We start from the raw sequence: 139,983 nt of genomic DNA on the forward strand, positions 1-139,983 counted from the left end.
TACCACAGGCCTTTGCAAATCATCTGTTCCCTTGAGGATTCTGATTCCGGTTACCTAAAGAATCCTCTTGAGCCCTAAGGAGAACTTTCAGAAATGCAGAAATTCAGGATGTGAAATGGTCTTCTGACAATGCGCTTTCTTATCCCTGGAGGCTACCAGTCTAGGATCAAAAGTGAGGAATTGAGCTATGCAAGGAATGAGGATAATTTGGTCTCTGCCAGTTCCTTTGCTCATTCCATTTTCACAGAGGCATTACATCAGGTCCCAAAGCTGGGGTGATGGGCACACCACTCACCAGAACAAGTTGATCACTTCTAGCACAGACCTTCTCCTCGAAGCTGCGTATTTTGGAATACATCATGGTGTTCTTGCCACCCTAGACCTAAACTCATCTGCCACCACCTCTGTCTACAGAACAGATGTGCTGAGAATAAACAGCTTCCTAAATAGGTGCAATCTGCTGGAGGGGTGTGTGTAAACACTCACTTTATCTTTGCAGGATAAGTGTTTAACTCAGGGAAGTCACAGGGGGGCTTCAGCATGGAAATGCTGGAGGTGCAGGCACCCTTGTTGTTCTGCACAGCACCAGATTGGGCATCCCTGGGAGAGAGCAGATGTGTAAAAACCTTAAGAGCAAGCCTAAAGCACTTGAGAAGCAGGAAAGTGTTTGAGGGAAGAGATGACTGTGGGAACTGCACTGCACCTTGAGGTGCAGTTAAGCAAAGTATTAGTTAAAGGAAGGTGTTGCATGCATCCTGACCAAAAACCTTGCCTAGCTTATTTTAAAAGAAAAAGGAAAAAAAGAGACATGGCATTCTTGTATGCCAGGCTACTGGAGCATCTAATGTTCCAGTTTGCACCCTGTCTGAAACAGCAAGGGAGGACAACCCAAAAAGCAGCAGTCACCTGCCCAGCCCTTGCCTTCCATTGCTGTGCCTTCTGTCCATTTGCACCCCTGAAAATGTGGCTCCCCTCTCAATTAACCCTTACAGCCCTGGGGCTTCTCACAGCTTGTGTGGCAAGAGCTGTGGCTCCTGCCATCCTCTCCCAGTTCAGGGCAGCCCCTTCCTATGGGGTGAGAGCTGCCCCCTGTGGCTAGGACAGAAAGCACAGTGATTGGAAAGAGCCATACGATCTCGGTGCTGCCTTGCAGATCTCAGTGCTCCCTTGCAAAGCCTCCTAAACATGTTTCTGGGGACGGGGTGACGATGAGACCGGGCATCAGCTGCAGGGCTGGTGCGGGATGCCTGGGAAAGCCAAATGGTGGTAGAGCATGTCCCAGCGGTGCCTGATGCTCCGGCCAGCGTTGCCGGCGGGGTTAGCTGAGGACAGGAGCAGAAGACAGCAGGACGTGCTCAGCCAGCGGAAGCTGCAGTGCTGTGCTCCAGCCAGAGGAGGAACATGGACTCAGGAATGAGCCCCTTCCCTGTCCTTGCAGCAAATATTTTCCCTGCTCCCCAGTAAGCTGCAGCACTTTTTTGTCGTCTGACTGCACAGGTTCATGCAGCTTTATTGGTTGCTTTCTCATAGATAAAACCCTCAGATTTTTTTTCAGCATCGCCTGCTTTCCCATCTCTTACGCAGTCCCTGCGGTCCCGTGAGGACGGGCAGTGCAGAGCCCTGTGTGCTGATGGAGGAGATGGCCAAGACTCAGCTGTCACCCCGCAGCGCCTTGGCCAGCTCCTGCACTCCGGTGAGACCAGTCCTTGCCAAACGCCCTCCCTTCCGCTGCTGCTACATCCTGCTAAAAAGATTTTTAAAAAGAAATTCAGTGGACCAAGTCTGTCTTTAGGTTTGGGAGTATTTTGAGCACTGTGCCAGTCTGAGTCAGGGTTTGCACAACTTCTGTGAGCTGCTGTATCGTGCAAAGGGAAGGAACAGTAATATGAGTTGGTGTCCATTAATAGTGTGCAAGTTGCTTTTTCTCTTAAGATCTAGGGAAGGAATGATTCCTGAGGTCTTGCCATTGACACTAACGCATTTTGAATTAGTCTGTCCCACGGGGGACCCCTGACTCTCCGGACCAAGAGCAAAACAAAGCCATTAGGTGCCGCGCCGCGCACAGCCTCGGCAACCACCCATTTAATATGCTGCTTACCAAAGATGTCTGCGAATTAAATTCCTTGTTTAGGCAGGATCCCGGGAGGCACTATTACGTACCAAGCCCCTTTGCCTTGCCCTGCCTGCACCGCGGGCTATCTGCGTGCGCCGGTGCGCGGAGTCGCGATCATGGATACAGCTGTTTTTCTCGGCAGCTGTTGGTCCCCGGCGTCGCAAACTGACTCTGGTGCTTCGGGTTTTTTTTTTTTCCTGCAGAGCTCCCCCCTCCCTGCGGTGCGTTCTGTACGAGCGAGCGGACGTGGCTCCTGACGGAAAAGTACAGACTGTGCTCTGCCCGCGCGCTGACAAAAATTGATCTCTACTTTAATTAAAGCCGCTATTGTAAGTGACCTCGAGCTGCTAATGCATTTTAAAAATGAAGCTTCGCCAACAGCAAATCCATACACCCCAACACGGAGGGGTGAGCAGGCGGTGATCCGTGCCACAGGGTGGGCTGCCTCCCTCCGTGCCGGCTGTGCGGTCGGTGATGTGTCCCAGGAGCCTGTCCCACTGCACGGCCACACGCCTGACCGTGGCTCGCCCTGAAATCCCAGGGTGCCCAGGTGGGACGCAGAGCTGATGTCCTTGGCTGCTTGCAGGGGAAGGACAGCATCCTGCCCCCATCCTGTGCAATGGTCCCTGTTGCCAATGTCTTTTCCCTTCCCCAGCATGTGGCCACAGGATACTCTTACCTCTTCCCTTCAGCACACATCGCAGGGATGCAGCCACCGCGAGCCCTCATAACCCTGGAGTGAGGAGCCCAAACGTAGCCAGAGAAGGAAGCAATTCACTCCGGGGTGAGCAGCGAGGGATTCCCTGGGGGATGGCCCTGAGCCCCTTCTTTGCACGGGGCAGCGCCGGTGTGATGGGCTGCCTGGTGCAGCGGCCTCCAGCGTGCAGCGCTGCGTCGGCCCAGCCCTGGAAAGATAACTCGTGTATATGTGCATTTAAAGGCTTGTGAGCTGGAGAAGACACAGTCACCTGCAATGAACTGATGTGAAAGGGGAAAAAAGAGGAAAAGGCTCTCGCAGGCAGAAAGTATGGATGTGACTGCCTCCCTCCCGCGTAGCGAGACCCAGCCGCGGTGCGGGGCCTGCGGACGCTGCGGCTGCTCGCACAGGCACCATGGAAACATCTCGGTGCCAGCGAGCAGCGCTCGGGATGACCGAGCTGCACCGCGGCCGCACCGAGCCCCCCGGTACCGGGTGTTGTCCGGCCTCCTGAGGTCTGTGTGAGGGCTCGGGCTGGCGGTGTCTCCCTTGGGTTCACATCATATGAGTGACTGAATGGGTGAGCTTTTTGGGTCCTGTCCCCGGGTCACTGCTCCCCACAGTGATGCATTTGTTGTAGGACCATGGGATGGTGGGACTTGGATATTCCTAACCTGCCTATATCAGCCGCCGCCTGCAGCAGCCGATGGCTTCCTCTGCTTTTTGACGTGCCCGGTGACCATTTCATCCAGCACCAAATGCCTGACAGACGCAGCAGAAACTCCTGCACAGGCAAGTTGCTTTTCATCCCAGTACTGCCAGCGGGGCACCCTCGGGAGAGGCGTGCATGGCGAAATCCCAAGGGTGTGCCCTGAGCACAGACCTCCTCCCAGCCCCGGCTCTGCCCCGCTTGCAAAGTCACGGCAGCAACCAGGAGCACGGAGACAGCCTCGTTCCCTGCCTGGCTCGTGTTTTTGTCCCGCCTGCTCACATTGCTTGTTTCCAGAGGCCTCTCTATGGGCAGGGGGGCAGCAGGGCTGGTCTCACCACCACATGCTGCCTGTTGCCCTTCGTCAGGGCTCTAATGCGTCTAACGATGAATTCCCAGGCCTTTGAGAAGGGATTATGTCTTCCAGAGACTAGAACAAAATATAATAAACTTAAAATAGCTGCTTCCTTATGGAATATGCCAACAAGCCCTACTGAAAACCCAGTAGAGTGTGAATTTGCATACATTTGCATACATATCCATAATTTCAGCCTCACCCATCAGACCTGCTCCATAATGAAGAACCGCCTGACATTGTGGGCAGCTGAGGGTGTTTGACACATGCCAGCACTAACAAGGCCCCTCAGTGCCACTGCCCCGACCCTTGGCAGAGCTGGGCTGATGTGACTGTCTCCAGCCTTCAGGTGCCTGCCTCCCTCCTGGGGGACCCCTGGCACCAAGCCTCTTTCCCTTTGTACCATAAGGAGACACACTTTCTCACTTCAGGTAATAACGTGATAAATCTGCACATAGGTCCAAGAGGGTTTCATACCCGTTAGCCCAGGCACAGAGGGAAGGAGCAAACTCCAGCAGCTCAGGGCAGGGAATGGGGAGGGAATTGTTTGCTCAGGACTGAATCTCACCAGCGCCCATGGGACAAGAGTGAGGGAAGGAACAGGAGTTGAGTATGCTGCTGGAAAGCAAAAGAACCATCCAGCTAATGGATCCAAGCCATGAAGGCTCCAGGACACATTTTGAAATGTGTTTGAGCACTGAATTTCTGTCATGCATCCAGGGATGCTTCCTTCAACCTGCTGTGTGCCCTGAGCAAATCCAGCACAGTGCTGGCTAAAGCACAGGATGCTGAGCTAGACTCCAACTGCCCTGGATACCACCTGAGACTCAAATCTCAATGTTGAACTGTCTAAAAAGAACTGATACCTAAAAAATACACTTTAAAACCCAGAAGTAACACCAGGGAGGCCGTGTCCATATGCCTGAGCCCCAACAGCAAAGGTTTGCTATGTTTTCCTTCACTTCATGGACACTTTTATTCAGGTGGGATCTGCTTCTGGCTTAGATCCCACCAGGAGCTATGTGAGGGGCTGTGAGGCCTGGAGAGGTGGTGGTGTCCCCAAGGAAGTGGTGTCTGCCCCCAGCATGAGTCCACACCATCAGGTCTCCGTCTCACTTGCGTCATACAGAGGGTTGAGGTAGAAGACCTGGAGATCTTTGGGTGCCTCCTCTCCAGGGTCAGCACTTGGGGGCTCCTGCAACAGCAAGGGAGGTAAAAACAACCCATGGGGAAGGGAAGCAAAACCCTTGGCAAAACTCACCCAGTGCTGAGTCCCTGCAGCAGCTGAGAGGCTGGTGACCTGGGGGAAGATGGGAACACCCCACAAACCCCTCCTGGCCTGGAGAAAGGAGGACTCCTGCCAGATGAACCCCAACTGGCACTCAAGAGTGTCCTGGCTGGGGCCCCACACCAATCCTGCCCATGGCCCCAAGCATCCCAGTGTCCCTGGTAGCGGTGACTCACCACGTTGAACATGGGGTTGTCAAAGCCTTTGTCACTGGCTGGTGCAGGGGACACCGGGTCCTCCAGTCTGTCCCAGGGCCAGGGGGTGCGCAGGGCAGGCAACCTGGGGAGAGACCTGGGCATTACCCACCCACATCCCTCCCAGCCCAGCAGCTCCCCCAGCTGAAACCCTGCATCTTCAAGAGGTGGATGGGAAAATACAGGGGCAAAGTGTCAGGCTGACTTTGAAATGGGAAGTTTGTGCCCTTTCCAGGGAAAAACTGCCATATCCAGCAGAAACCATTAAGCTTGGAGGTCTGGGACCTGCATTCTGGAGGGAAGAGTTTGTAGAGGCAGACAACTCTAGCACAGGCTTCCCTTTGGAGCTGTCACTCCCTCCCTATGGCCTAAAATGAATTGCCACAGAGCTGACACCTGTTCCCACTGCAATCTCATCAAGTGCTAATTATCATTGCTTTTATCACGTTTTCATCATCTTAATCACCATCACTACTTGTGTTATTTTCTTCACTACTCCTAGCCTCGGGGTCCCAAACACGACTCATCCTCCCCTGCACTGGGCACCTGCTGCAGGTGGGCTCAGCAGCAGGTCCACACACATCACCTCAGGAGCTGTGCTACCTGCAGGGAAGCTGTGCCGGGCCCTTTCTGGTGGAAATAAGCTGAATTCCCTGGTTCCCTAGTGGTCAGGATGGCTCTGCTGCATAGAAGCAGACTCTGCTTGCAGGCTTCCAGAGACTCATGACTAATTTGCAGCATCCCTGGTGGTGTCAGATGCCTCCACGATCCTTTTGACAACACTACCCAAAAGGGCCCTGCCCTGGAGCCACCCAATGACACACACCAGGAGTGGGTCGACCGGGGACATTCCCTGGGCTCAGGTTCAGCTCTGTCTCCTGTAGCTACAAGAACTTCCCTCCTTCTGCTGACGGTGCTGGTTTCAAAGGCCTGTCCAGCATCCAAAGAAGTGTCAGTGAAAGATAAATCATCAAGTAGCAATTATGGGTCTGGGAGTTTTATTTAGAAATTAAATGAAGGCACGGGTTTACTGCTAGGAAATATCACGTCAGCACGTGCCAAGTGGCAGAGCAAGCTCCCTGGCCAGGGCCACTGCTGCATGGTGAGAAAATCCCAGTGGAGGAACCAAGAGGGAAGAAACAACCTGACTCGTGACTCTGTAACATGGCCAACCCCAGCACCGGGGAGCTCAGCATCCCCTGGCAGACAGGTGCACTTTGCACATGCAAATTTCAGCAGTTCCCGTCCCCTGGTTATTAAATGTATAAGGTCAACCCCACTTGCCCACAGGTGGGTGAGACAAGCCACAGTGGCTCAGCAGGCAGACAATAAACCCTGCAAAACCCTCCACGTGAAGGTGAGTGCACAAAGGGGGAGCAGAGGTGGGTGCCCCAGCAACTGCCATGGGCACTTCTGGGATGCCCTTATCACTGCCAGAGCTCATTTTCAAGCTATGGGGGAAAAAGGTGGTGGAGAAGGGGCATTTCTGACTGGCTTCCAGTTGTGGTGCAGTCAGGTGCTGTGCACCCGCCACCCCTCTGCTGGGACCTGCACTCCATACTCCAAGCTGTGTGAACAACTAATGTACCAGAAGCTGCATTTGCTTTTGGATGATGCTGTCACCCCCTTTCACCGTTATGAAGCTGTGGGACAAGTGTTTTGCATTACTTTGATGCATTTCTATTTAGCAGCTGGCAGTTTCAGTCCTCCACACCCTAGCAGGGCTGCAAACTGATGGTGCCAAGAAACAGGAGATGTCACTAGGCACCATGACCAGCTCCATCTGAGCTGCAGCAGCCCTGCTGTCACCAGGGCACACCCTACCATGACAAGAAGCAATTCTTCCCAGACATGGAGGAGGCTGAATTACCAGTCCAAGAGTGCAGAAGTGCCTTTCAGTCACCTCTCCTCCAGTAAACCACAAGGAACAGGGACAACGGTTTTAAACAGACGGAGAGCAGGTTTAGATTATATATTAGGAAGAAATTCTTTACTCTGAGGATGGTGAGGCACTGGAACAGGTTGCCCAGAGATATTGTGAATGCTTCATCCCTAGAGGAGTTCAATACCTCAAGGTGCTTTGAACAACCTGGTCTAGTGGACAGTGTCCCTGCCCATGGCAAGGCTGTGGGAACTAGATGATCTTTAAGGTCCCTTCCATCCCAAACCATGCTGTTATTCTATGAACTAGTAATGTTGGGTGTAGCAGATTGCCTGGCCATGCCCATCACTGCAGGAGCTCTGGGCAACACTGTGTGGCCCTGTGTGCCAGACCAGCTGGAAGGACAGCCTGGGGTGACAGCTGCCTCGAAGCAGAAGCAGCCTGACTATATGCTGCTGGCAGAAGCCCCATCCCTACCTTAGCTTTCCCTTTCTGTAGAGAAAGAGGATCCCTCCAAGGAACATGAGACCGAAGAGTAGCCCCATGACCGTCCCCGCTGTGATCCTGCTCAACGTGTGGCTCCCCCTTTGCCTGCTGAAGGTGCTGCCAGTGGCCACTTCCATTTTGCCACTTGAAATGCCAAGTGCTTCACCTGGGAAAGGGCAGGAAGAAACAGGAGTGAGGACTGTACAGGGCAACACATCCCCACACCCACTCCCAGCCAGGGCAGAAGGAGCTGTCAGTTGGGTCTGGCACTGCTCTCCTGGTTGATCACCTTTCCCTGGGGATGGGATATACAGGTGGATGGACTCAACAGGAACAAGCCCATACAACAACCACCAGGTCCCCTGGCTGTGACCTACATGCCCGTCAGCATCTGCCAGCTTCTATGGCTGCCTCCACATACAGCATTCTGGCTGAGAGGGACCTGGGGATCCTGGCAGGCACCAAGCTGGTCATGGTCAGACATGGCAGGGAAGCACAGTGGTATCCCAGGCTGCATGAGGAGAGCTGACAGCAGGCCAAGGGAGGTGACCCTTCCACTCTGCTCTGCCCTGGCGAGACACAGCTGGAGCACTGAGCCAGGCTTTTCTCAGAGGAGCCCAGTGACACCAGGGCAAGAGGCAATGGGTAGATATTGAAATACAGTAAATTTCACTTAAATATAAGAAAAAACTGTTTTACTGCAAAAGTGGTCAGTTGCGAAGACAGGTTGCCTGGAGATGTGGAATGCATCCTGACCCACTGCTTTCCAGAGCTTCTTGTTCCCTGCCAGCAGCCCACATGTCCAGTGGGATTTGAATGTCTCTTAGGATGTACCTGCAGGGGACCTGCCAAGGAGGACAGGGGTGTTACCGTGCTGTGCCACGTCCTCCATGATGTCTCCTGCCAGCTGCTCCGCAGCAGTGCCAGTCTGTGCTCCTGCCCTGTCATCAATCAGCACGATTTGGATGACAGGAGTGAAGCTCCGGGATACGATGCCCAGGAAGGTCTGTGCTTTGTGCACCTTGGATATGGCCATCTGCACTCCAGTGTACTTGGGCTTTTTGAAACACAAGGAGACGTACAGCCCATGAGACTGGAGGCAGAAATTAGTCACCTCTCCAGGCAGCCACTATGGGTACAGCTGCAAGGCCCACCTGAATTCTCATGTGAGCCCCATCCCAGAACTGCCATCCTGTTACTGCGGTGCCATTGCATTTCCCAAATGAGAGGCTCCTATGTCCCCTCTCTCCCAAGCTGTGACCAGCAGCCAGCATGCAGTGTGCCTCCACGGAGGTGAGCACGCTGAGAAAGCAATTTCGTGTATCACACCCATTAAAAGCTGTATTAAGATGTGTGGCAGGCAGCTGGCTTTCAGCTGTGGATCAATAGAGCGATACTTTGGTATCGATCCTCCCAGTGCAACTCGGAGCACAACCCCTCCCCTGGCAGCCCTTGGCAAGGAGGAGGGATGTCATGTTGTGTCTGACGAGCAGCAGCAAGGAGGGATGCCTTGTAGAGCATCTGAGTGCTGACCAGTGCCAGTTACCCACCCAGTGCTTGCCTCCTTGTCACAGGATGCCCTGCTGCAGGTTTGCATGATCACAGCTGCATGCACTGACCTCCCATGTTATCTAGACTGGACCTGTGTTTTCTAGGGCAGGGTTTCCAGCAAGCTCCATCCAGCAAGCATCCTTCCACATCTGCATGCTGGCAGCTGTTCCTGCCCTGCAATGAGCAGGGCAGTGTGGCTGTGTGGGGAGAAAAGGACCCAGCCCCACAGCTGACACACCCCAGAGGTCAAATGTGGGCTGTGGGCCCTACAGGGTGGTGGGGAGTGAGCCTGAACCCCTGGCATCACTGGGACCACATGCCCCCCCCAGACAGTCCCACCAGCACTGGAAGATGTGGCTAGTGACTTGTGGTTTCATTAGCCCCTCCTGATCCAGCAGGCTTATGTACCTGGCTCAGCAACTCTTGGACCAATCTGTCCTGGTACTTCTGCAGGTCAAAATCAGGAGTGAAATCCAGGTTGATGGTGGCCCCTGCAGCCCAAAAACAAACAGAAATCAAATTGTCTGCCCCAAGTCTGGGCAGAGAGCTGTGATGGCAGCACAGCTCTGGCTGCCATGAGTGGCACTGAGACCCTGAGACCCCTCAGCATCTCTATGCAAACGGTCTGGCTGGGCTCAGAAAGAAACTTCTCCTTCCCTTCCCGGTGTTTTTGTCAACTGGCTTTGATGACAGTCTTTTGGCTTCCATTATATTCTGAAGAGAAGATTTCCCTGGAAAGCTTTCTCCTCTGTATCCCTCTGGGAAGCTCTGCATGTACCTGGTTTTGGGGACACAAGACCTTGATTCAGCAGCGCTACCCTTTGGAGGGAAGGCTCAGAGGATGAAACAACTGTGCTCCCTGTACCACTGCACTGCAGATCATGGAGAAAAATACTTTCCTTGGAAAAAAATGCAAGTAAATATTTGTTGAAATATGAAATTTTCCCAAAGGCTGTAAGGGGTTCTGCTTTTAGGAGCATGTTGGAGAAACATGGTGCCATTTTAATGAATTTGGTATGATATACCAAATATGAGATACCAAGTATCCAGGTACAATTGTGTATGAAAAATATCCCTTAGCAACCTTTCACGTGGATTAATGGAGGAGCACCCATTGCAGAGAAAACACTGTCAATATGCATGTTTTTATTTTAAATGAAATGAAACAAGCTGGCTGTTGGGAAGCTGACATAAGAGTGGAAAAGGCTGCATTTCCTCTGAGTGTTTTCTGCTGCAGAGCCCTATTAGCTTGACGAGCTGTGACATCCTGGCAGGATAAACCAGAGGCAGGGACAAAGGCCTGCGCCTCAGAACAGGCTCCCAAAAGCCAGGATGATGCTTCATCTGCTGGGAGGGTGGCACAATGGGACCTGCAGATGAGACCCTTGGGAGCAGCGATACAGCAAAACTTCAGCCTGTGACCAGCAGCACCCCCTGCACCCAACTTTCCCCCATGGAACCAGAGGAAGGGGGCTGGGGCAGCTGGCAGGGAGGAGGAATAGGGCCATGTCCCCCACTCACCACAGACCCCACAGCAGTGGCCAAGGGGCTGCAAAGGGCTCTGGCACACTGGCACTGGGCACTGCTTCCCCGATGCCCTGAGCAGGGCTGCGCAGATGCGGGGGCCATCCTAGAGGAGAGCAGGGCAGCGTCAGTCCCCACCCCACAAATGGCACCGGTATCCCCCAAAACGGAAAAGGGAAGACTCACCGGGGCATTCCCGCAGGCACAGCCGGACTTGTCGGGACAGCCAGTCCCTGTCACCTGGAGAGTGCCATTGCCGTGAAACTGCAGCGGGGCAGAGGGGCCCTGCAGGTACCCAGCCCACGCCTCTGGGGTGCTCAGCTCCTGGGCAGGGAAGAGCAGCAAAGCAGGTGAGTATCCCAGGGCAGGTCCCTGTGCTGTCCCCAGGTGCCGCTGGGACACCTGGTGTCATATCTGATGGCCATTATTGGGCAGCCCCACTGCGGGCAGTGATGCAGCAGGAAAACCCTGCCAATACACCTATTCCAGCTTTTCCACTGGACCAACAGAAAAACTCTCTCTAAAACCGAAAAGAAATGACAATGAGATGGCTGGGCCTTCTTTTCCTTTTGGTTTTCATCTTTCTCCTGGCCCAGGGAATTCAAGTTATCAGCTTTTCACTACTGGGAGGAAGGGGCTGGATCTGAACTGTTTTCCTTTCATCTGGGAAACATTTCCATGGGCTTGGCATTAGTGAAGGCTGAGCTGGACTGACCAGCCTCATCCTGCCAAGCCACTGGTAATTCCCTCACCCACTCTCTTCCACAGGAAGCATATCCATGCCCTAGCAATACAGGCAGACTTCTCAGGCCCTGGGGTGAAAATAGCCAACACAGAGCACGGAGTGGGCGGGATACCAAAAGATATAAGCTTATAAGGTCAGTTTTTAGGAAAAATGCTATAATCATAAAAAGCACCTTCTTCCATCTCACTGCTCAGCAGCAGCCTCTGCCCAGAGGGACAGCCAGCAGCGGTCCCTCGGGGGTATGATGTGCCGTGGAGTATTCCCCAGGCATCAGCAGGACCAGCATCACTCTGAGCACCCAAAAGCATCCACCTCTGCATCCCTGGGGCTACATGTGCCTGAGGTGAGCTCTACTGGGGTGCTGCCTTGTTCAGACTTGCCTGCACCTGCCTGGCACCGAGTCTATTAGCCAAAAAGCAGCTACCTAAGGCCTGGTCCCGAAATGGCAGATCCCAGCCAGCACAGCAGTAGAAATAATAAATAACTTATGAAATGCCTGACGCATCTCCCACTCCTGGAAGGAGCCTGTGTTTACCACTGCAGCGCCTGTGATCTTCTGCTCCTCCGACCAGCGATGGATGGGGTTCATCGTGAGCCTGATTCCCGGGCTGAAGCACAGCAAGCTGCCAGCGCTTCTATAATTATCCCTCCAATCAATTAAAGAGCAGCGCTGAAGTAAAGCTGGTAGATGATCGCTGAGCCACAGGCCACGTTAAGGTCGGGGGCAGGAGGGAGGTGTCCCCAGAGGGTCCCTGAGCAGCACGGCTGCAGACACGTGCCTGGGAAGGGAGCAGCCTCTGGGCGCCAGAGAAGATGCCATTTGCTGGTGGTTTGACCTGCGCACATTGGCCCTTGTTTTTAATATGAATAGTAAGACAGCCTGTGCTCCCAAAATGCAGGGAGGGAGGCGATAACAAACCAGTCAAAGAAGAAAGCCACTGAGGCCATCCACAGCAGCAGCAGCCCGTGAAGCTGCATCCCCATAGGAGCGCCCCATCTCCCCAGGCAGTGCTGCTCCTCCATCCCTGCTGGTCCCTCCTCTCCTGACCTACTTCGGGGCTTGGTGAGAAGGCGTCGAGCCAGTTTCTCACCATCCCCACCTTACCTGGCCCATGACAGAGATGCTGCGGAGGTGAATCACTTGCTGTGATGAGTCGGTGTTTACGCGGAAGGAGGTTTCGGCCGGGAAGATAACATCATCGTAGTGGCACGGGACGCGTTCCTCATCCACGGAAAACACGCGCCCACTCGGCTTGAGCTCCCCGCTGGAAAACACATCCTGCCACAGCGTGGGGTCAAACCATGAGTGCTGCTCAGCATCAGTGAACCTCACTGTTCCACCTGGCAAGGCAATGGGAAAGGTTGAGCATGACCCAAACCCAAAGCCAAAGTTCCCACAGATGCATCTGGGTTGGTAAAACCAGGCACTGTCTGGCCCGAAGCAGAGGATCTCACCCTATGGGCTGACCCTGGCACGACCCTCACAGTCAGCCTCTGCAGGCACTTCCTGGAGCTCAGCAAAGCTTCCCAGCACTCAGGGCTGGGGTCTCAGCCCGAAACCCCTGTCTGACTGCAGGCCTCCAGCCCCAGATACCACAGAACATTCCTTTTCCCCCCTTCTTTAAAGCTCACCCTTCTGGTTAAGGAGGAAAACAGCTGCCTGAATGCTGAGTAACAGTTAAACCTGATAAAAATGGGTATGATAATTCATGCCCCAATTTCCCAGCAGCCTGGCAGGCCTAGAGAAACGTGACAAGTCCTGTTCCCTGCAGCAGGCAACCCCAAAACAAATGCCCCATTTAACCATTAATTATTTGATCATTAACCATTTCCCTGCTGGTTAGTCTCATCATGCAGTGCCTGCTTCCTTCTCACCCTTCCCAGCAGCTGAACCTTTGCCAATTCAGCCAGCATGCAGGGGCTTAGTGACTGAATTTTTGGCATTCATTTTGAAATCATGCTTTAAAAAAGTCCATTTTTGAAAGTTGCCCCAGAAACGCCTGCTGATTTCAGGGGAGCAGCGCATGGTCAGCAGGAAAAGCCCAGTGCAAGGCACAGCTGCCAGAGCATCCCTGCTGGGGGACAAACAGAAAAATGAGAGGGATGAAGGATTTCAGAGTGGCTGTGGTCTTATGCTACAGTCCTTCCTCTGGGAAGACTCGTTTGGGCTTTTTCTCTCTTTTTTCTCATTTTTTTGCCAGTCAGAGTGCAGGCACAGTGTCTCTGCTTGGACTCTACCTTTCCTGCAGGGGAACTAAAAAGTTACTCGCCACTGAAGGCATGAGGTAGCTCTTAAGTACCTAAAATACATCTCCCCATAAAACAGCTTTCAGACTAATAATGGGCACAAATGTGCTGTCTCAGCCATGGGCTGGAGGCTGAGAGGTGAGAGAAGGATGCGTTTGGGGCCAAAGGCCAGCTCGCTGCAATGGTTGTGGCTTGGCTCACCAGTGTGTAAATCCTAACCAGTTTTCTTTGGAAACACTGTGGCAAAGAAAATAAGGGCTTTGATGTGGCTACATGCCTAATAGGCAAGGTAAAATACAAACAATATTTGCCTCTCTGCTACAACTTCAAAGGCTTCCCTACTATAATTACTTTTCTAGAAGACAGGTGATGTAGCAGGAAAAAAGATCTGATACGAGGGAGGTCATCAAAGAAAAGGTAAGTATTGAAGAGGAATGATTCACTTTGCTCTGAGGTGGGACAGCAAAGACCTTTGTAGAAGTGTTGAGGCTGAATTTGCATGATTAATCACGGGCTGATGGGGTGACTGATCTGGGCACAAAATACCTGAGTCACATCCTGGATCCCAGCTGCCATCGAAAGCTGTGAATCCTGCACCGGCTGCCAGCACGAATTCTCCATTCAGGGGCAGGTACTAGATGGAGGGATTCAGAGTGTTACTGTGCAGTTCCACTGCCAGCCACCCAGGCTTGTAATCAAATAACAGTGCTAATTACTAGGCTGCCTATTACACTCCCAGTCTCTGAGGCACTTTACAGTCATCAGGAGCCGCCCTCGCCCTGCCCCATGTAAATGGAAAAGTATCAGTTCCCAGTTTTACAGATGGGGACGCTGTGATGGGGAGAGGTGGTTTGACATTATCTTCCACAACACAGAAAAGCATGAAGCATTCAGTGAAGCAAGAACAAGGAAAAAGCAAAGTAAGCTCTTTTGACAGCTTCTTCCTCCTCTTGCACACACTCCCAGCAGCTCAGGGATTGGATTTATACATTGGTACACCATGAAAAACTCAACCTTACTCTGCAAGTGCCAGAGGTCCCCTCACTTAACGCGTTTCCACCTCAAGGGGCTGTGCTTGCCCCACAAAACATAACTCAGGAGCCCAAGCTGTTCTTGGTGCCATGACAGCTAGTGACCTGGCACTCAGCACAAGCTAAAGAAAGTACACAGCAGCATTTGGAGCAGCTTGCCATAGCTATACCCTCTTCTTGTTGGGTAGGACATCACCAGCAAGCAGTCAGGATCATGATACTGGCCTGGCTTCAGTCTGGCCACAGACAGACCTCAACAGGCACACTTCTGCCATGAGAACCTTTTTGGCAAGTAACTGTGGCCACCTGGGTCACCAGCCAGCACTGCCAACTCCAGGACAGGCCCTGGCAAATGATCGAGTCAGGTGACTCATTCACAGCACACAGGTTACTCAGCCCACCCCATTTTATTTTACATCTAGAAATTACCAGAGAAAGCCGTGTTTTCACCCAATATTTTTGAGTGAGTGATGTTCAAGGCTCTCTTCTCTAACTCAGTCTATCCAGAGTTTAAGCATCACTCCCCAGACAGCGGCTGGAAGCCCTCCAGGACTGCATTATGCCGAAGTACTGGGTCCTGTGCTCAGGCAGAAACACGTTAAATGGGATTTTAAGGTTTCATCTACTTAATTGGTCTTTAAATATGTATGCAGGTTAGAGAAAGCAAGACTTATGACTGACTGCTGCGGGTGGCTGTGATAGCTAGCTCTCTGTCCTTGGGGCAGTCTTTCCTGAGGATGCTCTGTCCCACTCAGGGACCACCATGGGGAAGGAAAGGGTGAGGTAGACATGGCAAAAAGCTCCTCACCCCCAAACTGTAGGCAGGTCTTTAGAAGTTTAGTTCCTTGGTGATGTGGTGTTTTGAAGGTCATAGCCCAGGTCCCCCTCTTGGTTCAGGAACCATGAGAAGCCAGGATGGAGAGCAGAGAGTGGCTGCCACCAAGAGCCCTGAAGTGCTTCTCTGCACTGTCTGCTTCAGACCCAGCAAGGGCTGGACAAGAGGGGATGGCACTGTGACTAGCTGAGGTCTGGGCAACATGTGCCCCAAGAGTATGGGGTCTCCCCACCAGCCAGGAAGAAGCCTTTGCCTATGGACACTGCTCCATCAGACCATAGCACGTGTCCTGCCATCTTGTTCTCTGAATTTCTGTTACTCCTGAGTAAAGCAAATTTTTCCAAAACTAAAGCACTGAAACAGGCTGAAAGGCCTGCCAGGATATGAATGGCAACATGCCCTCTAGCTGCAGATAAAAAGCAACATCTAGTGAAGTTCTGAGGCTCAGGACTTGGCCTGCTTTGAGCTGGATGAGGGCAATGCTACCAGCTTCTGTCACAAGATGCTGTACTTCAAGTGCCCTGGCTTGTTTTCCTGTGAGCCCACACAGGAGTGGGTGGTGGGAGACACAGATGACATCTATACCCAGGGCAGTACCAGCAGCACTGCCAGTCAAGTCCCTCCTCCCAGGCTCCCTGAGCCATTTCAGACTGGAGCCCCTCACCACTGCCTTTTGCCCACTTTGCAGTCTGGCACCCTGCTGTGCACGACAGGGGGGCCAAGAAGGAAGGGTGTCCAGCTGGCTGCTGGTCCATCTGAGCTGCTCAGAGTGGGGTTTTGGAGGGGATGAAGTGGATCCTTTCACCAATGCGGGGTACCAGCTCTTCACAGCAGTCAGCTCAGGGCACTCAGCCCCAAAACTGCAGAGATCTTTGGGTGGAAGAAGGAAAATCAGGAAGCAGCTGTTGGTGAGGAAGATGGTTACACAGCAGGACCATGACTGGCCCCCTCTTGCTTTCCCAGGCTGCAGAAGTTGGCATCTGTGAGTGTTGTGGTTGGATCAAAACCACTGGGTTGGGAAGTCCCTAATCTCACTCCTGCCTGCCTGACAGCTCTCTTCCCTGTAGTTACCAAACACTCTGACTATGGCTGTGCATCAGAACTCCCCGAACTCCCTGTGATGGCCATGCAGGACACGACGAGCTTTTGGCTTCAGGGCACTGTTCATTCAGATCTCCACAAACTAACCAGGGGGGAGGAAAACGCACCAAGGATTCACATAGCGGGGCTGAGTTCAGTGTGGCAAGAAAGGAGATGAGGTAGACTTGCTCAGTTAGGGATGCACATGTGTGCACACACATATGCACAGTGCTGGTCCCATGATCAACCACGGTGTTGCCCCTCCTGCATGTGCTTAGGAGGGCGAGTGGGTCTGGATGGGGTGATGGCAGACACAGGGCCAGTAGCACATGGCACCAGTCCTGCCCACAGGGAGAAAATGCCTTGTGCCAAACCTGCCCCACACTTGCTGCACCTGTGCTCTGGAGACACTGGCCTCCAGGCTCTCAGAAGATGCAGCTTCTCCAGTTACTCCTGGAGATCCCCCTCCACCACCAAGGACAAAACCCCAGGCTGGTTGGACTTCCCAAGCCCAGAGGAAGCTGTCCACGTGAGTGTGAGTGTGGCAGAGAAATGAGAGTGAGCTCACACAGTGTCCCTCAGCACTCAGGGAGTGCCCAAACACTGCAAGCACCACCCCTGGAATTAAGATGCAGCACAACACAATGCGAGATGGGACAGAGTCACCACATTTCCACAAAGGTGAAGTGCAGGAAGAGCCCCGTACTGGTTTGTCACAGGAATTTCTAGGGCTGGTCCCCACAGCTATGGCTCCATGCCCAGCGAGGCAGCTGTGCTGCTCATCCACCACCAGCCCTCCCTGAGATTCACACCACTGGGCAGCGTTTCAGAACCGGCTCCATCGTCCAACACTTTTTTGTAAATAATTTGCCTTTTTTCTTTTCCTAACAGAAGTTAAGCATCTTGGCTTGCTGCAGAGGACAAATGGAGACTCTGGTTGGGCAGCGGCTTTCTACCTTTGGGAGTTTAGTATAGAAATTGCATACAGGTTGGGCCACTTTCCAAGTACATTTTGAACTGAGCAATGACAGGTACCAATGGACTGAGGCCAAAAAGCAGTTTCATCTGCTTTCTCTTCCTCCTGCCAACCTGTACTCCAGGGCCATTAATACGGCGAGTGCTTAGAGTCCCATTAGTCATTTCCCATCCCTGATACTGGTAAATCATTTATCTCCTTGGTCATCGTTATCAAGTGTAATGACAACTGAAACACAGTCATCATTTTTCTTATCAAATTCAGAAAAAAAAAAAAAAAAGGAAGGACCCCATATGGCTCTTGGCCCAGCCCCAGGATTGCACCACTGAGAAGGAATCCAATGCATAGGGGAAAATGAAACTAACCTCTGAAATGTGAAAGAAAAAAATAGCAAAGGCCTGAGAGATGGCTATTCAAGTAGGTGGCCTTGAACTAGCCTGCAGCACATCCTGGCTCCGCTCAAGTCACTAGTATTGGACTGAGATGACTGGCAGCAGCACTGTAACTGGGATGTAACCATCATCAGCACAGGAAAAATGCAGCACTTGTTTTTAACCTGGGTGAGCGATGCTCATGACTGCAGCCAGTTCTTCCCCCAGCCTTGCCCTGATTTGCAGCATCAATGTATTTTAATTCCTTGCTCAGGTGAGATGGTGCCACCATCCCCACCATGCAACACCAAGACTGCCTGTGCACACTGGGCTCTGCAGTGCTGCATCCATGGCTGCACCAGCAGGTCAGTAGCCATTGGGCCCCCAGGTACAACCCCTCACCTGGCACCCAGCCCAGGAGTAGGTCAGGGGCTGGTGCTGGTGGCATTCCATTGAAAAACATCACTGGGGTAGGATGCGAGTGGGTTATTGCTCCAACGTGGAGCGCCATAGCCCACCAAAGGCAATAATGCACCAGGGAAATTATTTCCCAGTCCTGCTCTGCTGGGGCAGTGCAGCCCATGGATGGCAGCACGCAGCTGCTCCCACAGGTGGGAATAGCAGGGATTTTCCCAATTCCCACTGGGGCTGGGGGCCTCAGCACAGCTGGTGGTGGTGCCTGGGTGGTATCCCAGCTGCTGGCTGACGGCCCTGGAAAGGCACAGGGCCAGAATAACCCACAGGTGAATCCCTTTGACATTTCTGAAGCATTGCCAGGGGCTTGCTGGCAGCAGCATTTCTTTGGTTTATTACTGAGGGTTCATTTGTTTGCTTTCTTGCCCACATGAAGCTTTTCCACCTGCATCCTCAGGATGCTGTTCTTCCTCCCAGCCACACATGCCACCTCATGTCCCCAGAGCCAGCCTGGTCCCACTATGGCCCCCAGTCCCACACCAGCTAATCCAGATCCCCTGTGAGAGGGGTCAGCAAGGCAGGATGACCTCCATCCACCCCAAGACCCTGCTGCTGGACTAGCATCTCACCGCACAAAGATCTCCTTGCCCAGGCACATGGTCCCCTGAGAAATGAGGCTTTAGCATCCCAAGGAAGCCAGGCAAGAAATGCAGTCTGTATCCCCATGAAGCCACTGTTCAAGCAGGCTGGCGCGGCCCAGACCAGAGCACAGGAGCTGGTGCTCCTCTCCATGAGACCCATCAGCGGTGGTGGGCAATGCCCACCAGACCTCCTCTGACCCCAGCAAGTCTCGAGGTGTGGGCAGGGGTGTGCCCAGCAACGAAGGGAGGGCAGACGGTCCATGGAGCATCTGCCCAGCCAGACCCAGCATCCGCTACAGTCCGGGATGCCGGCAAGCTGCTCCACTCATCACAGACTTTAATAACTTCACCTGCTGGAAACCAGCCTAGAAGGAGCAAATAAACTCGTGGAGATGACTGTAAAAGACTATTTTGCCACACTCCTTTCCGAGGGCACACCTTCACTGTGAATGCTGATGGAGGAAAGACTGCAAGATTCAGGCTTGGAATTACGTGCTGGCACATATGCGCACACACATGCACTGCCCTGAAATATTTTACCTTCATCTCAGGAGAAGGAAAAATAATCCCTTTCTTGAGTGTCTCATTACCCTGCTGTCTGGGAAGCGGTGGGGGAGGGAGCGCCGGTGCCTGGGACGAGCGCAAACTGTGGCAATTCATTAGAGCCGGTGCCCCTGGAGAGCAATTGGCATTTCAAGATCAATCTCTGCCAGGAACCGAGCAGGAGCATCCTGCAGCAAAGCTGAGTACATTCTGCTCTCACAATTAGGCAGCTAAAAATATAAGGCTGGGGGAGGAGTCCCTGGTCAGACCCCAGTGCCCCACACACCCCCAACCCTCACCCAAGCTTGCAGCCCCTTGCCAGGTGGGCAGGAAGGGGGTATGGGCAGCTGCCATCCCACAACAAAGCTCAGGGATGGGGCAGAGCTGGAAAGGTAATGTCAGCACTGCTGAATAGCCCCAGCAAGTGCCCTGACCCTGGCACCATATGGACTGAGCAAGGCTGCTCTGCCACGTGACTAAATCCGACTCCTGCCACCCCAAAAATAGAAGTAGCATCATCCACCCCTGGCCTGCACTTTAGTGCTGGCTGGCTTCAGCACAAACTGCACCAGAGCTGGCATTATTGGGGCAAACACCAGGCCCACAGCTGCAGCCATGCCCTGGCCTGGCTCCCTTTGGAAGCAAAGCACAGCCACAGCCAGAGGGTCCAAACCCCTCACAGGAGCCCTTCTCCCCTGTTAGGGAGACAAGCAAAGCCAAAGCCTGCCTTGCCCTGGAGCACCCACATAAGGCACCACCACCTCCACCTCCACCTCCACGTCCATCTTTTTTGCACATCTACTCCCAGGCACCTCCAAAAGCTGGCTAAATACTGATCTGCATCTTTAGGCAGCTAACTACCATAGAAAATCCAGCCTAATCACAACGGTTGTGCTCCAAAGCCACTTACGCTTAAGCTGGATTTGTATTTAGTGTGTGGCTGAATTAGGGACCCACTTGAAACTTCAAATAACCATTGAACTGGGCAATCATTGGGTCTGAGCAGGGAAGTGGGCTCCCTGCCCCAACAGCCTGGCCTCCTCCCAAGAAAGCATCTCCCAGCACTCAGCTGCTCCCCACATGGGATGGATGGGGAGGAAAGCTGGAGGGCCCACTGTACAGAGGCAAGCTTTCACATAAATGTCTAGGAGGGAAGTGATGGTAGCACATGAGGACCCCCCAGCACTCTAGATCCCACTCCTCAGTGAGGATTTGAGATGGGAGATCTCATGCTGCCCCTCAGGGCACCAGCACTGAGCACCCTTCCCTATGTTTGCCACAGCAGGCACTATCCTCATGAAAGTCAATGAGAGCCCAATCCCTCTTCAGCCGTGAATTTCCTCCTGCGCTACTATAGCAAACAACACTCTCCTTTTTTTTTGGCCAAAGGCCGTATAGCATCTCCATGGCGACTCTAAAGCTTAATGTATTCTTGCTGATTTAAGTGATTAATGCTCCAGCGCGCGTGGCCGGCAGCCGAACAGGTGCAGCCCAGCCTCCCTGCAAAAGGCCTCATGACCAATTCATTTTCTAACCAGCTGGTTGCCAAATTTCATGCCATCCTCATGAGTGGCAGCCCTGCTCAGGTGCTGGGTTTCATCCCTTTTTCATCCTTAACCTTGGTGGTCCCTGTATCACCTGGTGACAGCAGAGCACAGCAGTGCACGGAAGAGAAGTGCCTGACCTGAAATTAAGAGGAAATATTAACCACCGCACTAAGAAACGTGCAGGGACAGTTCACAGCAGGGACAGTTCACAGGGAATCGCTGGAGTGGTGACACTCAGAAGGAAGGTTTGAGCTGCAGTACAGGTTATACCTGGAGACAAGCTTGGCTGCTCACCTGCAGAGCAGTCTGGTAGAGGAGGGGAATGGTGCCCTCACAGCCTGTGCCATGCTTTATTCCCTCATGGATCCCCCAGCAGTCCTCTCCACGTGCCCAGCAGTGGGATTATAAAATTCATTGGAACCCTGGAGCCTGTGCAGCTGCCTGCCAGCAGCAGGGACCCAGGGAAACCCCAGGGCAGCAGAGGGTCCCCAGGGACTCCCACAAGCACTCTGGATCCTTTGATTGGGATAAGCTGGGGGTCACTCCGGCAGCCTGACCCATCACTCAGTCATGATGGGAACCATCCACCTGAGCAGCCAGCGGACAGCCAGCACAGCCGTGGGTGTCATTTTGTGTTGTGCAAAGGTTTGTTGGTCTCCCTCTCCTTGGGAAGCTGTGGGGCTGCTCAGCTCCGCTCTCCAGCTTGGCTGTGGAAGGCTCAGCCATAATGACTAACGCTGCTCTGCAATTATGCACTTTGCAGGCCTCTGATGAAAGTACTTTAGAAATATTATACATTCATCTGTAAGTAAAATAAAATCTACTAGAGTGGTATTTTGCTCTTTTCTTCTCTGGGTAAATTCCACATCATTTATTACATTATATTTGTACGTATTTCCCCAGTATATCCTTTCCTTCAAAAATTCATATTTAAAATGCCATATAAATAAAGTATCTCCTCCAAATATTTGTAGAGGCATTAAACGTGGCACATGGCGTTATTAAAGCATCAAAACTATTAGTGGCGTAGACAGCCTGAACAAATTACACCACATAAATTTCAAGGGCTTCTTCGGATTTAATGGCCGATAAAAGAGCAAAGCTGCCCTGAAACCGAGAGAGAAAACTCGTCCACAAGCTCATGCTGTCCAGGGAAGGAGGTTTTGCAAACAGGATCCAGCCCATCTCTTGCTGTCCCAGCACTGGGAGAGGGATCACTGGTGACCCATCCCCCACTGGTGTGTTGGGGCAGTGAGTTTGCTTTTCCCTTTAATTCCTCCCTGTTAAATTTTACCCTCTGAACCATGGAGACTGAGACTCCATGCTTTCATGTCTGCCTGTCAGCCTGCTCTGGGCAGGACTCCTCCTCTGGGGGGAAACCAGCTTGCTCAGAAACCCCTCTGAGGTGAGACTCCCCCCAGTCTTATCTCACTCAACACATATATTTCAGCAGGGTGTTGCACCCCTCCTGCCACAGCCAGGCTAATAATGCTGCAGAAAAATATAAGACCCAATGGCACTTGAAATAAAATTTCTCAAGCAACATCTTGGGATTTCCCAGAACATTTTGTTTTCCTTTCAAGGTATTTTGGTGTCAGCTTCACTTAGCCTCTGCCTGGGGCTAGTGCCTGCTCTGTGTCGGCAATGCGGTGGGCTGGTGCTCCTCAGCCAACTAATGCCAAGGTCTCCATCCCATGGAGGGGGTTTTACCCCTTCTTTGGGGAAGAAAAATTAATTTCTTTCAAGTGAAATGGGGAGTTGGGGTGCTCTCCCCCATCTCCCCCAATTAAAAAACCAAACAACACCACAAAAAAAAAAAAAAAAAAAAAAAAAGAAAAAGTCCAGAAACAGCCTTTGATTCCATGGTACAGAGAAACCCTGGCTGCTGTGGGACTCCCGTCCCCTGCCCCAGCTCAGGCATCTTGGTCTGGCTGGACCATGGAGCAAAATGTCAAAGTCCACAGAATGACTTTAAACTGAAAGAGGGCAGGTTTAGATTTGATATTAGAAAGAAATTCTTTACTGTGAGTGTGATGAGGCACTGGAACAGGTTGCCCAGAGAAGCTGTGGATGCTCCATCCATGGAAGTTTTTCTTGAACTCTGTCAGGCTTGGTGCTGTGACCACTTCCCTGGGGAGCCTGTTCCAGTGCCCAACCACCCTCTGGGTGAAGAACCTTTTTCTAATATCTAACCTAAACCTCCCCTGACACAACTTCAGGCCATTCCCTTGGGTCCTGTCACAGAGAAGAGATCAGTGTCTGCCCCTCCTCTTCCCCTCACGAGGAAGTAGATGGGGCTTTGAGCAACCTGGTCTAGTGGAAGTTGTCCCTGCCCGTGGCAGTGGGGTTGGAACTGGATGATCTTGAAGGTCCCTTCCAACCCAAACAATTCTGTGATTCTATGGAGAGGGGGAGAGGGGAATGTGCCACCAGCTGGCAGAGCTTGAGCACTGGCCCTGCCCTCGCCCACCCTCTGGTACCCCTGCCCACTGCCTTACCATGTCCGTCAGCGCATAGGGAGACCTGACGAAGACTGAGACGACCTGTAAGAAAAGCAAAAATAAAAGGGTGCTTTGCCCTGTCAGGTGAAGTGCTTTTCCAATGCCCAATGATGTTCTGCAAAAAATAAAATAAATAAAAAATGTCCAATACCTTGTCCTTCTCAAAGCGAACCACGTCTCTGGCACAAGGGACTCTGCCTTTATCCCAGTTGGAGGCGGTTTCGAAATTGGTGTTGGGGATCCACTGCTTGTACACGGCAGCAGCAGCAGCTGGTAGGAGCAGAGAAATCAGGGTAATCCAGTCCATGGGAGTCACTGGGAACCCTCTCTGGGATGTGCTTTAGGGTGGCTTGGCCTATTTGGGCCAGATTTGGGGATTTTCCACCCAACATCAGTTCCTGCACTTTCCCAGCTGAGCAGTCACAGCCCTTCTCTTCATAGGGGATTTTTTTCAGCTGGGTGGTGGTTTTTACCCACCCAGATAGGAAGAGGGACAAATACTTGGCAGGCAGAGGGAAGGCAGTAAAGTGTCCTGCAGGCAAAGGGCAAGAATAACATACACTTGGTAGTTAAGCAATCCTTGCAGTGGATTTTGTTGTCACTCAGACTAATTAAATAAGTAGAGATTCCTCAGCCTTTGGTTTCCAGCAGGTAGCAAGCAGGCACACAGGACTGGCAGGACCATGAGGACAGGGCAAGAGGAGAAATGACATTTGCTATGGGACATGTAGCACAAAAAACAGATGTTTGGGGCTGGGGGGGAGGATTCAGTGGTGTCTCACAGCCTGAGGCATAGACAGGTTGGAAAACAGGGTTTTTCCCCATGGCGTTTGCTGGGATGGTGGCAGCCCTGCCCATGGGTACCAGAGATGAACCTGCTGGCCAGGGACAGCACACAGCAAAGGGGGTTTTCAGTCTGACCTGCCCTGTTGGCACAAGCACAGCAGAGCAGCCTCATAACCTGACATTGCCCAGGCTTGGCTGGAGGATGCACATTCAGCTGAAGATAAATCTCCCGCAGCCTGAATTAAATGGCTTCAAGCAAGTGAGTTATGAGACACAGGAAAAAAAATAACAAACCAAACCAAAAAAAAAATCCTTTACCTTTATTATAGATCATATTTTCTGTAGGAGAGAGACCCACTAAATAACAAAATATGTAAAAAGCCAGTGGTGGAGAGGCCTGGGGCACTAGAGATCGGGTGGAGAGGGGTTACAGGGACCCCCCAGCCCAGCCTGGGGAGGGATGGGGGTTCTGGATGACTCTAGCTGATGGAGGGAGGTGCCTTGCAGAAAGCCTGGGCCCGGCTACTCCAAATGTATCCCTTCCAACTCAGAATATTCTGTGACTCAAGATTAATAAATGATGGGGAGGGATGTGGCTGCAGAGGTGTTATCAGCACACAACGATCGCCTTGGGGTGTAATTTGCTCTGTCTAATTCTGCCAGGGGCTCTGCTGAGACCATTTGCTGTAGGTAGCCATCTCCAGATGAACAGGAAACAATGTATTTTTAACCAGAATGGAAGCCCTAATGTAGGAAATGGGTCTGGGGCCCAGGTGCAGAGGGGCTCCCCCAGCCTCACACCGGTCTGTGGCCAGCACTTCAGCTGCCTGAAGGATCCCTCAGGCAGATCAAATATACCCCTGCCGTGTCCTCTTTAAAAGCCACTGAGAGGGGAAAAGACGCTAAAAGCGGTAAGAACAGGGGCCAAGCAGCTGCTTGCAGTGTTGTAGGCACAAACACCTTGATGGCTCAGAGTCAAAAAGACCTTAAGAAAGGACAAAGCACCTGGATGGTAAGGGCAAGTTGTTCTGTCTCTGCTGGGATTGAGTCCCTTCCCTCCCGGCCAGGGAAGCGAGGGAATGGAGAGGTTAAAGCTCCAGGCAAAAGGCTCAGCCAGCCCCATCGCACACACGCCTCACGTTCCACAGCTGCAGGTCGCTGTGTCAAGAGAGCTCACACCGCGGAGATGGCCCTGCATCCCACCCGGCTGCCGCGGCATCTCCTTCGGCCGAAGGTTAATCTCCTGGTGCAAAGCCTTTTGCCCCATGCAGCAGCTCTGGTGCATTCCTGCACCCTCCTCAGCCCTGGAAATATTAGTCTGCTATTTAATCAGCCCTGTCTCCCGGGAAGCGCAGTCCTTGAACATCAAAGCGACATACATATTCAACAGGGAGCGTGTCCTGCGGCGCAGCGCTGTTGACTTCAAATGAGAGGAACAGCAGGCACCATACGGCTATCCCAGCCTCATTCCCCTGCCTCATTCATTCAGCTCTGTCCGGTTGGAAGTGCCTTTTCTCGTTTCCCTTACAGAAACGCTTTTAAGTGACAGAGCCCGAAACTCTGCTCCAAAACACGACTGCCAAGAGCCCACCCGAAATGGAGAAGTCACCCAGCGGTCACCCCTGCTGGCCACGGTGGCCGAGCCCTGGGCGCACTCACCAAGGAGCTGCAGGACACCGAGGAGGAAGAACAGGCGCCTCATTTTGCAGCAGGCGGCCACCCCTCGCCTCCGCGGCCCCTGCCCGGCTGGACCTTGCACCCTTCCCGAGGGCACGTGATGGGCTCAGCCCGCAGGAGGCTGTGGGGTGAAGGGAGTAAACCATTACGGGAGAAAGGCTTCCCCCTTCACCTTGCTCTGTCCCAGAATCCGGTTTGTGCTCAGCGCCTCTCCCAGTCTCCCCGTTTCCTTGGCATCCATTGGGAGCCTAGGAAAGACTGAAGGAGTTGGGGAGGCAATAGTGGGGGCCCTCCCAGCTTGTCTCACCAGATCTCGGCATTCACACTCCCCCCACCCATCCAGGTCCAGCTAAAGAATGCCAAGGGCGAACACTTGCATGCCCATCCCACACCGCTCTCCCCTGCTGAACAACGGCTACCTTGTAATTATTAATAATGGTCTCAATGTATTTTCAATTAGCTGTCTTGGAAGGGAGCAGCTCCCAGCCACGACTTGTAATTGTACTTTGGCCACCAGCTGATTTGCTCATTACCAGTGTAGGAAGCAGCAGTGCCAGCACAGCCCCACGTTGCTCCTGAGGAGGTTGCTGGGGGATGAATGGAGCTGCTGGCTGTGGCACCAGTGCGTGTTGGATGCAGGAGGAGGAGCAAAGACTTCACCATCCCTGTCCTCCACCCTAGCACGGAGTAGTGCTGCATGCCAGGCCCACATCCTTACCGAGGATGTGTTAGGAGCTGGAAAGGATGGGAGGAGAGCAATGACATCCTGGGAAAGGACAGCATAAGGTTGGTGACAGAGGCCCATGCCCAGAGGAGAGCTGGAGGCCTCAGCAGACCTTCAGCTGACACTGGTACCAGCAGGGGGAGGGCAGAAGATCTGTGACTGCAGGGGTTTACTGGAGGCTGAGGAGGAGACTGGAGAAGGGCTTGGAAGGGACATCATGGAGGTGTCAGACCACAAGCAGCTCTGATGTGACACCAGAAAGGATTTAGGAGTGCAGGAGGGAAGAGCAAACCACCCCCTTCCCACCCTTCGTGCTCCCCCTGCTTCCTAGCTTCCAATTCAGCAGACTGGAGGAGAGTGGAAGACTCGTGGATAATATCCCATCTCCCAAAACCTTAACCCACTTGATTCCCAGCTCTGCTGCAAGCACAGGAGTGAGAAGAGCCATAGGGTTCCTGTCCCCAGGAGGTCCCAGTGCAGTCCCAGGTGATGCACCATGCCCTGTGAAGGAACATGGAGGTGCCCCTGTCCGCAGCTCTGTCCCCTCCGGAGTCACAAGTGTGGACCACGAACTGCCAGGAGAAAAAGTTCCTGAGCAGCATCTCTAAGCCTGGGCATCAGCCAAAACACAGTCAGCACTTTCTGTTCAGGGAGCTCAATACTGAGAGATATCCTCGAGGTCAAAGGCTCCTGCACTCTAATTACCACTCACAAATCTCTCCCAGAGGACTCTCGGGGTGAATGCTGGCTGCAGTGAGATGCCCTGTATTTTAATAGGGAAGGGAAAAAATATAAATCATGGTTACTCAGCAGCAGCAGCTTGAAGAAAGGACTGGAGTGTGCAGAGGGCAGGTGCACGCTTGTCTGTGGCCTCAGCATCCTTCAGCATGGCCAGGTTGGGCAGGAGGGGAGAAATCTCTCATGGGACCCTGTCCAGGGAGCAATACCATAGCCCCTGAAAACCAGTGTTTTGAGAGGTGCTTCACACCCTTAGTTTTACTTTTTGAACCCTGCAGCTGCTGCTTCTACACGCTGCTTGTTCAGCAGCTCAGGTCCCAACAAAGCTGATACTTGATTTTCAGTGAGCCAAGATTCATCTGGTAAGCAGGCAGAGGCCTAAAATCCCCAATTTGCCCTGAATTCATCCAAAGGCTTGTGAAATCCTGCTCGAGGATGGACAGTCCCTGCTCCCCCTGCTCCATCATTAGGATAGGACTAGGCAGGGCAATGACAGAAATTTCAGCAAAACTTGTGTTACAGGGGCCAGCTGCTCACTGCAGCATTACTGCTGTGAGCAAGGGGACAGAATAACCCAGCCCTTGCTGCAGGTCTCTCCCCAAGGTCAGAGCATGCTCCTCTCCATCCCAGCTTTTGTCACTGCTGCCATCCCAAGATGCTGCTACTGTGCCTCAGGACCAGGCAGGCACAACAGAAGGCTGCACAGGAGGGAGGTTTGCATCAGGCACTTACAGGGAGAGTGAAACAAAGATGAAAGAAAAGGAGAAAGCAGTCCCCAGAGATTAAAGCAGCTGCCCTAATGCAAAAATAGCACATTTTACTTACTCCTTGATGCCCATCGGTCCTTCTGCTCCCCAGTGCTGGCTGCCTGCAATACCCCTGGGGCAAGCACATCACCACCACAGAGGGGAAACAGCACACAGTGGATATTGACCTTCCTAGCACTGAGTATCGAAGCCAGAAACACTGTTCCCCTTAGCCAGACTGCAAAGCCACCTCCTAAAGCCCATCAGGGATATCCAGCACCTCTTGGAACTTCCCTGTTGTACAGCTGCATCTCTTCTTACCACTTAAAACAGTTGTAGCCTGCAACACAAGGTATGAGCCCTCAGCCCAGGCACTTTGCACCTGGAAAGGGAGCCCAGAGCTGAGCATTAAGCAGTGATGATTGTGAGCGCCAGTCCCCAAGGTGGGTGATAACCCCCACACACACACGCTCCCTGCAGCCCTCCAAACAACCAAGCAGCAGTGGCACCATCCCCAGAATGTCATTAAGTGCATGGGAAAATTATTTTGTGGTAAATAACCATATTACATGCTGTGGCCTCAGAGGGGAGAGGACAGGCATGCCAAAAGCTGACTCCAAACCCCCAGTGCCGAAGGTACCTCCAGTGCAGGGGCCAGGCTGTACCCAGGCACACAGTGTCTGCCAATTTCCTTGGCACAGCACAACAGTGCTTAAAGTTTCAACATGAAGCTAATCCTAAATAAAAGGGTAGAAGTGCCCTGGCGGGTGACAGCCCCTGTAGCTCTTACATCTCATGGCTGCCCTCAAAGCAGGCAGACCCTAGCAGCAAACAGAGAAAATCCCCCTGTGGGATTTCCTTTAATTTAAAAAAAAAAAAAATTATAATGTCTCGTGTACAACAGCACAGTCTATACTGCCAGAACCAATTCCTGGTGCCAGAGGAGCTGTGTGTGCTGCCAGGAGAGGCACGGCCCCGTTTCAGGGCTGGTCAGGAGCTAAAGGTGAATAACAAGTCAATCTGTGGAGTTAAACTCTCTTTGGAGCTGCATGCCAGTGCTTACAGGCCTACAGCAGCCACACAGTCACCTTCCCCTTGGGGCAGTAAGGCAGGAGAAGTCACTGGAGGGGATCACATTTGATCTCAGAGCTATCACTCTGACTCACTTATCTTGTAGCATGAAGCAGGGAAAGGAGCTTTCTGCTAGGAGTGGCCTCAAGGAGCAGCTACGGAGTGAGATCTGTGTGGATGGAGGGATGTGAGCAACCAGGTTTGCTTCTCAGTCCTGAGCCCACACCACACTGCACACTGGAACCAGCCCATTCCATCCAACCGTGTGCTTGCAGAGATTTCTTTTTATCCTTGAATGCCACTTATCAGCCATCACTATCTACCCCAGGGACATCTGCTAAAAAGGTCATGACTGGGGACAGGCTCATGCCTCACCCATGTTCCTGCAGGCTGATGGTAAAGGGCATGCTGAGGCCATTTCCACCAACCAGGTAGAAATATCTGGTAGAATCCAAATATGTTTGCAAAGAGCTCCTGCCTCCACTTGCACAGTGACGCTGCCAAAACAACTGGCACTGCCAGCTGTGCTCAAACATCACTTAACCCAAGGTGCAGCCTGTGGGTGGAAGTCAGTTCATGAGGTCTCTTCTGTATTTACCAGCCCTGATAGTGGGAATTCAGCTCCCAGCTTGGGCCATTCCCCATTCTTGGGAGCCTACAAGACACACAAGAGCATGCACTGAGATCCAGTGTTTGCAACCCAACCTGAAGGAGCAGAGATCTGAGTGGGCTCAGCCTCCCCAGGTGCCACATTTTCCAGGGGGGTCAAAGGAAGACATTCAGGTTATCACCTCTTTGGGCCAAACAAGGGCAAGCCAGATGCATTACTAGACAGTGACAGCCTCCAGGGCTCAATCCAGGCACGCAGGAAGGAGCCGCACAACTGACTTATGGAAAACTGGCTTTGGGGAAGGATGGGGGAAATCATCTCTTTCACCACTCGTTTTGATCACTGGATCCAGGACTTGGTTGCATTGAAGCAGGCAGAGAGCAGGACATAGGTCCATATGCAGGACTGAGCATTTTGACAACCTCTGATTTCTTCTTACTGGACAGCAAGCAAACCAAAGGCTTGAAGCTCTGGAAAAGTTCTCAAAAAATTTTTAACCCCCCTCCTGCAGTTCTTGCAAAAGATGGCCCCAGCAGCAGGTCCATGCTCAGGCACTGTTTGTTTCTGCCAGCACCCTCTGTATCCCAGGAGTGCTGCTCACCCCACTGTCCTGGCACTCTGCTCCTGTCACTGTAAGTACCGTGTTGCCCACCAGGGGAAAGCACACCACAAAGCTGACAGTCACCTACTGTGACCTGTCGAGAAGAAGAAACCTTTCATAAGGACTTGATGAGACCAGGAAGGGCATCATGTGTCATTTCAATTGTGATTCTTTGCTGGGGGAGGAGGAGCAGGGAGGCGAGGAGACAATTGTTGTTTGCCTTCATGTTTAAAGCAATTTGTTTCCTCCCTGCCTATTCTGCTGCAATGATGTAATGACAAAAACATCATGTCTGAGCAGCATCACACTTCCCAGTTTGGGAGGAGGAGAAGCCCTGGGGATAGCACAGTCTGCTCTTCCCCAAAGAGTAACGTGCTTTATTAAGACAACAAGGAAGTTCACGGCCCTTTCATGCTCCACAGCAAGATGTGAAGAGCTTCAAGTGGCGCAGCCTGGAGTGCCAATCGTGGGAGTACAAGTGGAAAGTATGATGAGCAGGGCAGCGGATGCCAGAGCATCCCGAGAGTCATGTAGTGACTGCTCTTAGCAGCAGAAAGGAACAGCCACCTCAGCACATCCTGCACGCAATGAGGATGGTGTGCCACCTTCTCCTCTCACCATGCCCACCTTCCTGCATTTGTCTTTTCTCTGGCATCCCCATTTTATCAAGGAAGGGCACGTGGCCAGCACTTCAGACTACCTGCTGCAAACACCAGTATGGGCTGGCCAGGTCGTACTCACATTCAGGAGTCTGCAGCACAGCAGCAGCTTTTGCCAAGACAGTGCAGTCTTGTCTCTGAGCACAGACAGGACATTCCGGCATTGCTAAAACCAGTATTACCCCTGCAGTGACGTAAAAGAAGGGAAATTGAAATTTCAGTAAGAAAGGGGTAGGAGGGACCGTAGGGAAGAAGAAACAGAAGGACAGTGTGGTGCTTAATAGAAGAGACATGCTTCATACATCACCTCTGGGGATCAGAGTTTTTTCATCACTAGGCTGAATCTGAAACATGATGGAAATATTGTTGCTCCACTCATTTCAGAACAGTGTGTTGTTTTTACAGACTGCATCATGTTCTGTGATTTCAAACACACACCTGAAATGCGTTTCTGAGTTGAGAAGAGTCACTAATGACACTGGAGAAGAAAAAATAATAAATCTATATCTTCAGACATTCGAGCCACGCTTCGACTCTCCCACGCCTCTTTGGGAAACCAGTGTACCACAAATGCATGAAAAGCCATTTCAATTATTTCTACTCTATTTGCACTTGACACTGATGTTAGGATGAACACCATCACCTAGTTTATTCAGGCAGAGATAGTGCCTGGAAAATAGGACTCTGATAGAAGTTATGGCAAGTTACCTGTGCAGAGGACAGGAAACGCCACAGAAAAGGTCTACTGGGTGTGTAAGCACAAAGCACTGAACAGCCAATGCACAGTGGGTTCACAGAGGAGAAAGGATGAGCCTGGGTCATCTGCAAGTCAACAGCAGTCATTCAAATTCAACACACCAGTTTTTTTTAAAAAATATGATTTCCTACTTATTTATTTTTCCTTTAATAACACAGTTTAGCATTTCAGAGTTCGGCATTCTACACTCTTACACACTGTCCTTGTTTATTAGCATTTAAACACAAAAAGACATAGCAAGACCTCCAAACACAAATAAATACAAAAACACAATATACAGTAAACTGAAATACAACATATAATAATGCTATTGGGAAATTAAGACATGTTGCTAATTCCTTTTTTTATTATTATTTTAACAACATGGTTATTGCTGAGCAATAAATTATACATTTTAAAGTTGTTTTTCCCCCTAAAAGAAAAGGACGAGAACCACTGGTTACCAGATCACTTGCACTGTATCCTTACAGCTATTGATAATTAAGACAGGCAGAATATACACAATCAAATGAGGCTGGCCTTCTTTGGTCTTTGTTTTTGATCATAAAACTGAACACAAGTGTACCGTTCACTGAAGAGTATGAGATTAAAGAAATGGATACACAAGTTTCAAACACATTAATTTGTACATTATTCTCAATCATTGATGTCTTTTCCATAGATAGTTCTTACAGAATTTCTTGGAAACAAATTTCAGCTTTAGTTTTCCTGATTATTATGTTGTTCCATGCATCTTAAAGGTTATCCTACTTGTCTAAGAGAAATGGACCTACACTTAGCCCATCATCTCCTAATGGGGTATTTTTCACAGCTCTCTAGTCACCACTAATTCATTGGAGTTTTATACCTTGTAGAAAAAAATCCTGAACGTCCCCATATTTGTTTCTATAAAACTGAAAAAAAAAAAAAAAGTATAAACCAGACAACAGCTATAAGAAAAACAAAACAGGTGGATTACACGATGCATCAGCAACGATGGAAGCTTGTACCTTCCCATTCCACAAGTACAGATTACACAACTCTCTGCCAGTGATGCAGGTCATAGTTGGAATACGTGTCCTTTCAGGTGCGAGCTATATTCAAATACAAAGCTCGGAACACTACGCAAGAAAATGACCTTTACGAATGATAATGCTGGTTTATCTCAGTAACCCTTAGACAGAGTCAAATTTTATCACTACGCTTCACACTGCCAGCAATGGAGCGTGTGAACACCGGCATTCCTAAGAAGTTAAAAAGTCCTTGCAGAACTGGCAACCAAATTAAAAGCTTAGTTCCAAAGGACCAAGAACACAAACACCACATAGAGACAACAAACCCTTCCCCAAATGGGTAGGTTAGTAAGCCACAGAGTTGGGATCCAGATTTGAATTCCACATAAAGTCTGGGATGTTTGGATCCAAGGTTTTGGTTCAGGTGCTTCTCTGTGAAATTTAGAACTTATTTGAACCCTAAGGAACTAATCCTAACTTGGAGGGGAAAAAAATGAGAAAACACAGCCTACATCATCTACACTAACATCATGAAATGGAAGACAGAAGCTGCAGTCTTGACCATAAATTAGAAGAGAAACAGGAATAGTCAGATCCCTTATGTGTTGTATATCTCTACTCTTCTAAATCTTAAGAGGATATCCCTGAATCAACAGTCCCAAGTTTTCCACCACCTTCCTATCTGGTGCTTCTCAGCAAAGGCCTGGATTAAGAGGCAGGAAAGAACAATTAAGCCCTCTAGATTTTGGTTTACAGAAAAAGGGAGAAAGCCCCACAAGAAAGAAATGGTCAGTCACACTGACTGGTAGAACAAAGATGAACCCACTTCACTGTAAAATGGTATTCTCCCTCCTCAGTTAAGAGGAGCATCAAACGAGACTTCTTTTGTTAGGTGATTCTGAACAAACAGAGCAGGACACACATTTGCTGCTATTATTCACACTGACATGCTGTGCTGGCCTTCCACTCTGCAGGCTGTCAAAGCACTGCCAAAGAGCAACCCACGTCTGGGCCACCACACATGCACAACCCCAAATCATGACAGCTTGTATGTTTATTCTAGCCCTTACTGTCCTGACGTGGGTCTTCAGTGTATGTCAACTTGTTTTTCGGTTCCTTTAAGGGAGAAATGTATTAAAAAAGTAAACCCTAGTGATTTGGAGATAACACTAGGGACCTGGAAAACCTCTCATTCAGTTCCAGCTCCAGGAGATTCCTTTTGTGACTCTGGACAAGTCACTTCACATCTCATCCTTGATTTCCTTTTTTCCAGAAAAGACAAATAGCACTTGCTATGCACTGTACACAGTATTAAAAACTATTCTCAGACAGATTAAATTGCCAAACCAATCATTTTTATTGCAGCAGCTATGACTTCAAGGTCAACCAGAATATAAACGTATTGACTGAACAGAATAGGAATTCCAGGAAGAGGTCCAGCTGCTTTTTATCATCTTTTGTTTCTAAATTAGAGGAAAAAATTCGCAATTAAAAAGTTGCCCATCACTATGGTTGTTTAAAACACAGGAATCTCCAAATTATCGGAGCATGAGGAAGAACATACGTCCTTAATTACATTTCAAGGTCTTCAGAAAGGCTAAACAGTTTTTGCTACATACAGGTCTTCAAACCTGAAAGATAAGAAACCAAAGTCTGCCCTTAGCCAAGATCCTCCCTTAGCAGCAGCAAGTTACATTTGCACCAATTGATCAAGTAAAACTTGGAGGAAAGGGTTTTGTTTCATCACTTCTACATAAAGACTTTGCATATACATGTGCATGCATGTCCGTGTGTATATGGATGTACCTACACACATACAAGTAATTTACAGAGCAAAAACTAAGAGATTACGTATGCAACCCAAGAATTTCCCCCCCTTCACCTATTTGTATATTTGCATAGTTAAATCATATCAAGGCATCAATACTGCAGTCACGTTTTTCACTCTTCTACAGTGCAGGCAACATTTCTGTCACTCCCTACACTTTTCTCTCTCTTGGACCAAACAGCACCAGTGTTTTAAAAACTAAACAAAATATCAACAGAAACCCTGCACTATTGGTGAAATGCCTATCCCAGGTGATGGAACATAGATACAAATAGGTGGTAGCTTTTAAACTCCATCTCAACAAGCCATAATTGTGGCCAGCTGAGGAAACAGGAGCAATACAATCACAACCTAAGATGGGTTCAGCACTTAAATTCCAGATAACACAAACCTCTTTTACCTTTGCATTTGAGAAATTCACCAGGCACAGAAACAGGCACATATCTTCATCTTTCCTTTTCCAAGTAGAAAACACCACAGGAAAAGGAAATAAGCTGCATTTCATATTTTTTTGTATTTTTAAGAAAGCTAGCATGTTTTTTCCATCAAAATTATACTACCCACCATTCCCTTTTCCTATTGCACATTCTCTTTGTGAAGAACAACATTTACAGTACATGGCTGAAATCAACATTGCATATTGTAAGTCAGCAGTTGAAGGTGTACCATGTAGACAGTAACTGAAACAAGACCCCAATTAATTAGTTCGGAGAAGTAATGCAGACATGGTGCTGCATCATAATCACAGGTTGGTCTTTAAACACCCAAATAGTTTCATCCTGTTTAGAATTCAAGACTTTCTAGGTAACAGATGCACTCACCCTGTGCTGAGAGTGTACAAAAAGGGCAACAAACAGATTGTCACACACTGGAATCTCCCTAGAGAATGTAACTTCGAGCATCATGGTGGAGAAAGAATACCAACAAGAGACTTCAGTTGTGTGCTGCTAAGAATTACTAAGCAGAAGACAAAAGGGTTCCATTGAAGAAACTCTGTTCAAAGTAATGCAAATACTCTGAGACCCCCTTGCAATAATGGCACACTCCAGGAGTTAGCCAGGATTCAAGAGCATACATGAGGGCAGGTTGTTGCCCCATGAATCACTTTAAACAGACAGTCCCTAGAAAACTTTGGATATCTTAGTCAAGAACAAAGAGAAAAAGGATAAAAGGGCATTTCAGCAATGAGAGAAACAGTTAAATAATTTAAAGTGTTGACTAAAGCACCAGGTATCTTTTCCTTTCAACTTAGAGAATATACAGTGGCCTTGTTTTCACAAAATGCTACATACTCCTTGCTGGAAAGCAGAGGAAACCGATTTCTATGTACACAGTAAGAACTCTACAGAGATGGCCCACGAGTTCTGCGGAGAAAGGGGTGTTACAGTCAAGGCTTCAGGTATTCCACAGCAGGCGGTGTCTACATTTGTGTAGCAAGATCCCGGATTTCACAGTACGCAGGGTTGGCAAACTGGAAATTCTCTGGCAGCTTCATGTAGTTTTAAAAAATAAGTGCAGTAGGCCTCCATTTTATTAACTGTGATAAAAAGCATATATGCAAAAATATTTTTATATTGATAGCACATTACTGCATTATAAAAGCTGCCCAAGTGAAGCTGAAGATTCTGGCAGCTGGTGCTTTTGGCACTTGGGAGATGTGGAAAGCAGCATAGAGATCTGTGAAATACAACAGTGACTGATGTTTCTGCTACAGTGATCGGCATTAAGATAGTTAGCAGTGTTCATATTTAAACTTCTCTACGAAGTTTCTGAGTCAATATCCCACCAAGACGAGATATTCAGATCTCTTAAAGCTACTAGTTTAGGCTGTGTGCAGACTCAGGAAGACTTCCCTATTGGTTTACACATTCGCATGTTTCAAAGTCCTCTTTCAATCACCAAGGCTGGAAATGCTTTTTTTCCTCCTCTTTTAAAGAGCCTGGATTTAGAAGCGCAATTCTGTCACAGGAGTTGGAAACTGTAGTCACAAATCTGCAGAATATTCTGGGCCCTGCTTATACTAGAAATCTCCTCCAAGTCCCAGATCGAAACAGGATATAAACTGTTTTGAGATGGCCAAACGGTTTCATTTAAGTTTACAAGACATGCATTAGCAATGGGAGGAGAGTCCTTTGGACATTTCCACTTGGGAATCCTGTTTTCAGTAAAATTCTGTGATGCACAAACACAAAAGCTCAGCTGCCTACATTCACAATTATTAAAATGACACAGGTTGAGCGAACCTTCGCCCTAAAGCGTAAGTGATGGGTTTGCTTATGCAGCCTGCATAAAACTGCAAGTGCCATACAATTATATCTAGAGATATAGGTGTGAGTATATCTATAGATATTTATCTCTTGTGCAGAACATCCTCCTTCCTTCCGTGCTAGAAATTAAATGCCAGCACGTGCCTCCATATTTGAGCTTGCACCTGTTGACAGCTACGTACCATAAAGGGAGTACAGTACCCGGACAATGGAAGGCAAGAAAAGGAAGACGAGTTGCTGCTGACAGCCTGGACGGTCAGCAGCAGGCAGTATTCTAGCAGGTGCCTGGAAAACCCATGAAGACCACTTAGCATGCATTGTATATCCATAAATACTTCTTGCAGGCACTGTGTGTGAAGGCACAGCCAAAAAAGACAACGGCAAAGACAAGCTGAAATACAAAGGCATGAATTCAACTGCACCTTGGACAAAAATTGTGACTATGCCTCAAAAAAGCAGAAAACTGATACGACCTGACAGTAGAGGCTGAGATGCAATGTTTTCTTCTAAGCCCATGAAGGCTGAAAACATGGTGGTGCAAGTCCGCTCTGTTTAAGCAGTTTGTGGGTTTTAAAGAGCACCACAGTCAGGCTATGTCTCTAGACTCGCTTGTCACAGGCTATTAAACAGAAGCAGATGAACACAGCAGGTTGCAATCAGCATGTTTCAGGGCAAGCAAATGCTTTCCACTACAGTTCAGGCTGTTACAAGAAAGAAGCCCGTGCATTCCCCATTAGGATGCTTGTCTGCTATGAGAAGCTGTCACAAGCATCAATATTCACAGCCCCAGAGATCTCAGATGGGTTCATTTCAAGTGATGCCACCTTACAACCACAGGCATTAGAGGAAAAATGTCGCCTGCCTTCACAGTGGCCATGGAGACTGCCTAGTCCAAGCTCCATAGGAGCACTGAGCATAACGTTTTGGCACCTGAATAAGATGGATTCCACCATGGCCAAGTCATAGAAGCTCCAGAAGCCAAAGGAACGGGCTTTGGCTTCTGTTCTGTACATTGCAAGGTACCTAAGGGCTCTGAAGACAAGGCTAAACATTATGCCTGAAGTCCAATTAAACTACCATTTCAGATATCAGAATTAATCTGAATAAAAAGCTATGGTTTATAAGCAGCACAGCACATCTAAGGCACATGTATGCATGCAAGCCACCATCACTGTATTAAGACATTGCTGGTTTGTCTTGAAGCAATGGCTGCTAGTACAGAACAAACATAGAGGCTTTTTTCAGCACTAATCCTCCTCCCCAATACTGAAAATACTATATACTGCTGACAGCATAATGTGCAACATATATAGCTTGATTGGAAAGCATGGGGCAGAACTTTAAAAAATGTACAGGATTCCGTTTAGAACTCCAAAGTTCAACAAATGCCCTATTTTAGGGTGAAAACAATTATAAATCTGATAATGATGCACAGCATCCATGAGTGATTTTTCCTTAATTTTGAAATAGTGTCATTAACTACGACATATATTGTAGGTTTACATTTCTAAAGAGAAATAACAGAATTGAATAGTTTTTTTTTCCTATCACAAGTGATAACCAGTGTTTGATATATTCTATTTTTCTTCCAAGAAATATCAGTCTATCAACAGTTTTAAAATAAAATGTTTTCTGTAACAATAGAACTTTAAATAAAAATATGATTTTGATTCAGATACTTTTGAGAAGACATGGATACTTTTCCAAGATCTTCTGACAAAGTAATTATTAAAACAGAGACCAGATGAGGCCTTAAAAAGACAATATACTATATTTCAGACAAGATTGCACCTCAGTTTTTCAAAGAATATCATATTTGCAACATTACTTCATCATTTCTTCTTTTAACATGCTGACAATTTCCAGCTAGCCCACGTGTGAAGGTTTTTTTGTATTCTAGCTTAAAAGAAATAAAAGTCAGTAACTGATTCAGCACATACTGTATATGTCTTTTCACCTCCAATTGACTAGATCATTAATAAGTTAAAAAAAATCCTCTCTGACCATAATCATTATCCTCATGAGGGATAAGTGATTCTTCAGAGCTCAAGTGTTGCTAGTTCTATTAAAAAATATACCATGGTATGATTTCTTAATGTGTTGCTACTTTCGCAATTGGACCCTATGCAGTTATGCCTTCAAACTCTTCCGTCTGTTCCACAAGGTGGTTCTGTGAGCTTTAGGACCTCTGATTGAAGACAAACTGATACAAAACCCCCAAACGGAGTTGCCTTCTGTTTAATCTGCCTCCCCCATTGTATGTCAGGGGTCTGGTAGATCCGATGTATCCACTATGACTTTAATAAAAATAGTATCATCTTTAATATACGTTCCATTCTCTAGAACAGTTTGAGCCACAAAGACTGGGCAGCCAGATGCAATGTTCATTTCTCCAGTTGGCTTCTTGAAACTGCTGCTGTTTGGATCTGGCTTGAAAGCATCTCCTAAGTGGCGCCGAGACGGTCCCTGATCCATTAGCATGAGAGTCACTTTCTGTTTGAACGGCCAGGGAAGCAAAGCATCGTATTCACCACGCATTATGACAAAGAACAGAGACAAGTGCGTCCCCTTCCCCATGCCATCTCCGTTAAGGTAAACTCTGGCACACATCTTGTAGCCAAAGTATCCAGTATAAAAGGGTTGGCTGTACAAGGACAGAGTCTTCCCCATGACTGCCTCTTGCTTCCGACGTTTATAATCTCGGATTTTCCAAATCAGCACTCCGTTGTAACTCGCAGTTTCTAGAACTTGGAATCGGAGGTCCATGTCAGCCAGCCGGATGTCATGAACACTCAGCATCTGATCGTGTCTGCTCAGCTGTGTCTCTAGCAGGCCTGTTAGAAAGCAGAAGGGATGGGGGTGAGAAAACCGCTGTTTTCTAAAAGGACTGTAAAAATCAAACTGCCAGCGCTGCTATTGTATATGAAAACACTTTCCTCCTCAAGAACCAAACTGCACTTGGCCACTGATGAAGCCGTCTCCACAGGCAATAGTTTGCTGGCTGGCATATAGGTTAACTGGGATTTTTACAAATGTGGGTGTTAATAATAATAATAATAATAATAATGCAGAAGTCAAATATTCAAATCACCTAACAAATTTTTTCTGGTCACTAAACAATATAACTATTGAGGCTTCCATTTTTTGAGAGGAGACTTGGTAGCATTATCTGCATATTGCTATTTAGCAGTCAAGACCTTGAAAGCAGTCACACAGCCTACATAATCCCTCTGAAATTCAGAAGCACTGCTGATCACTCAAAACATGCTTTTCAGGCACTACTTGTCTCAGAAGTGCAGTGCTGTTACCATGCCTAAAGTTCATCATAAAAGAACAAAAAATTCAAACTTAGCTCTGTATTATATGGCAATTTATTTAGTTTGGAGGGAGGGCTGTTTTCTGTGTCCTTTTTCCCCTACATGAAAATGTTAGTCTTTGCACACTGGCAAAATTGGCCAACATACAATACTGAGAAGCAGATAAATTCATAAGGCAAGTTTATTTTATGTAGATCAACTTAAATTTTAAGGTCTTTGTCACAATCATTTAAATACTTACATATGATCTACACTATCTTGCCAAACTCTAGTTTTTACTTTATTCAGCAAGCACATCAGTAACCTTATTCTTAAGCAGATCTCACTGTTTTCCTAGGACCAAATACCCCTCTGTAGCAGCTATTAGGATGGGTGGTTTCAGATGGATGACCATACTGTTGATCCATTCACGGGGGAGAAGAGTAGCAAAAGATGTCAATATACCAAGACTATATTTAAAGAAGCTGCTGAGAGCTATCAGCTGTCAAAGATCGATTGAGAAACTGTTTATAATGAACTAACAATGTAATCAAGAGAACGGTCAATAAAACAAAATAAAAGACAAGAATCAAGCCTAAGAAACAGCATGGAAGCAATGCCACACTATCAACAAAGGAAATACACAGTCTCCTACTCAAAAAAATCAGAAGAATCAGTATTATTGATGTTTCCATATAAAAGCCACAATGGGAGTGCCATTCAAAGGACACCATTTTTCTCTCAACAGCACTGCTGAGTACTTCAGTCCATTGTGCTTGCACTCACTTGTATTCCGAGCTCCTTGCCCTGCAGTTTTATCAACGCTTTCCAGCTCAGTCACTCTGTTCTGGAGGGATTCCACACTGCTCTTCATGCTGTCGGCCTCCTCCCAGTTCTGTCGGAAGGGACGGATTTCTTTGTCCAGTTCTTTGAGTTTCTCTGCTTGGCTGTCGATCACTCGCTTTATAAAGCAATAGTGTATGAGTTAAAATAATGCAAAGACATTAATTTATTCACATTAAAAAAGGATTATGCGTTGATAATAAGATTCAATCCAAATATAAGCAAGTTTTGCTTAAGTGAAATATTTTAGTAACACAAACCTTGAAAATTTAAAGGAATAGTCCATGTACTTATAAAACATTTAAAAAATACTTAGTGCTGCACAGGTATAAATATTAGAGCACTATTAGAATTAACAACAGATTTATTTTAAAAAAGGGAAAGGTTAGTGTGCTCTTGTCTAAGGTAGGGGTTTTTGTTTTTTTTTTAAACCTTTCAATGTAAGAACAATATTCTGAATGTCTCTATATTGGTATTATGGGTCGATACTTTTGGGTTTCATGTGAGAGTATTTAAGCAACAAAGTATGGGCACAACATACCCTGGTGTGAATCAAATGGCTGCTCATGTGCACACATTTATCATTGTGAGTGAGCAAAATAACTTACCCCTCCAGGAAAGCATCATTACTCTTGCACACATGGAGCATGAGTACATACATGTGCAAGCTCCAAGCTCACATAAATTAGTCATCAAAGCCTAAGTTATTATGTGCCCATAACAATAGCAGAAGCCCTCGAGAGTTTAAACACAACTATACCACTTCTGCCCCCTAAAAGCACTTTCAAAATTCCCACCCTTACTTCCTAAATTGAATAAGCCATGCATCCTGAAGGTGCTTGCTGGTTGAGTATTTTTAAGAAAACAAAGGAAAAAAACCCAGTTGGTTTTGGAAAGGCATGAAATATAATACTCAAGAAAAAAATATACAGAAAGGCCGGTATTCTCTGAAAGAGGGGTATTGCAAGCACCTTAGTATATTACAAATATAAAGAACATATTTCCCAGTCTACCTCAAATCTGATGCAAGAAATACATAGCACTTCACATTATCACAGCTAATTTGGACTAGCAGGAATTTTAGCCAGAACCTCATAATCACTTGTGAAGTTCAAATGATAAGACAAATATTTGAGACAAGAAACTACTTTTGCTACCACCTACAGTTAAATTCCAAATCTAACTTTATAGTTTTTCATCATATAGTGTCACTATGTGTTAAAATGATTTTTCACTTCTTAAAAAAAATTAAGGGGCCGTTGAGTACAAAACAAGAAAATGAAGTTATTTTGCATTTGCCTTCTGGTTAACCAAGTGGATTCAATGTTCCCCACTGATGGGGAAAACCCTTCTGCCTCATGCCACCTTCATTTCCCCTTTTAGCCATTTGCTTTTAATCATGTGGTTTCAGTTACACTGAAAGTCCAGAACGATTAATTGAAGGCTGTCAATTTGATGAGGCAGCTAGCAAAACCAGGTTCTAGGAGTCTTATTTTGTAGCGTCTCAAAACTACTGAGTCATCTGGCAAATTTCAACATTAACTATTTATTTCTATTGTAGGTGTTTTAAAACAAGTTATATATCTCACTTACAGATTTACGACTTTGTGAAGGAAAGCTGTGTACTGAACCATAAATGCAGGGGTATGGGCCCAATAAACAGATGAAGCAGTTTGCCTGTACATACTAATCACCACCTACCAACACAAGCACACCCTCTCACTCAGGCTGATGATAATCAGACAATAAAACAGAGAAGGGCTGTTAGCTATATATATAAAAGGAAACACATGTTGTAAGAGGAGAGCCAAAAGATTTGGCCCTTAGTTCACAGTTATCATTCAAAAGTAAACTCAAAATATGCCCAAGGCTGATCTTTCCCCTTTACTCACACCAAATATGATCTCCCCAAGGCAAGAACAATAACATGGCTGTGGGTTTGTACAGTGCCTCACACAGAGGTGTTCTGATTTCCAGCTGGAACCTCTGTGCACTACCACAGCATCAAACAAAATGAATAAACACACTTTTACAGGAACTGGCAAAGTGCTAAACATCAGAAGAATTGTAAGCTATCCTTCTTTTGGGAGAAGTTTACTAAAAGTTGTTATTAGGGACCAACTTCTCTCCATTCACCTGTGTGCAACGTTCTACCTTTGTACATGCACAAGCAATTCTGGTTTAGCTGCTTCTACTTCACTCTGGCAGATGTGTAATATTTTATCTCCTGTACCTTGAATGAGAATTCAAGAGATACAATATAATCAGATATAAGACTTCTACTTTATTTTTAAAAAGCAGTGGCATCTCTACCTTTTTCCCTCATACTGGGAGATACTGATGTACTAAATCTGAATTTAATGCAGCAGTGGAGATTTTCACTCTAATTATTCCATTAGAAAGCACACAGATGTCTCACACTGTACTCATAAATTTTCAAGTAGGTATCAATTTTCTGCATGCACTTTTTATTCTAGCAACTGACCTCTCCAGATCATCAATCCTGAGTTATATGCCTGGCAAACCATCAAGGGCTCCTCTTGATGTTGATTTTCATCTAGGTTTTGTTTGGTATTTCTGATTAACAACTTCCAGAATTTTAGCACTATTATTACTAAAAAAATTTAGAAAATGTCATGAGGAACTAAAGAGTTATATTTGCAGTTCTCTCCCTCCTAATGGACCTTTCCATTGCAATTGATAGAGCAAAACTGTAAAGCTAAAAAACAGACTAGAAAAGGTGCTACTTGACTTAGAAAACAAATCATATGTCCTTCTCCTTTGAAGGAACATATTACTGATCAACTCATTTCATGTTTGTAAGGTCACTGTTTCTGTTGTCTTTCAGTATCTCATGTCCACACTCAGCTTAAGACTTGGCTTACTAATATGCTTCCATACACTCATAAGAAAGACTCGGTATTGCATGTGAAATTTCCCTTTCACATGACAGAAGTCATAAAAGTATCACATACCCTTGGTAAAAACACTTTCCCCTAGAGATCAGCATATAGAAAATTAATCTGAAAACAAAACATCAAGGCTGAGGTTCCTGCCAGTGACCAGACACCCTTGATGCATTAACAGTGGTTTTGTCAGATGCCTCCCAGTGCAGATGGTGCCAGCTGTGCTCAGTGACACTGCTGCTCCCCAGCTAAAAAAGGCTACATGACACCTAATACTGAAACTGTACTAGAAATTCCTAGCATGCATAGGTCTTGGGGGACTAAGCAAATATGCCTTGCCCAGACCTGAACTGGTTAGTTCAGTATCTGTGGCTCCTGTGTAACCATGGCTGCTCAATGCAACCCAGGAAAAGAATGGCTCACAACAGGTAACTAATTCCCTCCACTCCTGGTAGGCAACGGAAGGAGGCTAATTGTGTTGTACAGGGAAAAATAAAATCGAGGTGTGTTTCCAGGATACCCTTAAAAAACCTGACTGAACTGGGAAATTCCACTAAGTGAAAGGAATCAGGTTGAAACAGCCTTGAAATACAGTTTGGTTTAAAATAACTGAATTGAAATAGCCAGCAAAAGGAAGTAAAGATGAGGAGGGGGGAAGAAAAAAAAAAAAGGAAAAAGAGGAAAAAAGAGCAAAACACATCCTCTCCAGTATTTATTACTGCCAAAAAGCCCCCTGTTGGAATGTGCTGCTTTGTAGTGGGTTTTTTTGTAAACAAATAATTTGAAAATTGATTTTGCTAACACTTACAGCTCGAGGAAATCAAAGGTATTGCAATCTGTTATTTCAGACAATAATGAAAAAACTCTGCTCTATGTTTTTTCCATTTCTACTCTCATCACTGGCCATTGAGACAGCATGTGTAAAAACTCCAGGCTTACAAATTAACTTACCTCCTGGTAGATTCAATCAGCAATATCAGTACATACAAGGATTGGCTTCCCAGTGTCAGAATGCAATATTGTAACCCATATCCCATCAATGGATAAGTAACAATGACTAAGGCAGCATAAATTGGTTACTAGGTGCACAGGTCATGGAAAGAAGTACATGCTATAAGGAGAAACGCTGCAGTTGCCAAAACTGGAAGTTTCCTTATAAATCATCACTGAGGGTCTCCAGGCTCTGAGCTCCTGAATGTGCTACCCCTTTGAATTTTAGGCATATTTTCTACCAGCAGACATACTGCAGTAACATGTAAATGATACCTCCACAGTTGCTTGCTAAATATCTCCTGAGGTTTCCCTAATTGTGGTTAGTATCATGCAAGCTAACACAAATTCCCAGCACCCACATTTGAAGTCTGAATACAAAGCAAAGAATTTCAGCTTGGGCTAAGCACCGATGCCAGAGCATCCAGAGGATTTCTAGTTTGATGCTGGCTTGTGGCCAGGTCATTCAGATCACAGAATAAGAAACTCAGACCTACTGGCAAAGGAATAATTAGATACATTTTCCTCAGAAGGACAACAGAAACACGGATTTTAAAAAAGTGTATTCAAATGCATTATGCTACGTTTGAATTAAATCATACCAGATCGATCTCACTCATGATTCATATTTTTTTAAAATACCAGCAAGTAGGAAAGAAAGATACATTATCCATGACAGTTTTAAGGTGCTAATCTTGTCCTCCAGTTTGACAGTAGTTCCTCGAACAGCCTTTTTTTTAGAAGTTAAAAAAATAATTATGGTTATTCTTCAAAGAAAATTTCTGTTTTGTTTTCAGTCTTTTCCCTTTTTAAACAAGGTTCTTCGTTTTAACGTAGGCTAGGTAATTGCAGTGTTTTAGTGAAGTATCTTACTTTATTAAACACAACAAACCAGAAGAATAAAAAATCAGAATGGCTTTGTAATGAAGTAAACTCTCTCCCCCCCTTTTTAATTAGACCACCTCACTTCAAAAGTGTAAAGGCACAGAACAGAAGCTACTACCATTTCTGTTTAATGGGGAGATTCTAAATTTCTTACCTGTAAATGAAGTATTTTAGATTCATTATTCCGCAGCATTTCCTTCTGTCTTTCAATTTCTATTTCAAAGCTACAAATCTGATTATGTAAAGTTTGTATACTCTTGTTCTTTTCCAAACTTTCATTCTGGAGCAAGGCCACCTGGAAAAAATTCTAGAATTACTCCTGCCAAAGGTTGTTAAAATACCTATAACTTCATTAGTTTAAAACTATCTTAAACACATGAAAGGGATGAGATCCTAATAAAATCTCTCTCCACATCTTGCAAATAAATAAATAAACCCCAACCTTCTGATAGCTATTTTTGCACTTCCACAGTATGGTACTGGTATAACTTCAGCTTATGAAAGTGCAGATAGGACATAAAAACAGCAAAAGAACTTGTGTCTAAACGTAAAATTTTCTTTCTGTTATTTAATAGCTTGGTTTCCTGGTTTCCACCAACTGACTTGGGAGTTGCTTGGAGTTTGGAAGAAACAACCTAATTCGCTCTAGATCAGTGTTAAGAACTCGAGGCCTGCACAGAAGGGACACCGGAGAGAAGCTGAGCACCTGAAAAGATAGTTGGGGAGGGAATATTAATCTTCCCACCTACTCCCATCTATCCTGATCTACAGCAAATTTAAGGAAGAACCTCATCTGCAGGGGATTGGCTTGGTTTAAAAGAATGTGATGGTGATGAAAACTCTCGAAATGAGTGAATACAGAAGGGATCCATGCATTTGAAGGAAAATCTAGTGGTGCCTACTAGTAGAAAAGACCAAAGAACTACAGGCTGCAAATTATATTCTCTCTCTGTATTGACATTTTATTAATTTATTCATTAGTGACTCATTCTGTTTTTAAAACATGAGTCTTGTTAAAGGAATATCACACAATATATCTCCTTGGGGATGAAAGTAATACAGTAAATATTTTCCGTCACACATATTTTCCGTGCTTGTTCATTAATGTGGTTTGGAGAAGGGGGCTGCTTTGTGGTGGTGGGTTGCTTTTTTGAAAAAATCTAATTTGTCCCCAGGCAAGATTATTCAGCAGCAAAAGCGGAGAAAACAAACACTTGGCACAAGGTGATTTTAGACACGCCCTGACTAGTTCCACAGACAGATCTGGATACGAAGCAGCACCATTTTAGACCCAGGAAACTCTCAATCAACGTTTCACATTAAGACCAATTACTTGGAACCTTCATGTTCTCAAAAGATCTACACCATGGCCCCTGACAGAGGTGCTAGTTTGAGGTCAAGCCATCTTTACCTCTGATGTGGGTGCCACTGCAGAATTCCATCACTCTACCCTCTAATCACACATGGCCATCAAATCTCTTATGTGTCACTGCATTCCTAGCAGAATCTAACCTGTTAGAAAAGGTAAATAATTTCAATCTCTAAACTAGCCTAAACTAGACAAAGGACTGTCAAAGTCCACAGGCATTCAGCAGGTTCAGAGATACCATAACATATGTGTGGGTATCTACTTTCCAGTACAGTACACTATGTGTGCACATACACACATTGGTTCTGCATTTTATATATGGAAAAACTGTCAGAAGAAACCCAACAGAAATGAGACAAGGCTAATTTTGCCATGCAGAAAGAGAAGCAATACTGAGGCTGAATGAATGCATGCCTAGGTACTAGAGAAGATTTTCAAGAACAAGTTTAATTTTAAACTAGTACCTCTGCCTCCCAGGTATTTCAGATCTGCTGGGCAGACACTTCATTTTTTTGCATCCTCCATTTCCTTAATGAATCAGAGTTCTTTAGTTAACTGTGATCTTTACATCCCCCTTTTCTCACTCTTTCCTCCCCAGGCCTCCCAATCACAATGCAGTTACGCTCTGGATCACTAAGCATTACATTTCCATTTTTGTACAAGTTATAAAATGTGGACCTGTCTTGTACTGAGATTTTCCACACAGTTTTACAGAACACAGAAAAGCAGAATTATGTCCTGCAGTCCTTAATCATACAGAACTGTCATTGCTAAGTCAGCAATTGTAGTTTGGCGGTAATTTGTGAATAAAAGAAAATATTTAACTCTAAATACTTTCCTTACTAGAACTTTGGCATAAGTCTGTGGAACTTCAGTTAAAAAAAGGGTAAAGGAAACACAGCATCTATTTACAAACTACATCCTTTACTTCCTTGTCATATTTGAAATATTCCTATAATAAAGTGCTGTTATTCAGTCGTTTTTCAAACTAAGTTGCTGCTTATCACTTCTTACTAAAGAAGAATGGAAGAAACCTTATGCCACAAGGAACTATATTAAAGCAGGTCCCATATTTAAGCCTCATATTAAAAAAGAAAAAAACAGTTTATACCAGTTTTCATTAAGAATGTGATGAAGCCACAAAATTACGTTCAACTGATGATTTCCACAAGACTGTGGGAGTTCAGTCTGCAAGCCTAACCCATCACAGAGTGAACAAAGCACCAAATTTTAATTTGCCCCATAAGGTTTTGATTCAAGATTTAACATCTGACCTTCTCTTACTACTCTTTGCCAGCAGCACCATTCAATAACCAAACTCTTGACTTAGCGCAAGCTTTGCAGCTCTGAAGACTTTGCATACTCCACATGCACTGTTAAAGAACATGGTGACTGGGAGAAGGCAACTTCTCCTTTCCCCTCCACACATATCACAGAATACCCCAAATGAAATCTTGATCCTAGAGAACCCAACAAGACTTCCACTGACTTCAGCAGGGCTAAGATTTCTGAGGTACTCATCAGCTAAGTTAACTTTGCCCTGTTGTTCTTCAGTGCATTGATTAATTTTTTCCTCAAAGAAGAGCACAGTAATGCAGTTACAAATCATTTTGTTACCCTGCCCTACAATAAAGTCACTGACATATGACATGTGGTTAGCTATTCTGGTAACTTGGCACTGTCTTGGGATTTCCAGTGATTCAACTCTTTATTATGAATAGGAAGAAGTCTACAAAGCAGGAAGTGAAGAAAAAAAAATGGACATACAATGATAAGCAGTTATGTCCTAGATGAAAGTTAAAAAAAAGAAAAAATTAAACATAAAAGAGTATTAAAGTATATATTCTCTTTGCTCTGTAAGAGACAAACATAGAACTGCTGGGCATTTTTTATATGACAAAGCACCTCTCAGGACACTAACAAAAGACAGAACGTGATCTATTCTGGAAGTCACAGGGAACGTGGGTTTTTTCCTATGATGTAAAATAAATTGTATAATTTTAATCAGACTAATGAAAAACGAACTAAGGATATGAGTCTGTATCTGTTAAAACTGAAAAATGTACAGTTCCTACATTAACAAAGTTTCACATGCAAGAGCAAACTTAAATAATATTATGGATTGTCAAACTAAGACCTACCTACACGCATAGGAAAATTCTATCTGAAAAAACCCTACATTAGACCTCTCCCAGTTCAGTGGTTTCCTTAAGAGTTCAAGTTCCTTCAAGTTGAAAAACAAGCAGTTCAGGGTCAAACATGCTGGGGACAAAAAAACATATTATGCTGTTCTAGTTAACTCCTGCTTTAAAACTACACTTCCTGTGGTGGCAGGACCTTGCTGGAGACCCACACAGAGAGATCACTGTAGCCCGAGAAGGCAATAAGCTTTCTAGACAAGAGTTTGCAAAACTCCAGCTTGTGGTCTGCTGTGAGATGACAGAAATTCTCAAGCCACACATATTCTGCCACTGAGCTTACACTGGAATTGCTACGTATTCAACTCATTGCAGGAAAGTCTGAAGGGGCTCCTGACTCTTCTGCCTGCATTACTAAAATGGTTTGGTAATTCTGGGATCTTTTTTCCCCTCTAAAAATACAGAAACATTGTTTTAATGTCTATGTCAAATTTTTTCGAAAAGATTTCAGAAACCTGTGATCTGTTCTGAAGTTTTGTATTTTTAAGTCAAAGCCTTGAATTTTATTTGCAGAACAGGTGGTTAAGTCATCCAAATTATTCACAAGATCATAGCTGAGACTGACTGACATGACTCCCAGCATCTCCCAAATCCCAAACAATTAAAAACCAGGAGTCCCAAGGAAGCACTGCAACATGAACTTCATTCTGGTCTAGCACTAAAGCAGACATCATCATGCCCATGAGATAAAATATGTTTAATTAACCTTTGCAGGTCATTAAGTTTGGAGAGCAAGAACAAAAATAAATGAAATAACCAGTTTATTACATACTTCTAATAATGTTATTTCTGGAAGGATGCTGAGGTAGCAAAAATACAGCTCATAGTGCTGCCATAGCTTTCTGGACCCTCCATTTTGTAAGAAAGCAGCACAGAGAGGAAATTTAATACTGGGCTGTTTATCAATGTGAAGAAAGAGTTTTAATTAAGTTACCAATGAGGAAAATTGTACATGGAGTTGCGAAGCCAAGTTTCTCACAGCATTTTATTATATAACAAAGGTACCAGATGCCAAATGGCTTGATAGCTTTTGGAGCCTACTCGTGCTTTAGCTGTACTGCTGAACAGCTGCGAAACAGAAAAAAAAAGCCCTTCTTCCAGTGCTTTTATATGATTCAAAGAAGTCAATGAAAATTAGAAGTGAGTAGAAGATATACCTTATTTTCTAGAGCATTGCTCCACTCTTTCAATAAGTTAACATGCTGCACTGCTGAGCTGGCTTCATGTGCTTTAATTTGTTGGTTTGTTCCCTGTGACAACAAAGAATTTATACATTTTAGCCAATTCCAGTTCTTTTAAACCTACAAAGAAAGAGTATATCAAGACATCGAACCAACACTACATACTTTGGTTCACCAGTGCATGTTGCAGAACTGTAGAGAGAAGGGAAATCTATTTGGGAACTTACAAAAGTCAGGAATACATTTCATATAGCAAGTGTTTTATACAACTGCCATGTATTTCCATCCAGTGTGCTTGATAACTCAGAGACAATAAAGATGAATGAGAGTTACAAAATGAATTGTATTTTAGAGTCTTCTGTGTAGCTTTGAACTAAATAAAGCACAATAAAACCCCTGAGTCATACAAAATCTAAACCGTCCAATTCCATTAACTGTAATTTTAAACTTCTGTTCTATTTCATGAACAGCTTCATAAGCACTACATTTTCCCCTCAGATGGGTATTGAAGACAAATATTTAAGATAAATTTATCATCACTGGAAACTGCCAGCTTTATAAACTATGTTGAGAGTTATTACAATGCCTAGTTTGTCATCTCAAGATGTTACCAAGATTGTTCTAAGATATTCAGATATGCTGCCTCTGCACAACCTTATAAATGCTGTTACAAATAACCACTATATAAAAAGTTTACAGAACACACATAGATTATATACAGAGTACATAAGATGCAGACCATATTACTTTATTTGTATCGTGCTGCATTACACCTACTTCAGTAAGTGCTTTGCAATGCAGAGTATATTAGCTTTGATGGTAGATAGGCTGCAGAAAGGGTTTCAATGATCCTCAAGGTATGTACTCTATATAAAATACTAAAAATATATATGTGGATATATGTACATATATGCACACATATACATACATAAAATGAATGGCAATACATACGACATAACAGTGGGCAGGGTTAGGCTCTACCACTAAGAGCATTACTGTTAACACTTAAAAAGATGAATGCTCATTGTTTAACAACCTGGAAATACCTGCAGGAAGTAGTCTATTGAGAAGTGTTGCTCCTTACAGTTCTTGTCTCTTTAAATTGTCGTGGGCTAAGAAATTAATCACACTATCAGATAAACTCCATTTTTTCCTGTCAGCGGTTTCTGAAATGTCCTGACTAATCTCTTTGTTATATAAGCATTGAAATTCCCCAAGATATATGGTAAGGGAAGGAGAATATTGGAAGAGACTGGAATAATAATACTGAAACTAAACTCTGAGGTTTGGCTTTTTTATTTTTTTTTAAATATTGCAGGGATTGCCAGGATTAAAATCTAAGACTTTTTTTAAAAAATAAATTTCATGCTTTGATTATACACCTGTGTGCACACAGACATATTAATGCACATAAAAATACGTGTTTTAAGTGTGCTAACCTATGTTTAACCTTAATAAAAATATTAAGACACACAAATGAGAGAAAATATAAACATACTTATCTCAAGAAAATGCTTTCATAGAAACAACTGAAATTGTTAGTCTATCTTCTGAAGAACTAGAGAGTTTCCTCTTACCCTAAATTAACGAGTTCTTCAAATGCATGATCTTCCTATTTCAACAAGATATACCTAATAACTGAACTCCAAAAACCACTGCAGGAATATGTGGCCTTTTCATGTTGTTTATTTTTAAAATGCAAAACCAAACATCTGCTATATAATCACTTGGTGCAACTGGATGACTTTTTCTTAACCAAAACTACAGAAGTCCAGAACTTGCATGTCAAATAATTAGGTTCTATTTGCAGACTTTCATCAATTGGGAAGTATAATTGTTATATACTGACCTGAAAAGTGCAGCCATAACGCTTAAAACTACAGGTACTTGGGGCATTAATACATTCTGACAAATGTGCATTCAACTGCAATAGGAAAAAAACGTGAGTTTTGGCAAAAAGACTTTTGCATGATAATGCTCAAAACATAAAGGGCAGAGGTTATCAGGTTTGTATTGTGTGCCATTTGCAGAACATACAATACACATGTGTATATTTTCTCCAGTCTGATCTCAAATGCAAATTCTCTCTATACACATATGTAAACCACACGCACATGCCAATACAGTATACAGTGTGATACATTTAAAATACAGTGAAACTTCTGCTAAAGACTATTTCAATAGGCAACCCATTTGGAAAAAAAAAAAACAAACAAAAAGAACACACTACAATTATTTGATTTCATTTGACTTTAGTGAATGACTAATCTTTTCTCAACAAGTGATTTTTTTTTTTAACTGGTGCTCTGAGCAAGTCTTAAGATCAGTTTCACTGTAGTAGAGTACATTTTTTTTCTAATCCTAATTTCATGAGGAACCAACTTTTCAAAACATAACATGCAATTCTCAGTGCCTAAATTTAACAGTTAAATTACACAAAAAAAAGACTAAACAAGTACTGCATGAAACAGACAAAGAGTTTTAGAATAGGTACAGTTAAGTAACTTTTAAAAAATGCAGTACATGGGATTAAAACTAATTAGTAAAATGCCTGCATTTTTCACAGATTGAGATTTAGTCCAATATCTTGGGTAATTATGAGCACAGACCACTTTTCATTTAAAAATAAACCAATTCACAGAAGCATATACATATATACAGACAGCAGCCATTGCAGCACAGAGGGCAGCAGCTGGATGCAAACTGCCTAAAAGTTGGAGCAGAGAGACATTTTTGGAAAGGACAGTGCAACAGACACTCTCTCTTCAAAAACAGGGTCTGCAGTTCGTATTTCCCACAAAGCAGACAGGAGTTAGAGCCTTGCTCCTCAGCTGGCATCACTGTTTGGGGTTTCAAAATCTCATTTGAAATTCCCACACCTTAAGCCCCACGTGACTCAGCTCATCCACCTCCCTGGGAAGAAGTGGTGAATCAACACTGCTTTGAACATGTAGCTCTGGAACAGACAGGATAGTCTTTAAAATCTGATACTGAGATGCCATCGGTCACTCATCTCTGATATGCACCTGTTATCTTCTAAACACTATCCATAGAAATTCACACTATAGTTTCAAAAGACATGTAGTTTAAAAAAAAAAAAAAAAAAAAGAGAACAAAAAGAAAAAAACGTGTGGTCTAAAAGGTTTTGCAAGAATGCCACATTTTCCAACTTCTCAAAACTATAAGTCTGCCACAGAGTTATGAATTAAACATGAAAATTGTCTTTTATTTTACAGTAAGATATTTGCTTGTACACTACAGAATTTTCTCAAACTGTTAGGCAGGCATTTTCCCATTTTCTGCATTAGATTCATTGTCCCTAACCATGCAGTTAAGTAATATATACATTTTCACAGTATCAGAAAAAAATCAAGCAACATACAGCAACAGATGATGCAGGGCAAATAGCTGTTTAAAGTTCTGTTTCTACCTGCAGTTTCAGAACCCCATTCTAACTGTGTGTGTAACAACCCAGGCTTTAATGGGTCGGTTCTTACAAGCACTCAGATACACCTCTTCTCAAAGTAACTGCAGAAGTCAAGGTTTAAGAATATGCTGAAGTGCTCCAGAACCAGGATCTAAACTTGGAAGTAAGCACTGGGAGGACTGGTCAGTATGCATATTTTCTCTTTTCTTAGAAGCTCCATTTCTCTTAATAAATACAGTATCTATCATATATTTTGTATTTCATTATCTTGGGAGAGAAGACTGCATTTGACTTTAGCAGGAGCCTTATGTGCCTTCTGCACTATGCCACAATTAATAATTTACAAGTGTAAGTGAAAAATGGTATGAATCTGACTCAGGAAGTAAGTAGTAGAGAAAAGAGAAAAACTCATCCTTAGATCAGAAACTTTATTTTCCTTAAGTGGGCCTTACAGAGTGACGAAGACTTCAATAAGGTCTTCCCTATCTTTGGTAAGTTCATTCTATTTTTAGGAAAAAAATTAAGTACATCAATTTCGACAAATGCTACTTCTGTCTTTTTATGTACAAGAACACGGATCTCTTCAAACAAGCCAGGTTTTAATTTTTTTTAATCTGGTCTACATATTATTGCAAGCTTCTATACATAAAGAGAAATTTTTATGCATTCTTGCATCTGCTGTTGGAGTATTGAACTCATATTAACCTTTTATCTTACACTGTTTCTTTAAGTATCAGTTACTATTTTTTTCCCCTAGATTTAACAGATTTAAACATAATTTAAGTTTTTCAATGAAATTACACACTTCTATGGTTTTTCTAGTCTTTACTAACTCTTGTCAATGTGCACTGAATTTTAGTTCTCTATTTTTATGTTATTATAAAGCTAACTACCCCAAGATGCTGCTCTGTGGTGCTAAAATGAGGGCAGGGCAGGGGGAGAGCTAGTAAAAATGAAAGCAGGAAAGACATGCGCTAATCTTGGGCAAGCCAAGTGTAATAATGACTCAAAACTAAGAAACTGTTTATTTTTAAATAGTTTTTCAAGAAATCATTAAAAATATTTGAGCGTTATCACACTTAACTGTGTGGTAGAAAAAGCTTTTCTTTAGATCTCACATTTTAATAAGGAAATGGCTTCTGGCAAAATTCTTGCGAGATCTTACTAAAAAAATTATTCAATTTTTCAGCACAACATTGGGTATGACTTCTTACCTCGCTCCTCATGAGTGTTTTAACACTGCATTTATGAGGACATGAAACCATGACACATGGGCAGTCTGTATCTTCATGTTTCTACAAAGGAAAAAGGAAACAAACCACAAATCAGCTTTTACTGCTTAATTGAGGACTTACTCACAAAGAAAAGCATTCTACAATAATTAAAAACTCCCACAATATTTTTTTCAACGTTTATCCCAACTGGGCTAGACAGAACTGCAATTGCTAAAACATCAGTTTATACTTTTGATAGAGGTGTTGATATTCTGAAGTGAAAACAAGGGTTTCCTTGTGTTTTACCGTGCAAAGCAAATCTATTCGCTTACAATTTTATTGGTTTTATTTTGCACAGTAATAGGAGTCAAGTTTTCTTCCCCAAGAACTACTCACAAAAATGGGCATCTTTAAGAGCAAGCAGAACCACTACAAATGTCCCTTTTAGTAAGAGTATACAGTGCATGGAACTTCAGAAATGTACATTGCCCAGTCTCAGAGAATCTCTTGCCTATGTATGGATATTCATCTTCCAATTATCTTCTAATTTTGATTCCCAAACACCTGATACCTAAGTCTCACTACTATATACCCAAAGTTCAAAGAGATGTTGAAATTTTATGATGATTCTGGGCAGGCATTTTAATCTGAACCCAGATGATGACAGATACTTCAGCATGGCTGTCAAACCCTATCACCATAGGGAGGGAAGAAAGTCAGGCCCAAGATAACAATTTACATTTCCTCTCAGTTTTCTCAACAAAATGAAAAATTCACTTCTCGTCAAGTGACACATCCCATTCAACTTGAAACACAATGTTTCATTTCTGGTACCTAGGAGCAGCAAAGGAAACAAAGGTCTAGATTTATAAGCCTGTTAGAAAAGGAAGAACAAATTGCATGCCCTTTTGCCCAGTAACGATGTCTTTTTTTGAAACAAAACCAAGATATAAAGGAGATCTAAGCTCTGAGATGTAAAAGGCCTTGGTTCAGAACTCTGGCATAAGTCTGCCAGTATTTGAAAATACTACCTCCTTGCTTTTAAAACATACCATCAGGCATGCTGTGCTGACACAAGTCTGTCCTGCCATCCTCCCCATCCGCACGCACTCACTCTGTGTAGCACATGAAGACAGTCACAGCAATAGAGAGCAAGGAACCCTCAGCTGCTCCATAGCCAGAAAGTCAGGACAGCCTCCCCAAAGCGTGGGGGTGAAGAGCTATCTTCATTCCTTCCCCACTAGGATACCCAGCCAGGAGCGATGCCAGTGCCTCTCCTCAGAACACCCTCTGTCAGGGTGACAGTGGTACTCTTCTGATGAGCAGAGACCCAAAGGACCACTCCTGCTCAGGGTCAAGAGCTGGACTTGGGCTCCCTCATTCTGAACACATCCATGACTGTGCTGAAGGGAGACATCAGACAGAACCATGTGGCTCTAAGAGCCTAGTGCCCTGCAAGCTTCTTTAACGATTTATCAACTACAAAACCAGAAAAGTAATACTCCCTTCTAACATTAATTCCCTAACTCTCTTCTTTAACCTACCCAAACTAACTGACAAAAGCTATGACACTGACTCTTGGTTCATGTTACTTCTCAGCATTCTCTCCAGTTCTCCTCACCCCACATCCCAGTTTCATCCCACTGAAACTAAGGGAAGCTTTTCCAATGACTTCAGGATATACCAGAGTAATCCCAGTCCAGTGGCAGAATCCTCTTCCTCACTGACCAGCTCAATTTACCCAGTCAAGCACACAAAACCAAATGCCAAATCAAGTACAAAGCACAGCTGAAGCCACAGGCAGGGCACCCAGCACAAACGAGGGGAAGGCAGGATATTAACACGGCTCCCCAGAAAAGCCACTGTGACATTAGAAACATGTCTGGCTCCAGCGCAGTGACAAGGGAGCAAGATGACAACGTCTTGTGTCTTCCCCAGTGCCTGTCCCAGTCAGCAAGGTTGTATTTCAGGCCACTGAGCTGAGTCCATATTGCCTTGGCAAGGTCTGCCTGGCACAGCTATTATGTGGCCAGGCTGGCAGCGAGGAGCCGAGGCACTAAGCAGTGCTGTCCTTCCACATCCCTATCATCCTACTACTGCCTAAGTATCAATTTTATAGGAGAAGAACTTCCAAGTAGTTCTGTGGATCATACACAGAAAAATATAGTAATCCAGGCACCTTTCAGGCTACGATTTCCATTTTAACAATGTGCCAATTCATCTGTCAGGAGTTGTAGGATGGAAAAGGCAGGTTTGTGACAAAAAAACCCACAACTTTTTAGATGGTTTAAACAAAAGACATTAAGAAGCTAACTCGGCCAAGTGACTATGCAGGCAAGACAAATGCAATCTAAGAAAGTTCTAGTAACGTTGTTAACTTGCTGGAGTCTGCCTCCAACAACGGGGATTTCCTACCTCATGGGTCATGGGATTCTATGAAGACACGAACCACATGTTCTCCAGTAAAATTATTTTGTTTCCATTTGCATACCTTTTTTCTCAGTCTGCTCCCTCTATATCCGTTTTCAGTTCAAGTCACTGAGGCCAGCTTCAGTCATTATTACGGTAGAGAAAATTTTAGGCTACATAAGCTAGAGATGAACTCAAGTTCATCTCTAAAAATCCAGTTTTGTCAACTAGGTGATGAAACTCAAATGAGAAGTCAAAAGAAGCCTTCCAGTACCAAAAGGGGCCTACAGAAAGCCAGAGAGGGACTTTTTACAAGGGCAGGTACTGATAGAACATGGGGGAAGGGCTTTAAGCAGAAAGAGGGCAAGTATAAATTAGATATTAGGAAGAAGGTCTAGACTTGGAGGGTGGTGAAGCAATGGAGCAGGTTTTCCACAGAAGTTGTGAATGCTCCCTAAAAGTGTCTAAGGCCACACTGGATGGGGCTTTGAGCAACCTGGTCTAATGTAAGGTGCCCTTGCCCATGGCACAGGGGTTGGAACTACACGATCTTTAAGGTCCCTCCCAGCCCAAGTCATTGTGTGATTTTAAGATTCAAATGGAAAGTTTCATTAAGCTTCTGATTCTTATTACTGAAGTACAACGAGGTAACATTTTATCAGGCCCCAACAAATAAACCCATCTGCATTTCTATAACCACTGAACTTTTAAAAATCTAGACAAAACAAAAATCAAAAATAGCAGCCAATTGCTAATCATCTAGTTGCAGAGCTTTCTGCACCCTTAAAGCAGCATAGAAGCAAAACTGTCCTCCTTTTATGCATGGTGGTACCAAATTAAATACAATAAACAGAGTGACATCTCAACATCAAACTACATTGTTAGCAAACCACTTTGGTTTTCTGCATCAACCAGTCCTACAACCTCTTAAAGCAACTCAAAATTCTACTTAAGGTTCTGGAGAACAATTACTTTATTTACAAACACTCTTTTCTGTACTTCAGAGTAATATGCCACTCTTGTTTCCAATATGAATGTCTGTTTCTCTGTGAATTAAAAATCTTACAGCCTAAAACTTGCCTCAACCTCTCAGTATCTTGAAAGCTACCACTAGTTCAAAGATTTCATAAGTGTTACATCTATCAACAACTGATAAAAGGGAAAGCTCTTAAACTAAAACAAAGTTCTATGCTCCTCAAAGTATAAGGATTTCAGACTCTCAAAAATTTAATTACATTACTCCTATAAAAAGAAACTGCCTACAAGGAACCTGTGAGCATGTTGCTTAGAGATGGAAAACCAGTTTGTAGACATATTTAATACTCAACTGATTTTGTCTGTTATGACATTACACATTTTTAATATCACTCTTTGCCTCACATCAATTCCCAAGTCTAATGATAATTCTGGAAGAACAACATGATCTAACTAAATACACTTTCACCTCTGTATCAGAATGTGCCAGAATAAACACAGTGCAAATTTAATTTTTTTCTGTGTATTTTCACATCTCAGCCACCTTATTCTAGGTCATGTGCAATCATTAAAGTACCAGCCCCTGCAAGGATGCACTCAAATAACTGAAAGCCAAATCTAAATCAGAACTTGGAGAGATTCTATTTATGCCTTTTTGTAACAACATCTCTGAGCAAAGAACACTTCTCATCATTGTGAGTCTTCATCTAACAAACAATACACAAGAACAAAAATGAAATTTTTATCACTCTTACTATACTAAGAAGGTCTGAGATCCAACACCATCAAACTACAGAAACTATGGAGACAGAATTTTTAAGAAGTGTTAAAATTATGGCAAGATAGATTCAGCATAATAATAATTTCACACATTTCAGTGTGAAATGCCACAAACAGTCAAGTTACAATTCTATGTGTAAAGCAAGCATGACTTTCTCAGCCTCTGCTCTATAATTCTAATTCACAATATGCTGCTTATCAGACAACCTACTCTGATGCCAAGAACAGCAGCAACTGGTCCCAGGCCTGTCATGTACCGCTACTGGTTATGCCAAGACACAATTTGTTTTTACATTGTTTCTTCCCTTCCTCTAATAACAGATCACACAGTACCCAAGAAGGATTAGGCAGAAAAATGCTATTTCTCCTGTCAGTTGCAATGCTTATGCTTTTCCTGCATCTACTGCTGCATCTAACTACCTGTTTTCATGGTAGTTGCAATTTTTTATCTAACTTTAAAAAAACTAAAATGCATAGCAAAATTCACTTCAGTATCAATATTAGGTAGAGGATCTGATTTTTTTAAAATGCAGTATCTGAACATCAGAATAAAGGAAATGCTTCCTAGTCAATGCAGGTTTTTTCCCCACAGGAAAAGAAATGTATTTTGAAAGTCAGCCTATTTTCTCTTTAAACTTATTAATCCTGGTTGAGAGGCCAAAGTTGTTTTGGCAGCTACAGAGAGGGACAAGAAGAGTTATTATTCCACATTAATGTAGGGAATCTTGATCTATATACACAAGAAAATACTGCACCTGCAACATAATCATTGGGACTTGGCTTTTACAGTATTTACAGGTTGTCTCCCGATATTTACAGGTCTTCTCTACATGGTCCGGCAAGTCTTTTCTCAGTATTTTTTCTTTGCAATCAGCACGAGGACACGGGAGTTCTTCAAACTGACAATCAGTTCTCAAATGCATCTGAAAGATTAAAAAAAAAAAAAAGTCAATCCAGCTAAGTTTTGTACGTGTCTATCCTTTGAAGATATACAACGTTAAATAATTTCAGAACTAAAGGAAGCGAAGTTATTTCGTGCACTGTATCACACAAGAGCAAACACTAACAAATCTACTCAGGAATACATTTCTGATTGTACAGTCCCTTTACTTAGACAGCAGATTTCACTGTATTAGAGAGGTACATGAGCTACTTCTACACTAAAAGCATTCTAACATTCTAACACAGTCCAAAACTCCACAAAGGCTATTTAAACAAAAGGTAAGCATTCCTTTTCAAAGTATATTATTCCACATAAACACAAATGCTGCTTTAAGTGGTTTAGGTACCTGAGTTTGCTCATTCAAAGGAAAAACCTACACATCTCCCTGTAAACTGGTGTGTAGCCATACCTCACACCTGTTAAATTACTGGATTACTGCTATGTCATGCCTTCACAGAAAAAAGCCACCAGTTACTTTGCACAAGTCTGGAGAAGCCAAAGGTTTAATTTCACACATAAACCACCACTTCCATGAGAGGATTAAGACTGGTAAATAAAAATAAAACTATACCAAAACAGAAATCATATTTCTCACATTTGTAAAGTACACAATAAGATCCTTCACAATTTTAGTTCTCCCTCTAGTTCTCGTTTACATTTCCAAACCTCAATGTCATGCAATCACGATTTTTTACAATTCCTTACAGCTCATCAAAAAATCAAGTTTCAGAGCAGTTTAACTCTATCATGACATTTATAAATTAAATTAACCACTAGCATGAGCAAGTCAACAAATTGACTGGGGTTTTAATTTGCAAGGTTTTTCCCCTTATTCTTTAACTCAAAAGGAAGCTTACAATTTTTAGATTAACTTACCAGTAATTGACCCAAAGATAGTTGTTCCTTACAGCCCTTGTTTTCATTTCTGCAGTATATCTGAAGGGCAAGTAGTTCTCTCCTGCAACAATTATCCTTAAATACCTGAAAAACCAAAAATCACTTTATTGTAGAAACTGAGAACCACTCAAGGATACACAAGTTCAAAAAAAGTGGAGGCCATGTAATTTGGCTACAGCAGTGTCATTTAATTCCAACTTTATGTGCCAGAAATAAAATCCTGCCATTCAATTTCTCTTGAATGTGCACAGCAGTGAGGTTCCCCCACTATGAAGCAGCCCAGTGAAACAGAATATTTTTACAGGTACTCTACTACTGTTTCAGTTTTACTGTAAATGCAATAAAGGGAAAAGGAAAAGAAAGGACTAAATTTGTTGCTATTTGCTCACCAATAACAGGCCTATATAAGGTATAACTCTACGTTGTTTGGGAAACTGTTGTATTAGGCACAATTCCATAAGACAAAAGAGACTCAAAGTGCAGTGGTTCAGAGGGCAAGGATTTCAGGGAAGGTGGTCCCAAAATGACTAGAGTGTTTACCTGGAACACTTGCTTACACTTCATTAGTAACACATAATTACAGATATTTTCTAAGGTCTTAGACTGGAGGACGTTTATTATTTCACAGCTAAGCAAGCTTTAACTATCTGTCAATTTTCATGTTTCTAAGCACTTTCAGCATCTTTTGCCTACAATTAAACAAAGTTACAAATAGGGATCTTGGGGTTTGGATTTTACACCTTTTATGGGTGACACCTCATAAAAGACACAATAACTGCACTCTCAAGAAGCCCCATTGCTAAGGGCAGGAATTAGAGAGAGAGAAGGACTGAAGACCATTATTACTGTTTTAAAGTACAAAACCAAAGAAATAAAAACTTCTAGCTATTTTTCAACTGCTCTTATGTCTATTAAAAACACCATTAAGAATCAAGTCCAATCTATGACTGCTCTGACAAATGGAGTTCGATGATACTGTGTACACGGCAGTGCTACTGTAATTATAGAAAGGTTCTTCATGCTAACATTTAACCAAGAATTATGATCAGATCTGTCCACAGTGACTATGAATCTATCCCCAGTATCAGAGAAGGAGGAAACATTGCAATCATTCTCATCCAATCTCATCTGACACAGGTCACTGATTTCTATTTACTTTTCGGATGTGTATAGGAAGCTTAATGAATCAACAAATCTCATTTAAGTAATCAATTGCCTATACTGCAATATCTTTTCCAAAGTAATTCACAGGGTTAGTATGCACAGTTTTGCAGAATGAAGTTAAGATAAGAAGACAACTTTCAAAGTTTTTCAGTGATTTTGGACTTCAGCATTCTATGGGAAGTTTCCAGTTTGAAAAACAATGACTTGCACAGTTAGTCTAACAGGTATTTAGTATACACTGGCCTTGTCCTCCTGCTGTTTTAGAGATATTTGAAGTTTCATAAAAAATGTACATATCTATGTATATTGAGAGCTAAAAAGTCAAGACTTAAAAGAACAAATAAAGTAGGCATCATGATTATTGGTCTGAGCTCCTGGAGAGTTCATCCGTGTCAAAACCAAATTACACTGAGTACTATTTAGAGAACTGTTCTGAGTTAAGACAAGGAGAGATTAATGTACCGACTAACCTTTTCTTGAAAATGGTTACTAATACAAGTATTCATTTAGGCAAAAAAGGTTACTAACACAAAGAATTTACTAAGCACTTCTGCAATATTGTAAAACCGCATAACCCATGACTAAGCCAAGAAAAATTTTCTCTACCCTTAACCTTTCAAAGGCCACAAAAAGTTTTGCTGTGAAAAACAGAGAAGAGAATATCACTGAAATAACTTATTCATACAAAAAGAATCTGATTCTGTTACCCTTAGTGTAGCTGCCCTAATTCCAGTGTGGTTCACTGAACACCACATTGTAAAAGAGATGAGTTCAAAGAGTAGACACTGATCTGGAGCCAAATCAGGAGCAGTGTTCATCTAGACCTGTCACATCTCTGCATCTACAGGAGATGGAATATTTCTTATCATCCTCCTGGTTGATGGAAAGACAACTGCAATGTGTTGCTGCAGTTCCCAACCACGAATACAAGATGTGACACCTGTCTGGACCTTTTGGAATGAGGCTGACATGTTGTTTTCTACCATGTGGTTAACAGGAATATATGAAAACACATAAAAAAATATAAAATACATGGTTTAGGTTTTATAACAAAGCTGTCTTCCTCAGGCAGTTTATTACGCCTATGAAATAGATACCACAAACCAAAAATGCATCTTATGTACCCCACGCAATTCAACACTCTTGAATAAGAAACAGTTTTAACAATACCTTATCTTTTGCTATGCTTTCTTGACACGCTGTACATTTTGGACTAGAAGAACTGAAAAGAAAACAGAAAAACTATTTTAGCTCATCTGAATTATTTTAGTGCAAAAAAAATCCATTTATGAGGCACTCGGTTATGATTATTCAATATATTTTAAAATCATTAAAAGTGGACATAGTTCATTATAATAAGAAAACATGATGTTATTTCAATAAATTTGAATGCTTGAGTTTTCAGTGGACAGTATGTGGCATTCCCAAAGAAATGAGGCCAGCACAATGTCTCCAGCCAACTGCGCAGTGATTTTCTTCAAGGTAGCAAAATTCATCCCCTATTTTCCAGCCTGCATCTGATCCACAATTGTCATCACTTCTCAGTCTGTGCAAACAGGTAAAATACTGTCTGTTCAATTATCCAGTCCTACAGCTGTTTCTGGCTCTGACCTGCCAGGTGTTGCCCTTAGAATCACAGAATGGATTGGGCTGGAGAAGAACTTGAAGATTGTCTAAATTTCACTCCCCTGCCATGGGCAGGGACACTTTTCATTAGACCAGGTTGCAACGTTCCATTTTAGCTCCTTTTCCCCATGTAAAATGGGCATGGTCAGACCGATCTCCCATGTAAAGCACCGAGACGAAAAGCACTAGGTAAAAGCTGGGTGAATTCCTTCATAAAGCAAGTCATTGACAGGCTAACTAAGTTATGGCTGCCAGCAGCAGTGCAAATCAATGTAAAAGGCTGAAAAAGTTCAATTATGTTATATAATCAGTACGGTTATGTCAAATCATCTCACTGGATTCTGCTCCTTGAACTGACCGTTCTACGTCTCATCATATTTCTGAGCATCTTAACTACCTTGCAGCTTCAATATCTGTAATACTTTTCTCAAGTTAAAAAAAAAAAGGGGGAAACTAATCTACTTGAGGGCATATAGTGTTTAATACAATGTCATGCTTTCCTTGCTCTTACTGAATTCACTCAAGCATCCCACTTGCTTTTTCAAACTACTCTTGCATACTGAGCAGACATCTTTACTGCTTTATCCACACTAAATCCCAATTCCTTGTCCTCAAACAACCCTGGAGCAGAAGCTGCTAGCATATAATTACTGTGTTTGTGTGTACAGCAGCATATCAACAGTGAATAAAAAAATTTTGCCCAATACAGAAACATAAACCTATTTTGCTTTCAGTTTTATGGCACACTTTTTATTTCCAAAAAAAAAAAAAAAAAAAAGGAAACGTAAATTTAATTTCAATAAAGGATTTGTTTGCAACAAGCACTTAAATATCGTGAAATAACTCAATGGCCTTATGCACATGTCCTTTTCAATAACAGACTGTTTGGAAAGTCAGGAAAGTAAAATCGCACATATATTCTCGCTGCACTGTAATAAACACATGTGCATGTCTCACAGCAGGGAAGGAAAACTGCCCACATTATAGCAATGCCAGAATTGTTACTGCTTAGATTGTCAAGGATCTGCTCTGTCCACCTGTGCACATCCAAGCATGGCAGCTGTTTGGGTTTTTTGCAGTCACTGTTATTAACTATGTAACAGTCTTCCAAAAATATGTATTGAGAAAAAAATAACTGCATTTCTTAAACACAAACTACACCTCATTCAACACTGGGTATCAAAAGAAAAGCTGGTGGTTTTTTTGTTTTTGTTGTTTTAAATTTGACATGCTGTAGCACAAAACCTGCAGGAGTGGATTGGTGAGCTATGGACCCTTGTATTTGCCCAGTAGAGAGACTACTCTTTCTCAAGAGACAGAGTATCGTAATATCTTTCATACTCTTTCACCATGCTGCATGGAGTCTTGACTTAGATATCTAAGTATTAGATATCAGATTACACTATTTCCAAGTGACATATAAACCTAGTGTCACAAAAAGTAAACAAGAGACCACCAAAAATCCCGAAGTCAAATCTTCTCTCTGTTAGCAGTCCAGTATGCAACATCCGTTGAGCCAAATCTCTTCTATATTTCTGCTTTCCCAGTAGTAAATGAAAATATTATTCACTGCTTATTTAACCCAGGAGATTAAAGTTTCCAGAATGGCCTCCAAACATTACACCAAGTTTTGAAATCACACTGATGAATACATTCAGTACCAATGCATCAAAAGTTCAGAGGCAAAGAAATACACTTCTACTAATGCACAAATACTTCTTAAAAGCTAGATACTTGTTGAATGATTGCACTTTTACCTAGACTGGGAAAGACTGCACCTCTCAGCATTCATTTCTACATCATCCACTCACCCACTTTGCACTCTGGCCCAAGAATCTCAGTAATAGAGAAGCCAGTCTTTCTGACCCCCCTGCAATCCACAAAACACACAAGTCCCAGGACAAACAGCTGGAGGGGTTACAGGGGAACTGCTCCACAAGCAGTTACATTTGTCCAAGGGGTCCCACCACCCAACTCTAAGGTTGGGTCCACAGCCATGTTAGGTTTCATCACTAAGGAATCTCTGCAAGCTCACTTCTCCACAAAGACACAATTTACTACGTGTATTCAACACCAAACTAAACATGTTAGAAGTCTTGTGAAATAGCCACTCTGTTTAGCCTCCTCAGAGAATGAAATTCTTACCTAACACATCCTACGCAGGATTAAACCACTTTAACAACTCTTTCAACAATATTGATGGAAAGCTTAGCTGTCTTATCCTAACCCAGAGTAGAGCACAAATGTTTGCACCAGCACACGGATAACAAATAATCATGCAAGCAACAGTGGAAGGTTGCTTTGAGCAGCCTATGTTAGCTTAACATATTCCCAAAGCCACAATGGTGTTCACACTAATTTCAGTAGTTCACAACGTTTAAGGGTATCAACATGTCCCATCACGACAAAAAACATACCTCAGCAAGGTATTCATGCAGGTTTCACAGAATCTGTGTCCGCATTCAGTCTGTTTAGGATTGCATAAGATGAGGCGACATTTTTCACATTTATACTTATCTTCCACGGCATTTACGAATTTCTCTTTGTAGCCACCTTGCTCTGGAACATAAATCGATGCTGAAGGACTGCGGTCAGGATTGGCTCTTTGTTGTACCATTTCTACAGATAAAGGGGGTTCTGACTTCTTACTGGTGTCCATGCTCTAAGATAGTTTCTGTGAATCAAAAGTGAGAAAAACTGAGAAATGAAGACCTCTTTTGCCATTTAAATAAAACAAACAGTATCTGAGAGACTACATAAAAACAGAAAGCATCAGGAACAGATACATGTCCACACATCATGTGAGCATAATACATACATAACTGCCTAAATATATTCAGCATAGCAAATCTGTGAAATACTCCACGTGTTTCAAGGGCTCTAGAAGGTAAAGAATTAAAATCTGTTCCTGAAAGCAAAGTGTTCATTAATTATGGGCATCACTCTAGGAACAAATAAGGGATTCTTCCATATCTTCTTCTCTCTCTCTGTAAAGTATTGCTTAAGACTGAAGTTTTATCATGAGAGGAAGCAGCAAGGGGTGTGGTGAAGAAGGTGCACTGGCACAGGACCACACGTAATACTGTTCAAATGCTACTGCAAACACACACAGCCACCAGTGTCCTATACAGGTTCCACTGACAACTCTTCCTGTCTGTCCCACGCAATAGCAAAGTGTAACACACGCTGCTTTTAAGTCTGTTTTAGAACAATACAACAGGCTTTTACTTATTAGACACGTTCCCACCTTTTCATCGTACATCCTCACATGAAGAGAACAAGCCACCAAAGCCTAACTGACAGCAGAGAAAGGCGTACATAACATGGCAATTTGATTAATTCACCAGGACTAAGCACAGTTGACAGGTAGCTGAGAAAATAATTAATCCAGTTGAAGAGTGAATTACAGTACCTACTATCTTGGACGATGTTTTGTCTAGGTCAGCATGCAAAGCATTAGTGGAGCAACAGAGGAATAATACCACAGATTAAGTTTTAAAATGTGTTTTCAATAACTTCCTAGCCGATCTTATAATCAAACAAGCGCAAGTGCTCTTAATTAAACCTCAGAATATGGAGGAGAAAGCAGTTGGAGGATACAACACCAATTTACATATGAGAAAGGCAAACTTCAATTCTCCCTCCACGTTAACTGATATTTGTGATATAAACCTATTCCACTACTCTACAGTTGCCTCAACTACCATAGTTATAATTCAACTTTAAGAAGCAGAATGGAGACAAGTCCCAGTTCACTTCTCAATTACAAAAGTATATTCACCAATACCACAAAGGGAGTCAAATGTCTCACATTCCAAATACACAAACTCTTTTGTACACAGTTTTTCTGATCTCTTATCTTCCCCTGCTAAGCCCAAAACAATGCACTTGTAACAAAATCTATTTTCCTGTAGATCATTTCTGCATCAGTGCAGAATGCAACTTTTGGTACAGAATTCTCCATGCACACCAAACAGACAAGGAAGTTTCTTTGATTTCTCATGCTGATTGTTATTTACAGAAACAAAAGACAAAATCACTGTGACTCATTGCTGAGACCACTGCATGTTTTTACAACACCAGCTGAGCAAGGGTAGAGGTGTTGAGCGAAGATTTCTCACTTTACTGCCCCCTAACCCAGAGGAAAGCCTCTCTGTATGTCCATCAAACAGAGAGAGCCCAAGGAAACCATCCTCATAACTCAGCACATAGATCCAATGATTGGGTCTTATTCAAAACCACCAAAACAATTGCCCAAACCCCTCAAAAACAGGTTCTATGTTAACTGAAAGGCAACTATAAATTCTGATTCATAATTTGAATTTATTCAGAATGTTATTCTGTTACTTGTCTGCTCTTCAGAGACTTATGTATTGACAGAACAGTATCTGAAAGAACCGAAAAGTCAGTGCTGAACTGCAAGTAAGTCACACTTCTCATTAACAAGGAAATTCAGCTTATTTCAGACCAGGGAAGGAAGCAAAGCCTGAGCTAGTTTCAGCAGCAAGCATAAAAAAGCCAACAAATAATAATGACACTGAAGAGGCAACTCAAGATTGTAACCAGCACACAAGAAATGAAATTGCTGCCGAGAACACAACACAAGGACAGGGAGGTTGAGAAGTACCATGACTGAGAAAGGACAGCAGCTGACAGTAGTCTAGTTTTAGAGACTGCCCAAGGCATGACCGATGCCGCTGAACATCCACGGTTGGACACGAGGGAACACGGTCATGAGCTTAGGACCTCTGCTGAAGTTCTAAGAGAAAAGGAAATTAGAAAGGGAGGGGGGAAAAAGTGCAACTCCATAAGCATCCAGACTGGTGATGGTGAAACAGAGTGGACTTACTACGGACTTGCTTCTTGTGCACGACTGTGGGAAAAGCTTCATTTGGCATTTGCAGTTTAGGAATCTGTAAAGGTTTCAGTTCCCCAATTCATAATTTGTAGATAGATACTAATGCCTCTTCCCCCCTGCAACTGCGCCTTTTTAAAATCATATTCAAGGCCTCCACCATTCTGTCAATTCTTGAAGTCAAAAGCCAACTTCAAGCATGTTGACTGGTAAGAACAGCACATTTTACTTTCCTTAAAATGACAGAATAAAACAAGACATGGTCTGCTTCTGACCCACAAAAGAAATAGAGGAAAAAGAGGCACTAAAAGAGATGTCGACAGGAGAACTGGCAAGACAAGAGAGCACAAAGTTGTTGAACTCATAAGTCACACCACTAAATGTCTGCTTCTCCATTAAGTTTCTTCCAAACAAAAAGAAGCTAAAGAAGATGTGAAGTCTTCCAAAAGCATGATTTCTTCAAGGAAACTGAATAATTAGTCACAAGGAGGCAGGCACGGGTGACAGGAGAATATTCAACAGAGAAAGAGTACCAAATGCCAAATGAGCAGCAGGTGAGAGTTTCACAGAGACACGAAACTGCTCGGGGCTGGACTGTCAGCTGTCAAGAAAGATTTCATACCAAAATAAACTGCACAGGGCTCCACAGGACTGCACTTTTGGAATTGACTTATTGGATATCTTGTCACAGAAAACCACCAGAAAGCACACTGACAAATAAAATGTACTATGCAATATGCCTAACAGTCAGATTTGTCTGCCTTGGGTTTTATATTTATTTTATGAATAAAAGTCTGTCAGATCAGAAAAGCTAAACAAGCGCAGCACCAGAGCAGCCAGCCTGGTGAAGAATGCTCTTCCACAATACCCTGAATGCCAGGATTTTCTTATGCAGCAAAACTAGGAAGCCATTCATTAAGTACTTTCATAAAATACAACAGAGAACTGGGCTTAAAAGAACATCTGAACCTTATTACAATGAAAGACCTGCATTTACAAGGGGGTGGGGAGAAGTGATGCCTATCAAACTGCACACAGGTATTTGTATGCACAGAGCTATGCCCTTATGCATATGAGTTATGTGCTCTTACACCTGTATGTGGGATCAGTGGTAAACACAAGCTTAAGATGGTACAAACAGTTCAGCTGCCACCCTTTGGCAAACAGCTTTCTGTTATGGTTTCCATACCACTGCAGGGTATCATCTGCAATGGCTTCTTTTCCTTTTCAGGAACCCTTAACAGCAGGACTCAGATTATACCCTGATAATCATGTTTTAAACTGCCAACAAGAAGCAATTTTGAAGTCACACCTCAGTAAGACACTGTGCACTTAGGCAGTGAAGATAACAAACTTCCAGGGAGCAGGGAGAGGAGCCTGGCTAGAACACTCAAGATAGGCCAGTTCTAGTGAGGGCCTCTGATTCCTAAAGGCATGGCAAGCTGCCATCAATCCAAGGACTCCAGTTCTTATTCAGCAAGCTAAATCTTAATGCCTAATTAATCACTAGCTATTTCTTATGCTCCAGTTTCTTATCCCTGGGAAAAATCATCACAATGGAAGAATGTGACTTTTAGATGTCTTTTTAAACTGTTAAGTCTTGGACAATCACTCTTCAGGACAGATAAGCACATAAAAAGAGGCACAGTCACCAAAGGCTGATTCTGTCTACTGTTGATTACATTCTTCCAGCCCCCTCTCCTGCAGCCAGCATATGCCAGTATGAGAGTAACAGAAATAGATTGTTCTGGTCATCAGATGTGTGACACTGCTTGCTCCAGTCTGTCAGGTCTCACCAAGCTCCAATTTGGTCAATACAAGTGGTATTCAAGCAACTGAGGCTGGACCTCAGTTAATATTTCAGGTTGTGTATAGTGCAATAAAAGTTTGAACTATTTGTTGGTGCTTAACTCATACTAACATTAGTACAGAGGGTTAGAAACTGGAAGCAAAAGTGAGTTTACTGACAAAGATATTCCAGGATTTAGAAAGCACGGGGGTTCCCAAACAAAAGGCCTTTTGCTCTTTCCTTGTTTAAGCAAGGATGTTGTTCTCACTGCGGAGAGGGCAAACATCCTAGAAATCTGCACAAGTATTCTGTATTACCACCTACATTTACAATTTGCTCTTTGGGAATAAAACCAATTTGTGACATAGAAATACAATACAGTTTCCATAAAAATTCAAAATAAATTTGCATCTTAACAGAAAAAAAAATTACCTCTCATTTAATCTAAAACACCCAAAAAAATTTGATTGCAACAGGTACCATGGGATTTGGCACCTAGCAAGCTCTGCATGGAGACAGTTTCAGCATATCAACAACAATAAGCTTCTGCCAAAGTTTTGAAATTCAAAAAGGGCAAAAAGCTATTAGAAATAAATGTTTTCATTACAGTACCTTAGAAGAGGATAATGGATGATACAATTTAATTTGGTTATTACTGTAGGACAGCAAAGCTTTTTTGATCAAATTACAAATTGCACTGAAAACAGAAGTTCTTCAAACAGAACAGCACTGCATGCACAATATCTAAATTAAGCTTTGAAAGAGAAACCTGAAGTGGGACAGGGAGCTTAAGATCACAGCAGAAAAGTGACCAATGAGACAATTTAACCTTTCCTCTTCAAAAAATTTATTATCTAAAAAGTGTGAAATGACACAAACTTCAGTACCTCATCCTAACTAGGTCTTTTTTTTGGTAGCCTGGGGTGTGTTTTTTCAGTCCAGCTTTTAATGATATAAGGGCTTGTGACTGTGCTTGTGTCTCCTCCCAACCTCTCAAAAACACTTGGGAACCAACTGGACAGAGAGGTTTCGTGAAAATGCACAGCTATGTGTGGAACAGAAAGAGAAACTTAACATAGTGTCCCATTGAGCAAGAGGCTATAAAAGTGCACCTCCTCTGTGAGGTCTGTCAGTCAGCCAGCAAGTACACAGTTAGATCCAAACCAGCCAAGAACACCTGCTCCCTCCTGTCCCAGCAAACTTCATGGTCTTAGTCTCCTCCTATATCATAATGGTTGGTTTGGGGTTTTTTTGTGAGGAGGGGGGGGGAGTAGGAGTAAAAAAAAAAAAAAACCAATGTTGTAGGAAACCAGATTTCAAGAGTTTCACTGCTCTTCACAGAATTTTCTTCTGTACTCTACAGGATATCCTCAGAGAGCCAGATAACCAGGTACCTGGACTGGTACCTGACTGAAGCTCTTCAGTCTTCCCAGCTCACTTGCTTTCCATCATCAAGAATTATTGCTTCAAGTTAGCACACAGAAATCTTTATCTTAAAATTAAATTATTAAAACAATCTGAACTTTTCCTTTGTCTTATATTTCAGCATTTTATAGCTTCTAATAAATTCCTAGCACATACTTACTGAAAAGAACGTCCATCTTTCTTTCACTGTCTTTTAGACAAGTCTTCTGACTTGGTTCTGCTTCTGAGTGCAATTATAATATGCAACATATACTGTCATACCCTGATTACTTGTTAAAACAACAATGCAAGCTGAAAGCAGTATATTGGGGACAACATATTATCAATTTACTCAGTACACACATGTCATGGCAGGGAGGCTGCCACGGGAATCTCGACTCAAGACCTTCATGCTTGAGAGCTCTAAACTGCAGAGGGCCATTCTCACAACACCCACCACACCTCAGCCTGACCCTCTGGCAAAACCCCCACACTTGAGTTTTGACAAGGGCACTGAACAACTGATAAATAAAATGCAAATGGCTCAGATCACTCCACAAAAATACTTAGGCCGTGACAGAGGCAGCACTGGAGTGGCAGGTTTGAAAGCAGACAATCATCCATCAAATTTGTTTTGTGTGAGGTCAGAAGTCCTGGCACTTTCACTCCTCTTGTTTGTACAGGGGAACTACTGATTTATTTATTTTTATCTCTGTGCATTTTTCATGCTTGAAGTTCTATTCACTATTTCTGTAGAGCATAGATAGGACCAACTAACCAGAGCTTTAGGTATTTCCAGCATATGCTTTACGAGAATATTGTGAGAGGGGGTAGGGAAGGACAGGGAAGGGTTACTAGTCATCAACACTAATAAAACTTTACACAGTAAACAATGAGACCACTCCTCACCTTCTTTCATATATATAAATTCAAATACTAAGTCTAACTCCTGTACAGAAATAAAAGCAGCATTGATATTTAAAACTTATTTTTTCTTGTGTTAAAATAAATTGGGTATTTTGACTACTTTAAACTTTGCCCAATGATTTCCTAAGACCTTGAGATCATTCACATAATAGAACAGATGAAGATCAACAGGAAAAAAAACAGTGCTTGGTTATAAGCAGATAGGACAAACATTTGAAAACACACAGAAGACACACACTTAGTATTCTCCACACAAGAAGCTTCTGCCATTTGCAAGCTCTCCAAAGCCACTTATCAGGGCAGTATCCCAGCTGCTGAGGTTGGAAGGTAGCTCGGGAGGTCATCGAGCCCAACCTCCTGTTCAGAGCAAGGCCAGCTTCAAAGTCAAATCAGGTTGTTCACAGCTGAGTTTTCAAACACTAACAGGGTAGGATACTGCAACCTCTTCAAGCACTTAACTCTGTGAGAAATTTTATTGTAGCAGTTATGGTGTGATATTCCCAGGCAGGAAAAAGGCCTATTCTGATACATGAACTGCTATGTTCTCAAGCAACTAAACCAGATTTCACCACAATCTCCAAGGGCTCTAAGACTGTAGAAGTTACTGAACTAAATACAAAACTGTTTTTGGCTTGGAAGGTACATGCTGTTCCTTCTTTTCCTATCTGACCTAGAAAATCGGAAGTATAATCAGAAGATGCTATCTTGATATTCTGGCAAAGGAACAACCGTGCCTGTCACTTGAATCACAAACATGTATTTCCCATGCTCTAGTTTGCAAGATGACTCAAGAGATGAAAAGGAATGGTAAGTTACATCTCATGTTGTTTTATTATCTTATCACTTTCCTTGACTCTATTTCTTTCAATAACAAGTCTACACGTTCATGTGAAGTGTCTTATAGGATTAAACAAAATAGCATGCCAGTACAAGGGGACTCAAGTCCAGCAAGTCTGCTGGACTACGTTTTCATGAAAACAGTTCTAACATATGCTCCCTCTTGCTCAGTGTGACAAATTTCTAAATTCTAAATAGAGGATAGATGGGGAAAGTAATTACATCAACATTAGGAGATGAGAATAAAAATATTTATAAATAATAACATAGTATTTATATAGTTCGGAGTGCCCAAGAGCCCAGGGACTGACACTTTTAGTAATTATCCAATATTATGTTGCATAGAATTAACATTTAGTCTAACACATACTGTACAGGATGGGAGAAAGAAAACTCCACAACTTTAAAAAGGATTAATTTTTATCTATAAAAAAGACAGCAGAAAAAGTCAGTGCAACTAAGGAAAGATGGTTTTTATGTGACACTGTGTTCAGCTATTACTTTTTTGAAAGTTAACAGCATTCCTTTGAATCATGACAAATTGGTTGGACAAACAAGTTTAAGATTCAGCCTGAGGCAGTATGAAAAACAAAGTGTTTGTATTTTGACTTATGCTTGCTATCTACAGCTCTCAGTAATTACTTTGTAATCTCAGTGGGCTACCAAAATACAGTATAACATCATTGAAAGTGCAAGAAATCAAAAACATCTTTTAGAAATCAAAAGACCTCTTAAGCTTTGAAAGCCTGGGTCACAAGACAACACGTAAGAGAAATGCTGTCCAAGCTCACTGTGAGTATTCTTCTGCATTCTGAATTCCAATTCAGGTTCTCTTTTCTCTCCTGTACCCACAGACCAGGCTATTGCATTTCACCTATGAAGTTAACCCCCAGCTGGGATCTGTATTTCTACACAAGGCTTTTAGTAGAAGTAGATAAAGAATACAAAAGATCAAAAGATGATTAGATGATCACAGAAAAAAGTGTACTTTAATCTCTTCCTCTGCTGTTCAGGGGACGTCCATGACTGAGATACATATGACAGTCCTATGTGGAGGAACTGGATAAACACCATGAGTTGTTGGTTTGTTTTTTTTTAACTTCTGGCTCTGTTTACAAAGGAAAAGTTCTATCTACCACAGAAGAAAAATATCTAGGTAAAATATTATTGGAAACAGCATGAAAATCATATTATTTGAAATTAAAGGTAGTTTCCTCTTACAAAATGGGTTTATATAAGCTTTGAAGAGAAAAATAGGAAAGAAACAGCTTATATTCGCATTCTGAATAGTCTGTTTTTATGGAAAGCTATTTCCATCTGTCCACATTTCCTCAACTTCTTGTTTTACAGCAAGGCTAATGCTTCCTTTGCTTTTATTGCATGGCACAGAGGTCCCTGGTTCACATGTTACAAGTGGCAGTGTTAAATCACAGACACCCAAAAGGTAAGTCACTCACTATGTTTCCCACTTCTGACTGCTATGACTGGGCAACAGTAAATTTGAACCAGCCATGACAAATCCTAACAAGAATCAACAAGGGTTAAGGCAGATGGCATGTTCAAATCATTCCAGCCCAAGCACTCAGTCCTGGAAAAAGATGTGTCATCCTCTAGTGATCCAGTCTAGTCCCCTTTTCCTTCCGAGGTGTGCCTTCAAGAAAAATCAGCTGCATGATTATCGGAAACAATTCACTCAATAAATTACAGCAACTTCAGACCCCAAAGTCTCTTTATTTCTGAAACCGCCAAGTCGGAATCAAGAAATCCTTGCTATCTTTTAAAGTTATTTTCAACCTTTTTGGTTTTTTTTTTTTGGTGTTTTTGGGGTTTTTTGGGTTTTGTTTGTTTGTTTGTTTTGTTTGGGGGTTTTTTTGTTTGTTTTTGGTTGGTTTTTTTTAAACCAAGACCTATTGATTAATGCTACTTTTTTCCACTTTGTTAATCAGAGATCTTTAGCTTCAAATCTAACAAAATTTCAGAAGTGTATCAGAATAGCAACACATATTCTTCAAATCAGAAGTCTATCTACTCTGCTGTCTGCCAAATGCATGAAGAATACTTTCTGCATTGCCAGTTCCCAACAGAGTGCATCTGTGCTGTCTCTTAATGAATCCAGCCTTGAAATCTCAGCAGAAGTACTACCTGTCTTAAAATTTTTTACCTCATCTTCTAAAATTATTAGATGAAAGTATGTGAAGGCAAAGGTGTAGAGAGGAGCAAATAAAAAGAAAAAAAACCAAAGCACTTCAAGAGGCTTATTAAGAATAATTACAGCTAAACTACCTTCTCGAGAATCCCCACAAAATATTACTTAATTAATTTTAAAATGCAGCTCATCTTTAACAAAAATAATCCTCCCAGGAAATTCTGAACACAGAGGAGTTCAGAGGAAGCTGGTAAATGAAACAGAATGCAACTTCAAATATGGCTCCGAACTTTTTGAACTCAACACTGAAACCAAGAACTGTGGAACTAAAAATGACCATACCAGAAAACTGAGAGCACAGCATCTCACTTCCACATGAAATTCTTTCAACTCTAACCAAAGTAAGATTTCTAATCCTACATCCAAAGCTCAAAAAAAAAAAAAAAAAATCTATCCTATCTTCTGGAAATTAACTCACCCACATAAAACATTTCCTGCTCTTCCATTTTATCCCATTGACTACAGCATACTATGAACACAGGTATGAAAGATATACTTTTTCACACTGCCCTAAATATTAATCAAACTCTAGAAATTAACAACAGCAAGTGACATTGTCAGAATATTTTATTTAACACTGAACTGCCTGGAAGACACTCATTCATGCACAACCTCTCACTAATCTTAAGTGAAATTTGTAAATGGAATCTGGAAGAAAGAAAACAAAACCACAGAAAAAAAAATTTAAAAGAACCCCCAAACCTCTAGACCACTTGTGCTAGTATTTCTAGTTATACTAAAGTGCATTTAAATTTCTACATCTCTAGTAAAAATGTGTTACTGAAGTTGAGTTTTCAGGAAGAAAAAAAACAAGGTTGAGAAAGTCATAGACCCTTTATCCAGATTTGTCATAGCATTCATAACCAGAACTTCATGTTCACTGCTATCTAAAGCATTTCTTTAACACCTCCTTTATTGAGGTGTTAATTTTTCAAAAGGGAAGATTTAGATTCCAAAAACATGTTTCCCAGCAATGTACTACTTCCTCTTGTAGTAAACACAGACTTTGGGAATGTGCTACTGAAAGCCAAGTCTATGTTAGACACAAGTGCCTTCTGGTGTATGACAGTATTCATTTTTCCAGCTGTAAGGTCTCATTAAAAGCTTCTTTTACCTGGAATCTCCTTGCAATTTCCTAGTTCCTGTCCCAGTTTCTCTTAGTTTCTCTCTTCTTTGTGATTACTTTCCCAGATAACAAACTACTTTATTATTTTTTTGCCAACCTTAAATCTTTTATTTGATGCCTGCAGGTTTATATCAACTGCTGATCTGGAAGTTTCAGATCAATTGATACCGTTGACATCTTGAGAACAAACCATCTCTACAGCACTGGTTCAGACTGGATACTACTAAGGTTTAAAAAAAAAAAACAGGTCCCTTTGAAGGTTTCCATTGCACTGGCTTAAGAGAATTAACAAAAATCTATGACAATGTTATCCTTTACAATATACTTAATGTGAAGATTTTAAGAGTAACTTGTGCATTTTTCTCACTGAATTTCACATCACCACCCAAAAAACAGTGCTTATCACTGTTACACAGCCAAAAGAAGTTTAACAGAAGTGGTAGCAACCTTTCCAAGAAACTTCTGGTAGAACTGTACAGTATTGCTGCTGCTTCAGAGACATGTTAAAACTGGTGCTTTCCACACCATCCACAAGGCTTAAAGAGATTTGTGTCTTCAGATTTGGAATATGAAGTTGACACTTCTAGCTGAAGATTCTTTTTGCATGCTTAATGCCTGAGGGCTTCTCTAGTTAATATTAATGAAATCATGTTCACCTCTACCAAATAAATTCTGAATACAGCAATTTTGTTCAATGTATTAATGGCAATCTAACATTTAAACATGCATTTTTATTTTTGAAAATTCAAACCTGAAAGCCTCCCGGTGTTACACTAGACACTAAATGGGAATAGTCAGAGATTCCTTGGAGGATTTACACTCATAAAGACTATCTGCCTGCATTATAAAGATTCACATAGGCACAGTCTAGATATACAGAATGCAAAGAATAATTTCCAACTGGAGCAAATGCCAGATTTAAAAGTATGCAGAGGACGCTCACTGTTAGAGCAAGGGGCTTAAGTTCTAAGATTAGAGCTTATAGGATGTTGCACTACTAATGACATTTCAGAGGAGATAGTGCTGATTCCCCACTTTTTGTAAATAACTTGTATCTAGGCAATGAAGCTTCCAATATTACAGCAGCAGTTTGGATTTCTTTTCCCCCCAAATTCTACTGAACAGCTACATGATTTTATGACTTCACCACTTCATTTCCCCTTAAACTGTAAAATAAGCAAAGTATTGCTTACCTTTTATAGCATCTCTGGCCTGAAGTGTTCTACATCAGTAGGAAGTATTATTTTTAGACTCTTCTAGTGAGATTTGTCACCACTCTAAATCCTCCTAGAAGTCTGGATAAGAAGAAATCACCTGCCCACCCTTCTTAGTTTTGTAAGAGATTTTTTTCATGATGTTCTCCAACTAAACTGAACCTTCTAATGCTTTATGATCTTATGAAGCAATTTCAGGATCCTAAAACACTAGGCATAATATTATAGACAAAGAGCTAGAGAGGTCAAGACACCTGTATCTCTCTCTATAAGGAGAACTACCACCTTAACATTGTAAATGCTTTTCTGAAGAATCCTTTCTTCTGCCTGTTTCATGCTGTTTTGGAAGTTCTTCTACTGCTGCCTTTAGAAAATCCCCAAAAAGTGTCAAATTTAATCCAATTCAGAACATATAAATGCACTTTCTACATAAAGTCCCAAAATACATCTAAAATGCTGCAACGTGGATCCATGAAGCCAGACACAAACCAGTTCCTGGGTTTCTTTTCCATCATTATACAGCAGCTACAACACATTAGTGGAGAGGCAAGAGGAAGAAAAAGGGAAAAAAATGTAGCTCCAAAGCATCTGTTAAGGCTGATTCCCATTTCCTCTATACATCTGCTGGCCTTACAAGCAATTATTTTGAGGCCAAGAGCAGAAAATTCTTACTGTTATCACAGATCAGTGAGTTCTGCAGGTTAATCATACAGTGTCAAAACTTGGGTTTTGGTTGGTTTTGTTCTTTTTTAACAATTTTCCACTATTCAGGACAGTTATTCAGGGGGAAAAAATGATTAAATAAGGTATATGTAAACTCACACTGCATTTTTTTCTTCATATAGTTTCAGTAATTTATTCTCCTGGGTATCGACTGCACCAGAGTTATACTTATGTGCTGACAGCTGTGCTGGCAATGGCTGTGATTGGTAAAAGTGAAGGCTATTCCATTTTGGAACAAGGATATGTTATCAATCCCAACAGCTTCTGTGCCTCACTGAAGTAAGGGATCTCATTAGCGTGCTTACAGAAGATAGAGGGCCAACAACAGATGTAATTAAGGCAAATCCACAGTATATTAAGTTCAGCTGAAAGAGGACAAGAAAATTTTAAATCTCTATTGATATGTCATCATCCGGTTTTTTAAAACAATTTCCAGATATAAGCCGGATATAATAAGCACATAAGTGTTCACCTCTTAATACAACTTTGGTACTCATATGCTATCCTTTATATTGCCCCTTTTTTTCTCTCATCTGCTGAGTTTTGATCAATAGTTTCAATCAAGCCCTTCACTACCACAGTCAAGTTTCACCTTGATGCACAACACAAAAATTAACAACACAGATTTTCAGAATATATACTCCTGGTATCTATCTTTTATCATAGGAGCAGTGAAATGCTGAGTGGATTGCACACAAAAATTCAGAACAAAGTCATCAAAATAAATGCTCATCCTCATAAAGGGTTGTATTACATTTTTGATGTAAAGAGGAAATATTATGTGTATGACCAGACGATGAATTAAAAACAAAGCAAAATGGAGATTTTCAGTAAACTTTGAGATGGCAGGTAAGCAGAAAAATATTTTGCTTGAGTCCTAAGAACCTACTTCAAAATGCAGTAAAAAGACCGCTCAGGTAAAATGTTCTTTTCTATCCAAATGTTCATGCTTTAGGAGGAAAAAATAAATTAACAAAGAATAATCACAAACTCCTTAATAAATGTAGCAGCAATTTGTCTCCTAACAATTAACTAGCAAGCTCATGAAATCTTGACTGAGTACAGCCCAGTTCAGCCATGTACCCAAAGAGAAGACAAAAGAAACCTATGAGAGAAAGTATATCAAACTGTAATTCCAAATAATTCTTCTTCAAAGATTATCCAATGTTATCAGAATTTTCATGTTTGACAAATCTGAGATTTTTCCCAGCCATCAAAAAACCTTACATTAAAAACAAAAGCAAGAATTTTACTGTATCACAGTAAAGCAGTGGCAGTGCCACCAAAGAACATGCCATGTATGTGAATGTGGTTTCAAGCAACCCACAAGTTACTGGCATTAGAAGATTAAAGGTGAGTGTCCAAACTAGCAGATCCCATAAAACATATGTATTTTCTTAGAATGTACTCTTTAGAAAAGGTTCACCTTAGGAACAGGTTACAAGACCATTTTCCATTCAAATATGTCATCACTATCACAGTTGCTGCCAGAATGGCATAAAGGTTGAAAACCTTGACAGTTCTTGCCCAACCTTTGTTCTTACTGCTTTTTCTAACCTCCTCACTAACTATGTGCTAACAGGTAACCTCTGTATCAGTCTGAAAATTATATGCTCCTTCTCACATAACAATTCTCCTTCACAGACAACTGAAGAGACTATAACATTAAAAGGGGAATTGTTAGCTTAAAAAAAACTCTTGACTTCCAAAGTTTGTGCAACAGCTTTCTTGATCAAAATCTGAATACTTCTTTTCTTCCCACACTAATACTCCTCCCTTCCCCCAAATTTGGAAGACTATCTGATTGCTTACATTTCCTTCGTTTTATTTGAATCTCATTTGATCCGCAGCTTGAGGAGAAAGAAGAATAGGCTTTCTCAGTGCTCTGTTAGGGTTCTCTTTACTCATGCCAATAAGGGGAGCTTTGCTACAGTCTGCCTGGTTTCTTTCTTTGCCCTGAAGAAAGAAAAAGTTTGAGTTACATTACCTTCATTCAAAAACCCTACAACAGGCTTCTCAGCATTTGTTAAATTGGCTCTAATGAAACTGAAGAAATATCAAACTAATTCTTAATGATAAATTTAAAAAATAACCTAAGATAAATAACACAGAATATTATATGTAACTTATCAACATGAGTTTTAAACCACTGTTTTCTTCTCTTCCACTATTGTTCATAAAGGACTTAAAAAAATCTGCATTTTAAAGGACGTGAACAAAGTAAAAAAATCACAGTTCTTTCCTGCCTTCACCCACACACAAACTTTTCCACCCAGATACAATGCATATCATTAGACTGTATAAAATCTTCAAAGCAGTGCCATTTTCTTGGAAACAGTCTGAATAAATTCCATTTGAAAACATCAACACAATTCTGGGAAAATAATTAATTGTTCTGCAGAGTGTTTCTTAAGAAAACCCACCCTATGACAATATTCCAAGAGATCATTAGAAGGAAGCAACTTGGTTTAGGAAAGCTTTTTTGATCCTGGAACTTTCACAAGCACAGAGAAAAAGAAGAAAATAGTCTGAAAGTGTAATACAAATCTTCATCAGTCTGTATCGATGTGCATTCCTAAATGTGACAGTAAAATTCAGATGCAACAAATACCACAACAATGCCCACGCCACCGAAGTCCCCACAGTCTCTCTCATATTTACATATCAAGGCCAACATTTTGTAACCACACAGCAATAACCTCACCTGGCCATTTACAGTTTATGACCACATTTTACAAGAATTTCAGTTTCTCAACTCTTGCCAAAGAAGTTTGCATCCACCTACCACAGAGTCCCACAGTGTCTGTGAACTCTGACAGATGTGAGCAGCTACTCCGTGGTGCCAGGGCAGAGGTGATGTTCCCAGGGGACCCTAAGCAGACCAGCACCAAGGGCCCAGCTCGGCAGCATGCTCCCAGCTGTCATCCTGCACAGAGTGCTGTGAAGATGGGTCAGCCTCAGCAGTCACACAGAGCTGGTTATGGAAGGTCAGACAGCCACAGAAAGGCTTACCTGCCACTCAACCTGCTGGGCTTTCATTCCTGTTGCCACAGCTAAAGCATGGGAACTTTGTAACATGAGACCAAGATAAGATTTATCTAGTCAGGAGAAACGCCACAAACTTCCACATCTATAAATGAGTCATTTTTTGTGGCTCTGATTTTTTTTTTTTAATCTTAGTCACATGCTACAATTCGCCTTTGGTCCTCAGGAGGTAGAAAGGAAAGGCTACTGCTACTGAAAGTAGCAGCCACGCTATTTTCCATAATTACATTAAGTAACATGCTAACGACTGGTTACAGATTCTGGCAAAAAAAACCGCTGGCCAAGGAAAGCCCAACCTGGCTCATTCTAGAAACACAGTAGCTGGGAAAAATAGCCCAGCAGTGAGATTTATCGAAAACTACAGGAATAAGTGCTTACTCATACAAAAAGGAGATCTGCAACTGTACAACACTTTCCCCACCAGAATAGTATATAAATTACAAATCAGCCCAGAATTCCTACAGATGTCACGAACGAAGTACAAATTTCTGTACTAACCATTTATAGAGTAAAGCAGCAAGACATTGAAGTTCTAAAACTCGTAAGCTCCCATCCCGAGTTCAGACACCAATTATGTTGGCGACTCTGGTCATTATTCATTTGTATTCTTAGCTATAAATCTGAATTTAGCACAGGGAGTTTTGCACTTTCAGCCTCTCCTTTCCCTCCCAACACACCAACAACCCCTTCCAAATCACACAGAATTCAGGTGCCTCCAAAGTTTCATTCTTCCTGAACAAGTGCACTCCACAGCTGAACAGTAGCATTATGACAGTGCTATACCCTTAAAATTCTGGCATTTAAAAAATCCAAAGATTGATAAGCCAAAGAAAGGATCAGCTTTTTAGCTCTTAAGATTAACATAAAAAGAGGAACATTCCCAGAACATTGTTCTTGAAAATAATTCCTTATTATATCGTATAACCAGAATGAAAACCGACTTTAAAAAAAAAAAAATCTTTTAATACATATGAAGTACAAATAACTGTTTCTTAACTTTATTGTACTAGATAATTCAGGGAATTTATTACAAAGAATTTCAATGAGTTACAAGCAATAAAAAAGGTAATCAAAATTTTTACTTTCTAACAAACACAGTTATTGTTGCATTCTACAACATGCAAAAATTACTTCCATTATCCTTTATATGTTAGGCAACAAAAAGCACCTTACCTTATTCTCCACAAAGGATTAAAAACAAAAGTATTAGGTAGAAACTGCAGGTGTTTTGTATCCAGAATAAAAAAACAAACCACTGCATCAATGAGCTTAGTGGTTGTCCAGCATGCCATGCACACTCTAGGGTCATTTAATGAAATCTTATCCACATCCTTTTTTGCAAGCATTCAGATTTCCAAACTGGAAACCCAAAGGCAGCCTTTCATTACCTTCTCCAAAAATGCAGATCTCAGCAACACCACACTGTAAGAGGAACCACTATAGCTTGATTTTCCCTCCTAGTAATTCCCTTCTTGCCAACCACTGCACTGCAGTCTTTCTGAGGGCTGTGTAAAGTGCAAACAGGGAGGGCTGAAAGAGCCTAGGAAAGAAACACAGCTACAGGAAAGTTCATTCAAATCATCTTGTGTCTTTCTAGTTGTGGGCTGAAAGGAAGAAACTGCAGAGTTTGGTGGGATCTCTTTGCATTCTCTCTGCTGTTCTTCCTCTCATGTTCCTGACTATTTTTTACTTCATTTTTCATAGGATAATTTAAGGATAGTAGGTAAAACTACAAGGAATTGGTGGAAGATAATAAATAATTTTGTTTCTTGTAAGTTACATTAAAGTTACCTTTTATTCTCATAATCTTTCAAGGAATTTTTAAAAAAGTCTTTTAAGGTTTCGGGTATCTGGGGATTTTCTAGGTTCAGGGAGCAGGGGTGATGTTGGTGGATTCTTTTTTGCTTTTGCTGCCTAAATCAAGGAGTTTAGTCAATTAACTACTTAGCACTTGGATGCCTTCCCTATACAATTAAAACTGCCGTGATTACATGGCAGCAGCATTTGTGAGACAAGTGCCCAGCAGGGGCATTTGTAATTATTTCCCAAGTGTTCCACAACAGTAGCTAAAGAATACATCCAAATATTAAAGAAGCTTTCACAGAAGGGCAGCGGTTGGAAGGGACATCTGGAGGCCATCCAGTCCAACCCCCACTGCTCAAGCAGGGTCAGACAGAGGCAGCTGCCCAGCACAGTGACCCATTGGGTTTTGAGCACTTGCACAGAGAGTGACTCTACTATCACTCTGGGCAGCCTGTTGCAGTGTTTGAGCATCCCCAGTCAAAAGTTTCTCTTGTATTCAGACAGATTTTATTTTTTTTATTAATGCCCATTGCCTCTCTGGACACTAAGAGTCTAATTTATAATTTGAGTTAGCTATTTTTTTTATCCTTCCCATCCTGCCCCCCAACTTCTTCATTCTCCACAGCTGCGTTTAAGAGCAAAGGGAGCAACAATGAGCCCTCAGTGTCAATCAGCCAGTTGTTGGCTCATTTGAAATAATAGGCTCATCACTGCTTTCCACCCCTCCTTCCCTCTGCATCCTGCAGAGCCAGGCTCAAGGCCAGATCTTTTAGCTCATCGCAGCCCAGCTGCCTACCATTAGCAATCTATTATTCCTGGAGATCCAGGTCCTCCTTTGGGGAGGATCCTGCCCAGTCTTCTCTAGTTTGGCCTCACAGGAACAATAGGCAGGACTGAAAACACGCTGACAACGACATGGAAAGCTCAGAAACCTCCAGCAGCTCTTCAGCACCTCCCCACCTTCTGCTGCAGCCCCCAGGAGAGGGGCAGCAGGCAGCAATCAGAACATGGTATATGGGGATAAGCAGAAAGGAAATGAGAGAATTTAGAGGTAGATGCCTCCTTTGGGGGTTTGACCCAAAGCATTGCAAAGGCTGGCTGGTTTTAGTGCCGTGGTTTCACAAGGTTTACGTTTCCTTTAAAAGGCCAACATAATGGGCAACATAGGTGCAGACTCAAAGACACAATGAACATAACTACTACCCACTCCCCCACCAACAGATGGGAGGAAGATTAATTTCTCACTGCTGTGCACAAGTCCTTTGCTTATTCTTCACAGGGGCTCCCGAGTTCCCATGCACTCAAACAGCAGTTTTACAGTTTTTCTTCTAACACGGCTTAGCTAACACTGAAATTCCTGTAATGGACGATATATAGTCAGTTTAGGCTCCCAAACCAAGTTTTAATTAGTTTTATTTTAAACCTGTCTCTATTGAAAATAATTTATCACTAAAGGTCATATGCAGCTTCCAATATCCTCCCTGGTTTGCAGACCACATCACGTATCACATTTTAAAAATATGATCACGAATTTGAAAAAGGGAAAAGACCTGTTGGCTTTGAAACAGAAAAAAAAAAAAAACATCAGAAAAGCTATCAGACTTTCTACATGACTTAGAGCACTTCTGTATACTTCTGTTCTCCCTCGGCAAGGAACAGATCTGCTTTCTCTGATCTTACCTGGACACCTACCAAGTTCTCATCTCTTCACATACTTGTACATGCATCACCTTGTACAATAGGACTCCAGTCTTAAGCTGGGAACTGCCAAAAGTGAAAAAATAACTAGAAATAAGGAACACACAAGAATAATTATGTAAATTAAACTCTTGGTAAAGTTGGGAAGAAGGAGGACCAAATATATCCCTTTCCCCTAAAAACCAAACCTAAATGATAAAATAAGATCTGTAATTATTTTGTGGTTTCTGCAGTTAGTCTAAGAGTAGCATCTTACGACTTTTTAACGTATCTTGCTTCAGGACAGTGAGAATGATTTGAAGACAGCCTAGTTGCTTTCTGGCTGGCATTCACACACCAGGAACTGGTGTGCACACTGATTTCTTCGGAAAAAAACACCAAACACCTAGCAGTGAGTTAGAAGACACAGCCAAGGAAAAAAATCTTGAACCATTTGTGAAGCAGATTTGATATCTTTGTGCATAGTCCAGAGCGGGAAGGTGAGAAAGAAAGAGAAAAGGCCAAGAGAGTATCCAGTCATTCCAGCAGGCTATTTCCTCTTCCTGCACTCTTCAGATGCTACATCTAAATCACAGCCTAGAAAGGACTTGTCATACCATTATGTGAACCTACAAAAAGAACTTATTGTGACAAGAACATGAACTTCTGTATATAAACAGCATCACTAATTCACACAATTTATTACTGACAAGAAGTTCTTAGTCACAGTGCTTAACACATTGTCTGGTATTAGCGTAGTAAAAAGCTTGGTTTTGTCCATTTCCACACAAAATTTTTTAAGAGTCTCTCTACCTTCCAGCTTTATAAAGCTGCACCTGTTCTGAGGAACAGGTCACAGAGTAGACCCAGAGAATCACCTGCTGCTACTCTCCAAAGACACAACCCCCATCACTCACCTGAAGGATTGATGAATTTCCTATGTTCATGTCAAGAAGTTGAAAGGAGCACGTTTCACTTCTTTTATCCATTCCTAATTTAAAGCTTAAACTGAAGGCAAACAGGACTAACTTTTTTTTGTAGAGGTATCATTTCCTTTCAAACTCCAGTAAAAGCAGAGTGGAACAAGGAAGGAAAGCACAACCCCAAGCATATTTAACGTACTGTTTAGAAGATTCAAGATGTTTTCTCCTCTTACAACTAAGCTATAATGTAGTTTTCCAAATTAGGCTTGGCTGACTGAGGAAGCTGGCTACCACCTATGAGTTCAAATCATATTTTTAGTCTATTTGAAATCAAACATCTGAAGGAAAGATTATTTTTTTTGTGAAATGGAACTAATAATTTGCTTACCTTCCTTGCAAATACAACTTATGAAATAAACAAAATATTTATAAAAATCAAGCCTCCATGTACTATCATGCAACTTAAGTCCATTAGGCAGAGAATGAAGAACTTGCTAAATAGTCCATTCTGATTGTGTGGAGGACACAGAATAAGAAAGAACAAGGCTAAAAGAGGGTTTACTTACTGAAATGAGAATGAAACTTGTTTTGACTTTTGAGGTATCGCCCCCACTCATAAATAAAATAAGTCCGGGCACTGAAGATGATTTGTAAAATTAATGCCATCAACTTAAAAGATGTCAAAATACAAAGGAGAACAAGGTACTTTACAGTTTCATGCAATGATACAAATACTATCAAAAGAAAAAAAAAAGAAAAACCCAACAAAAAACCCCAACTCACACAACTGTCATGAGGTTTCTGAATGTACATATTACAAATATATACAGCAGAAGAATTGTTCCTACCTACCTGTTTACATGAAAAAAAGTCACAACACAAACCCCAGTGACACACAAGACTGCAGTCTGTGCTTCCAATAGATTAATATAATGTTTCCCACTGCTGAGAGCTGGTCTTGATTCAGTTAAAGCCCAAGCACTCAGGCTTTCCTGCTGGGAAACAAACAAGTCAAGTCGGTTTCAAGCATCTCCTATTAATATACAAAAACAATTCTCAAAAGCCTGAAGGCAGAAAAGGGAAACAGTAGGTTAAGGTTGCACCAAACCATAACAAACTATAGCAAATCAAAAAGCTGCACTGAGACTCACTAGTTCACTAGAAAATTGCAGAAGTCTATTTACCTCATGGAGGAAGTCACCACTACCACCACTTAGGGAGTCAAGCTAATCTACAAGAATGTTTTACATAATGGGAAAATTTTTATTGGCCAGAGGTTCACAGCGTTCTTAAATTTCCAGAAACTGCAGATGTAAAGATACTTCTGTCAACCTAAACCAAAACCAAGAAAAGAAACTATCTGAGATGCATGCTCCACTTCACAACGCGGGTCTAAATTTACTGGCTACTGTACTTCAACCTATTCAGCACAGGAAAGATTTACATTCCAATATTAAAGAATGGAAATGTGAACACTGAAAGCAGAGGGGGTTTTTAGACTACCATCAAGTGGTATTAAAACATATTAGCCAACATAAAATTTTAGTCAGCACATCACTGCCATTTCTGAACTGTGACACTAAGAACTGAAGTAGTTTAAAACAACCAGTTTTATTCTTGTAGAAAATTAGGACTAGTGAAACAGTTGGAACAGATTTACAAGAAAGCACGATGCCATCTTACGTCTTCCATTTTCACCTTACTTTTAAAAGCTAACGAGAGAGCCAAGAATCCCTACAGTCAGTCAGTAATGAACTGAAAGGTGTTCTTTGCTTCTTCTAGCAATGAAAATATGCTGCAATACAACTACAGTATAAAATCCACTTCACTCAAACAAAGTCAAGTAGCTTCAATGAAGGAATCTTTGCTCAGTTTTCAGAGGGGTGATAACAGCTTAAGGGTTATATTTAAAAATCAAAGAGTATATTCAAAACATCTCACAGGTCATATTATTCCTCTTTTTCTGCTAAAAATGATCAATTTAAAAATGCAGATTATGTTTTAGTTGCTCCTTTTGAAATACTTTTAATGCTACTTAAGAGTGAGTATTTTCATTGTACAACTTTTGGAAGTTGGAAGTTGAATAAATATTTTGAATTAATGTCATGGATCATAAATGCGCAACTATTAGAATTAGAGTTTTAAGAGACTTTAAATTACATAGCTGATCATAAACTAAAGCCCACTACGTAAAGTCTCAAAAGCACAGAGACCACATTTGTTTTAGTACTGGAGAAGTATAATTCTGTTACCATGACAGTGCAATACAACTTTCCTAGCAGGCCACAAAGTATTTGGGGGACACATATCATTAGAAGCTCAAATGCAGAAAGTTAAGTTCATCTTTTGCCAACCCTTGGTGCTGGGGCTTCACAATGTAATATATGAACAACCGTTTCTGTGGTCCTTACTTTTTTATCCTACTTTTGGGGATGTAAATCCTTCATAAAGCATTCTGTCCTACTGAAACATTCTTATCTCCCCACAGTACATCAAGACATCCCACCTCACTTCTCTTCTCATAGACAATTTATTTTTTCTACGTGTTTGCCAGAAAAAGTCATGTTGATGGGAACAGAAGAATGAATGTGAATGGTCTTCAGACTCAAATAACTATATGCTTTTTTTAAACTGAAACCTAGTTATGGGAGCTGCCTCCACTGCACAACAGAACCAACCTGTAATTATGGAGAAAGAAGAAGTACACACAGAAAACAAAAAGCATGTTTCTTTTCGTTATCTGCCGATGCACTCACTCTTGTGAAGGCCTAAATTCTCCCCCTGGAGCACACAGACCAAGACAAGCAATATGGCTCCACTGCTCAAGTAAAAAGTTGTCACCAACAAAGCAACCTCTTGAGTCCTCAGGATAGTTCCCAAGGTGTCCATCAGTTCACAGGGAAAGCAAACAGTAGCACAGCTCTAAGTTCCCTGGGATAGCTAAACACTTCCCCTCACCTGCAACTAGACTCTTCTGGTCAATCCTGACAGTGCTGTACTTACATGGACTTCACCATCTTTATCCACACATGGAGTATCAGCTCTCACCCTCCATGAACTGGCAGGCTGCACTCCCTGTATGCCTTATCAAAAACAAACACAGCCAGAAGAATACTGGCTTTGCGGTCTGCCTTAGGTTTTCCACCTAAGGCAATTGCTAGGCTTCAAATCTCCAGAGGAAGCACAGCTCTTCCTAGAGTGCCAGGCATGTAGAAATCATGCTGGAGCAAGCTTAATCTGCTACTTTGCAAGATAGCCCTACAGAGCTCAGAACCCCGAAGCTACTGTTGTAAGCTAAGGTCACACCATAAGACCCATTGACTTGATTCAGAGAGGAACATAACGGCAAAGAGGCCTCAGCAGGTCTTGCCTAACACTATCTCCATGTGCTTCAGGGAGGAATCTCAGTACAGTAATCCAAAACACAAAACTAACAATGTAAATTAAAAACAAAACAAAAACCAATCAAAATAAGAAATAAAATACTAATGAAAAACCTAGACCAGAGGCAAATGACGGATCAGAAAAATAAATCCTTGCAGCAGCAGCAACAAACAGCTGTGTTCCAGTCTATAGTCCAGCCCTTGGTGAATGAGAAAAAGGAGAGGATGAAAGCATGCAGAACACCACTACACACCTGAAAGACTCCTATTTCTGTAAAGGAGACTTGTGTCCTTCGACAGTACTCTGCCTGCAGGCATAAGAAGATAAAGCTCCCTGTATCACATATTGGCTTCCCAAACTTTATACCTTCAGTCTAACTATCCATGAGTCAGAGCACAGACAGGAGACAACCCTGAAGCCTTCCATGTTTAGACAACCACCAGAAACAATTACATTCAGGCAAATTGCAGGCAGTTGGTTACTGATTTAAAATGTGTAACATCCCAACATCTATTTCCCCTATGCATTTCTCCCTCATTCCATACTGGTAGTGGATCAGTTTTATCAGTAAATACAATGTTGAGAAGTCATCAGCATAATATCAATTCTCATCCTCCTGCTTTTACAAAATTAGTTAGTTTGGAGTGTCTAACTAGTTCTACCACAGTCAGAGCAAAGCTGAAATACTGTCAAAGAGGACCTGATGTCCATACTAAGTACCTGCAGAAACAATGACCCCAGTCTCATTCCAGTTAGTGAAAACAGGTTAATACTCTACACAAGCTTAGGACAATGGGAGCTGAACTCTTCTGTACTAATTTTCAGCCATTATACGTTGGCCTCTTTATTCCTGCAGTGAACATCTGGACATGTAGGGTTGTGGTAGGGAAATGGCATCTCAGAAGTCACTTGTATGCAAATATTAAAGCTTTCTTAAAAACGTTTCTAAAAAAGTAGAGACCAGACGAAGAGAGAGAGAGAGAGAGAGACAGAGAGAGAGAGAGAGAGAGAGAGAGAGAGAGAGAGAGAGAGAGAGAGAGAGAGAGAGAGAGAGAGGGACAACTTCAGTTTATGGAGTGTATCATACAGACTCAGGGAGGCCTAACAGGGAATAAGACCAGATAGAAATGTTATTAAAACACTCAATAAAAGCTCTTCTTTCTATTTTACTTATTGTCTGTAATACTTGGCAATAGGCTCTGATGCTTGAGCCCTGGTGAGTAATTGCAGCATTAAGATATTGGTCCATCTCTCCCTTGGAATTTACTATGCTTGTGGTAGTAAAAAAAAAAGAAATCCAAAATCGTGACTCCTTGGTTTTTACAGTTCACTTCACAGCATCATACAATATAAAACTTGTGTTCAGTGGTGACTTAAACTCTACCCAAGTACAAAGCAAGTTCCAGCACTCTGCAGCTCTGGGTCTACTCTAAGAGTGAGGGAGACACACTTTCACTTCACTGCTGGTAACAGCATTGAGACTGACACATCACATCAAGTCTTAATATCAGGTTCAAGCATTTCATTTAATAACTCAAGACAGGTATCCATATTTATTATCAAGAGCTTTCCTGTATGTCAATCAGTTCTTACACAGAAGTGCATGTCCCATAAATCTTTCACCAAAGATACCTCTGCAAATAAAATCCATCATTTACGCCAAATCTCATGTTTGATCATTTGTTTATTTACTACTTTTTTTTAAAAACAGAAATATATTTCACCACCCCAATCACTTTTGGATGTGAGTATCACAGTACTGCTCTTATCACTCCCTAGGCCTCCCCTCATTACCTTCTTCACCTGAAAATAAACAGACACAAGCTTAATACACTACAATACGTTGTCACTTCTTCCCTGACTGTCCTTACTACGCCCTCACTGATCAACATGCCTTTGGGACATGCTATTGATGCCATTTTGGCTGTAGAAACAACAGTTATTCCTCCTTCTGGAATCTAAGCACAGCAAAATGCAACAACAAATTCTGTAAATTGCCAAGTTTAGCCTGTAAACACAGAGGTAATCTCCTAATGAGTTGCAAGTCAAGGTAGGAGGGAAGAAGGGAAGCCAGGTTTTGTTAGTATTTAAAGATCTATTAATGGAGTGTAGAATACTATCACCCTTCTGTCTATACACCATCCTAATGCAATGGTAGAATCAAGGCTTTCTATTCAAGGTGACCAAGCACAAGTTTCTTTCTGCCTGATTCGTTCCCACCTTTGGCTTTGGCCTCGCTCAAGAAGCCGATCACGTAACCGAGGAATGACAAGTTCACATTTGATATGAAGTCGTATGGCTGGATGACATCACAGCCACTATCTTTTAATTGCCCCTTTGAGGGTGGTTATTATTAGCAAGCTGTAAGTTATTATTAGAAACTGATAAAACACTAATGGCCAAATTCTCTCACACAACAGCTTGTCCATTTCTCCAGTTATCACGTAACTGATAAGTTTCTCCATTTGAGCTATTCCAAAAGACCAGGGAGAATCATCACCCTGCCTATTACTTCAATCTGCTATATTTTGAGGAACTAACAGCATCTGACAATCATACATTTTAACCCTGGCCAAAGTTAGAAAGTCAAAGATTTTTTTGCAAACCTCTCAATTTCTTTCTTTGAAAATAGAAAGTTACATGTGACATCCACTGGCTGTCCCACACCACTTCAAAAGCTGTTAAACTCAGGTCATGTCTGTTAAGCTAGGTTTCCCACTGCTGGATCTGAAATTATTTAAGCTTTCTAACTCCAAGAAATGGATTCTTGCTAAGCTACATCATCTTCAAAAGAAAAAAAAAATTAGTCTCAGTCTCTTCAGAAAAAAAATGCAACTCTTGCATTTCTTGCTCAGTGCTATTTAATGCTACCAAACTTTTTTTGCTACCTGGTCACAATAACTTTGATTCTGTAAATCACATAAAAATATTTCTACCCAGTGTAGAGAACCCAGTGTGACTGACTATTGTTCTTGGCCAACACTATTTCTAAAAAATTAGGGTTTGGGATTTTTTTTGATACTTTTTTTGATACACGGTGGTGTGGGAGAATTCAAAGACCTCAGCAACCTCATCCTTCTATCTTTGAAGGAATCCTAACAACAAAGAGTACTTAAATTCACTTGCTAATGCACTTCTTTTTAATTTAATATGTATCTCAACTCTAACTATTGCAGAGAGAGTCAGGTGTCTAATTGCAGGGGTTTAGTACAACTTTAGATGCCCTAAAATATCCCAGTCATGTGTAGAACTGGCAGACAAAGAGTTTGGCCATATGGAAGATCACACACTTTTCAAGCATCAACTTCAGACCACCGGGGATGACCATCACTATTTAAGATGGTACTCAGTGCCTCTGTGTGCAGGCACCATCTTTCTTTCCTTAAGTTTTTCTAAAATCATTAATTAGCCAGGGCTCAGGCAGAGAAATACCACCATTGTGTGTTTAAGCGAAAACATGGCTCCTTAAAAAGAAATGCTAGTGGCTGGGGTCAAAAAGCATATAGGAACTCAAATAAAAGATTCATAAGGGTGTTTCTGCTGTAATGGTCAGTCTAATTGATTTCTGGATTTTTAAATCAAGTATTTCTTGTCACTGAATTTCTTCAATGCTACAGTATCCCCAACTACATGGCAGCAGGGCATGAACATTTCAGAGTCAACACTTAAACAGATGAGAGCTACAACAGAGGCAGCTCCTAAAATCTAATCACCCCCACAAAAAGCACGAGCTTGATTTCTTCCATACCTCCTTAGCATGAAAACAGCCTGTCTTTTTAGTATCTTATCTATTCATTTCAAACTGAAAAAACACCAACATTTTAGCAAGTATCTTGCTTTGCAAATACTTTGCAAAGTATTTTACTTTGGAAGGTATTTTAATAAAGACAAGTCCTTAAAAAAAAAACAAACCACAGACATGGAAATAGTTCTAGGCAGAAGCCTGCTTCCATTAGGCACATAAATATTTCAATCCCAGCAGCACCACCTAATGGAGAGCTCACCAATATTTCCCCTTCTTTAACATGACAAACATTTTAGTTTGGAGGTGTTAACAACTGATACTTTAGCACATGGCCTATTTAATACTCTATAAAATCTGATTAGTTACAAGAGAAGCCAAACCATTTCTCCACAAACAGTTACAGTCCTTTCCCCCCCCCCACACACACATTACCTTCCTATACAAATTTATTAAGTACAAGAAGACACTTGTTTAACCAGGAGATAAGATTTTAAGAAGACTTTATTTAAAAAAACCCCAACACTTAAGCAGCAGTGCCAGCTTAAAAATACAGCTACTTTAGGCATGTCTCAACTTGCCCTGAGAAAGCAAAACAGAGAAGTCAGTACCTCTAAAGTGAACAGAACATTGACAAACCTCCACATTAACTGTACAACAGAAGTCATTACCTACATCTGCTTAAGATGAAGTTAAGCATCCCCAGATATCTTCAGGTTGCAATTCTGCTACAAAATATAATATGAGGCACAGGGAGAAATTTATTGTAGGCATTAATAAAGTGTGTAGAATGATAACTTGTCAACTTCCACCATTTATCTCCTGTAAAGAGACATGATAGAACTTATGTATAAACTGGATCCATAAGAAGTTGGTTTTTTTCCCTCACTGCCTTTTGTTCTCCTTGTTTGTTACATAAATCACAACATTGTAAGCAAGGGTTCAACTACTTTGAACTTTTCCAATTAATTCAGCATATGGACACTTGTTCTAGAATAACTGCCTTTTCATGGATATCCCAGAGGACTTTCAAAGTCCATCCGCCCCAGCTCATCTCAGAATGGTCAACTAAAACATGGAGAGTTTTTGCACAAACAGGGCAATTCCAAGCCTCTTCCTCATTAATTTTGTCTCCTCAGAAAAAATATACAGAATGCCAAGGGTAGATATTTATTTGCTTGTCCTAAATCTTTCTTTAAAAACAAATAAAAGCACACACAAAGCTAAACCAAAACAAACAACCCCCCCCCTCAAAAAAAACCAAAACCAAAACCAAAACCACACAAACTACCAACAGAGTAAATCCCCCAAAATTCCCTCAAAATCTTACTGGACAAAATACTGAAAGTTGCATGCCTAAATAATATTTTCAAAACGAAAGTGAAGTTCTCAGGAATTTGCAAAAAGGAAAGAAGAATAGGGGAAATTTATGGTCCCAGTTAGCAAAAAATAGCTGATGAGATTCAATACATAAATAACAATAAACTTCTTTTATCTTCCTAGAGATTGCAAGAGCATTCTTCTGTCCTTGCCCAAGAAAGAGTATCAAAATATCTTGCTATAACACAGCTACAAAAACCACCCACCAAGCACTATGAGCAACACAACAGCAGTATCTACTAACTGAACTACAGTACAGGATCCATTGGCATTCCCATCACATATTGACACCACTGGTGAGTAGTGAGACATATTTGCTAATATGAAATATAGCATGCTCAGGTTCTGTAGATAGAAACATGATTCAACTCCTGACAGAAAACAGAGAGGATATTGCTGACTTCAAGTGATACTGCATGTTATTAGTTTCAAACACAGTTAGCACAAACCCTTTATTCCCCCTCCCCTAAAACGCTGCATTTTAGAAGGCAATTAAAATACTACTGCATCAAAGGGTTCCAAAACTGCTAGAGATGCACACATGCAACTCAAAGGTCTTCATTTATTTAGGTATCCAACTTCCTTCTACTCAAACTGACAGCCAAATGGTAGCATTTTGAGAACATGTCATTTTACAACCACAGGCACTTTATCTTTGGTGAGTATTGAATGTAAAACTGGTATCCTAATCAAGTTCAACCACAACAGTCATAACAACAGAAACATTCCCAGGCGAAAGCACAATGCTCCTCTCTTAAGGATGTTGTGCTGAAGAGAAAGGAGTACAGTACAAAGGATGGAATGAGAGCAAGCGTAGATATAAAGACATACGTAGTTCAGATAATAGCAGGGTACACTGTAATGCATCCTTGGTGACCTGGAAGAGAAGACCCTGGTAATTCACCTGGAGTGGGAGATGGATAGGGAAGGAATCAAAGAAGCAGGTAGCTACAGAGAGGTCAAAGAAAAGTAGATTTGCAGATAAAAACTATTACCCAGAAGTGCAAAAGTAAGTACAATCGTGGAAACGGGTATTTCAAGAGGGGAAAAAAGTATATAAATGGAAGTAAAAGGGCAAATGCAGTTACTTTGCCCAAGTGCAAGGATGAAACCGCCTTAGAATGAAAGTCATCCCTTAACAGCCCTAAAATTCCAAGAGATCTGACTGAAAGTAGGTCAAAATAAGCCAATTCTAGGAATCAGAAGAACCAGCTTGAGAAATTAAGAGCATTTATACTGTTAGGCCAAACAACTTGGAAGAGAAGCACAGCATGGACAAAAGCATTCCATTAGTAACTGAAGAGCATAAAATGCAGAAAGAGGAGTCACTTGGGATGGTTTAAAGGAGATTAAATCAAGAACAAGTTAAATGAAAATTATAAAGTTATACTTCCTAGGAAAAAAATCAAGACTTACATCTGCGAATCATTAATTTACAAGGCACAACACCCAAACCAACCTACTCTCAGAAGCTTCCTCTCTGTGGAAAGACAGAGAGGGCACAGTCAAACTGGTACATCACGCAAGATCTTCATTATAAAAACGTGTAATAATTGTTCTAATTATCTCCCTCCCTCATGTACATGGATGAGCTTACAAAACTAAATCCATTCACATGCCAAAATCTGGTTTATGAGCTGGGCTTTGCTGTTACAAAATTATCTTAGGCACAATTATCATGTAAGCTAGTTCCACAGAACAAGAAAAAAGTGTTACTTCTCTAGAACATCCAAAGGAGAAAGCCAAGAACAACTACAAGCACCAGAACAGCAACCACTGACAAATTCTGTCATGTACAGTCAGCTTCATATAGCACTGCATGTTTGTTGTGGGTATCAGTGGAAGAGTGAAACAAGTGCTGCTTCCTGTCCCACGATGCTGGGATGGCACAGCATTGCAGAGGAGGCAGGATTGGATGCCTCTACACAGCCACTTGTAATTCACTCCATTTATCAACAGATTAGACTTGTACTGCCCTGCTGGGTCTCAGCATCTCATCATTTTTATGTCCTCAGATCATAGGAAAGTACCACTATTCCCATGCTATTACAGACCAGGAAAATTGTCTGTATATGGAGCAAGAAGCCAGACACAAATAAGCCACTAGCTGCAAAGTTATTTTCAGAACTCCCAGTCAGCTACCACCTAACCTGAGTGACACCCAAGTACCTTTTTTTTCCCAGAACATCTTCCATGCTTAAGAAAACATCTTCACAAGGTTGATCACCTCAAGAAGCACCTCAACATCGAGTTCGAAAGCACCAGAAAACAATAAATAAAACAGTGGATGAAGCATCAGCAGATTCCGAGTCTTTACTCATCCTGGTAATCCTAAAAAAAGTCCTAATCACTTGACTGAGACATCACGTTTCCTCTTGCTCCCTTTCTTGGGCACACCGAGTTTTGATTTTTCCTGGCATGGCAAAAAGTTTCAAGAGAAGGAAGTGACACTACTCTTAACTGGCCTGTGGCTTGATGATGAGAATACTGCTCAGGGAAGTAGGAGACTTGGACTGGAATCCCCCTTCTGCTCCAGGGACTCAGACATGCTGTCACATCTCTCAGCACTGCAACATCGAAGACCCTTATTGTTTTTGCCCTAACTGAATGACTTGTAGTACACACATCTACAGGAATGGGAAAAAACCAGAACCCGAACTCCAGGTCTCCTAGATTTTACACTGGTATCTGCAGCGGACCATCTCCTCTTTCTTTTTAAATGTCCAAGCTTGCAGGAACAAAGCAGCAACCAGGAAGGCACTTCTTATCTTACAGTAGCATCTGCAACATGCTTTTCAAGACAGACCAAATCCAAATAACTCTTTTTGCTAGACACCCAAGAAAGCTGTAAAGACACATGGCATTTTGAGCTTAAGTGCACATATTTTACCTACAGAAAGATGTTTTTCATATTAATGCAGAAACCACAAATTTCAGTATTACTCCAAATGTTAAACTTTTCTAATTATGAGCTTCCATACAGTCATCAGTAAAGCACGTAAAATGGAAGATTCATGACTTCTTTCACTAATATAGCTATATATAGCATTTGCTATATATATTGTAGGTGAAAGGATATATTCATTTCAGAACATTTAAATTATACTACAGAACTATTAGCAACTTTTATCATTGTAAATAATCTACATAGATTTCTCTGATTTATAGAGGAAACATTATCTCATAAATCAACATTTATAAATCAACTATATATAATAATAATGGAACAACAAAACATTCCAAGTTAAAGCATTCCAACAGCTTTGCCTACTGAGGTTCTAACGCCTGCAATTTGCAAAAATTCAATCTTGATGTCAAAGTACACAACACCCTAGTTTTCAGTACAAGGAGTGAGGCAGGGATGGAAGCCATCACACATGTCCAAAACTGAACTTCTGCACACACTAATGTGTTGAAACTTTGCTTCCCATGATACCTTGACTAGATGAACAGCAGAACTTCAAATTCTACTAAAAAAACATTTTATACATGCACAGTAAAGCAGCAGGGAAGACAAACAGCATGGAAATCAAAGGCTTAACATTTTTTGGCGGGTGGAGAGGATTAGTGACCTACAGTTGTTGTATGTAATTTTAGAGACACTCGCCCTGTTAACCTAGTTACAAAGCCAACAGTCAGTAGCAATTGAAGTCACAGTGGCAATGATATTTTGCTGTCAGTGATCCAGAAGAAGAGATCTCCAGGAAGAAAACAAACACTCCCTCAAAGACTATACAAATCTCTCTCCCTCTCTCTCACACACACACTTCTCCAATACCAAATAACCTTTTGCCTTATTTTCTCTCTAGGTTCCAAGATGTTTCCACTGTATACTTTCTTTACAGATTTTCTAAGGGCTTTTTTCTCTTTATTTCCTTTTCTCTTCTTTCCCATTACAAGAGAGCACCTCTTCCTACATTGGAGGCACCTAACGATCCTGCATTGTAAGTTGATTTCTCTTTCTACCATAGAAAGAAAAAAGGTATAGAAGAAAATGAAATGTTTGTGATTTGTCAAAATTAAATATACTGACTTTGGGCTTCCAGTAGGCACATCTGGGAGACCAGTTATATTCTCTCTGCCAGCCCCTCACTCCTGAAGTTTCTACATCATCATAGGGTAAAAAGTGTAAGATAAAATCTAGTTTAACTACAACACTCTCTTGTGCTACAATCACACCTTTATTCTGCTGCACAAAAACACACAGCTCTTCCTCACTTGGCTTCTTTTCCCCGTATCACATCTTGAAATCTCCAATTTCTCCCACCACTTCTGGTATTCCTGAGCCATACACTAAAAATGCCAGGAGGTTTCAAATACAAGCATCAGATTCATGAAGTACCCAAAGCTTAAAAAAACAAACAAACAAAACCAAACCAAACCAAACTTAAGCCTTGGTAATTCTTTAAAGGAACTGTGCATAAGTGCACAGATACCTGAAACCAATGTGTAACGAGCAGTCTTCAGACATCATAAGATGCAGCACCTTCAAGTAAGAAACATTATCACAATAAAAGAACCTAAAGAAATCCAGTTACTACATCATCTAAGATACATCAAAATGTTTTATTTTTACAATATCTATTCATACAAAGCCAGTTTAGGATATTGGAGTAGATTTAAGTCTACTTTATTTTTAAATTGCCTTTTCATCTGCAAAAGAACTATGATTGGCTACTTATCAATGTATTTATATTCCAGTGGTTTAACAACACAAGTTAAAAATTAAGATTTTTGGCTTTTTGTATTTTCAGCATTGCCATATCTACTAATAGAACAGCTGGACTTTGGTACTAAAAAAAGAACCCACATTCCTCTTCTAAGTCTTCATTATGGACAAGAACAGTGTAAAGTTCTACAATACAACAAGATCTTAAAATCATTTAAAAGACAAACCGTATTAGCATGGACCGGTAAGACTTTCTAAAGAATCTTTTGTCACTGATGCTAACTATTGCCATCTTAGAGTTTTCAAAGGTATCAACAGTAAATATTGTTACACGATGACCAAATTCTCTGAATCCCTACAAGAATGGCTTCTCAGAATTGGTATCATCAAACTTTAACGCAGAAGGACTTCGGGAAAGCCTAAAGACTGAGTCATTTAGCACCCTCTTTTGATTAGAATTAATTTGCATTGCTACTGAATGAACTTTACGATTCTATTTTCTAGGTCCAGCTATTATTAGAAGCTTCTCATCAAGTCATATTTCAGTAAAACACCTACCATTCTCGTGTTGGAACAACACAACTTTTATAACCCCGTAGTGCCGCCTGCTTGCAATGCCCAAGCTCATGATACATCAGTGTTTCCGTTACCAAGCTTTACAAGGGGTTTCCCAGTTCAGACATAAAAAATTCTGATTCTGTCCAAAGGTTCAAGTATTTCTCATCTTAAATGATGAGCCCTCTCCCTAATCACCATAAATAATAGTTAGATCTACATTAATCCATCCGTGGTATGAGCCAATGGTTCATTTTAAAGGACCAGATGCGGTATATGCTATAAATTCTTTAGTTCTAACCAACCATCAGTGTAGCCTTTAAATCTAGGCTTCTAGGTAAGTCAACAGCTATTTCAAATAAAGATTTTTACGATTTCAAATTATACTATTTCATTTCTCTAAGCTAAACACTGAAGTACACCTTCATATCGTTCAATAAAGCTCCTTTTTGGTCTATGAGTGCAAGTTCAGATTAGTGCTCAGTGATGGTATGTGCACCCTATGGGACAAATCTGAAAGGAAAACCACACACTTCTACTGAAGAAATAAAAACCGCACAAATTACAATATACAAGGCTCAGTTAGATCTCAACAAGCCAGAGAAGTCTTGGACCCAAGGAGATGGCATATTTCAAATTGTATCATTGGAACTTCCCACATTTTACTACCACAGAAACAGAAAAAGATGAAAGATGCCCTAATGGTAAAGATCCATGCAGAGGAGCTCATACAGTCTGTCATGTCACACACAAGCTCTGATCGGCAGAACATGAGATTACGCCTCTTAATATTAACAGAGTTTCTCTTGTTTTCTGCAGATAAATCAGATCTCAGGCACTCAAAGATACAAATACATCAAGACGTAAATGCCTTACCTTCCTACTTTACAAGCCACTGCAGTTCTCAGATTATGAGTCAGTCATAGGTTCATCTGCAGAGGAATGACTCAGTATAAACTTTTAAACATTCGTTATTTTTCCCTGACCTACAACACGGCGATTCATTCAACGCGCTAAAACGCGGCGTCGCGAATCAGCGCACGAAATGAATGGCGTGAAAACAAAACACTTTTTTTTTTCCTTTCCGCTCACGGCAGACAAGGCAGGCAGGCGGGAGGGCATAGCGCAGCGCCGGTGCGGGCAGGCGGGCTCGGTGAAAAACACAACTCCTCCCGCGGCGATGAGGGGCAGCTCCGGCGGCGGGGCGGGCGCGGCCCCATGGCCGGGCAGCGGCGGGGGCTCCGCCGCAGCGGCAGCCGGGGGGGCGCAGCCGGCACCGCGCTCCGCGCCAGGCGCGGCGCTGCCGGCAGTGCCCCTTTAAAGGCCGTCGGCCCGCCCCCAGCACTGCATATGGAGGGAGCCAGGAGCGAGCGAGCCTTCTGCATTCAAACGACACATCAAACGCCGCAAGCGCCGCCGCGGCTCCCGGCTCCCCGCTCCGGCCTCGCCTCCCTGCCCTCCCCTCCCCGCACAGGCACACGCACCGCGGGGTGCGCGGCAAAGAGCGAGAGGCGCGGGGAAGGGAAAGGGGGAGGCGGGAATAAGTAAGTGAAAAGGGGCACCTGCAGAAAGCCCTGGAGTGCGAGTGCGTCCGGGCAGGAGAGGAGTCCGCGCCGCCCCGCCGCAGGCTGATCTGATCTATCCCCGGGCACCAGGCGCCGCCGAGGTCCCGGCACGGGCTGCGGGTGCAGCGCGCTCGGCTCCTGCCTGGCAGCAGATGCCTCGGTCAGCGCCGCGCCCCCGCCGGAGCGCCCCCGGCCCCCGCCGCCCGCCCGGCCCCGGCCCCCCGCCCGGAGCGCCCGAGCGCGGGCAGGCGAGCGCGGCCGGTGCCGGAGCCCCGCGCGGGAGCCTCCGCCACGGCGGCACAGCAGCTCCCGCCCTCCCCTCCTCCGCCGCCCAGCCGAGCCGAGCCCAGCCGAACCGAGCCCCGCGGCCGCCCTACCTGCGAGCGTGTGCGGGGAGCGGGGCGGCGGGCGGCAGCCGGAGCCGGGCGAGGGCGACCGCCAGCCCGGCGGAAAGTCCCGACCGCTGTGCGCCGTCTCCCCCCGCCCCGCACTTCCTCTCCCGCCCGCTCGGGCTGGAAATCCCCGGCGAAGCCCGCTGCTCTCCCGGCTCCTCCCCACACACCGAGGGGCGGGCCCGGCACAGCCGCTCAGCGCGCAGGCGGCAGCCGGGGGCCGGGCTTGCCCTGGCCGCTGGCCCCGGCTGCACCTGATGCTGCCGTCACCCCCCCCCTGCCGCGGGCACGACTCAGGGAAAGGGGCCCCGCCGCCCGCGCCCGGCGAAGGGGGAGCGGGGTGGGCTGGGGGGGCACGGAGTGTCACGCTCCCGGCGCGGGGAGGTGCCGATGGAGCCGCGGGGGCTCGGCCGGAGGGCGGGCGCTGTGTTGGGGCACTGGGGGAAGGAAGGGCGCGGGGGATGGCGCCGGGACACGGGGCGCCGGGAGAGCGGGATCGGCGCGGCGCAGAGCCGCCCGCTGCCCCTGCTCGTCCCGGGGGAAGTGCAGCAGCCCCCGCTCGAAGGGGCGCCTCGAACACAACAGCCTTTATTAAACAAAGAAAATGCCACTGGGAAACACGGGAGGGAGGGAAAACAGCGGTGGGGATCAGGGAGAAGAGTCTGGAAGAGATCGGGAAAGAGCAGCGAGGCAGAGCTGTTCGACCCCCCGAGAGGCCGATCCCGGGAGCCGCCGGCCGTAGGTGCCAACCCCGAGTCCCGGCGGGCGGGCAGGGGGTGTCTGCCCTGCCCGGCTTCCCGAGGGTGCCAGAGGCATCCGCGACCCTCCGCAGGAGACCCCCCGACGGCCCAAGGACCGTGTGGCTCCGGGCGGGCAGGTGAAAGAAACGCCCGTGTCGGGCTCCGCTCGTATCGCGGCGTGTCCCGACCGGGGCAGATGCCCGGACGGTATCGGCGGTCTCGCTTTTACGCGGGGGCATCGCTGGGTGGCTTGTCGTGTCCCCGCCGCCTCACCGGGATGTGGAGAGGGAAGGAGGGAGGGGTAGAGGCGGCTCTGGCGCAGAAGCGGCGCGGGGGCTCAGCCGGAGCCGGGGATGGAGGCTCAGCTGAAGCCGGAGGTGCCCAGCCGGACCCGGGGATGGGGGCTCAGCCGGAGCCGGGGTCCGGGGTGGGCTGGAGGAATTTCCGCACAGGGGCCTTCGGAGCCCCGGGTGCAGCGATGTGGTTGGCATCCGGGAGAGCCGGAGCTGTAAGGAATGTGCGGAGCTGAACACGGAGAAATGTGTGGTGTTTGGCTAATTTCAGTGGGATGAGGTCACCGTCCTTTTCGGACGTTGTTTATCGAGGGATCACTAGGGAGGAACAGTTGGATTCGTGATCCTGAACGAACAAGCTTTGCGTCATAGTTGCCGCTTACAGCATCTCCACGCGTGCCGAAATCCATCCTGACCCTCCTCGGTCTTCATCCCCCGGCTCTTTATAACGCCCACGCCAACCTGCCCTGCAAACCCAAACATCTCTAGCTCGGCAGTGTCCTCCCTCACCAGCCCCTTAATCACGACTCTCGGCCGCACTGCTAATTCTCTCCTGTGTGCTGTTTTTCTCTTCATCCCACTTCTCTGCTTTCTCTCTTCCCCCCTCTCTCCCGCCTTTGCTGCTGTCCCCAGTCAAAGGCTGGCTTAGCTGTCAAGACAACTGCGGCTTTTGAAGCGATGCCACGAACCTGCGATCAGGAAGACAATCTCAGACGTATGCCTTGAATGTTCCCATCACTTGTTCAAGATTGCTTACCTCTAAGGACTAGCGGAAAGGACTGTGCGCCAAGCCTGGATTTCTCCAGCGGCAGGGCTGCAAATAAGTTTCTATCAGAGACAAACCTGCAATTTCCTCCTTTGCCACTCTTTTTGCTGTTGTATGTATGTCCTCTTGTTTTGCCCTAAAAAAAAATAGGAAACATAATAGGATTCTAGTGCCTGTAGCTCCAGTAGCTATACTAATGTAGTCTACCCCAAAAAGAGAAAACAAATTCTTATACAATTTAAAGATGTCAGAAGCCTTTCCACATTAAAAAATGTCTGTAGCCAAAGGGATTAAGTGTTGATCTAATGAAATATCAACCATTTAAATTGCTTTGTTGTGTTTTTTTCTTTTTCCATATCATGACTGCAAAATTTTAAATATTTCTAATACAATTATTACAGCAAGATATGTCACCAATGTTTCATTGGCTTGTAATTTCTTGTTATAAGCAATGCTGTGTCTCAAGGCTGCTGCAACATGCTGCATACCTTTGCTTGGCAGTAGTGTTTAGAATATAGTCATTGGAGGGGTAGTTACTTAGAAGAACAGAAATAATAGTAAAGACCATGTAGTAACTCTGTATTTTGGTAAAATGGTTTGAAAATGTAAAATAATAGGACATTACATTGGAAAACAATATGGGAGCAAAGAATTAAAAATTAAAAAGTCCCCTGAGAGAAGGGTGGTAATCTCTTGCAAATTTGGACAGGGACAGTTATCTCCAAAAACTATGGGGAAGATATAGAAGAGCATGTGATTATGGGAAACATTTCTCAGCTACAGACTGGGAGGTACCACTGGGAAATGGTAGGGCTTAAATGTTCTCGAGTGTCGTAGAAACTCGATTTCTCAAGCAAACAGTCCATGAGAGAGAATGCTATTTTAGGCCTGGTATTAATAAGCAGCAAGGACCTTGTAGAAGGCCATAGTATTGAAACTAATCTTGAACCGAGTGATCACAAACTAATCCAGTTTATGTTAAACTGCAAGAGGAACAAATGCAGATATTTGTCTAAGATTTGGGATTGCAGAACAGCAAACCTAGAGAAATGGAGAAAATTCCTGAGGCTGACATGATGGATGAACCCAAAGATGGTTTTTACTCAGACATATTGGAAGAAACAGCAAATAACAATTGCCAAAGCAAATATTTGTTCAAGGTTGGAAGCAGTACCCTGCACTGAAAACACTCTGTAGTGAAAGGAGGAAGGTGGTGATGTTGGTGGCCTTAGGCCTAGTGCTCTGACCTTACTATGAGGGTGCACTCCTCCATGAGAAAATGACTGTGAGCTGCCAGTGGAATAGCTATGGAAAAGGCTTACGTGAGTCCATGATGCACGAAGCAGGGTATTTTTAGTAGACAGAGGGAAGTATTAATATGGCTTTACACAGTACAGCTAAGGACCCTTGTTTGGGAAATTGTGTCCAGTTCTGGTGACTTACAGTCAGAAAAGATTGACTCAGGTTGCCACAGGTGCAGAAGAGGAACACTGGGGTGGCAAGGGAGCAGAGTATCCGTATTCTTGAACGGGAGCTGCAAGCAAGCAAGCTTGGCTTCCTTAACTAGCCAAATGAAGCCAAAACAGTGTGATTCACCGAAAATACATTCAAACAGTAAATATCAAGGAAGAAGACTATTTAAGTTAAAGAATTATGCTAGCACAGTGATGTATGGTCATAAATTGGTCATGAGTATACTTAGATTGAAAAGCTTTCTAACTATTCCAGGAGCAAACAAACAGTACTCCAGGCACAAGCACCTACCTGATTTTAAATTGGGGCATGATACTTTGGTGTGTCCAAAGGGTATTTAAAGGACATTGAGCTGCTGAGCTTTGATATTGGCATGTCCAAAGGGTGTTTAAAGGACATTGAGCTGCTGAGCTTTGACATTGGCTTTAATCATGCCCAAGCTCCAGGCCTGCTTCTGGTCCCCTGCCCCATCTACATTTGGCTTATGAGGTTTTTGTCAACTGCCTCTGAGGCACTGGAAATTAGTCAGAGACAGGATGTAGATAGGGCTGGTGACATTAAATCATCAGGTGGTTTGTGGTACATCTTGCTCACAGGCATACAGTTGAATTGATTGCGAGATTTGTGTCACCACAGAACCTTTTCCCTCAGGTGAGCCTGGCAAAGAACTGTTTTGCATTCCCTCTGCCACCTTCTCAGAATCTTCTGGGAGATTTATTTGGTAAATACCTTGTTGCATAGGTACTGCTTATAGTCTTCTCTGATACTGTGCTTGAGAGGTTTGGCCTTTTACTGCAGCTCTTAAGTTTTTTACCTGTTACCAAAAAGTGTTTGGTGATCCTTGGTAAGTGGGGGCTACAGAAAAGTTATTGCTCTGGGGCCTCCTGAACAAAATGACAGTTGTGTGGTTGTAGAGGGGGATCATTTCCAATCCTATCTTCCCAAAAGTGGCATCAACAGGTTATTTTTAATACTGGAAGTAAATCTGAGAGAGGGAGAGAGAGAGAGGGCAGCAAACCATTTTTTTCCTGTGTGAATTTGCTTATTGCAATTAGCAGTCTTTCAGCTGAACATTTGTAATTGGGAATGGTACAGTACATCCTTATTAGCCCTACTGTTTCAGGTGCAGTTTGGCACTGCTTCTGTATGGAATGCTAACTCTAAGTGTTGTGGTTTGTGTGGTTCACATGGCCTCTCCACAGCTTCTGCAGGAAGTGGTTATGTTTTGTTCCTAATCAATACCTATTGTGGATCTGAGCAAGACTTAGCAGGAGCCAGTTTCTACATTTCTGGCACTGAAGCAATTTCTTGACTTGCAGCTTCCTCATCCTATGCTTCGGATTGAAGATGCTTATTAACAGAATAATAAAATCATTAAATTTATATTCCTTTTTATTGCTGAAGCACTGCCCAAGAGGACCTGTATCATGGGAATACACATTCATTTATTGCATCCTATACGTGAGATAAAGATTCCTCAGGGTTTATTTCAACTGCTACTAGGCAATAATGTCTAATGTGATAGCCCACTTGTTTAAGGAAAAAACAATTCCCCTGCCCAAGCTATGATTTTCTACTTTAATTTTCTAAAAAGTGATGGCTTTCCAAATGACAAGCATTTGAGGTGAAACATTCCCCAACTCTTCCAGAAGTAAGTTATATATGCCTTTGTGCATGTGCTATATAACATTTTTCCTTTCTTTCAAGACAATTTTAATTCCCAAGTCAACTTATATATCTACTTCACAATTAACAAGAAATATTAGTATGGCATAGTACAACTGCGTCTCAGTAATCTTAGGGCCTTCTTACTCTCTTGTTGAGACTATTAAAAATATATTGAGGTCCCCAGGCTCCCCTATCATCAAGACTGCCATTGTGCCCATGCCAAATTGACTTTGGAGTCAAATGAAATTTTTGAGTGCATGTCGGTGGATTCCCATAGAGGCCTGTAAAGTGGTTCATGTGAATTCTAAGCTGTGCCTGGAAAAAGAGACAAGATACAGCTCCACAGCAGGGAATTACTAGAGCACAGCAATGCTTCAGCTATATGTCTGCCTCTCGGTACGGCTGCAAAATCAGAGCTGGGATGGGAAGAATGCAGACTCAGCAAGATCAGCTCTACACCATATGGAGATTTCCCTGTGACAGCTGAATCTGAATATAACCAGTAAAAGCATCTTAAAGGCTGTTTTGTGCCTTTAGAGCAGCACAAAGCAGCTTTATCAGGAACAAGGATTTGGTCTAAAAGATTTCCCCAGACATAAATCATCAGTTATTATACTAGTTTGTAACTAGCAACTGCTAGGATTCTGTTGAAGACCTGGCAAAGTAAAGGCTGACATGAATATAACAGCTGTATTGATTTATCCAGATGCCCTCATTTTTTGGATGACACATCCTTAGGATATCCTGATATTCTTAGGATCTTTTCTCCATCAAGAATTTCAGAATCTAATCATATAAGAGAAAAAAATCTTACCTATTATTGTCAGAAACGCCAGATGGGTATACTTTCAATGCTGAGAGTTGTTCATCATTGTAGAAATTGTTAAGGCTCTTCTCAGTAATCAATAATAGCTGTTTCTTCAGAGTGATGTAACTACTTTTACTTTCACCTTTTCTGCATGTAGTCATGGGAACACAAACCGACCTGTGAGAATCAGGCTTAGGAACAATTTGAGCGTTTGAGGTGACTGGGAAGTGGTCACTGAGTCTCATCACTTCCCTGGCTTCCAGTTTAGCCCTGTGCCTTATCCCCAGTGCCATCAGAGCATCAGAACAGATCTGAGAGGCTTTTTCACACCCCTAGCCTTTTTATTGACACTGCTCTAGCTAGTTCTAGAGGGAGATTTCAGAGTATTCTTGAAGGTTGTTTGAGCCTCTGGATGTTCTTTTGTTATAAGTAAACTGTCCATAAAAAATGCATTTCCAAACCCTGAAATAATCTGTCCTGACTTCACATGCAGCCTGACCCAGGCAGACTGACCAGGCTTCAGTACTGAAGGGATTACCACGGGATGAAACCTCTGTGTTTGCGACTCCAGCAGATTCCTGGAGAGAATCCAGTCAGGAGCAATCATCATCTGAAGAATAGTTGTTCTAGAAGCCTAAAGAAAAACACTTCTCTTGTCAACACTGTTTGTTTGGGAGCTATAATTGATAGAGCTGACCTGGATTCCCTCTGTTAAGTCACATGGACCTTGCCCTGCAAATGTGTCAGAGACACTGCCATGCTGTTAAAGGATGTTCTATTCTGGATCTAGTTCTTATAGATGCAGTTTTGGGACTTCCTTCATGGCATTAACAACTCCCTGGCAGCCTTTGTCTTAACATGTATCCAGCTGTCTAGTGGATTCACAAATGTTGGATCCACAAAGGTGCACATACCTGCACCTGCATGACAGCATAAAGTCTTTCTATCTTTTACCACAAAGCTTGTAGTCCCTTGTTGGTCTGTCTCTTGTGACTCAACAGTTTTTCCTGCTATTCTTAACAATTTCCTCACCTTGTATAGCAAAATGGTAATTCAGATTTACAGTTTCCCAGGTACCATTCATTCTGTCTCATGATAGTATGCATAAAATGAGGTGACTCTAGAGAAAAAATAGTTACCCAGATATTTGTCTGAAGACACCTCTTAGCTGGATTCTACTTATCCACCTGGGACTTCAAGTTAGGAGTCACCAGCATGTTCACGGTCTGATATTTAGAATAATTTCATTTTCACCTATAATTTTTTATCACAGGTGTTGTGGAGGTTTCTGACCTGTACATATGAAGAAAACGACTGAAAGGTCTCCAGGTGGTATCAGGAAGAGAGTGGCTGTCTTGGGATGCAAACAACTGGCTGTCTTAGCAACCCCCACATATTGCATAGTTAAAACCCAAGAGCAGGTATCTATTTTAAATGTATCTTCAGGGAAGCATGATTATATTCAGATATTTTCCTTGCTGAGTTTCAGTGTTCTCTGTATCAAATATGTTCGGTTTTCAAGTGAAAAATGTAAACTCTAAATGCTCTCAGACAATTTCAGTCTAGCCCCCAAGAATCAAGCTTCCCTTCTCACAGTTATGATGAATGCTCTGCAAGCCACATTACACCCTAATCAGCATTTGCATAATCTTTACTATCTCTGTGATTGCAGTAGGAGGGGGTTATACATAAGCTAGACAGTAATTAACGAGAGCTTGAAAGAACGCAGTTCCAATGATTAGCATAAGGCAGCAATGACTCAAGAGCACACAAACTGGGGAGGAAAGCTGAAAAGCAAAAAGATAAGCTGGCTATCCAGTGTAAAGCTTCCAGTGAACCTGGGAGATGTAGGATGGCAGAGCTGCTAGCGCAGGGACGAGGAAGGAAAAGGCTTCCTGGTCTGAGGAAGGCCAGTGCCAGTCAGCTGCCAGACAGCTGTGGGTCTTTCATGTATGGCATTTGGAAGAGAGCTGCCCTGCTACAGTAACTACTTAAAGTTTCTTAATCAGGAAGGACTATTCAGATCTCTGTTGCAGACCCCCACCAAAGCCCAGGCAGCAAAAGGAAGCCAGACAGACCGGTTGGACATTGTGTCTTCAATTATTGGATTATGTCAGTGATTCCACTCTAGAGACTGCTGTTTTGATATTTGGGGGATAACAGACAAGTTCTCTTGGCATCAAGAGAACTCTGAGAACTCTGAGACAAGAGCCTTGTCTACCAGAGAAGAAGCCCCTCCTGCTCTTCTGGATGCTGAAAGACCTGTTGTGGAAGTGGTGAAATATTAGCTAAGGTACTGCAAAGATCTGAGCTAGAAGTATTAGAAAAATTCCTTTGGAGCCTTCGAGTAATAGGATGATAGGAAAGGAGTGTTCCTTGACAAAACTGGCTCGAAGATTTTCCACAGTAAATGCATGAGCTACTTCTGTCAGCAGTGGTCATCTGCTGTAGCCATGGGATGGTGTGTCAGTCACAGCCATCTCCCTGCAGAAAAATGGACAGAGGGTGGTAACACTTCGCTGTAGCTGCCCTCGGGGGGGGGGGGGGGAAGAAGAGCTCCCTTGAAACTCAGAAGAGATGCTCAGGCTGCAAATATGTAAAGAACCCTTGGAGCAGCAGAAGATGTAAGGAGAGGTCAGCTTACAGGACGCACTTAGTAATCTGCTGCCAGTGTAGAAAACAAGGATTCTTTGCAAAGCAAAAAGAAACTTGCAATTATTTGTTCATAAGAGCAGATGGTAATAAAACAGAACCTGTTGTCAAACTGCAGGCAGGCCCAGGCACTCTTGTAATTTTAGCAGATGTAGCCAAAGGAGCACCAGAGTATTCTGAGGACAACCCTCTCACTTTAATAGTAGCAGACAAATGTCGTCAAGGTTTGAGGACAAGGGGCTGCTGTGTTCAGCCTCAAATGGAATAGCTGAACTCTCAGAATTCCTAGGGAGCTGAGACAATGGGACTTCACCCTTCACTAGGTCATGCTGCAGCAGTTTCCAGGTCCTTCACTTTTTCATCCTTCCTAGTTTATATCCCAGAGAGATAAGAGCCTTTTTCTGATCCTGTACCACTTTCCTGAATTCAGTCCTCGGTGTTTGCTAAGAAAAGTGCTTTCACATCCTGAATTAAATGCTCTTCTGTTGCAGACAGATGCGAGTTAAAATGCACAGAATCTTATGTCATCTTTGCACTGAAATGAAAGTCACAAAAAGCTAAATTCTTCTTTGGCTTCAGTCTTACCTGAGGAATGCTAATTTGTCTTCATGCAATTGCTGCAGAATGAGACCAACATAATCCGGAGCAGGAAGAGGCTCCAAACCTCTCCTGGGCTGTTTGAGATAATACACAGTCACAAAACCAAAAAACCCAGTATTCCTTCCCCCTCCAGTTTCCTTGAGGTACCAGGAAACATTCTGATCTTAGATCCAAAGTGGAAAGCTGTGGTATTTGCATTCATTTTCTTGGAGTTACTCCCAATCCATACTGTGGTAACAGACTGTCAACTCAACTGAGATCAACTTTTTTTTCATTAGCTGGGCCTCCCATTTCAGCAGCTGTGGCAAGAAGGTGACAGTCTGCATCTTTCCCTGCAGAGGAGAAGTTATTTCTAATGGTACTGCTGCTAACGTATAGCTTTACATCTTTTATAGACCTCAGGAAGTTCTTTATTTGTAAGAATGGCATTTCTAAACCTCAGACACGTTTGAGGAGCTACAAATTGCCAATTCTTACAATCTCTATCATAAGTTTTGTGATATTTGAGACTTTTTCCTCAAAGTACCAGCTCCTGGAATGATGTGATTATGTAAAAAACTCTCATTTTTCTTTCATTTAAACAAAAGTAGTAATTTTCCTGCTCTCATGGTTGTAGATAGCTTAAAAATATAGGCTGAGCACACTGCAAAGGCTCAGGAATCAAAAGGCAAAACAAAATGAATTGAACATATATTCAATCCTAAACATTATAATTAGAAGTCCCTGTCATAATACTTTTTTTTAAAGATCTGACTCATTATTTTTAAATGATTCAGTTTGGCAATACCATATAGATTCACTAGGCTCTTGGATAAAATTCTTTGTCACGCTAAAGGCTAAATTGAGCCAAGAGTAAGTTCACTATAAACAATTACATATATTGTCTATTCTTGGCTTTTTAAAAACATCATCTACTCTTTACAAAAGCTCTGTAACACAATGAAGGCTAAAGCTTTCATCCATCCAAGCTCCAGTATGTGACAAATACAAAAATTGAGAGGCACAAGAAACAGAAGCTAATAAAACTTGAAATAGGTGAGATTTATTTCTTTAAATTGTAACTTTTCTCATACCCACTGGACCACACTCTGTTCTGGGTTACACTAGGGTAAATCCAGTGAAATAATCTGACTTTATTGGTCACTACTAATACATTTTGCAGTGAATTGATATCAGTTCTGTTAAGTGTATTTGTCATTCCATTTCTATTTCCAGCACTTATATCAAAATCTAGTAAGAGCAATGTGACTTGGGGATTGAGGAAGTACTAGTATTGAGCCAGTGTGTGCAACCTCAGTTTGTCTGATATCCCTTCTGCCCTGCTTCTGAAAGTGTGTTCTGAAGACTTTAATGATGTGATCACATTTTTTCCGCAGGACCTGCTCCCTCTCTGAGTACCAGATCATTCTGTTTGGGTTTAGATGTGAAGCATGCAGTAAGAGGGATTCCTCCTTCCAGGTCTCCATTTCACTTTAACCTTAAGGAGGAACTTGGATCTATACAAACCAAGCCCTACAGAAAGTAGTTGAAAAGGGAGTATTTGTACTATCAGCTGGTAAGGAATCCAAGATTGCAAAGAGTTTAACATGCTGTGCTTCAAACACCTTGAATGAGAAGGAAAAAGGCCTGCAAAAGAAACATGATCCAGGAGTCATCATTGAAGTCCTCTCATTCATAATCAGAAGGTGTTATCCATTATGCCACCAGCATGCTGTTGGCTGTTGTCCAGCATGCTTGGACAAATGCACCCTATAATCAAACTTGAAAGATGGATAAAGAAATTTATTTCTAAAACCCCACCAAAATTTTCCCAAAAATAACAGAGGAAAATTAAACCCCTGCCAAGTTGATATGAAGATCAGTTGAGTGTTTGTGAAGCCCTCAAGAGAAGCAATAATGAGTAGTAGAAAGAAAATTTTAGGACTTGAGCTAGCATATCACTGACAAAAAGAGGAGTAGAGGTCTTAAATGGTAACTGTCAAATCCTCCAAAACTAAGAGCACTTATTCCTCAAACTCTCTTTTAAAATCCTGTTTACTGCCTAAGAGGATCATCCAGATGGGATTCAAAGGGCAGAAAAGAAGTATGTACCAGAGAAAAACAAATATATGGCATCCTTACTTAGGAGGAAACAGATGGCTTTTAAAACAAGCCTGGATAACACACAATAAATATATAGGGCACCACACATTAAATACTGCAGATAAAACAAAATGACTAAGGGATCCTCTGTCCCTCCTGTGTACCAAAGAAATTCAAGTCCTTTGGAAAGAATAGTATCCCGGTCTTTATTCTGTCATTTTTCTGAGTCATCTGAATTTCTGAATCACCTGAACTTCAACCTCATTGTCACTTGTACTTGTAGATTTCTATTTTGGGTTGAGGGTAAGGAGACTGACGACTTATTTTTCTTTAAATGTGTCATCTGGAATCATTGATATTCTCATGCTCAGACAGAGGAGACTCTTTCATCCACTCCACAGACTTCTACTGCTTGACCTAACAGAGCAGCTTCTCACGGTACTGCAACGCCATGTGCTCTGAAGGAAGAGCTCCTCTCCTGCCATCACAGTGTCATTGCTGTTTAACCACAGCAGAACAGTGAGGCTCAGCAGCTTGAATGCCTTTCCATGCCCTGATGGGGGATGCCGCACACCTTGATGGGCTTTCCCCTAAAAAGGACCTTTCTGCCTTTCAGTCTTTTTCACATCTCTGCTTCCTCTCATGCTGTTCGTTTTTCCCATTGTTTTAACTTCACTCTCCATTTCTCAGGGATCCCACTCTCACTGCAGTCTCTCTGATGGTATCACTATAACCTCCAACTCCCCAACTCCAATCCAGGCAGCTCTGGATTTTCCACCCAAGTGCTGTTCTCTTTCTACACTGTCAATGCCTTCACACCAAAGACCAGCCATCTTTCAATCGTGTTCATTCCTGTTTCTTCTCCCTTTTGCTTGTACAATTTCCCTTTCACTCCTTCTCACCTCTAGCCTTGTGCCCCACACCAGGCTACCATTGTAATGCCTTTGCCAAAATAAACACCCAGAGGCAGGTTATTGAAGGCAGCCATGCTGCAATCTGAACTCTTGTTGGTGTGTGAACACTATGAAATATTGAAATACTTCCATAAAAATACATGCAGGAGTAAGGGGCAGTATGTTTGTCTGTAATTCACGTTCACAGTTTCATTGTCCATCATGCAGTACACTTCACAGAACCTACAAATTTTAAAATAGTTATGGGAGGGCCCAGGAAACCTGAAATGCAGGGTTCAAGAACCAAGACCTTTAACTTGCTCTGGTCTGCTTAAGAGACCAAAGGAAAGAGGCTAATTGGGCTTGACACACTTTTTTTCTGCAGGGCTAGACTAGGTTTTACAACCCAAATGGAAGGGGAAAATTCTGGATGTTTGTTGAGTGGGAATTAAACCCAGACTCAGCCCATTCTACACCCTTAAAAATTAGGCAAAAATCACAGAATCCCTAAACTTCTCATGGCATAGTCAAAGGCCTTTTCTCATTGAAGCAGATCAAGGAAAACAGGTTTGAAAATCTAAAATTCACCTAGTTTCTGAAGAAAGAAAGAAAAAAAAACACCAGATGATTTTACCATGAAGCATTTAGAAGAGACACAAGTACAAGTAAAAGGGTCAAAGTAAATGCAGTATATCCTTTCAAAGGGATAGCAATAACACACTCAATAACCAATGTCAAATTTTTATGACCTTGAAATATTCTGGTAATAACTGGAATAAGACTGATTTTTGTCTCTAAGCTTGTATGTCTCTTTTCCCACAGTTCAGAGAAACCCTGCTGTCTGGAATGAAGTTTTGAGGAAACAAAGACAGAACAAGACTAGGCATGACTAGCTAAATTAGTAGGGATGACCTGGGATGCTGAGACTCAGAGATAGGTGCTGTAATATCTGGAATAGTTATTCTTCCCTTTTCTCCTCCCTCAAGAGTCTCAAATTATTTCATGAAACAGAGAAAAGCTTCAAAAGGTCTGCAGGGTCTTCTCTTCTAGCATAGTTCCAGCTCTGCCTCAATGCTCTGCTGATTGATAGGAGGTGAATAGATCTCTTTGTCAAGTGCTCCAACCCCTGCCTCTTGTGTCATCTCCAGCAGCTGACACAGAAACAACAAAAACAACAACAACTAACACAATAAGGCAAAGTTTCAGGCATCAAGCCCCAGTTTGAATTCTGAAAGGAGACAGGCACTGCCTGGTGGCATGCAGTCAGATGTCTGTGCCATGGGAAGGGATGAATTTAAAGCTTCAGTCGGTTGGCCTCCTGCAAATACAGCTGTGGCAGTGTAAGGAGTGTCCTTGTCCCTCACCTACAACTCCTGTGCTTTCTCTTAGCAGGGCTGGCAGAGTTGCTTCTGACATAACTCCTCTCCTCTGAACTGGTCAGATGTTTCCTGGAGCAGGTGAGGAGCGCTCAGGTGAACCATTGTGGTGTGACAATGGTAACCTTGGGCAGAGGCATGGCCAGCTCAAGCAGCTGAAGAGACTTCAGCTTAAATTGCTTAAAATTGTCCTAAATTGCTGCAGCTTCTTCTAAAGTGGTAATGTATAACCAAGGATGTGTCCTCTTTTCAGTGCCTCCTTTGGACTATTTTCGATAACTGGCATTTCAGTGCAGTGGTTTTTGGGATCCTCTTCTGACGTTACCTTGCCATGTCCGTGCACAGGGGGCCCGAGGGGTCTACCACAGATTTTCAGATCTTCCTGTGTCTGGTGTGCAGCTGTGTTCTGATTACCCCACCAGCACGGAAATCCACCCTTCACAACAAAAAAAAGTGCTAACAACTCAAAGGCATTAGTAAAAGACCGGAAGGAGGCCACAAGGAATTTTTCCCCATATCGATCTCGCAACAAAGTTAGTCAAACTCAACCAAGAGTCACATATCAAAAGAAAATATTTTTAGCTAAAACTAATTGTAACTGTTACATGATGGTACAAATAATAACTTGAAATGAACCTTTAACAATACAAAACCCCAATAGCAGTAGAAACGCTTGGAGATGTCTGATGATACCTGCTCAGTCTTTAGGATCCCCAGACATGCACAAAGCCAGCAGGCTGCCTTTTAAATCTTGAATGTTTTTACTATTGACTGACTTTGTTTCTGCCCTGTCCTCTGCCTCCCTCCCCCCCTCCCTCCCTCATCATCACTATGGTGACTACTGTATCACAGCCTGTCTCCTAGTCTTTGAAACTGTCTCTCTCTTTCTCTCTTTTATTTATTCTTTCTCCTTTAGCATCCCTTTTCCTTTTGACCCAATCCTGCCCTTTAAATGATAGAATCAGCTCTGGACTGTGGCTGAAGTCATCCCAGCTGTCCAGCCTGTCCCTGCTGCGTGCTTGTCTCATTGCTCATCAATCATCTCCTGAACTACCTCGGTTTGCCAAGCAACATTTTAAGGCAAACTGAAATAAGCAACAGTTCACCTTGAAACACATGCTCCCAACTGTGGCAGCCAACGAGCTTACTGACAAGCAGCTGTACAACAAAGGGGAGGGGAACAAATGTCCTAAGGTAAACTTTCCCTTCTCTTAAAACAATCTTCTTGATAATACAGGTAATGAATGCTCATCCATCTTCCTCTTATTGATTTAATCTTATGTCAAACCTACCTTTTCACATATTCTGGAAGAGATCCTGTTTTCCTCCACGTGTCACCTACCATCACGTAGCGCAGCAACTGATAGGAGCAGGGTTCGGGGATGATAACGAGCTGTGTTGTTTCTGATGCAAGACACAGCCCCAGAGGCTCAGAAGTGCTAACTCAACTTCAGCTTGGCAAATGAAGTCCGAGGCTTCAGACAGAGCATCTCAGCCCCGTGTATCCCCCCTAATGTATTGAAAGAGGGAGGAAATATTAAAAGCATCAGATATGTGAAGGCTCAAGTGAGGCTGTTATTTTAAAACAACTTATTCTCTTTCCCATTTTATACCAATTTCCTATAGAAATAAAGCTTATGACATCAGCTGGGCAATGCACATCTCTGCCCCCTCAATCTTCTTTCCCCCATTAGCCAATCTCAACAGCACTTAATAGAAAGTAAAGTCCTTCAGACTTAATTAAATTCTTAAGAGATTTATTAAAAACAGTATCCAGGAAGCAGAGAGTGTGATTTGGACTTTCACAAATTGACCTCTGATGGTTTTGGTCCTGTCACCCAATTTCTAGAATATCACTTGACTTTAAAATACTTGATGGGTGGCAGGGGTGGATTATGTGTGGAATGTTGTAAGGGAAAAGAAAGGGGAAGTGAAGTGCCATGGTGAGTACATGTGGTGCATTAACTAACGCTGAATGGTTGTCTGAAACAGCCACTGTGGTGCCATCATGATAAAGGCCAAAAGACAGGAGCCCTCACAGCCACCCTCGAGCAATGGGCAATGGCCCAGGCAATGAAGGGAAGAGGGCAAGCTAATGCATTGCCAAAAAAGTGTGACAAAAACAGGAAACCTCTTGTAGCTCTGTAACCGCAATCACACCAGTGGGACTGACAAGCTTCTCCCGAACAGCATACCTTATGGTCCAGGCAAGGACTAACCAAGTCCTAGTCTAAAGGTCTGACATCTGACTTAATATGAGCTGTAAAAGGATATTGTACATTAGAGATATGTCATCCAGGAAATTTCTAAATATAGCTTTACATGAAATGAACATGGGGTGATGACAATGACTGCCATGAACGTGCGACCTTAGGATAAGGATGAAAAATTAATCAATTAAAAATGTATAATAAGAGATAGCAGCCACTGAGGAAGTGCACTGCTCAGTGCAAAGGGCTGATCGAATACCAGAGAGTAGCTGTGGCTCAGTTCTTTCACCTTTAAATTGCTGTGTCGTTTAGGCCCTGTATTAGTGTTAAGCTACTGTCCCACCCCCATGCCAAGAGCTGGGGTGAGCCCTGTGCTGCCTAGAGCTGTGTGAAAGAGCTGTGCAATGGCAGGCAGCAGGAAAAGGAGATTCCCTAGCTGGATTGTGTTCAGTGGTCAACAGTGGAGGAGAGGGTTGATGGGTTCTGTCTCAGGAGCACAGCTAGTTCTGGAGTCTGTTGTTGTTAATGGGGATGAGAAAGACCTTGAGAGATCACCAGCCAGGGGAGGGTGTGTGAGGTATCCCCCCATTTCCCCTGGAGCTTCCCCTCTACTGGGAGTTGTTACTGCTCGACCACAGCCCTCCTGCTATTTATGCTGAAAATGGCAGCTCACACAGCCTTGCAAAGAGAAGAAAGATCATGTCAGGGGAAGGGATGGGTTAAAAAGGAGGAGGAAATGACACGGCAATCTCAAGAGAAACCTGGAGCAGCAGAAAAACACGGAAGCTGTAATCTGCAGAGAAGATGGAAAGGAGGAGGAAAGGCTGAAGGCAGCAGAGCAGCCATGAGCAGGTGAGGGAGGCAGGGTGTCTGAAGAACGTGGAAGTCACAGGGCACGATGCGCTTTATGCTTTATGCAGAGATAACAGTAGATTTGAGTATAATTAACTTAAAAGTCAATATTGCCCTTTACGTGATAGGAACACAGATCTGCAGAGAAACAGGCTTCATTATTTTTCCTCCTTACAGAATGACCTACTCTCAGGGAAAGCCACTCTCTGTCTGGCTCTTGTAACGTGTTGAAGGTGACAACAACTGTCCATTCTGGCAAAAAAGGAAAAGGTTATTTTAAATGGGCCAGAGCAGATGTTGTTTTCTTTTGTTCCTATTTTTTTGAAAATAAAAAAGTCAAATGCACACAAATGGAGAGCAAGAGGGAAGAGCCGCAGAGACAGAAAAGACAGCGGCTGTTGTGGTGCTGACTCTTCCTCTCCATCTCATTGTGAAAGAAAGAGCACAGCATAAGCTCTTATCATTTCCTCTGAGATGATTTGTACCAGCACTGGGTTGGTCAGGGCACTGCTCAGCCTTCCTGAGCAACTTCAGAGCACTCTAACAAAAATGCAGTCTCCGCTGCCCAATACAGACTTTGAAATAGGGGCACAAGCAGACAGTGGAGAGAAGAGAAAAGAGGGAAAGTGAAGAAAGAAAATAAGAAACTGAAGCCAAACCATGTGGAAATGAAGATATGGGCTAGACCTTTCCTTTAATTTCCCTGACTGCATAACTTTTCTGAAATCAGGTAGAATACACCCATCTTAGTATGAGTTAGTGGATTCTGGGATTTGAGAAATGACTGGGAAGGGTAGACCTGATTTCCTCAGAAATCTGTTTGCTTCACCCAGTGCCCACTGCAGACCCAAAATGGGCAGAAACCCCACTCACTCATCATTTTAGCCTTTATTAGTGACCTTTAAGTTTGCCATGCGAATCTAATAGAACCCTGAGTCCATGACAATAGGACTTTTGCTGCAATCAGTTATGTGGGGTTTTTTAATACTTTCATCACTTTTATTTTTAAAAAAATCTTGTGTGAGGGACTGAGTTCAACCCTGGGTAACCCAAATACCTTAAATATGTTGATTTTCATATTTTCACCCACTCTATTAAACCACAGTTAATCCTGCTGTAATTAAACGTAGTGGACTGTCACAACTACCACCATTCAGGAGCTCCTGCACATCCTCAACTCCCATCCCTGATGTAGAGATACTGGGGAGGGTGGGTACATTGCTGCTGGGAAGCTGATTCAGCCGTCACACTCTAATCTGCTGCAAAGCATGCAAGCTCCCAGGGTGGTCACCTCTTGTAGGACAAGCTCTCCTTGTGCCAGGCTGGACTGTAGATGAGCACACATGGATGGTGCTGGGAGGGGATCAAACACTACATGTGTCCTGTTTCCATGCTCTTGGAGGGGCTCAGGCAGGGAGCCACAGCGTGTCCTGTAGCACAGTGGTCCAGGCACTAACACAGGAGAGAAACCAGCCCTGTCTTTCCCAGCCCCTGGAAGCCTCCTGCTGCCGTGGGGCTGCTTGCAAGGCTGTTGTGGCAGTGCCAGAGCAGAGCCTTGGCCCAGCACAAGGGAGACAGGAGAAATGTGGCAGAACGAGAAGTTCCCCTCACTATGATTTGCAAGGGAGCACAGCTATGGATACACTGGAGGTGGTTTGGGTCCTGCAGTTTGCTGTCTCTCAGGGGAGATGTGTGGGCATGGGCTCAGCATCACCGTTTTGGCTTTAGGGCTGGAGTGCCTACACACACACACACACACACACACACACACACACACTCTTCAGGTGCCCAGGAAACTTTCATTTCAAAACCCAAGGTGCTTCTTTAAATTAGGTTTTAGTTACAGAGGAATTTCCAGGATTGTGGTCTTCCCCTTACCTGGGTACAGATCTGCCCTTCACTGCCCATGTGCTCTCTCTGCACAGTGGGTGCAGCAGCACCTGAGAAAGCCCCCACAGCCCATGGCTGGAGGCTGTGTTTGGGGCATTTTGTTCATAGTGTTGCACTGCAGGCTGAAGGTTACAGCTGCTGACTCCTCTCTCCCTTCATTTTAATGGGGTCAGTCCCACCTCGGCCATGCCAGCACAAATACTTACTGTAAGAGTACAAATGCGAGGAAAAATAAGTTGTTAAGATGTTGGCCTTGCAGTACAGAGTTAAGCAAAGACAGTCTCCTGAGAAAGCCTCCTATGCTGCATTTTATTAAACAAAAATAACTTGCAGACAACGGAGAGTCAATTATTTGCTCAGGCCCCAGTGAAGAGATCTGATTTTTATTCTGTTCTTGCCTCTTCTCTGTGAAGGAAGGAGAATTAAAACACACACACTCCCCGAGTGGGCAGGGTAGTCCTGTTCAGCCCTGGGCCAGTGTCCAGGTGAGGGATCTGACAACTGAGTATGCTGCTGAATCAGGTGGGGGAGAAGGGACAGGAGCAAAGAAAGCCAGACAGGCTTTCTGCATCACTCAGTGACCCACCTGTGTGAAGTCGCCTGAAGGACTGACATCCTCCAGGGCATTTGATACATCTTAACTTTATGCTAACAAACTGAAACAGATATTTGCCCCCACTCCTTGTAAACTTTCATAAGACAAGTTGGTTGGGTCTTTGCCTTTGCTTTTGGACTGTCATTTTTCTGAACAACCTGGTCATTGCTTCAAGAGAGAGCTCAGAGCTGAAGGACTGCTAAAGCTGAGGAGCACAGGTAGGTCCAAGAATAAAACCAGTAGTCCTTGAAGAAATAAACCATTACTGGAAGATAATCTAATCTTAATAATTTTGTAATGCTTTTTTTCTTTTTTCAAAGTATAGAGTTCAAGAACTGAATGAGAGCTATCAAGAGGCTAAAATGTACTAGTCTCTCTAGATTCTCCCCAGGCCCCCAGAGATGACACGTGTGATACTGGGAGTTCAATGGCAAACACTCACAGAAAGACATGAAAATACCCACTTTTAGTCTCTTTGCTTCTTACCCCTCAGGCAAGCAGTCATCCCATTCCCAGCACTTGGAGGAATTCTTTGAGGAGTGTGATAACAGAAGAAAGGAATTGAAGGTCCCTTAAGAGGTCACCTAATCTATCTGGTTATTTAGTCCATTCAGGAGGATTGGTTCTACCTTACAGATGTACACACCTCAGGACTCTCCCAGACATTTAGTTGCTAATCGGGGTGAGAGGATTGTAAAGCTTCCCTGGAGGATGACTGGAGCAGAGAAGAACTGTACCCCAAAGTGCTAAAGCAAGATATAGAAAGAATAAGGAGTAAAATCTAACATAGTGAATTTGCATAGCCTTTGCAACACCCACTGGGGATACAGCACCCATGCAAATTAAAGCAGCTTTTCAGAGTGGCTGCATCCATGCTACATGCTAAATGAACCCTCGGGATCTCAGTTACAAGCTTCTCACCTTGCACCAGCATTTCCACCAGCACAGCAACAAAGGGGGACAGACAACGGTGCGGTGGCTCCTCAAGATCTGGTAGATGAGCATGAAACGTGTACAACAGAACAACCTTCATGAAAGCCTCCAAGCCTGCTCAGAATCAGGCAACTCTTTGAGAACTTCAGTTATAGCAGAACACTGAGACAAGGGAGCACCCATCTGTAGCTTAACTTTGGAAGGTTACTTTGGAGAAATGATTGTGATATATTTGAAATGATCAGGATTTTGCAGTGAGGATCAGTCCACTCCTTTATTAAATGAGACATCATTTGTATGTGTTCAAACTACTCAAACATCAACACAATCTGAGACCTGAAGTGGTCCTCACACCTCAGCAGCCAAACCTAGCCCATAGCTGCAGTTATCTAGGTGGAAAGCACAGCATCCACCTTCTTCTTGGTCATCAGATTAAAATAACAGATTACAAGATAAGGCCCAGGCATGATTTTTGCCACTGCCTTTCAAAATGGACACCTGTTTTTAGGTCACTAAAGGCACTTACTTTTCTCTATCCAAATTACTTATTTCCTGTGTTCTTACCAAATCATTTTAGTCCTCATATGCAAGAAAGAGGGATTTTATTTAGGTGACAGACAGAATGAACATCCCCGAGACAGCTGGGGAGCCCATGCTTCTACAGGCATTGGCACACATGTTTCCAAGGGCCAGCATTGCCTGAGACTTTGCAAGCAGTGTCTGGAGAAGCTGAGACACGCACTGTGAAGGAGCCGCTTTCCTCCTGGACGTGTAGTGTTTCCAAGAAAAGGACGTTCTGTTCCTCGCCACCTCTAAAAACAAAACTGAGTCTGTCATCTCCATGTTTGCTTTTCTGCAGCTGATATTTTTAAGTTGTTTATTAAATACAGTGCTGATTTAATTGAGTGTTTGTAGTAGCATGAGATCTGTGCCTTTGGTTTAAGCCAAGAGCCAGAAGGCATGCAGAACTTCCCCCATCACGTTGACATTGCCAGGCTAGCAGAAAATCCCTTTCCAATCACTCCGTACTAAATCTCCTTAACATGATTCCATGACCACCACCAACTGGGATGAAACCACTGTAAGAAGTTTTCTCAGGGTCTAAACTAATGCACAAAGGATCTCTCTTTATTTTACCATAATTGTCAAAAATTGTCTTCCAAATCCTGTTGCAACCACAATATAGAGAGAGTTCATGTAAAAATCTTCTCTCCTCACTGCATCTACCAGAATCATAGGACTCATGCTGCAGTGCTGTTGTATTGGAAACTATTATAAGAAGAGCTCATTAAATTTCATTGTAGAAGTGACCAAACATGAAATGTATATAACAACACAATTTCAAGGAAAGATCTTAAAAGATCCCATTTCAGGAAAATGAAAACACAGAGGTTTCCATCTGGAAACTGAAAGGAAGACTGTGCTTATGTAGTTACAATGCTAAAACAAATACTAGAAAATATGAAAATTGTCTTTGTTACAGTTAAATAAAGTCATTGCAAATTGAGTACTTACACAAAATACATTAAACAAAAACAAAGTTAAAAATATAATATTAAGACGTAAATACACAAGAGGGAAATTCTAAATTAAATCAACTCTTTGCTTAATGCAATTCTTATAAAAATGACACTTTTCCAGAAAGATACCTTATTCCCCACATTTTTTGTTCCTCTCTACCAGGCTGTAGAGTGAGAAAGAATAAATTATTGTTTACACAGTTTAAATAATGCTCCATATCTCACATCCACAGATAAATGTGTGGGACTCAAGACATCCAGCAATATGAACAGGCTGCCAGGTCTCCTTTTGCTGTGGCCATATTTCTTCCTGTCATTCTCCATGGTCCAAAGTCACTTCTGCAGGGGAATTGGTGACGTTTATGTCCCCCCTCCCCATGCTTTCCCCCAAAATAAAAGCAAATAACATGCAATGAAAACTGTGTCATCTTTCTCTCTGCTGCTGCCCTTCCACGCACAGAAGATGGACAACTGCTTTACCATGTGGGGCAGCAGGGTTTGTGTCTGAGCCCACTCTCCCACCCACAGCAAAGGTCCACAACTGAGCTGGAGAACCATGTGGACACTGGTACCTCTGCAGGGCTTGAGGGCACCCATGGGAGATGCACCACGACAGCGTCAGGAGAGACCCTGAAGAGAGAAACAAGAGGTGAGCTGAGGATTCCGTGCACCATGGGATCACCGAAATGGAGTTGAACAGCCATGGTGGGTGACACCTCGCCCCTGTTGAGGACTGAACACTGACCTGAGCCATCAGCACTTGAAGTCCTCAGCTACCACTGTAAAGCTGTGCCTGGCCCTTCATGTAGCAGTGCCTGGCTGGAAGGTGAGGGAGCCTGACCTGAGTGGAAAGAGAACCCAAACCACTGCAAGCAAAGAGGTCAGTCTCTAGGAAACCTGGGTGGCAAAGCAAAGGCAGAGAGGAAAAGGAGCAAAATGGGGAGAGAAAAGACAAGGAATGCAAACACCAGGTGCCACAGGAGGCCAGTGGGAGAAATGTGGTAGAGAAAAGGATGGAGGAGGCAAAAACTGAGGAAAGGAAAGGGAAAAGAAGAAAAGTACTTACTCCTCTTGAGGACAAGGCACTGGCCCCTGGAAAACTCCTAGTTAGACAAAGTCTTCCTTCTGTTTCCAAATTCATTGTACAGAAATGTGGACAAGAAAAAATTTCCTCCTGGTCTTGACAAAACAAGTTGGGACATACTCTATAACAAAAGCTACAGGAGGAAAGTCAGCGAGTACAAATGGGTCTGAGCTGGCCACGAATGTGTTTAAGGTGGCAGCAAGACAGGTGGCTCTGGAGCGGTAAAGGACAGGAGCTTAATTAAGCATGAAAAGGAGCTTGATGCATTCATTAAAGGGATTATGTAGTGTGATCATCTGCAAAGACAGGCAACTTGTTCCAACAGTCTCAAAGACCCCCACCTCTGTTCCCAAATCCCACTGTGCTTTCTGCACCTCACTTTTGCCAACCTCTCACACTTTTCATGGACCCATGCTTTCAGCACCAGGTTTCAAGAATAAAGGACCAAGGCACAAAACAAATTTGGATGCTATTAATGTAGTGCCATACATATTTATTTTCTTACAGAGATAAAACCAACTCTTTCACTTAGAAATATAGGGTCTATCAAGGGCTGCAAGAGTACATACAGATCCCTCCCAAAATAATGCTTTCTGTATATTTCAGGAATGAGCCTTAACTATACTTAGGATACGGAATTTGTCTTCATGTGATGAGCCTGACCTCATCTTCTACAAAGGGAGAGGTTGTGAGCAAGCAGACACTCCTCTCATCTGCAAGGTCCAAATCACCAGTATATTTCATATATTTAAACTACTGATCTGGAACCCATTGCCATAGTGTCTGGGTGCCTCATAGTCTGCCTAAAAATAAACAAATATCAGTTACCCAAGAGGGTGACTCATACACAAGCCCCTTCCAGTGTGAGCGGGTTGGCTGGTTAATTAACTTGAAGTCTGACTAACAGATGATCCTAATACTATCCTCAAACTACCATCAAACCACATTAATTAGCGTGTGTAAAAGGGCCAAAGTGCACAAAGCTAGTGAACTAATCACCTCTTCCCTCGTACATCACGTGTTAGGAAAAATTCCCTCTTCCCAGACCAGAATTCATCCCTATTGACAAGAAATGCTCATAGAACTCTTTCTGTCTCACATTCAAAATATGGGCAGAGGGGCAGGTTTTCATCGTAGCATCAGTGAAAACCTTTCACCAAGCCATGAACTCAGCATAAAATTCAATCCACTCTTGAAATACTTGCCGCGATGCTCACATGGAGCGTTGTTGATGTTTTTTATAACTTAACCTCACTTTCCATCCCCTTCACACTCCTAAAAATACAGTCTATTGAGACAATCCTTCTGAATCTTGACCTCATGGGAAATATTTTTTAAAAACAACATAATATTTCGAAATTAAAATATTTTTGAAAGAGCAGAGCCCGTTGGGATCTGATAAGTGGTTCATTTCCTTGAGTTTAGCTTTTTGTTTTTAAAAACTGCTGTCTACATATAGGTACACACACACACATACACGCATGAGAATATATGTATCTATTGATATACACATGCATACATATAGATATTTAGGACCATAAGGAACTCTCTTTGTCAGGCCAGACTCAGCCCAGAGGGAGCTTTTCTGGCAAGCACAGGAACCTTTGCTATCCTTCGACTCAGTAGCAGCCCTCTCACTGCCAGCAATATTAGTTTAATTACCATTCAAAAATGCAGAAAAAAAAAAAATCTGGGCTTAATTTCCCTAAAAAGCCCAGGAAATTGTTCCAAGAAAAACAAAGTTCACCTTTGAAGAAAAAAAAATAAAAAAACAGATTTTGTGGTATGTCTCTGAAGTGTTACAACTGGCCACCTTTAAAAGACTCAAAGTTTAAACCCATGTCCTACTCCACATGCTGGTTGCTTTCCAGTCTAAGCAACTCCTGTGAGGTGGAGGGGGAAGGAAGGGGGATCCTGAAAGACACTCCTGACCTACAATCAGCAGCTATAATTTCACTTCGCTTTAGCTGGCTCCAGCATTTTCCAGGCTAAACCCCACCATTTGCATGCAGGGAAAACTCTTTGAAAGTCAACACAGAACTGCTGCTCCAAAGTCAACCTGAACTGACTTTTTTGGTCTCTCTGCAGGTGCTGGCCATGGTTGCTTTTTGACATCCCTGCATTACTTTGTGTGTACAAATGAGTGAAGTTGTTCCCCGGTGACTGACTTGAAGAGACTTATTACTACCAACAGCTGCAGGAACTCTCTTTTTGCTCAAGAGATAAAAATGTGTGTTTTGGAGCCAGATAGGCAGAGTAAAACACACCGGAGTTGATGAGAAAACTCCCACCAACTTCAGTGGGGCCAGGAATTCACCCCTTCTCCTGGGGGCTGACAGGTATGTGCAGTTGTGCCTCTTGGCTTTGGGGTTTCTTTCCAGCTCACACCCCGCCCCGGGTCTGCCTCTGCAGCCCTGCAGCACATGCACACAGCAGGACCAGGTATAAGAGCTCACATCACAAAGGGGTCTTGTTTCTACATCAATCCCAGCATTTTTCTGTACAGAATTGCTCCTGGCCAGTGCTTTTTAATGAATGAGAAAAACACCTGGTCTTGTAACCACTCCTGTGGCTCCATGGACCTTAACTGAGGCAACTCTTTAAAGCTAAATATGCATGTACAATACTTCTCTTGGTGCTGCTACTTGAGTTTTCTATCAGCATTCCAAAATGTGTGAAAACAAAGATAATTCAGGTTTTCACCTTACTTTATTGACTGTTCCAAAGTGATGTTCACCGGTGCCTACATAATTATCTAAGTGAGATAATGCAGCAAACACCTTTTGAGCCACAGGACTGCACCATTGGATGAGCTGTGCATATTACTTGTGCTGTGAAAAATACTGTTGAAGTAAGTAGGGTTTTGTGCTAAGTTATCCTTCAAAGTTGGGGTTTTTTTGTAGGAGTTATGAAAGTACATGAAAACAAATGGAAAAATGTGCTGTAAAGGCAAACACGACTCTCACCACAAAAGCCATACCAAAGAAAGAAATAATTCTCAACATTGTTCTTTGTGGGTTTTGTTTCAGGGAAAATAATTAGCATGAATAGCATGAATATGCAGTTCTCTGACCTGACAGGAGTCTGAACAAAGGCAAGAAAATCTTCATCTTCATGTTGTGGGTTTTTTGTTTTTTCCTTTTATATTTTAAGATGCTTGTGAATTTCATGGGATATTTTCTGCCTGGTGCTGGGAAAGTGCAGACAATTTCATGTGCTACACCTGACCCTTTTCTCTCCACTGAATGCTTTTCTGGACATATAATTGCAATTTCCTTTTGAGCTTCCTTATTATTCTAGAAAAGAACCCATAGCTACAAGGGAAACAAAACAGCTTATTTTACGTGAAAATAGCAGGAAAACCAATTATACAGAGGATATCTTCAAGTTTATCCACTGAACGCACATGAAAAATAGAGACATTTTAATTATTTTGAGTAAAAGTCGTGTGATGCTGAAATCAGTAGCATCCTTTCAGCATTAGCAAAGGCTGCCAGTCTGTGCTGGCGGTCAGTGTTATCTCTGTGTAATGGGGTTTTCTCATTTATTGCAGGTATATACAGCCCTGTCATCAAGCTGATGGTTTTTTTCTACCTCTTTCAAGGAAAGCAGGAGATGAAACAAAAAATTAGAAAATTCCTGTCACATAAACAATGAATGACTTTAAAAATTATTCCAACTACAAGTTTTTTTTCTGTCTGAAATATGTCATTTGTCCCAAAGTACTGTGTGCTGTGACATTACACTGCATTAAAGGGACTTCTGCCATGAATGTTGCTAAAGGAAAAAAAAACAAAAACACTTTGGGGATTGTGTCTGGATTTGTTTTTTGAATTGAGGGGTTTTTTTCTTACCTTAAAGTCCCTATGTAGAAAATACCTTCATTTTTTAATTTGTTTATTTTTTCTTAATTTCAGTACCTGAAAAGGAATTAATCCCTTTTGCTTTGGTGAAGTCCTGTGGTGGAGTAAAGCCCCTATGCCTAAGGGACTGCTCATCCTCAGGGTGAGCCCTTCTCTTTGGTTCCCTGGGGGAAGAGCTCCCCACTTCTCCCTCCCCTTCTTCCTGTTGCCAGGAGTTCAGAGATTTGCCCCCATTTGAGAACCTCGTTCTTGCTCATCTACCAAGCAATTCCTACAGGATCCAGAGTACTTCAAGGTCCCTTCCAACCCAAACCATTCTATGATTCCATGATACGACTCAACAGCATGGGCTTGGCCACTCTCTCCTTTCTCTGTATCATAAAGCAACGAGAGCAGCGAGTTCTATCTTCACAGTCTGCATCAGTGCACTCAGGTACACGCAGTTACACTCCACCCATGTGGTGCACACATGCTCTGGACCATTCCAGCTCATGGAGATCAGACTTTGCTCCAAATGGAAGCACTTCCCAGGTGCCACATATCCTGATATCCTGATATACATATCCTGAGACACATATCCTGATCCTGGCCGAGCCGGATCAGAAATAAGATCTAAAGTCTGTAAAGACCTCAGAATCCAGAGAGTTTGCCATGAGGTTTTTGTCATGATACCAGTGACAGAGGGACTTGGAACACCCTGTGAACATCTGGTCATGAAGAAAGGACTATCCTAGTGCTGTATTGTAACACTGTTGGTGTCACTGTATTCAGGCAGACAGATTTCAAAAATCCATTCGGAGCCCTGGTCCCTGTGATTCAGTAACCAGCTGATCCCGCAACATCTGTGCCAGCCCTGTAAGCCCCAGAGGCACGTCCACTCTGTGCCAGAAGTGCACGTGTCTGTGAGAGACTCAGTCCATGCTGCCCTGCCACGCTCTCACATCACAGCCCTGAAATACCTGCTAAGCACCATCAGCACCGGCAAAACTGTGTCAGTCCCCACACTGGTTTACACCAGCAGCACAAACTCAGGCTTTGAGCACAATCCTGAGGTATTCTGGTACCCTGCCATGAGTTGTGTCTCAAGCTCCCTCACCCACCGTCCTTCCGAAATTCAAGAAGGAAATTACAGTCTGTCATTGCCCCCATTTCTACCAACCCATCATCATCCAAATTTGACTTTGTGAGGGTCCTACCCCAGGTATATCCAAGTTATTATTACCTTTCTGCTGAGGAGATTTACCCACCAAACAAACTGGCAGGTCCACATCAGGTTCAGGCCCGGGTCTCTCTGAAAGTCACTGCTCTGGGTTTTGGCACAGGCAGCCAAATTGGCCCTGGTGAATGCCAGAGCTGTCTTGGTCTGTATCACCTGATTGTTCATGTTGCAGGCCATGAGTGCTGCTCAGCATCTCCAGGCTACACCAGAGGCTCCTCTGAAAGACTTGTCCATAGGGGACATCTGAAGAGCAGTTGCTCCCCTCTTCATCTCTTGCCTCCCAAACTCCGTGCCATGACAAGGTCCAGCATAGATGGAAAGGCTGTCCTGCCCTTGGGCTTTAAATAATCCCCAAGTCTCAGTGTCATGGAGCCCTGCTTGGGATCTTCATACAGTAAAGCAGAGAAGTGCAATTAATCAAAGAAACAAGTAATACTGTGTACAGTAAAATAAATATAGTTTTGCTTTCTACAAAGCTGAGGCTGGATTCTTCCCAGATACCCAGGAAAAGATTACTTGTTGCTACTTTCCTACCCTAGGAGTGGTAACAGGTCTATATATTCGTGGAACTGAAGGAGCTTAATGCTTCTGAAGTCCCTGAAATTTTGTCTTATTTGGTCAAATAAGTTAAAAATCTAAAGAGGACAGAGTGATAATATGAGCACATAGTATCACTTGCATAGTTGTAATTTAGCCCAGCTCACAAACCCCTTTCCTGCAGCTCCTTGGTCCTCTGTGGGAACTGAGGGCAGGACAGTAGGACATGTGCCACCCAGACCTTCTTCCTGGAAGAATGGAATGTTTCCCATGTGCTGTACAAGAGCACAGCACAGCAAAATGTGTGTGTCAGAGACCTCAAATGGGACATCTCTACGTGAACATGTATCCATCTCTATTTTTTTCTGGCTGACCCAATAACACCAGGGGGACCATTCACAACCATGACAGGGACTCCCATTCACTGCTACAAAAGTAGTAACATCCAGGAAAGGCTGGGGTGGTCAGATAGAGACATTCAGGCTTCAAACTACCACCACAGGATCTCCTGGAGCTGTTCTGACAAAGCCCTTGATCTCTGTGGCTTAGTCGTTCTCATTAATTACGTAAAACTACTCTCCCTTTACTGCTTTCTGGCTCTTGCAGTAACTGCAGAGGTTCAAAAAGCATGCAAGGAAGCACCCCAAAAACCTGGGGTTTGTTTCTTCATTTTGATTTGGTAACAGAAATGCATATGAATTTGCAAGTGGTTGGTTGATTCATGTTTTCATAAGGATATCTTTTACTTTCTGACTATCTCCACCTTCTCCAGATACAGGTCACATCCCGCAGCAAACACCCTTAAGGAAACACAGCTTATTGCAACCTCCTTCAGCTGGAGTATCTCAGACTGGCTCTTAAGAGATAGCAAACAGTGCCAGCAAAGTCCTTTTCAAGTGATACGACTGCATCAGCACTAGGACATTTGCCAGCACAGTTATTTTTTGGCAAGAGAAGGGTGAAAAGCCACTGTTCCAAACAACACAACGATGCTGGCAAAACAGAAGCACAGGGCCACTGCATCCCTGATAGCATCTGTCTCCTCTGTCCCCCTTCACTGGCCCCACTTTCTCCCGCTGTAACTTACACACGCTGTTCTGGGTATGCCCAGGAAGGAGAGGGATGTACCGCTATCTTCTCATGTGGATAAAGCCAAAATGTCTCATGTAAACAGGTCCAAACGACCTGGGAGAAGTGGGCCATACACTGCAAATCAGTTCATTCCCTCAGTCACTCATCACCTCCTGGAGTCCCCAACCCGACAGGGTCTCCTCAGATATCAGTTCACTACAAAGCCTTGGTTTCAAAGGGAAAAGCTCTGAATGATCTTTGTGCAGGAAAAGATACATTGTGTTGGCAACGAGAGCTGCAGCGCTGTCGCTTGGTCTGTGGGGCACTGCTGAAAGAAGCAAACACCCAGCGGCGTGGCTGCAGCCCCGTGGCTTTAATGAGCAGTGAACTTCACGGGGGAGTTGGGGCTGTTTCGTCAATAACGTTTGCCCTCCTACCTCTCTCCTGTGAAAAAGGAGCGAAGTTCAATTCCGAGCTCTGCACTAATGCAACTGTAAAATTACAGTTTAAAAAAAGCTCAGAAAGGGGAAGCTGAGGGGCTGTTTCAGCAGCAGCAGTAGTCCAGCCTTGCTGCAGTGACCCAGGTGGGTTCCCCTGGGCGAGGACACGCTGACAGCGTTACAGCTTCGATCACGGTGTTTTGGCAGAGCAAAGAACTCAGGGAGACTTGGCACAGCCTTGGATGCAACTTCCAGAGCCTCTGCAGGCTCGCACCTTGGCTCTCATTTTAACAATCAGTGCATGGTGCAGTCTGATGGTGCCTGGAAGGAGCCTGTGCTATAGCTACACATGCATGCAAGCAAGCTGAGGAACAGGTAGGCAAAACAAAGTATATGAAGCTGCATTTCTGCTGGCATGCATGTAAATCCTGATGACAGACTCTAATCCTTCTTGTTAACGTCCCTAAATTTCTTGCTACGGTTTAGCAAGTTGATGCTATTTGGGCAAAATACCACAATCAACATATAAGTTGGCAGGCACGGCAAATTGAAAAGGTTTTGAATAATGTTGTTCCAGTTCCTAGCTTGAAAGCTTATAGCCCACAAACAACATAACATGTAACAAGACTGTGTATTGATTTCATTAAATAATAGCACTGGGTGGGGGGAAATTGCTCTGAAAAGTGGCTTTTAGGAAAATCACTTTATAGTCCGTAGCATCTGATAAAAATCACGGTGCTATCAATCCAGACCAAGGGGAGAAAGAGCTGAATCAGAAGCCCTCGGGATGCAGCGCCAGTCTCTGCTGCAAGGGTGTGGGAATCCTGCAGCAAATTTTACTAATTCTCCTCCAGCCCTGCAGTAGCAGCATGTGACTGCAATCCCCCGGCCCCGGGCTGCCGCCAGCCCCGCTCGGCCCTGCGTCCCCAAGAGCCGCCACTGAAATCCTCCACGGCAAGAGACAGCATCAATCCTTCTGAGCAGTGCTTGTGCTTGGACCAGGCAGGTTGTGCAACAACGTATTGTGCCAGAATAAAATGTTTTAAACTAAAAGAGCAGAGATTTAGACTGGATGTTAGGAGGAAATTCATTACCCAGAGGTTGGTAAGACACTGGCACAATGAATTGCACAGAGAAGCTGTGGCTGCCTCATCTCTGGAGGTGTTCAAGGCCAAGTTGGATGGGGCTTTGAGCAACCTGCTCTAGTGGAAGGTGTCCTGGCCCATGGAAGGGTTGTTGAACTAGATGATCTTTAAGATCACTTCCAACCCAAGCCGTTCCATGATTCTATGGCTTGGGTATGGGCTAGAGCTGCACAAGGTGGGGCTTTATCAGAACAACTAGACCAGACTATCCCCAGGCAAAGTGGTCTGAGTGCAGTCATTGGCCATCTGCAAAAGTGAATTTCTGCCAGATAAGTGTACCCAACCTCTCCTCTGCCTCCCTTACCCCAAAACAGCCCTAGTAGGGAAAAGACTGCTCAGGGCGTATCCAGGGGGCTTTTTCCATCACTATTCTCTCAAGCACCCTCTGGATGTCATCACACTTCCAGCTGGTGAGGCTCTGGGAGGGTCACCAGAGCCTGGCCTCCAGTAAGACAAAAGGGAAAAGCTTCAAAAAATGACAGATTAGGTCCTGCTCAGAGCAGCACGGACAGTGTTAGGATCTGTGGGGCAGCCATTTAACATCATCATGAAGTTTCCATCAGGTGACACCACTGCCCCTGTCAATTCACTGGGTAGATCCCAGTTAATTGTCACCTCCCCGTCCCTGGCTCCTCTCATTCAGAGCAGTCTGTAAAGGCACAGACCTTGCCAGCCAGAAGCACACTATAAGTAGTACTAGTAGTGGCACTGTTATTATTAGCTAGTCTTGTATTTATTTTTTAGGAAGTTCTACTGCTGGACTGCAGACCTGTCTGCAATGCTTTTCTAAGGGGGGGCTGGGGAGGGCAGACTCCCCGGCACCAAATCCATCATTAATCTATTTTGAAAACAAGATCATGTTTTCCAAATAGCACTGCATGACTCGTTCCTATTCTGCAATACATTTTTATGGTGGTTTGGGATTTTTAGGGGGTTTCTTGGTGGTGGGGGAGGAGCTTAATGGCTGATAAGTGTACTAGCCTGCTTTGCAGCGAGCCAGAATAGTCTGTGCCCTCATCCTGGGCTGCTGAGTGAGTAAAGCCCTTCTGTGTTGGGTGCGGAGCGGGTCCCCGGGAAGCCCTCTTCACAGGAACTGGCTATAATCCATCCAAGCTGGAGGATGTGCCCGTTTCAATACACAGCTGGATCACCGGCCATGCACGCAGGAGGTTGGCTGAGGCACACGCTGCGGGAGCGTAGTTAACACCCTCAAAAAGCTGCCGTGACTGCAGCCCAGCGAAATGTGGGGCTGGATTCTCCATCAATGCTCTGTCAAGCTGAGCTTTAACTGCCTTGTCCGGCTGGAAATGCCGCCTCTGCTGCAGCGCGGCATCCCTCGCTCCCCGCGGGGCTGACCCGGCTGCCGGAGGGCAGCCGGACCTCACAGGAGCGCTCTGCCCCTGCCTGGGGAAGGTGCCTGGGGTGGGTTCCTGCAGGCCTCAGCCACATTTGCCAAGTGCAGAGGTCCCTCCTCTGTCACTGCTGCGATTAAAAATGAGGCTCAGTTATAGGCTACATGTCAGAGCTGGTCTGAAGGGTTTATGGTGCTCGAGTACAGGCAGATGCTCCAAATCCGAGTGGATTTGCCCTGCACCTCAGCACAGACTAGCTCAGGATGGAAAGCTGGTTCAGTCTCCAACTGCTGCTGTTTAAGGAGATGTGTGTTGTCCAGATAGGAAGAATTGAGCTGGCTGCTGGCAGCCACTGTGAGCAGGATCAGGAGGGACAGGCGAGGACCATCAGCCTTGCAGTGAAGACAGTACGGAAAGCGAAACCCCAGCATTTTAGCTCAAAGTTTTGGACCCCTTTGGGGAATTCCCAGCATTCAAGACGCTATTTCCTTTCTCCTGGGGTCCCTCAGGAGCTTTAAGGCAATTACAAATGCATGTGGTGAAGCACAAAACCTGGCTTCTCCCTGGGATAGAGGAGGAAGTCTGGCTCTGCAGCAAGATTTTCCAGCAGCCTGGAGGAGTCGTGCTCACTCTGAGTTTCTGCACCTCCCCCGCCTCCAGCCCGGCACTAACGTGGGTAAAAGGCACCCGAGCAAGAAGCAGCAGAGGCGAGAGCACAGACCTACAGTTCAGAAAACACAGTCTACTTCCAGTGCCACCTTTTCCTCCTGATGGTCCTGTACAAGATGCCTGCCTGGCTCCATGCCTCGGTTTCCCTCTCTGTAAAATGGGCTAGCAGCCACCCTTCTGGTGAGGTCTCTGACAGGTAGGGAGAGGAAGCACTGCCAGTGCCATGACCTGGCTGCTGCCCTGGGGAGAGGCAGGGGGCTGGGGGCAGGTAGATGTGTCAGCTGTGTAGCAGCAACAGCAGAAAGGACCTTAGCACCTGCTTTTTCTACGACATTCAGTTTAAAAAACCACGAATCCTGGCTAAAGGAAATGAAATTAAGAAATTCAGGTGAGAAAATGGGTGGCTGGCAAAGCCAAACAAATGGGAAAACTGAGGCAGAGACAAGCTTCAGTTGAGAATCAATCCATTGACACTGAAAAGCCTCTTCAGCAGAGGGCCTCATCCACTCTTGAGACTAGGACATTCCTGGCAGTCCATATATTGCCTCTAAATATTGCAGAAAGTCCCAGCTGCTGCAGAGAAAAGAGTCTTCCCCCCAGGACAGTGCCAGACTGGCTCAGGAGAATGTGAGTGTGCTGCAAAACAAATCTCTTGGAGAGGCTACCGGGTGCTTTGCTCGTTTAGAACAGCGTTGTGCTTATTCATCTCTGTGCAATGTCCCCTGTGATCACACACGGCTGCATGCAATACTGGGGAAGTTAGGAAAAATTCAATTATATTGATTTACAGAAGAAAGAGACAATAACAAATGTAATGGGTAGTTGCTATTCCATATTTTATCGTGAGCCATTAAGACTTCGGGTTCTAATATCCTCTACCTTTAGAATGAAATTAAAACAATCATTTTCAGGATGAGGTGCTTCTCCACACAGAGCCTGGAGCTGCCAGCTAACCAAGCGTTGACACACATAAATCAAAGCCTCCTCAAATCTGGGTGCCCTCAGATACTTGCTGGAAATCAATGGAAGAAGGCTCCTCTCAGTAAAAGTGCTTCTTGGTACAAAATATGCCAAGCAGGTGCCCCACTCATTGTGCAAACCTAGTTGTAGACTGGATAAATACACAGTAGGAATCTGAATCTGCAGAGGTTTCTGTTTGACACCCATGCTTTGAAGATCCACCTTCTAATTACTATGTAGGTGACCACAGTCTATAGCAGGGAAATAGAAAACTCAAAGTATTAAGCTAAAGCAAGTAGAGAATTGTGCTGGTCTGTAGCATTTTACAGGTACCAATGATTTTATGGGAGACTTGAAAACAAAACAAAACAAAACAAAAATAAAAAAAAGGATTTTTGAGAGGGGGTAACAAAACCAGCCATCCAGATGTGAGGCTACCAGCTAAGGAGTCCCTGGCATCACCTGCTGCTGGATACACATATCACTACTGGCAGCTTAATGTGCTGCTGCTCTGAAGCTAGGTGTGCAGCTCCACTCCCACAAGGAATAAAGCCCTGAGCCTCTCCTAGCTGACTTTCCTCCTCTGGCTCACCTCTCATTAAGTTTGCAGTACCACAATGACCCAGATGGAAAACAAAGTGCGACCAATTCTCCAAACCTCTTCCTTTCAAGCAAACACAGTCTGAAACCCCCTCATGGATAGGTATGCTGCTAGTGGAGGAGTTTCCCTCCCCAGCATTCAGATTCTGCTGGGGGGACATAACCAGGCAGTCACTCTGTCTAACACAGTCTGAAAACAATTTGTTCTTTTTTATGGGCAAAGGCTAAAAAGCTGCTGAGACACATTCCAGCATTGTAATATTGCTCTGAATAGAAAACAATAGGATAAAACTCTGGCTTCGTGAAGTATAGCATTTTTATGTTAATTGTGGTTTAGAAGCCCTGCTCAGTGGTTGAACGAGTGGTCATTTGTTCGCATCATCTTAAGCTACCACTGCATGCAGTTTATGGCAATTTAACAGAGTATTTATAGCCAAGGCTAATAATTTCCCTGCAGTTTTTCTTAGCTCCTTGCCATCATCTGACACCTTGAATGGCTCTTGCTCACCCACTGCCTGGACCGAGCAGCAACGTGCTGCCAAAGCAGCAGTGATGGGAGCAACTTTTGCCTACCTAAGGCATGGCCCCTTGTTCCCAGCAATCAGTCTCAGAGTCATACATCTCTCTCCCTGATGCTATCAATGCTGAGGACTTCCCAAAAGTCCCCCTTTAAGAAACACCACAGCACCCCCTGCACTGGATCTGGTGGGACCCTGGTGCAGCTCCCATGGGATGTGAGGAAGACTGCTAACACATCCAGCCTTCCTCCATTGAGCAGACCAGAGTGCTGCTTCAGCTCACAGCTGCCTGGCACTTCTCCAGGTGATGCTTGCTTGCATTTTAAAAGCAAGCCACCCACAGCCAAGTCTCACCACAGGTGGTTTCCCCAGCACTGGCTTTCTGCATGAAACCCAGAGGCACCTCATGGTCCCAAAGCACCAGCGGGTGGAAAGTGGCTCCCTGAGCCCTGCACATGAGCCCACTCCAGAGCACTGCTCCTGCTGACAACCTCCAAAGTCCTTTCTTTGGGTGGGGAGAATGCAGAGGGCAGTTACCTCCATCAGGCTCTTCCCTCTGTTTCACACTTGTTTAGAAGGATGGATGGATGGGTGGATAGATGGATGGATGGATGGATGGATGGATGGATGGATGGATGGATGGATGGATGAATGGATGGATGGATGGATGGATGGATGGTTGGTTCAGTGCCTCCACATCCTCAAGGATGCCCAGCTCCTGCAGGGCAGCTCACTGAGGGCTGGCTCTACCCCAGCTTGAGCCTGGAGCTCATCCTTCCAATGTATTTAGACCACCCTTGGGGAGAGATGACCTGATGTTTGGGTGGAGGCCAGGCAGGTGGAAGGGGGCTCTGGGGCATCCCTGGGGTGCAGGGCAGGGGTGTGAGGGGAAGCAGCAGCTGCACACCTTCCCTAGGGAGCAGAGAGCTGAGAGACAAGTTTCAGTGCCCGTTTCAAAGGCACATGCTTCTCACAATTAACCCTCTGACCTCCCTGCATGCCCTGGGCCAGGGCAGAGTCAGGCAGAGCAGATTGCTCAATTAGGCTTTGTGTATCTCTGTGGGTGGAGATGCTACATCCTCTCTGGGTGCCCTATACTCATGTTTGACCATCTATGACATCCAGGCAGGCTGGGATTTAATCTCAGTCAACATCTGAAAATGTCATCGCAGCTGAGCAGAGCTGGTCATCTTCATCCTTATCCTAAGTCTCCTCCCTATGTGTGTAAAACTGTCACTCTCTGCCTGGCCCCAGTCCAGCTCTGCTTCTTGGGAGCCTGCACCACCTCAGAGGTACCATCACATTAGGACAGAAGACAGTCTCTCCGCTAGATCAGCTCCCCCCTCTAAGTTCACCATCCATTTGATAATTCACACAGAGTCAAATATTCTACCTTTTGCCATTTAACCTTTGTTGGCAAAGTTAATTTGCAGAGGCAGATTGTGAGCTCTGTGGGACAGAAACCACATTTTTCTACTGTGTTGTACATAGTAACAGTTTCTATGTAATATTCCATAGAAATAAGAGTCTTTATAGGACAGACTAAATATAACAGCTCTAATGAAGTTACCTCTGGTCTTAAACATAACATGTTGCCTTTTCAGCCTGCAGGGCTTCAGTACATGTATTGTTCCCCTTTCTCAAAAACAGGGGAGTGGGATGGCTGGGTTTTTTTGTCCTCAGGCAGCTTTACCAGCTGTTTTTCTGTCTTCACGCAGCTTTACCTGCCTCCTTTTTGTCCTGGGAGCCGTTTCAGTACATCCTTTACTTTCTAAATATTGCATGGTGACCCTTAGGACATGTCACATCCCTCTTTTGCCACCTCCTCCTGCCCAGACCACTTTCCAGCTCTGTCCCACCACTCCACAGCCTCCTCACCCTCACCCCTGTCACTGCGTTTCTTGGCATCTCCATCCCTCATTACTTCCCAGAACTACCTAAATCTCAGCAGAAAATAGGTCTGCCACCTTTTGCTGTGCTCATTTTTTTTAAAAAAATTTTCTGTTACTGTGCCTAAAAATGAGGAGATAAATCTCATGTGAGAGCAAACAAAATCATCCCCCAACCTCAGGATGAACAAAATGAAGCCTTGCCTGATTAGCTAGAGCGGAATTGAAACTTCCCTCTAAAAGCTCTCAGCATAGTAACCTAAAAACTGAGGAAACTTTAAATGACCTCAGCTAATGAATTAGGTTGCTCAGGTTGATTCCTGCTTGTGAGTTACATGGCATCACACACAGTGCAGCAACGCAGCCATCCAGGTTAAAAATGTGTGCAATCACCTCCAGGCTTGCAGACAGTAATGGAAGACAAGGGATTCCTGCCTGGCCCCGAAGAGAGAGTGCCTTGGATCACTGCACCCTAAACATGTAAAGTTATTAAATGTGTTTGTTGGGACCATCTGCTCCGAGAGCTGCAGCGGGCAGGCAGGAGGAGCTGCCTGCCATGGCTTGTTGTCTGTAGCTGCTTATCTGGAACCCAAGTCACAGTTGGCTGCTGGTCCAGAACTGAGAAGCGAAAGGCACCCAAATGAAATGTAGTCAGCTCGAGCAAGGCTTTAGCATTTCGCTCACGGGCCGCCTCACTTAAAATCACTTACAACTTCTGTTCCACATGCAGAGGGAAAGGGCACTCCAGAAGTCACAGATACTCTACAGACACACAAAAAT

The 139,983-nt window shown here is 43.5% G+C and overlaps 2 protein-coding genes across 12 annotated transcripts; both read right to left on the reverse strand.

The window, feature by feature from the left end:
- Positions 1-4,749: 4,749 nt before the first annotated feature.
- On the reverse strand, positions 4,750-26,298 carry AMN (amnion associated transmembrane protein). Its single transcript, XM_051769525.1, has 12 exons — positions 26,176-26,298; positions 23,882-24,000; positions 23,728-23,772; positions 14,338-14,425; positions 12,650-12,885; positions 10,986-11,123; positions 10,797-10,905; positions 9,684-9,766; positions 8,595-8,781; positions 7,716-7,890; positions 5,339-5,441; positions 4,750-5,069 (listed from the first exon to the last, which is right to left on the reverse strand). The coding sequence occupies exons 1-12, from the start codon at positions 26,216-26,218 to the stop codon at positions 4,974-4,976; spliced, it is 1,422 nt and encodes a 473-aa protein (XP_051625485.1). The 5' UTR covers positions 26,219-26,298; the 3' UTR covers positions 4,750-4,973.
- Positions 26,299-32,203: 5,905 nt separating this feature from the next.
- Positions 32,204-102,651, reverse strand: TRAF3 (TNF receptor associated factor 3). 11 transcript variants are annotated; one of them, XM_051769513.1, is made up of 13 exons: positions 102,491-102,650; positions 102,111-102,255; positions 101,425-101,480; positions 66,707-66,963; positions 63,834-63,885; positions 61,479-61,583; positions 60,415-60,582; positions 55,496-55,576; positions 52,704-52,778; positions 50,831-50,923; positions 46,261-46,401; positions 41,269-41,443; positions 32,204-40,020 (listed from the first exon to the last, which is right to left on the reverse strand). In XM_051769513.1, exons 4-13 carry the CDS (start codon positions 66,946-66,948, stop codon positions 39,449-39,451), a joined length of 1,704 nt encoding a protein of 567 aa, XP_051625473.1. In that variant the 5' UTR covers positions 66,949-66,963; positions 101,425-101,480; positions 102,111-102,255; positions 102,491-102,650; the 3' UTR covers positions 32,204-39,448. The 11 variants fall into 11 exon arrangements, with proteins under 11 accessions (XP_051625473.1, XP_051625478.1, XP_051625474.1 ...); XM_051769518.1 differs by lacking the exon at positions 101,425-101,480 and having other exon boundaries at positions 102,491-102,651; XM_051769514.1 differs by lacking the exon at positions 102,111-102,255.
- Between the last annotated feature and the right edge of the window lie 37,332 nt (positions 102,652-139,983).

Source organism: Manacus candei, unplaced genomic scaffold (assembly GCF_025592945.1).
Source record: "Manacus candei isolate 608988 ecotype Guabito, Panama unplaced genomic scaffold, ASM2559294v1 h1tg000109l, whole genome shotgun sequence".
NCBI classification, from domain to species: Eukaryota; Metazoa; Chordata; class Aves; order Passeriformes; family Pipridae; genus Manacus; species Manacus candei.

Coding starts and splice junctions, on each gene's coding strand:
- AMN (XM_051769525.1), bottom strand. CDS start 26,218: ATGAGGCGCCTGTTCTTCCTCCTCGGTGTCCTGCAGCTCCTTG. Junction 24,001..26,175: donor CGGTGTCCTGCAGCTCCTTG/GTGAGTGCGCCC, acceptor TGCTCCTACCAG/CTGCTGCTGCTGCCGTGTAC. Junction 11,124..12,649: donor GCATCTCTGTCATGGGCCAG/GTAAGGTGGGGA, acceptor TTCCCTGCCCAG/GAGCTGAGCACCCCAGAGGC.
- TRAF3 (XM_051769518.1), bottom strand. CDS start 66,948: ATGGACACCAGTAAGAAGTCAGAACCCCCTTTATCTGTAGAAATGGTA. Junction 55,577..60,414: donor TCCCAATGATTATGTTGCAG/GTGCAGTATTTT, acceptor TTTCCTTTGTAG/AAACATGAAGATACAGACTG. Junction 41,444..46,260: donor CTAAAATACTTCATTTACAG/GTAAGAAATTTA, acceptor TGCTTTATAAAG/CGAGTGATCGACAGCCAAGC.